The 137,663-nt window shown below is 45.9% G+C and overlaps 3 protein-coding genes, 2 long non-coding RNA genes, 30 other non-coding genes and 19 pseudogenes across 37 annotated transcripts; 12 read left to right on the top strand and 42 right to left on the bottom strand.

The window, feature by feature from the left end:
- The first annotated feature begins 3,994 nt into the window (after positions 1-3,994).
- On the top strand, positions 3,995-4,052 carry LOC148669643 (U7 small nuclear RNA). The gene has a single exon (XR_015938916.1). It is a non-coding gene; the product is annotated as a U7 small nuclear RNA (small nuclear RNA).
- A 3,832-nt stretch (positions 4,053-7,884) lies between these two features.
- trnam-cau (transfer RNA methionine (anticodon CAU)) lies at positions 7,885-7,956 on the bottom strand. Its single transcript has one exon. It is a non-coding gene; the product is annotated as a tRNA-Met (tRNA).
- Positions 7,957-11,174: 3,218 nt separating this feature from the next.
- On the top strand, positions 11,175-12,158 carry LOC148669641 (uncharacterized). Its single transcript, XM_088632675.1, has 3 exons — positions 11,175-11,714; positions 11,816-11,931; positions 11,993-12,158. Exons 1-3 carry the CDS (start codon positions 11,175-11,177, stop codon positions 12,156-12,158), a joined length of 822 nt encoding a protein of 273 aa, XP_088488801.1.
- LOC148669640 (zona pellucida sperm-binding protein 3-like) lies at positions 12,037-12,996 on the top strand. 2 transcript variants are annotated; one of them, XM_088632671.1, is made up of 5 exons: positions 12,037-12,099; positions 12,224-12,351; positions 12,429-12,546; positions 12,745-12,843; positions 12,921-12,996. In XM_088632671.1, exons 2-4 carry the CDS (start codon positions 12,227-12,229, stop codon positions 12,793-12,795), a joined length of 294 nt encoding a protein of 97 aa, XP_088488797.1. In that variant the 5' UTR covers positions 12,037-12,099; positions 12,224-12,226; the 3' UTR covers positions 12,796-12,843; positions 12,921-12,996. The 2 variants fall into 2 exon arrangements, with proteins under 2 accessions (XP_088488797.1, XP_088488796.1); XM_088632670.1 differs by having other exon boundaries at positions 12,209-12,351.
- A 178-nt stretch (positions 12,997-13,174) lies between these two features.
- LOC148669639 (uncharacterized) lies at positions 13,175-13,519 on the top strand. Its single transcript, XR_015937078.1, has 2 exons — positions 13,175-13,348; positions 13,427-13,519. It is a non-coding gene; the product is annotated as an uncharacterized LOC148669639 (long non-coding RNA).
- A 6,903-nt stretch (positions 13,520-20,422) lies between these two features.
- On the top strand, positions 20,423-20,533 carry trnal-caa (transfer RNA leucine (anticodon CAA)). The gene is made up of 2 exons: positions 20,423-20,460; positions 20,488-20,533. It is a non-coding gene; the product is annotated as a tRNA-Leu (tRNA).
- Positions 20,534-24,946: 4,413 nt separating this feature from the next.
- Positions 24,947-25,020, bottom strand: trnat-agu (transfer RNA threonine (anticodon AGU)). Its single transcript has one exon. It is a non-coding gene; the product is annotated as a tRNA-Thr (tRNA).
- A 1,931-nt stretch (positions 25,021-26,951) lies between these two features.
- Positions 26,952-27,023, bottom strand: trnat-cgu (transfer RNA threonine (anticodon CGU)). Its single transcript has one exon. It is a non-coding gene; the product is annotated as a tRNA-Thr (tRNA).
- A 3,004-nt stretch (positions 27,024-30,027) lies between these two features.
- trnak-uuu (transfer RNA lysine (anticodon UUU)) lies at positions 30,028-30,100 on the top strand. Its single transcript has one exon. It is a non-coding gene; the product is annotated as a tRNA-Lys (tRNA).
- An 8,118-nt stretch (positions 30,101-38,218) lies between these two features.
- trnai-uau (transfer RNA isoleucine (anticodon UAU)) lies at positions 38,219-38,312 on the top strand. Its single transcript has 2 exons — positions 38,219-38,256; positions 38,277-38,312. It is a non-coding gene; the product is annotated as a tRNA-Ile (tRNA).
- A 10,104-nt stretch (positions 38,313-48,416) lies between these two features.
- On the top strand, positions 48,417-48,509 carry trnar-ucu (transfer RNA arginine (anticodon UCU)). Its single transcript has 2 exons — positions 48,417-48,453; positions 48,474-48,509. It is a non-coding gene; the product is annotated as a tRNA-Arg (tRNA).
- Positions 48,510-52,590: 4,081 nt separating this feature from the next.
- Positions 52,591-52,662, bottom strand: trnam-cau (transfer RNA methionine (anticodon CAU)). Its single transcript has one exon. It is a non-coding gene; the product is annotated as a tRNA-Met (tRNA).
- A 1,415-nt stretch (positions 52,663-54,077) lies between these two features.
- trnay-gua (transfer RNA tyrosine (anticodon GUA)) lies at positions 54,078-54,165 on the top strand. The gene is given in 2 exon segments: positions 54,078-54,114; positions 54,130-54,165. It is a non-coding gene; the product is annotated as a tRNA-Tyr (tRNA).
- Positions 54,166-63,007: 8,842 nt separating this feature from the next.
- trnaa-cgc (transfer RNA alanine (anticodon CGC)) lies at positions 63,008-63,080 on the top strand. Its single transcript has one exon. It is a non-coding gene; the product is annotated as a tRNA-Ala (tRNA).
- Positions 63,081-80,640: 17,560 nt separating this feature from the next.
- Positions 80,641-80,759, bottom strand: LOC148669629 (5S ribosomal RNA; annotated as a pseudogene).
- A 536-nt stretch (positions 80,760-81,295) lies between these two features.
- LOC148669628 (5S ribosomal RNA) lies at positions 81,296-81,414 on the bottom strand (annotated as a pseudogene).
- A 536-nt stretch (positions 81,415-81,950) lies between these two features.
- On the bottom strand, positions 81,951-82,069 carry LOC148669627 (5S ribosomal RNA; annotated as a pseudogene).
- Positions 82,070-82,606: 537 nt separating this feature from the next.
- LOC148669626 (5S ribosomal RNA) lies at positions 82,607-82,725 on the bottom strand (annotated as a pseudogene).
- Positions 82,726-83,261: 536 nt separating this feature from the next.
- Positions 83,262-83,380, bottom strand: LOC148669625 (5S ribosomal RNA; annotated as a pseudogene).
- A 537-nt stretch (positions 83,381-83,917) lies between these two features.
- On the bottom strand, positions 83,918-84,036 carry LOC148669624 (5S ribosomal RNA). Its single transcript, XR_015938707.1, has one exon. It is a non-coding gene; the product is annotated as a 5S ribosomal RNA (ribosomal RNA).
- A 537-nt stretch (positions 84,037-84,573) lies between these two features.
- LOC148669623 (5S ribosomal RNA) lies at positions 84,574-84,692 on the bottom strand (annotated as a pseudogene).
- A 537-nt stretch (positions 84,693-85,229) lies between these two features.
- LOC148669622 (5S ribosomal RNA) lies at positions 85,230-85,348 on the bottom strand (annotated as a pseudogene).
- Positions 85,349-85,885: 537 nt separating this feature from the next.
- LOC148669621 (5S ribosomal RNA) lies at positions 85,886-86,004 on the bottom strand. Its single transcript, XR_015938845.1, has one exon. It is a non-coding gene; the product is annotated as a 5S ribosomal RNA (ribosomal RNA).
- A 537-nt stretch (positions 86,005-86,541) lies between these two features.
- On the bottom strand, positions 86,542-86,660 carry LOC148669620 (5S ribosomal RNA; annotated as a pseudogene).
- Positions 86,661-87,197: 537 nt separating this feature from the next.
- LOC148669619 (5S ribosomal RNA) lies at positions 87,198-87,316 on the bottom strand. Its single transcript, XR_015938844.1, has one exon. It is a non-coding gene; the product is annotated as a 5S ribosomal RNA (ribosomal RNA).
- A 537-nt stretch (positions 87,317-87,853) lies between these two features.
- On the bottom strand, positions 87,854-87,972 carry LOC148669618 (5S ribosomal RNA). Its single transcript, XR_015938032.1, has one exon. It is a non-coding gene; the product is annotated as a 5S ribosomal RNA (ribosomal RNA).
- A 537-nt stretch (positions 87,973-88,509) lies between these two features.
- Positions 88,510-88,628, bottom strand: LOC148669617 (5S ribosomal RNA). The gene has a single exon (XR_015938118.1). It is a non-coding gene; the product is annotated as a 5S ribosomal RNA (ribosomal RNA).
- A 538-nt stretch (positions 88,629-89,166) lies between these two features.
- Positions 89,167-89,285, bottom strand: LOC148669616 (5S ribosomal RNA). Its single transcript, XR_015937728.1, has one exon. It is a non-coding gene; the product is annotated as a 5S ribosomal RNA (ribosomal RNA).
- Positions 89,286-89,822: 537 nt separating this feature from the next.
- LOC148669615 (5S ribosomal RNA) lies at positions 89,823-89,941 on the bottom strand. Its single transcript, XR_015938117.1, has one exon. It is a non-coding gene; the product is annotated as a 5S ribosomal RNA (ribosomal RNA).
- A 537-nt stretch (positions 89,942-90,478) lies between these two features.
- Positions 90,479-90,597, bottom strand: LOC148669614 (5S ribosomal RNA). Its single transcript, XR_015938116.1, has one exon. It is a non-coding gene; the product is annotated as a 5S ribosomal RNA (ribosomal RNA).
- A 537-nt stretch (positions 90,598-91,134) lies between these two features.
- On the bottom strand, positions 91,135-91,253 carry LOC148669613 (5S ribosomal RNA). Its single transcript, XR_015937727.1, has one exon. It is a non-coding gene; the product is annotated as a 5S ribosomal RNA (ribosomal RNA).
- Positions 91,254-91,790: 537 nt separating this feature from the next.
- On the bottom strand, positions 91,791-91,909 carry LOC148669612 (5S ribosomal RNA). The gene has a single exon (XR_015938115.1). It is a non-coding gene; the product is annotated as a 5S ribosomal RNA (ribosomal RNA).
- Positions 91,910-92,446: 537 nt separating this feature from the next.
- Positions 92,447-92,565, bottom strand: LOC148669611 (5S ribosomal RNA). The gene has a single exon (XR_015938112.1). It is a non-coding gene; the product is annotated as a 5S ribosomal RNA (ribosomal RNA).
- A 537-nt stretch (positions 92,566-93,102) lies between these two features.
- LOC148669610 (5S ribosomal RNA) lies at positions 93,103-93,221 on the bottom strand. The gene has a single exon (XR_015938111.1). It is a non-coding gene; the product is annotated as a 5S ribosomal RNA (ribosomal RNA).
- A 537-nt stretch (positions 93,222-93,758) lies between these two features.
- LOC148669609 (5S ribosomal RNA) lies at positions 93,759-93,877 on the bottom strand (annotated as a pseudogene).
- Positions 93,878-95,072: 1,195 nt separating this feature from the next.
- LOC148669608 (5S ribosomal RNA) lies at positions 95,073-95,181 on the bottom strand (annotated as a pseudogene).
- Positions 95,182-95,718: 537 nt separating this feature from the next.
- LOC148669607 (5S ribosomal RNA) lies at positions 95,719-95,837 on the bottom strand (annotated as a pseudogene).
- A 537-nt stretch (positions 95,838-96,374) lies between these two features.
- LOC148669606 (5S ribosomal RNA) lies at positions 96,375-96,493 on the bottom strand (annotated as a pseudogene).
- A 537-nt stretch (positions 96,494-97,030) lies between these two features.
- LOC148669605 (5S ribosomal RNA) lies at positions 97,031-97,149 on the bottom strand. Its single transcript, XR_015938284.1, has one exon. It is a non-coding gene; the product is annotated as a 5S ribosomal RNA (ribosomal RNA).
- A 537-nt stretch (positions 97,150-97,686) lies between these two features.
- On the bottom strand, positions 97,687-97,805 carry LOC148669604 (5S ribosomal RNA). The gene has a single exon (XR_015937726.1). It is a non-coding gene; the product is annotated as a 5S ribosomal RNA (ribosomal RNA).
- Positions 97,806-98,342: 537 nt separating this feature from the next.
- LOC148669603 (5S ribosomal RNA) lies at positions 98,343-98,461 on the bottom strand. Its single transcript, XR_015938283.1, has one exon. It is a non-coding gene; the product is annotated as a 5S ribosomal RNA (ribosomal RNA).
- A 537-nt stretch (positions 98,462-98,998) lies between these two features.
- Positions 98,999-99,117, bottom strand: LOC148669602 (5S ribosomal RNA; annotated as a pseudogene).
- Positions 99,118-99,654: 537 nt separating this feature from the next.
- LOC148669601 (5S ribosomal RNA) lies at positions 99,655-99,773 on the bottom strand (annotated as a pseudogene).
- A 537-nt stretch (positions 99,774-100,310) lies between these two features.
- On the bottom strand, positions 100,311-100,429 carry LOC148669600 (5S ribosomal RNA; annotated as a pseudogene).
- Positions 100,430-100,966: 537 nt separating this feature from the next.
- On the bottom strand, positions 100,967-101,085 carry LOC148669599 (5S ribosomal RNA; annotated as a pseudogene).
- Positions 101,086-101,621: 536 nt separating this feature from the next.
- Positions 101,622-101,740, bottom strand: LOC148669598 (5S ribosomal RNA; annotated as a pseudogene).
- Positions 101,741-102,277: 537 nt separating this feature from the next.
- Positions 102,278-102,396, bottom strand: LOC148669597 (5S ribosomal RNA). The gene has a single exon (XR_015938514.1). It is a non-coding gene; the product is annotated as a 5S ribosomal RNA (ribosomal RNA).
- Positions 102,397-102,932: 536 nt separating this feature from the next.
- LOC148669596 (5S ribosomal RNA) lies at positions 102,933-103,051 on the bottom strand. Its single transcript, XR_015937725.1, has one exon. It is a non-coding gene; the product is annotated as a 5S ribosomal RNA (ribosomal RNA).
- Positions 103,052-103,588: 537 nt separating this feature from the next.
- Positions 103,589-103,707, bottom strand: LOC148669595 (5S ribosomal RNA; annotated as a pseudogene).
- A 536-nt stretch (positions 103,708-104,243) lies between these two features.
- On the bottom strand, positions 104,244-104,362 carry LOC148669594 (5S ribosomal RNA; annotated as a pseudogene).
- Positions 104,363-104,899: 537 nt separating this feature from the next.
- On the bottom strand, positions 104,900-105,018 carry LOC148669593 (5S ribosomal RNA). Its single transcript, XR_015937724.1, has one exon. It is a non-coding gene; the product is annotated as a 5S ribosomal RNA (ribosomal RNA).
- A 3,186-nt stretch (positions 105,019-108,204) lies between these two features.
- LOC148669592 (U1 spliceosomal RNA) lies at positions 108,205-108,369 on the top strand. Its single transcript, XR_015938046.1, has one exon. It is a non-coding gene; the product is annotated as a U1 spliceosomal RNA (small nuclear RNA).
- A 16,603-nt stretch (positions 108,370-124,972) lies between these two features.
- LOC148669591 (uncharacterized) lies at positions 124,973-129,829 on the top strand. 2 transcript variants are annotated; one of them, XR_015936970.1, is made up of 4 exons: positions 124,973-125,258; positions 127,065-127,266; positions 127,762-128,032; positions 128,438-129,829. It is a non-coding gene; the product is annotated as an uncharacterized LOC148669591 (long non-coding RNA). The 2 variants fall into 2 exon arrangements; XR_015936969.1 differs by lacking the exon at positions 124,973-125,258 and having other exon boundaries at positions 126,967-127,266.
- Positions 129,830-131,374: 1,545 nt separating this feature from the next.
- On the bottom strand, positions 131,375-136,169 carry LOC148669590 (C-type mannose receptor 2-like). The gene is made up of 5 exons (XM_088631006.1): positions 136,161-136,169; positions 134,491-134,935; positions 133,679-134,029; positions 133,038-133,126; positions 131,375-131,727 (listed from the first exon to the last, which is right to left on the bottom strand). The coding sequence occupies exons 1-5, from the start codon at positions 136,167-136,169 to the stop codon at positions 131,560-131,562; spliced, it is 1,062 nt and encodes a 353-aa protein (XP_088487132.1). The 3' UTR covers positions 131,375-131,559.
- Between the last annotated feature and the right edge of the window lie 1,494 nt (positions 136,170-137,663).

Here is a 137,663-nt window from a genome sequence, read left to right as displayed (position 1 = left end):
CGGACACACTGGCCGTTCCGTGGTTGTCCGGGCTGAGTCTCAGGATGGTCAGGAGGCGCGCTGCGAGAATGTCCTGCCCTTGGGAGCCTTCTGCTCCTGGGCCGTCCTGCCCTGGAATTCTCCTTTGAATTCCCTTTAGAAAAGTCCACAGAATTCTCCACTGAATCTTCTCAGGCCCTCTGTGTTGCCTGTTTTTACCTGGAGGAACTTCAGCTCGTTGATTGGCTGAAAGTTCCATGGGCATCAGAGTCCCACGTGGGTTACTTGGCCCTACCAGTCCCTGATTGGTTGATCAAGGTGAGATATGAGTCACTTACTCCTGACACTTAGGAATGCAGTCCAGATGTCCATCTGGCACTCCCTAGACAGATAGGCGCTAATGGATGACCATTGATCATGATAGCCAGGCTTAGCTAAGTGCATCCCCCTTTGGGAGCTGTCCCTTATCAAAGGAAACCTTAAATCAGCCTGCATGAATAGTTTCTCTGTGGCTGCACCACAGAGATGAACAGAGATGGGACCATTTGGGAAAGCTCAGAACACTTAATTCTTTCTTATTAATAAGCCTCGCCGCTACACTGACATTTGCTCTGCTTTAAGTAATCAATGAAGAACACAATGTGCTTCACTAGACTCCGGTCCAAACAGGATTAAAAGCCAGCAAGTATACCTTTTCAAATTGACGTCAGCAGGGACTAGATTGGCACTTTAACCAGTGCCTGATTGGCTCAGTCAGTAGAGCATGGAACTCTTAATCTCAGGGTTATGAATTCAATTTTGGGTGATACAGGTGTTCTCATTAATTAAGTTTCCTGTTCATCTTTGACCATGTTACATTTTGATGGTGACTCAAATTGAGAAAACAAGGACTGATCTAGCTCCTCATCTGAGTAGATAAGTCAAAGACTCCGTAGATAACCTATTCATACCAAGCACTTCGATGCAGCTTCACCTATCACAACTAGTATTTAACATTATAATAGCTCCTGTCTATTTACACTATAATTTACACTAGTGTTTCCTTAAAAATTGCTTGTAAGAATGAGACATTACACATGTATTCCAATAAAATAAATATTATTAATCTTTTCACTGTAACAGTTTCACTGTGACTTGGCAGATAACTGGCAGTGATCAATAACCACACCGAAAAATATGGGAAAGCAATGGGGAAAATCGACTCTTCAACATGTGGAAATGTATTACTGAGAGGAGGAGTCCTTTTCTCTTAGGTCAACACTCTTTGTAAGAGTCAATTCTCCCAGCTCACATCCGCGGATTTCCGTAGTGTGCCTGCAAAGAGTGATCAATTTGAGACAGGTAAACGTCCTGATTTTATTTAACAAAGCTAGATGCACATTTGCTAATGCTGCCTTCATTGTAATAGGCAGTTTATTTCTCGAAAGCATGTTATGAAAAAAAAGAAAAAATGAAAACATGGATAACAATCTTTCAAAGCTAAAGATTTTACTTTTGAGAAATTGACATTTTATGTTTCTGGGTGCTTTTCAAATGCTGGTTTTAGAACTTTGCTGTGCTTCAAGCATAATTTTTCACCTTATAAACTGGGTATTGAGTGTTAGGGTTAGTGTTTTTTATTTTGATGACTTAGTAAAATGTCTGGAATTTTTTCACTTTGGTATTATAGAGCACTTTGTGTTGATGAGTGGCAACAATTCTCAGTTAAATACATCATGGTTCCATACTGTAACACAATAAAATGTGAAAAGGCCAAGGGGGGTGAATAGTTTTTATAGGCACTAAACGTATTACAAAAATATAATGCTTCATTTTATGGAAACTTCTTACTATAACCACCAACGCACTCGCTGTTTAAGCAATGGGGGTTTCACAATCCTCTTTCTCACTGGTAATGTTATGAGCAGGAAAAGCACCATTGAAAATGGATTTCAATCACTCAAAACTAATAGTTGTCACACCCTCTACAGCTAGAGGGCGCTCCCACTCTGTCCTGTCCTAGTTTCCCTGTGCTTTGCTTTCCTTCTGGTTTGTCTTTGTCTGGGGCTATATATTTCCGGGTCACCCTTTCCTCCTCATTCAGTATTGAGGGTTCATATGTCTTCAGACCTGCCTAGCACCAGGCCATCTCCTCCGCGACCTGAGGACTTAAGTTTCTACCCGACATCATCTGACCTCCTAAACGGGCTAACACCCGTTTTGCCACTACACATAGGGCCTATTTTGCTCTCCTGGCCATTCCACGGTATGCCCTTATAACATCCGTGACAGTAGTTCCAACGCTGTGCTGCCCTTTTAATTAACATTGGCTGTAACAATGTGTTGTGTTTGTCTCTTAAAGGGTCTGTTCCTTTACTCCGTCTTGCCAGTGTCGTATAGAATTGAGTACCCATAAAATCTGAGACCCCTTTCAAAGTCTGCATGTGCAGTGGACATAAGAGGCTTGGCGCGTGTCGCAATTGTTGTCCTATCTACTAAGCCCATCCTCCAAGTTTGCACTTCTGTGATGTAGTCGCACAGGCCTGAAAGACATAGATTTCACACATGTAATTACTTATAAAAGCCAACAAACCTTTTCTGAGTGGTCTAAGGCTCTGTGTTAAGGTTGCAGTCCCCCTGAAAGCTGGGGTTATAGTCCTGATGTTATACTTCAACTAATTCTCAGTAAATAGATCTTGCAGTACTCTGAGTGCCAGCTAGCTATGTAACAAGTGCGCTATAAAGACAGAAATTACACATTGTTTGTGAGGCTGTGTGCTCCTGTATGGTCTAGTGGTTAGGATTCTGGATTTTCACCCAGGTGGCCTGGGTTAAACTCCCAATAAGGGAAACTTTTCTCTTCCCTTATGTTTTCCAAATAAGCAGCTCAGTGTAGAAAAGAGCCCCGTTAAGCACTGTCGGGAGAGCTAAACTTTTGATAAAAGAGATAGCCTGTTTTCTCCTGCTTTCAAACTGAAACCCTTCGGTGTGTTAAGAGAATGTGACAATCACTACACTGCACAAGGTGGGGAGGAGTGACTTGCAGAGGAAAGGACTCAATCCAGGAAAATATTTCCACATTCTGGAGAGGAGATTTTTTCCATTCCCCCACTTTTGCAGCCTGACCTCCTCTATTTCTAGAGATCTGTAGAATGTGGAGAAAACGTTTGAAGTTGTTACTGCTACCTCCCCTCGCTTTGAACAATGTGTGGAGTTGTTTGAGTCAAAAAGAGTGATAGTTCAGGTCCATTGGGAAGATCCACAATCAACTGTGCATGTTGTTTTGTTCTCAGAGTTTGCAAAATGGAGGACATTCGCACCTGGCTAAGCCAGTATTCTATAGTCCTTCATGGAACTGAGTTCAGAGGTGCTGACGGAATAAAAACAGGAGGTTGAGGAACACGGGGGTGTTCAAAGGCATTGAGGTTCCAGTCAAGGGAGCAGGTAGCCTGGCCCTGTCCATTATTAGAGCACTATAACCTAAATAGATGGTTTCATATATATTGTTTTGGGTATATTTATTAAAGTTTCCTATTTTGTGATTCTTTGTATTTGTTTGTGAAATTAAAATAGTTCTTAAAAAATAAATGGAAGGTTTTTCTGAAGTCAGAAAGCCAATTTATTTGGTGGAAAAACAGATTGGTGAAGCTCCAACAAATAAATCCAGTTTATTTGTTTATTTTTTTTTCTGAAACAACTGAATTAGATGAAGTGTGCTAATATGTAACCTAACTCCAGTGTGAATAACTAGAAGAGGGGAGCAGCTCCATTCCAGACCAAGGGAGCTTTGAGATTGGCTGGGCCAGATCTCTCATTTGCACATCTGATTTGGAAATACAACACTAAACCCCTTCTTGCATGGATTTAACTTGCACTCAAGAGTCACCTACTGTGTATTGCCACTTCAGTTTTTTTGTGAGTAGCTGTACCAGTTGACAGCTTTTATTTGTTGAATTATAAATGGTTTTGTATTATCACCCTGAATGGCCTGTACTCAAGGTTTGGTAGGGTATGTGTTTTCATTTCATTTACCAAATGGAATTTTTGCTCTTTTAGTATTTGTCTAGAAGGCTTTCTGAAGTCAGGAAGCCCATTTATTTTGTGAAGAAAGATTCTGTATTAATATTAATATTTCTCATACAACATAAATAGGGTCTTTTAGGAATAAAAACATCTTGCTGTGTGCTTCCATACACTCGAACAGTTTTGATTCCTAATATTTGACCTTAGGTGTGGGAACGGGTCTTTTTTGCCATTTGATTTCCAATTGATCAGCACAGTATAGAAAATAGACCCATAAAGTAACCTCAGCAGTGACAAATGTGCAAAAAGTGATCACTTGTTTTCGCCCGCTTTCAAACTGAAACCCTTTGGTGTGTTAAGAGAATGTGATAACCACTACACTGCGCAAGGTGGGAATGGGTGACTTGCAGAGAGTGTTGAACTTCGAGAAAGGACTTCTCTCAGGAATATATTTCCACATTCTGAAGAGGAGATTTTCTCCATTTCTGTAGTCTGACTTCCTCTTTTGCTAGAGAGCTGTAGAATGTGGAGTCACCTATCCAGCTCTGGGAACAGTGTGTAGATAACAGGTTTGTAGCTGCCTGATGAGCACAGTAAATTAATACAGCAGAATAAACACACTGTGAGTATTTGAAGGGAATTAACAGTCTTTCATGTCTCGCCATGTTCAATGCTGCTGTCATTTCTGTAATATTGTGATTATCACGTTCATCACACATGCGCAAGATCCCCTGTTTGAAATTGGGCAGAAACAGGTGTCTTTTTATCTTCTCACATTTTGCACTCCCACCAGTGTTTTATGGATCTTGTTTTGTTTTATTGCTAGAATTCGAATTTCCTGTGTCATTCATGATCACATCAAACAGCCAGCAGATCATGTCACCTTTCAGATAGCCATTCTTCTGCTTCCTAAATTTCCTAGAGACAGGTCTTTTCAGCAGAACTGATAAACGTGGCAAAGCAACCTGATAAGAACAGGTCCTAGAAGTCACTACTCAGTCAGTTACTACTGCCGAAATGCAAGCCCTTCCTCCAGCCTGAAGAAGTTGATCCTACATTACTCATGAAGAAGATGTATCTACCAAACCTCAGAGAGCTGAGCTGGATTACTCCCCTTCTGAATGACGTTGCAGTAACACTCCTCTCCTCTTCATGCACTCATGCTGGAACTTTGGGAGGCTACTGCAGACAGCAGAGGTTGGATCATACACAGAGGTTGAAATAGCTCAGCTGAGAAAGCCTTAGACTGATGCTCTAAAGGTCCCTGGTTCAATCTGGGGTTTTGGCATTTTGTTTCATTGCACCATTTGTTCCTCTCTGCAATGCCCTGTGTCCAAAGTCACACTTCCCTTTCTCAGCCTGAATCCCAAACTAGAGCCTTTGTGTCCTTGAGTCCCTCTTTTACTAACACTGATGAAGTACAGAAATAACTTAACATGTTTTGCACTCCTTATGGTGTTTTATGGTGGGACCTGTATTTCTCTTAGTGACAGCCCACTTGTTTTCAATATATTTCTGGTACACTTATTACATCAATCTCCCCTGGTGGCCTGTTTTCATATCCCACTTCTGACAGTGACTTTTCTTATGTCACTTTGATGGGAGTACAATTGGAAAAAAAAAACTCAAATGTGTGTCATTGTTTCCATATCAAACCCATCTTCGATTTTATACAGTATGTTACAGGAGTGAATCAATTCCTTGTTTAATTTTGCAAATGACCCTGCTGTCAAAAAAACTAAATTCCCATGTAGCCAAGGAGTTGCTGAAAAGCAACTTCACTTTGATGTTTTGTGTTGTTATAACTAATTCATCTCCTTAAAAAAATAGAATTCTGTAGAAGAAAGGTGTCTCACACTACAGTTTAAATTGTAAACAGGTCATAGAAAAAGCTCCTTAGCTCCCTGTCAAGAATCAAACCCCACTCTCCTGTATGACAGGCAGGGATTCTCGCCATGGTTAAATTGCAACCGTAATAATATTGACAACATGAATAAATGCATATATAATTGAAATTGAAATCATATCTAACACAGCATCTTTTCCGGTTATATACCACAATGCATTGCAGATATTTGTTGTTTGCCATTTAGGTTAAATACTGTCATGTTTTTCTCAGCAATCGTCTTTTGATGCGTAAGTATAAATAATGATAATACTATTTGAATACATACAGGTCTTTATATTATTTTGATTAAAAATAGTACGTTAATAAGCAATAAATGGCATATAAAATAGTGTGAAGGTGAAGATCACACAAAATCAACTACAAATGTGGGAATTTTACATTTTCAGGATTATAAATTGCATGTAGCACATTAGCAACACTACAGTAATGCTAATATAACAATAGTGTAAAAAAAAATCCTGACCTAATTCCTTTCAAATGCTGATACAAAATGTGAATGATTTCAGAGTTTCGGGTATTGGGTCTCCTGATAGAGATCAGAGATTAACTGAGGCATGTGGGAAAGTGTACAGAACTGGTGAACTCACAATTCTACTTCAAGAGGCTGAGCACAATGGAAGAGTCCTGTACACACAAGTGAGTCCTTGACAACATGGACAATCAAAACCTACTGGTATGATATTATATTCTCTCTGTGGTGTAGAAAATATTCAGTACTAGTATTCTAGGTTACAGATAGGTCATTATATGACAGCTTACATCTGATTAATAGGATCCATCTCTGGCATACATTCTTATTTTTAGTTTATAATGTATAATCTTGCTAATCTTTTAATGTCAAAATAAAGTGTTTTATAAAAAGCTTCATGTTCTTAAAAATTACTACAACTTTTGAACTTTGAAATATGGCCACTTTGTATTCTAGGACTGAGCAAATACTGCAGAAAAGTGGAGTTAAAATGTGAAAATGTGTAATGGGTATCTCTGATTAGTTGATTAGTGAAGATCCAGTAGTACAAATAGCTTCTAATATTATTTCTAATATAATATTATTTCCAGATAAACCAACTTTGGAGAGTAGGCAACAGTGATTTCAAAGAAAGTGTGTTCACAGTGTTGTTAAGGTATTGCTTATAGATTTTTTTAATGTTTTTACATTACATTTTTACTTTGATCAAGTTAAAATATCCACAAAATTTAGCTTAAAGATACCTTGTTAACCACTGAATTTGCAAGGTGTAAAACTGCTAAATTGTCTTTTAAAATATAAGGATTACAGTAGTACATTTGATATTAAATATTTGAGTAAATAAACATTGAGTGAAAACTCGCTTGAGAAATGTCTAAGCTCAGTCATAATTTGGTTTTCAGACTTAAGACAAATTAACTGATGATGGAATTCAACTTCGCTGGCACAAACCAGAAAGATCAAAGACCAAAGAGGTGCCTGGGAGACACAAATCTTTTTAGAGCAATTAAAGGTACTCTTATTCTATGTTGTACTTTCAAACTTTGGGTACTCTTTAATTAGGACAGACTTTATTGCTCAATTACTATGATGCAAGCTAAACTTAATACACTGATTAAGCTTTGAGTTTAGTAAACCTTAATGGTTCTTTTTTGAGATTATATTCAAGAAGAGATTAATCATCATTTGTTGATCATTTGTTCATTTGTTGGAGAACTTGACAATCTTTGACAATTATTATTAAATGAGCATTATACAAATGTGCGTTGATATTTTTAATATGTACCTTAATTGTAATATATATATAAACACAATTGCTTTGATATGGATGTTCATTTGAAGGATTTGAGGAAACTATCAAGGATCGCAGAACAACCAAAGATACATTTGGGCATCTGCTATTGGTAAAGATGAAAGAGTACTGTAAGTGTGAAGCTTGCATGCACACGAGAGAAAAAATCAGTTTTAATGCACTTCATTAAACTGATGGTGTGCTTATCAATCGTGCATATAAAAAAAAAACACGTAGCAGAGGATGGTTTCGATCCATCGACCTCTGGGTTATGGGCCCAGCACGCTTCCGCTGCGCCACTCTGCTGATAGCTATCATAGTGTGATTCAACACAACTGCTCTATCTTTGCTTTCTAAAAGTGCGCCCGAGATGAAAAGTTTCAACGGCAAACGCAGACGTCACTTGCACTTGGTCTTTTATAGTACGAATCATCACACGCTGCTCTAAATGGGCGTCTTCAAGATCGTTGAGAACCAAACCTTCTGCTTTCCGAGGCAACTGATTCTTTCGTTGTTAATTCACAAATCTTCAATGAGAATCAGTGAAACGAAAACCAAACACATGTACACACTCGCGTCCTAGCCTGAAAGAAAAATGATGGAAGCATTTGAGGATAACAAGAGTAGTCTGAACAGCTCCAGTTTATCGACTGCTCTACAAAGTGATCGCTACTTCCACACCCAGTTCATAACACTGAAAATGATTCAGGAAGCACAGCAAAGGTCTAAAAGCAGTGGTTGAAAAGCATCTAGATACATAAAATGACAATTTCTCAAAAGTAAAATCTTCAGCTTTTAAATATTGTCATCCATATATTTTCGTTTTTCTCTTTTTTACATAACACGCTTTCGAGAAATAGACTGTCTTGTAATGAAGGCTGCATTAGAAAATGTGTATCTAAATTAAAATCGGGTTTATGACTTCTGCGTTTTTCAGCTTTCTTAGCGCTTGGGTCTCGATTCAGATATTGCAATGAAAGCAACAGGGGAGTAAGTTTTCCTTTTCTAAATCAAAGGTGATCTGCTCACAAGGAAGTATAAAAACTTCAGCGTTTACGTTTTGAAGACCGCAAATGGTCGAAACACTGTTGCTTCATAAGCTAATAAGTAACGTTTCTGAGCACGCATTGTATTACTAATGCTATTATGAATTTTAAAAAAAGCTTAAATTCACATAATGGAATTTGGACGGCTCAAAGTAGTCTATTCCTTGTACAACTTTACTTGCCCGCTGAGTAGAGTTTTAAGCAACGGCAACAGATGTAGCAGTAATAGCAACAGCATAGATTGTCACAATACACTCTATGAAATTATTGCGGCTTCAGATCGTTTTGTTCTGTTGAAGCTGCCTACAGGCTCTGAATTGCTGACATTGGCTGTGATCTTTCTTCAGGTTTCATGAAATTCTTCACATATTTGAAATATTTAATTCGGGTTCGCCTAATACACGGTGCAAACCGTACCTGCAGCAGAATGCTGTGGCACATGAAGCCGTTTTGTTTATCGGTTGTAAGGATTGAGGAGCGTACTACAAATCGAGCAAGCGAAAAGAAAATTAAACAGGAGTCACTTTTTGGATTGCTAATTCATTGTGCTCTGCTCGTCTAGGTTCAAATCCCATCCTTGTCATGGTTCAGGCCTGAGACGTGTGTGTTTTTTCTAAACGGTGTTTGCATTTGTTTCCTCTTTTACTCCTGTAAACTCAGGATTTTTTTTCCTTGGTGGCAACAATACGCTTCTGCAATACAGTAAATGGTAGACTCTGCTTTCAAATTAGCTGCACCAGGCATTCGGATACAGAAAAACACAGGGTTTAAAATTCAGGAATAAGAATGGCCAATTGCTTACAGCTAGGGTTTTTACGTTTTCTTATTTAGCGATTTGTGTATCAATCTTTTAACAATTCATTAAAATGCTAACAATATGTAAAATCAAAACAACAGCACCGTTAAATGCTGGGGAGACAGGTAGTTGTTTTTTTCAATCAGATGCCAATCTCTAATGCTGTGTGTGAGAGCTTACATACCTTTCCTTTTCTCACATTTTCTGACAACTATTCCAAAGGGGCACCCTGTCAGCTCCTAATACTTTTTAAAAGTCTGCCTGCATGTTTGATTATTGTCGTTTTATTTAGAAAAAGTTCAATATTGATCATAACTAAAGAAAATTAGGACCACGAATAAAAAAAAAGGGCTGAAGATGCCAGTCGCTCTTGAATCAGAGCTGGGCGACACGGGCTTCTGTTCTGATATGATTGTACGAGAAGATAGGAATCTCTTCTGTCCTATGGAGCATGAGCTGAATCAGGAGTGAGACATTTCTTATGCTCGTGCATATGTTAACGCATGACCTACATCGTAAAACTAAATTAAAAACTAACATTAAGTTGTCAAAGACATTCATTTACATACAAACAAGAGACAGACATAGTAATGGTTCTACATTAACTTGTCCTTCATAGTAATGTATCGCAGAATTCCGACTAAGTAACTCAGAATTGCGACTTAGTAACTCACAACTCCGACTTTATATCTCACACTTGCAACTTCGAAATAGCCCATATTTCATTGTCTGTCCTTTTGTTATTGTAACGGATTCGGGTTCTAGCTAGCAAGACCTGGGTTCGAGCCAATACAGTGAGGCACGAAGTAGGGTGGGAGCGGCAAGGGCACAAGCCCTAGAACCTGAATCCGTTACAATAACAAAAGGACAGACAATGAAATATGGGCTATTTCGAAGTCGCAAATGTGAGAGATAAAGTCAAAATTCTGAGTTTTTAGGTCGCAATTCTATGATTCTAAGTCACAATTCAGAGATACCATAGTGCGTTTTTTTTTTACTCCCTGGCGGAAACGGGCTTCCATAGGTTCTCAGTGCTGCGAAGCAAAAGCAATCTCTGGAAAATCAGACAAATTATTATCAGATCATGTCAAAAGCTGATCAGTATTTCTTTACTGGAAAACAAAGAAATGCTTGTATTACACATTTTAATATGACATGCAATTACACATGAAAAATAGTAAAATTATTTTCATTGCGGTACATGTTGATAGAACAGCCCCCTCGATAAAAGAAAGTGTGGACGGACGTGTCGCATGTTCCATACTCTTTCTGACAGCGAGTTTAACACACTTTCCTCAGAAATTAGAAACTAATTGAACAATAAATTAATCTGAGCAAATTTTACACGTGTGGGTGATTTAATTCTGTCGAAATTGCGTGGAACTCCTCCGCTGAGCTCAGATACACACGGGAAAGTGTGCAGGCTGCTTCACGGAGTCCCGCCTCAGACTGGAAGCAGGTTCTAATTAGACGCTGAGAACAATCCGGGTCTCTGTGTGTAATTGATTATGTTGATTGAGCGGTAGTGTGACCAGGTGTGTGGTAGCAGGTCCTGCCAGTATAAAAACCAAGTCACCGCGTTCACACTTTATGCTTTCTTGCTTCAACACATTTTGGTGGTTTACTTATTTTACTCCTGTAGTAATTTAGCGGGACATTAATTTGGCGATGCGCTCGTCTTTATGCTGTGCCTGTGCGCAGGGGCCGGGCTCCCCGCACTGATCTCCGCCGGGCCGGCTGGCTGGGACTCTCGGGAATTAGCGCTCCAGGCCGACTTCCCGGCTCACGAAGACGCAGCCCAGTCGGAGGACTTGAACCTGGCAGATTCGCCCTCCGAAGACCTGTATGCAAGCGAGAACGACTCGCAGTCCTTGGCTCCCGACTTCCGCCGCCTTCCCGTGTCCAGAGACGCGTACTCGCCCTACTTCGACAAGGAGAAGATGAAGCCCGAAGCCGGCAGCCTCTCCTTACCCGCCTACATCAAGAACGTCCTGTTTCCTCCCCAGCCAGGGCGGCAGCCGGCTCGCCCGGCCATCGGGGGCACCCGAGGAGTGGCCGTGTGGTGCGACTCCAGCAGGATGTACGTGAGGGTCAGTCGGCTCCTGTTCGGCTTCAGCTGTCGGCCATCGGAGGTGACCTTGGGCAACTGCAGCGTCAGCCGAACCACACGCAGTTACTTCTACTTCATCTACGGGCTTCACGAGTGCGGTTCCGAGCGATCGGTAAGCGGGTCTTCATCTACAGGCAGTGTATCGATGTGAGCTGTAGGGCCAGTGTCGGGGTTGCCTTTCCTGGGAATATCCCTTCCTCTGTGACCCTGCAGGTTGTCCAGGGCTGCCTGGTGTACTCCAACACTCTCTGCTATGCCCCGCCCTCCTCCAGTGCACCTGTGCATCGCTTCATTCCCTTCTCTGTGCTGGTCAAGTGCTCCTACAACAGGTAGGCAGGGCTCTGCTGCTGGGAAAGTGTCCAGAAGCCCCTCATCCCCTCTGTCCTGCAGGTTCCACTACTCCTACAAGGTTGGCTATGTCCCCACGTGGGCCAGGAGAAGGACTTTCTTCAAGGACCTGAAGAACAAGCACAGCTTTGTCCTGCTCACCACCAACTGTAAGCTCCTTGAGCAAGTGGCTCTTCCTGCCTGCAGGGGGTGCTGTGTGCAGGTGTAATGCTGCCTCTCTCTCCAGCCCACTGGGTCCGGCTCTCTCCCAAGGATGAGTACTTCCTGGGTCAGCCCATGTACTTCCAGGCCACTGCCTACTTTGCCACAGCGGAGCGGAGGCTGTACATCCACTCGTGTTACGTAACGGAGAAACCAGACCAGCACTCGCAGCCCTGTTTCCCTGTGATCGACAACTTGGGGTACGGCCCTTTCTTGGAGGGGAGGTGGGCAGGAGCCCTGAGAGCCTGCAGGGGTTCATCCTTGTCCTTGTCCCCAGGTGCATGGTGGACAGCAAGGCAGATGGCTGCCTGTCCAGGTTTGTCCCCTCCAAGCAGAAGGATGTGCTTTGCTTCACAATTGATGCCTTCCTCTTCCAGAAGAAGCTGTCCAGGAAGGTACTGCTCTCAAAGGCTGCTCAGCCTTCTCGCTCTACTGATCCATGGTCTGCTTTCACATCCATGATCTAGATGTGAACCAGACTGTGGCAGCTGTAGTGCCTAGAGCTGCCAGCTTGCCTTCACTGATGGCAGAAGGTCCTTCTCTGTCCCTCTATTGGCCTTGATCCCTTAATGCTGTGACCTTCCCTCTTGCAGCATGAAGTGACTGAGCTGTACATGCACTGTCATGGCAGTGGCTCCTGCTAAAGCAACACCAGGGACCAAGTCCTGCACCTACAACAGGGAGGTGAAGAGGTACTTCTGCAAGGAGCCTGCTGAGGGTGCTCTGGGACATGCCAGGTGGAGGCCTCACCTGTCTTCCTCTCCTCCAGGTGGGAGGAGCTGTATGGTGACCATGAGGTCTGTGCCTGCTGTGACTCCAGGTGTGCTGGCAGTCGGAATGAAGGTGGGTCTGGTTCTCTATCCCTTGTGGATGCATCTCTGCCCAAGAGACAACCATGCTTGGACAACTGAGGAATGATCCCATGCTGGACAAAGGGACTGTTTAGATGAGTAGCATCACTGTGGGACTCTGGGTATAGAGGATCCCTCACTCCTGGGTGTTACTTGTCCACAGGTACCAGGAGCCTGGTGACCAGTAGTCGGGTGGCTGTGGTACCAGTAGAAGCTCCTCTGGATGTGGGAGCTGACTGGACTGAGGATGAGGAGGGAGACCCTCAGAGCTCCAGTGAAGATGCTGAGAGCACCAGTGAGGATGTGGAGGGAGCAGAGGACTTTGGAGATGTTGGCCAGTGGACAGGTAGTGTCTGGCAGGAGGAGCTCCTGTAGGGGTGGTGTCCTGTAGTGCAGCTGGATTGTTCTCCTTCTTCCTCCCCAGGTGCCTGAATGAAGGCTCCAGCCTGGCCCTTGTGACTCTCCTGCCTCCACTTGCCTTGTAATGGCAACATCTCAATAAAGCTGTGGAAGACCCTTCTGCTTGCCCTTGTTTCTTTATGGGTTTGAATGGGTGGAGGAATTCAAGGGAAGTGAGACCCATTAATCAATGGAAGTATTTGTGGGGGTTCCCCTTTCAAGAATGCTTCCCGTATTGCTGCCAATGAGGACTGAAAATGTCTGGAGTAATAAAGCATTGTTCTGGGGGAAGATGGCCGCACTATTCCTTGGGCAGGGCAGTGTGACTTTTTTTTACTGGGGGAGAGACAGAGGTGTTCAATATACTGGAAATCCTCCCATTTCCGAGAGGGGTAGTGCTTATGGAGTGCGAGTTGCTACTGGAGTGACCAGTAAGAGTGAGATCTGGTCTCCTATTCTAGGCTGCACAAACTGACTAAAAGAAACACAAGGAAGGAATTGGCAACAGGGGCTTGGTGTAAAGTAGGCCTTCCCTTCCTTAGCAGAGGAACAATACTGGTGCGCGAACATCAGTGAATAATGGTACAGTTAGAATCTCAGAGGTCTTGTCTTATGGGTGTTGGTTTCACAGTAGTGCTATTGGACAGTCATGGGAAGTATTAGGATTGAGACTGGAGATCCCAGTACTTGATTGGGAAGACAGGTGTTCACAACCACCTGTACCAGCAGCACAGACTGTGTAGATTGAGACTGAACGCTTTCTACACAAAGCCTCTCCACTGTTTCAGTGTCCCATGTCATGAATTTCAAGTGAATCCTAGTCTTCCTTTGTGACTACCTATAACTTGCACAAATCCTGCTGGCCCACTAACAGTTAATCTTTAGCCCTACTGCACTGCCCTATTTAAGCTTCAAGGATTTAGGATAAACTATTTTATATAATGGTTCTGAAGGTGGCTTCTCAAAGCACTTGACAGAATTACAATAAGAATTAGAATACACAGGATAAAACAGTTTCAATAGACAGAGGAGACCATGGATGGTGGTACTAAGGAAAGTAGAAGCAGAGGGGTAAAGATTGGAACCAGTTCAGTAAAGGCTCTTCTACAGAAGAAGGTGTTGAGGCTGAAGTTGAAGGAGTTTAGGGAAGGTGACTCTGCTATCCTTGGGCAGAGAGTTCCAGAGCCTGGGGACATAACAGGAGAAGGCCCTGTCACCCATACAGTGTAGATGGGCTTGGGGGACAGTTAGGAGACCAGAATTAGAAGAGCGAAGGTTATGAAGTGGGGAGTAGGGTGATAATAGATTAAACTGCAACTGAAATGTGAAGGCACGTTCTACAGTTTATGCAAGAAAGGGTAATGTTAGGCTTTTATGGGACTGGGGAAGTGGCAGCACTTTTGAGGACTGTTGGTACAACAGCAGTGCTCAAGGATTCATTTCTAATATTGAGGACAATGGGTTATATACCCATCGTTCTTACCAAAGGATCAGAGACCTTTTGCTATATAAAAAGACTCCTTTCCACCACTAATTTATTCAGGTTTGGTTCATTTGGGTTTTATCAGTTAAACATTTAATATTGTATGTCAGTTTGTTGATGCCTGTATATCACAGTGATCTGCACACACACCTTTGACTGAATATGGGCTGCCAAACCTCTCCACCAAACTTATGTATCACGGTAGGTACACAAGAAGTTTATTTTTAATAACAGGGTTGTTGGTGCCAGTAGTCAGATTGGGTCAATTGCAAGGTAAGAACAGCATCACATTAACTGGAGATGATCCAGAGATTAACATGCAGCTCTGTACGCCAGATTAATACCGATTTGCAACTCGCTTGTCTGCTGACTTTAGTCCCCTGCTCAGTAATCACAATGTTCCCAATTGCAATGAGCCCAAGGAAACAGCTGCTGCTCTCTAGAGGACACTACAGGACAGGACTAAGTACAATTCCTGCAATAGACTAAGCAGTTTAGTGCCAAACTAATAGAACACTGAATCCTATGGGACAGTTCCGAATGTAGTAACATCTTAATACTGAAATAATATCGTAAACACCTTGTGATCTTAAGAATCTGTCGCTGTTAAAACGTATTATAATAATAAGCTAAAATTGTACTGGAGCCACAACACAGTGGACTTGCAGCTCCTGTCCTGATCATACAGAAAGATGTCATCACTATAACACCTGTTAACAAACATAGCGCCTGCAGTCTGTGAAAGAGAGCTCTGAGGTAAATATTCCTTGCAGGGAAGTGAACCGAAAAACAGGCAAATACATCACTCAGATGAAGAGCAACGACTGTCGCTAAAGAAAGTGAGCGAGGGTACACCTATAGTAGTTCATCCACAGAAATTCAAACATAAATTTGTGACGCACCAGAGTACCACAAAGCTAGAAGCGTGCCTTCAACTGGAGTATTGTAGCACGACTATTTATAAGTAATATTAACTTATTCCAGGCGTTCATCTGGTTTAAGAATACGAATCGATGCCTTCAAATAGACGTTTAACAGTCCTTTGATGTAGAATTAAGAAAATGGGGAATTATTTGATCCCATTCTCAATCCAGTAGTTTATGGACAGGCGCTCTCAGCAGACTGTGTGCAGGAGTGATGGGTGATGTGGAATTCTATGGGCTCAGTGGGAGTCTGGGAGTCAACTCAGGGCTCTGCTGTAGATTCCTGTAGAACCGGTGTGAAATGATAATGTATCGTTGGCTGGTATTGTTAATGTAAAGTTTACTGGTACGTTTCGGCCAAAACATATTTTCTTTCTTCTTTTTTTCAGCATGGAATAAACCTATTACATGTTCCTTTGCAGCCTACGCATGCTGACGCAGCTACCCACCTGAACTAAAAATTGTATGTTGGCCGTTCCGTTACACTATATTGATGAATCGTACAAGATCATAGAATCTATAAGCCTGAAGACTTGTCATGTACAGTGCCCTGATAAAAATCAAATTAATTACACTAATTTTTATGGAATCCCATTTCCGGTAGTGAGGCTTCCATAGTACACAGATGGAATAGTGGACGGTGGGCTTTTAATTTTTTTTTTTTATTTAAACACCAGAAATACAAAAACGAAGACAGAATATGAAATAAGATACAGAAATAGACACTTCACATCCAGAAGAATTCACAATTATAAAAGCTGAAACTTATACTTTTTAAATATTTCCATTGTATGTCCTTTTTTACTTAAAAAAGAAACTCTTCTTTAGCTCAGCTGGCAAGGCCTGGGTTCGAGCCAATGCAGTGAGGCACAAACTAGGGTGGGAGCGGCGAGGGCACAAGCCCTGGAACCCGAATCCATTACAATAACAAAAGGACAGACAATGAAATATAAGTCCCAAATGTGAGATATAAAGTCGGAATTCTGAGTTTTTAAGTCGCAATTCTCAGTTAGTAAGTCGGAATTCTGAGATACCATAGCGCGTTTTTATTTTTACTCCCTGGCGGAAATGGGCTTCCATAGAAATGATCAGATTCAGAGCCATTGCAGTTCGTGCTAATTAGAACAACGCCAGTACTGAACCCTCAGCACCGTACTGACTACTGAGCACAACTTCAGCTGCTCGCCAGCTTTGTTACGCACAGTTTTGCATTGCTATTGAGCTCAGAGCAGGAGCTGATCTTCAGACAGTACCGTTTTAAAAAAGCAACATGAGCCAGGCAGGAGTCAAACCTACAATCTTCTGATCCGAAGTCAGATGCGTTATACATTACATCACTGGCCCTAATCTTACGGTGCTCAACTGTACCATAGTGACCTCAGCGCCACTACTAGTAATACATTGCCCCCGGCCAAAATTGCTTAGTAAAAAAAACGTTTTCTATACTTGTCTGTTTAAAAATATTATATCTTTAAAAAAGGCAAAGGGTTTGTGTGTCGCGCTAAAGTTTCGATTCATTTCGAATGCAAAGAAAAAACATTTTCTTCCAAGAAATCATAAATTTGTCTCATCCTCCATACTATAATTCTCTCTTGTAGTAGTAAAGCATTTTGAGTCAAACCGAACAATATATTAAAGGAACAAGTAATAGGTTTATTCCATGCTGAAAAGAGAAGACAGAAAAAACAACGTTTCAGCTGTGAAACCTTCTTCAGGTTTGTTTTCTCTCTTCTCTTTTCAGCATGGAATAAACCTACAGTATTACTTGTTCTTTGCAGATACGCATGCTGACGTAGCTACCCACCTGAATATATTAAACGTTTCATCTATACGATTAACATAATATTCTCCTGAATAACTACAGTAAATGACAAAGCCTTAGAGCCACAGAGAAAAACAAATTGCATTTAAAGTAATTTTAAAGGCTCGAGATAACTGCACTATAAACGCAAATGTTTGTCTTCTTTGTGGCGCTTACTTTTTGTTGCTTTAGCAAATTTCATGCAGTTTATTTCTGACACAAGACATAACAAGCTTGTGTATTTATGACAAAAAAGCGGGGCAACAATTTATATCGGCTCACAATTTATAAAGTGAGTTAAATGCACATATAGTAAATATATTTTCTCATATAATGGTGTGTTTTTTTGTCTAAAAATCCTTCATGAATGGTTTAACAGACACTTTGCATAATAAAAAAATATATGTACGAATTTTAACTTTTTATACAGTAAAGTTTTGTTGTGAACATGAGCCCTGTTTATCGATATCACCAACACAGTTCTGGATTTTATTCTGCCTTCCTATGGACATATGAATTTTCTTTCACACAACAGCTTGCATGTGTGGTAGCTTATTAGCGCCAGGGAGAAAAAGAATATTGTTGGCTTTTAAATGAGAAACCATTTGCGTTTATACAAAATCACAATGCGTTGTCCCAGACATTGGAACATCCTCTGTTTAAACACCTGTCGTTCACTCTAATATTGGCTCCTGTGCTTCGGTCCATTTGAGAGAGAAGACACTGAAAAAGTCGTGTGAAAGTGGATTTTGCACCTGCGCCAGTGCTGTAGTGGTATCATACAGACACCCATACAAATCCATCACACGTTGGAAGCTCTGGAAGGCAACGTAAAATATTGCTCTGTCCGTTGGTGGATTAGGTATGCATGCTACATTTCAATGTAAAATGCAATGTAAAAAGATCAAATTTGATTCAAAATCGATTAATGTAAAAACCGATAAAGCTAATGTTTTTTATCTAGTTTTATCTATATCTATATCTAGTTTTTAAAAGGTCTTAAAAAAATGTTTATCGCGATTGTGAAAGTTAGTTAAAAAAGTTTAAAAAATTCAGAACTGAATATTTGGATCCGGGGCCTCATACTTATCAAAATTATTAAAATAATAATTATTTAACTATCAGATTGTGTTTCTGCAACATTTCGTGCACAGTATGCCGTATTCAACAATAAAACAACAGTCACAACGAGGCCTTTACACCCAGTCTGGGGTATTTTCCCCTTATATATTTTTGCCACTTTATATCGAACCTGTTATACTCCCAGAAGTGCGCAGTAGCTTCTACTTAATAAAAATATACAATTCACCGCTGGTATAAACAGATGTGTGCCATGTCTGCCTTTGTAAGCATTTGTTTCAAAAATAAGTTCACAATATGTTAAAAACACAAAAAGCACAAACTTAATAATACAACGATACAAAATCAAAACAAATCATAAAGCCAATTAAGTACCTATCCTTTGAAAACAGAGAACACCTTTATATCTACAATAAAAATGTGACATTTGTATCTACTTTTGAATTACTGTACAAAGCAGACAGAGTAGTCCCTGAATTCAAAGATCAGATCTTGGCCAAAACAAGACAATCAGACGTGAGCTGAATTCGGAACAAGAGCCTCTGCTTCATCGTTTATTGAGCTTTTGATCAAAGTCTGAGTGAAAAAAAGATCGGCTATTTTAACTGTTTGAATGAAATACACAAAGGGCACCTTCCTTCGAGCCGGAGTCAAGCCAGCAACCTAAGGATTCCCTCTTGTTTTCACTACAATCCTCCACTCTACCAACTGAGCTATCAACAGTTGTCAGGAACTGCTCCCTGGCACATACTGCCCAATGTAGTGAAATGTTCCGGATGATTTAAATCCCAGATCGACATTGTTTCCAACTCGTTTCCTTAGTCTTGTTTACCTTGAATTTAAGCCACAAACCAGGATTCTACTGTATAAACTTCTGGAGATATTACAAAATGTTTGATGGAGCATCAATCATTCCAGGCGGAAATTGACACCTTTCTTTCTCGAGGGATCATATTAAACATTTCATTTGGATCGAGAAGAGGATCACCATGAGACACAAAACAAGCAGTTTCATTCTGTCTTTATTAGAATCTGTATCATAGCTAATGCATGTAAAGCCTTTAGTATGCGAGAGTGAGAGTTCAGTTATGCCAGGGAGTGTGAGAAAAGAGAACTGAAATTTAGTAAATTAATATTTAAATAGAGTGTAAATCTTCAAAGTGTCACTGCAAAATTATTACCAGCTGCCGGACGTACTTGTTTTGGGACTATTTCCAATAAGTACCGCATTAGTAGTTGTGTGTCCTTACTGGTATCTTTTAAACATTCGGTTATATACAAACGGGACAGAGACACAGTAATAATCCGATTTTAATGTGTCCTGCATTTTAACTTACTGAACAGATAAATTGAAATGTTCTGATTCAGGACCCCTGCAGTTTGTGCTAATTAGAACCACAATAATACTCCTGAGTCCTGAGCACCACACTGAGCAAAGGTTCAGCTGAACTCTGACTTTGTTCTGCACGACTTGTTGTTGCAGTTGAGCTCAGAGCTGGAGATGATCTCCATATTCTACCACACTAACTAGTCCTAAACGTAGTACACAGTACACACTTTTTTAAAACAATTTAAAATATTACACAAAGGCTGTAAAGCACACTCTAAATCGATCCGAATATTTGATTTCCGCGATCCGTTTAGGCAACATTAGGCAACGTGGCGCTTCTCCAGCAAAGCATTTCTCAGTTTTGTGAACTACTGGTGCTTTTATCACACCAACTGACGTATCTCGTCAGGATGGCCGAGTGGTCTAAGGCGCCAGACTCAAGGACTCCTGTCTTTCCATTGCTTGGGTGTTCTGGTCTCTGCATAGAGGCGTGGGTTCAAATCCCACTCCTGACAGCTTTTCCCTCTCTTGCATTTTTCCTGTCTTCTTGTGCTCGCTGACAACGACAGAAAGAAGAAAACGGAGAAACCGGCTTGCGGGCACATGATGGGCAGGGAAATGCTTCGTGAACACTTCAATGTGATTAGCAGAAAGTCAAATAGGCTTCGATTTCTCCCTTAAGAACTGTTTGGGGTGCCTGTAATCGAGTAAAGATTTACGGTCAAGGTATGCATTCAAAGGTGAAAGACCGAAATATAAATCCAGAAGAAGACGTATTAAAACATATTGTTTTCCCTGCGGTTTCCCCTGTATTTCATTAAATGTGGCATTGTGAAATCAGCCTGTAGCCCTACGGAATGCAGCCACTCTCCCGGTGACAGCGGCAGGAGCCGAGAGGATTAAATCAGAGCTCGAACAGAGAGTTTAAAAAATATGGGCAACTAGAACATAGATCATAGAACATTTTTATTAAACTTTCCTATCTGCTCGGCCTTACTGAAGTATTTTAGCTGCATTTTTGCTTCTATTTATATACTTTACAGTAGATAGTGTTTAGTAAGAGAAGAGAGATACAAGCGCTAAACCCCCACAATAACCAAACCTTAACTAAAGCAGGAAGATCAGTTTCTGCTCGAGACAGCCGTTTTCTGAACTGTAAACCCTCAACACTGGCTGGAGACGCTGTGTCCGGACTCCGGGAGGTTGTATAAGAAAAGACTCGGAGAGCTGCAGACTCATTGCTCTGCGCTCCCCGTGCGGAATGCGCGTGTCCTCCCTCCTTCATTACTTTCATACACTCCTCTCAAACCATATCAAACTCCTGGAATATTTCGGTGAACAGATACTGGGTCTTTCTTTCCGAGATCATAGGCAGAAACAATAAACACGGTGAAAACAGGAAGGTATTCTGATTGTATAGAGAAATGCGCAAAAATACATTTCCTAAAATCCAATAAAATCTAGTTACATTCTGATGCTATTTTGATGTATCTGAATAGTTTTGGCACAGTTGTTACAGCAAAGAGACAAATAAACTTTTTTAAATTTCATTCGAGCTGTAGTTTAGAAAATGTTTTTTCAATTCTCTAAATAATACAAACACAAACACCCGTTGTAAGCGACTGACCATTGATATTCTTGAATTATAAGCCCGTACACACGCTGGCAGGCAGTTCAGAGAATATGATGCCCCTGCAGGGGCCGAATATTAGACAGACGTATACATACAGTCATCGTGTGGAGTTTATTCCTCCTCTACCGCAGTCTTTGCCTCTTGTCACATTTGCGCTTAATTGTCGATTTTTTGTATAGAACACCGAATATCTTGAGGAAGCCTGTCAAGCGAAGATTGATGGATTATTGAGGTGCAAACACTGGTTCAAAATCAACATCCTCTGCTATTGCCGTTGTTTCTTTGATAATTTCTTCAAATTCCTCATCTGACCTTCAATATCGAGGGATATTGAGTATAATACCATACAAATTGTAACTTTCTTTTGATTGCCAGTTTTATTAAAATGCCATCCCCTTTTACAGTTATTTTAGATGTTTGGCAAGGCGTAATATCCCCCCTCTCACCCTCAGCTAAAATATTTTAAAAGTACAACAACATTACATTATATTGAACAGCGTTTATGTTAACATTTATATTCAAATTAAGGTAAAAATACGAAAATATTAAAATAGAACTCCGGCGATCTGTTGTTTTTGCTTGACAAGTTCTCGAACAATTTTGCAATGTTTTTTAAATTACTTTAGCTGAAGATGCAACGGGAGCATAAGTGAATTCTCCCTCACTCACTGGAACATATAATTCTATGGGTGAATACTAACTGCTTGCAAGTTGCCAATGTCGGTAATTATTGGAAATTCCCGGTAATGTTGACTCTGGTACTCAATTGTTTACTACTGCAAATATCAAAATAGTTCAGGTTTTGCGGAACAATTAAATTTTTGCGGTGATGATGTTTACTATAGGAAGAAGTGCGTCCCTGGGTGTGATCAAAAAACCCACCTGGGGATTAATAGCCGAAAACGCTAACCGATTGCACCACAGAAATGCTTGCACCTTACGCTTTTTTTCATTGACATACTTTTGGTGAACAAAAAAATTCGCTCGCATTTCATCTTTCGCAAGCTGTATGATTTAAAAAAAACAAGTTGTTCTGCAAAGGAAATGAATAAACGCATTAAACCAAATCAAGAACTCTTTGAGTGTCCCAAATTACATGTTCTGTAAAACAAGACAGGAAAAAAAAAGGTACCGCTGGAAATCGGATCCAGGATTTCCTCTTTATGAAACAAGTCTTTTAACCAGCTTTACCACAGCACTGGCAGAATACTATTCTTATACAGGTGGGTACCCACCCTCAAACCTTTGTTCTCTCGCTACTGTTACAGGAGGCGTTGTAGGACTTTTTTAGTTCAGAAAAAGCTATCAATTCATCTTACATTTCTACTCCATCAATATTAGCAATGCTATCTTTACTAAGCTCTAAATATAGCTCTAAATAAATGCAAATTTTAAAATACATTTTAAAATAAATGCTATTCCATATGTTGTAACTTTGTGGTATTTAGAAATTTTAGGATGCAAGGGAAAGTATTACTGTATACAACTGTGAAAGAGGCTTGTATTTTAATACAATTTTCGATCAAAAGAAAACCAAAGTCCCTATGATATTACCGTCAATATCTCTTGATATCAACGTTCAGTTGAAAGATTTGAAGAAACTCTCAAACAAGCAACTGCAGTAGCAGAGAGTTTTGATTTAAACCGATGCTTGCAGCTCAATACTCCATTCATCCTTGAAAGAAGCAAAGACAGGGATATTTTGAGTGTCTCCATGATCCTCTTCTCAATCCAAAAGAAAGGTTTTATATGATCCTGATCCCACTAGAAAACGGGTCAATTTCAGTCTGCACTGATGTCCCTTCAAACGTTTTATAAGAACTCTGGACGTTTATACAGTGGAAGCCTGGTCCATTTCTTCTTCTGAACGAGACTATGGGAGTGAGTATTTTGACGTCGAACTGGGATTTAAATAGAGGAACACTACACTACATTGGGCTACACGTGTGAAAAAGCGTTTACTTTCCGACCTCTCGATAGCTCAATTGCTAGATCTTAAGACTATAGACAAAAACAGTGGGCATTTCTTATGTCCCTGGTTTGAATCCAGCTCGAAGGATGGTGTTTTCTTGTTCCTTAATCAAAAAGTGAAAATTGCGAATTTGTCTTTCACTTTGACGTTCACCCGAAAGCTCAGTATATAAAGAAGTAAAGGCTCCTGTTCTGGATCCTAATCCTAATCCTCACGTCTGATTGTTTTGCTCAGACCTTTAAAATGTACACTGTGGACTGTTTGCTCTTCCTAACACAATTAAAAAGCCGCCGACAAACTTATCGATCGGGAGTTTAGTTCAGTGATAGCGCGCACTTAAGACGCTCCGTTTTCTATCGCCGGCATCTCTGTATTCTTTTTAAACGCGATATTTTTTATTCTTCGTGTGTGAATTTCAGGGAGACTCATAAACCCTTTGTCTGTTTTAAAGATACATTATTTTAAACCAGGCATAATGAAAGACGTAGTAACTAGACACACATACAAGACACATGAATAGTAGCGGCTTTGAATGCAATACAAACGCCAATGGCGCAATGGATAACGTGTCTGATTACGGATCAGAAGACTTTAGGTTTGTACTCCTTCCTGGTTCGTGAAGAAGCTTTTAAACCTCACTACTCAACACTGACATCGTAGGGTGTGCGGTCCTACACAACCTTACTATCGACTGGATGAGTCTTCTGTTCAATCTCCGATTCTTTCCGCACATTCCTGCTATTTCACCACCGTTATTGTAGGATAACAGCCACAGACACGAGAAGATATACTATTCCGAACAAATGTCTTAAAAAATCACGTTGAAAAAGGTGACAATACGTTTTTGTTTCTTTAACTTAACCTTACTTTTGCCTGTAAAGTTCACATTATTTTCTGTAGCCGCAAATCCCCAATATTTCTGCTGTCTCCCGAGAAACACAAGCATGGAGTCAAATCATATTAAATAACACAACACATCTATTAATTTAACACCCAGATGTGACAGAACACATGTAAGACTTACACACAGCTTTTAATATGCTCTAGTGAATTTGCAGGTGTCCTGGGGAGGGAAGAGAACTGATATTAAGGAAATACATATTTAAAGGGGATGTAAGTCTTAAATGTGTTTTGTCACATCTGGGTGTTAACTGAATAATTTTTTAGCATTATTTATTGTGTTTTGACTCTATACTTGTGTTTCTCAGGAGAGAGCAGAAATATTGATGTTTACATTTCTATTCACATTCCCGGTGATATTGACTGAGGTAATGCAGAAGCATGTTCTCTATAACAATAAACGGTGCGAGAAGACAGGAAGAAAGGCACCGCTAGGATTTGAACCCAGAATCTCCTGTTTACTAGACAGGCGCTTTAACCAACTAAGCCACGGCGCCGGCAGAATCCCCCTCTTTTACTGCGACTTGGACACACCGCTCTGAAACACCTGCGTTCAGTAAGCGCTGAGTCGGCTGGCTGAGCACGTTGCCTCCTTTAGATTCAATAGGAGCCCCGACACTAAGAGAAACGTATAGAAATGGGTTTTATCCGGCACTTTTCATGTCCAATGCGCTTGACATCTCCCACGGGCGACAAAGTTCATTTACGACACCTTTCTTTCTTTCTTCTTTCAGCAGGAGTACAATAATGGCAACAACATGCTTGGAGTTCGGCATTTCATTTAGTCTGCGGAAACATCGTATCGGAATGAACTGCCTGAGATAAAAGAGTAATTGCGGCTTCAGATCGTTTTTACAGAGCATTGCGTTGTTCTGCTCATGCTGACTACACGCTTTCGATATGTCATTTACTGCAAGCGTTGCTTTTCCAGGTTTTTCTGAAATTCCTCGCATTTGAGCCAGCACTAAAACATTTCATTCCCGTCGCTGAATACATCGTGGAAACGGTATTTGCAACGGAATGCTGTCACACATGAAACATTTTCGTTATTCGGTTCTGAAGTTTGAAAATGAAAATAAAACGGGGGTCACCTCATAGGCTTGAAAGAAGTCCAAGCAGCATAAAAACCCACGAATTCTCACAAAGGCTGCACCTTTCTTCTGCTGCTTTTAGAAATCTGCCTTAAACATTTGAATGCATACCTTACTGCTGCTAATCACATTCACGTGTTTACGAAGCTTTTTTCTGTCCGTTATGTTTTTGCTAAGCAGTTTCTCCGTTTTCCTCGTACTGTGATTGTCAGTGAGCACAACAAGACTGAAACAGTGTAAAGGCAGGTAAAAAAGACAGGGTAAAACGCCTGACTGTCAGAAGTGGGACTTAAACCCGTGCCTCTATTTGGAGAGCGAAACACAAAGCTTAAAAGACACAAAGCTGTGAATTTGCTGTTTTAAACCGCTCGACTGTTCTAAAGATATGTGTGCAATCATTGCACCAGTTGCATCCGATTTTCTGTATCTTTAGGACGATTGATACGACTGGACATACACAATTTGTGGCGTTTAGCATGACATGGAAAACGGTACCGGAGCATTCGGGTCCGGACTACCAGACTCAGAAACAGTTTTTACCCCCGCACTATCAAACTATTAAACTCCCAGCCTCTCTCACTCTCTCCTCACCTCTCACCTATGATCTGAACCTCACAGTGCCTTCTTTCTTACCAAAAACCCAAACACACATTGAAAATCTACCTCTCCCATACATGTCAAAAGCTCACTCCCCATCATTTCTATCCCTTTATTTCATTCTTTTGATGCATGTTTTTGCACATAACCTGTTACCTTTTTGTTGTTTTGCACACTGCTTGTTGTTGTTTTTTGCACATCGGCTGTTGTCTCTTTCTTTTGTTATACAATTGTATTGTTGTTGTGTTTTTTTCTTTGTACTACTTATGTCCGAGAGCTAGCTAAATACCATTTCGTTATTCCATATACCTGCGTATGAGTATAATGACAATAAACTTGAACTTGAACTTTTAACTTGAATTTGAACTTGAACTTGACATAGTCTTGCAGGCAGTATATTATTTTATCGTTTACTCGTATAAAAAAAACATGGTCTTCTCGTTCCTAAGTCAGATTTTTAGTGCTTTCGAACGTTACTTCCAACCTGGACTGACAGCTCACCAGATTTGTTTGTGATCAGACCATGGAGTGGGGGGCTGTACCAAGCGTAGGTTCCTTCCCAATGCTGAGGCGATCATTTGGAAGATGGGTGTGAAGAGAGACAAGCTTTGTCGACTAAAAAACAAGGCAGGATAAGCATGAACACTAATCACTGGCGACAGTTATGCTCTCTTACTATTGAGACTCCTACATTTTTTTTGAAGACTTTGAAACTAAAGGTAAGCGGAGACAAACGAAACAGGTACGGGTGGGGATTGAACCCACGATCTTCGGTTTACGAGACCGACGCCTTACCACTTGGCCACCACGCCTTCAAATAAAGAGGAGAATAATGTTGTTCAAATTATTTTTTTCTGAACCTGGTTTACATCGCCTGGAGGCAGCAACAACAATAAAAGGGATACTTAACAAGGAGATGCGCTGTAGCAGTGCAACTCCAACAGATGCTCCTGAAGAGACTGGAGGTTTAAGCCAGCTCCTTAGAGCGCTCGGCCGTGTTACTCTCAACAGCGGCTCTTCAGCTCTTGTTGTTTGACCTAGTGGTTTTATAACGCGTGGAAACGACCGCAACTTCATTTTCTGAGATGCTTTCGCTCATGTGGTGAAATCTCGACCTCTTTGGCATCTCTGGCAATAGTTTTTCCTGTAGAGCACCTCTGCTTATAGTGCCCTTGAAGTCATTTTATTTTTACAGGAAGACGCATTCCCTAACAATCTCTCCTGTTTTAGAAATGCTTCATAAGGCATGTTTGATTCAATGGACAAACAGTATACTAATTGTACAATGCAGATCTATGCGGCATTTGTACTGGATTTGACTGGGATTCTGAAATACTTCTTGAGAAGGTATTCAGATTTTCTTGAACCTATAATAAAAACACAGACCCGAAACTCCCTAGCTTCCAATCTCTTGCTGTCCTTAAACTCGGACGTGATGTTCTGCAGACGTGCAGTGTCCCTTTACTCTCGTTGTTTTCAAAACGACCTCCGTTGTCGGGCGCAGTTAAAGTGGAACTGGCCTGACCGCACAGGAAATTACTGAATGATAAAATGTTTCTACGGCTCAAAATGTCCCTTTAGACCCTCGTCATGTCTCTGTGAGGAACGGGTAGGTAGAGAGGTTTAACAGATGCTCACGATGTTTCACACGGGGTGTTACCTGTTGTAGTGTTTCAAAAGATGTGTTAGCGGACCACAGATTATCTTGAAAAGATTCGGGTTTGCACTGGCTGGGATTCAAACCTGACTCAATTATTTGGAAGGCGCCTGTACCACCAACGCACTTCCGAGAAGACCTTACAAATTATCACAATCCTCTCTCTCACCTACAAAGTTATGGAGACACAGACGTCCAATGAAAGCTCAAGGCTCAAATCCTTTGTTGTGATATCATTTTAATTAATATTAGCTTTGATAAGGTGTCATTTTTGCCACTTAAAGGTAAAGTCTGCTCCTTTTCTCCTGGTATAGAAAGAACGTGTTCCATCTTTGTTTAAAAACACCACTAAAAGTAAATTATTCAGCTCTACCGCCTGTGAGCATTGACAAGACATCTCAAAAGGACATATTAAATAAGAACACGATCCTTCCTGTTACCATTCCTGTGGTTGGGGCGTTGTTTCACCCTTTTGCGTTAAATCATCAGTACTGCTGTTTTTCTATGGATAGTTTAATCAAGAGCACTTAAAAGATGCAAAAAGCTTTCAAATAAAATAGAATTGAAAGACAGTCGAGTAAGGAGGTAGAAAAAAAGCACTCCCCCGTCTGGGAATCAACCACCGTCGCCCATGTAACTGGATACAAAAATAACAGATTAATTTGTGCCCAGTCTCTTGAAGCTTCGATGCGATTATTTTTCCTTCCTTATTTCTTCATTCCTATGAATTTACTCTGTAGTAGAAGAAACGCGAAAGTGGGAAACTGCAGGCATTCTTCGTGAGTGGTGTGATCAGTGAGCATTTGCACATCTCTAAGTCTGTTCCATAAACTTTATCATCGGGGATGTAGCTCAGTGTTAGAGCGCATGCTTTGCATGTATGAGGTCTCGGGTTCAATCCCTGGTATCTCCAGGTGCTTTTATATTAGAGTACTCGCATCGCAATCTTCTGTTGAGTGAGAACTCTTTGCTCGTGTTCAGAGAGAGCCAGGTTTACACAATTAAATGCAGTTTACACAATTAAACTCGACGTGCTGCAGGGTTGCGCTGCTATTTTAAATGTACCTCTTTTAGTTCTGTTAAATCCTAAATTATTTGAACTAATAATTTAGTTCAAAGTCAGGAAATCCAGAGATTGCTTCACACTTGTCGTGGCTGTTGCAGAAAACACCTGTTGAATCTCACCCGGGATTTCTTGATTGATCATTCAGCGAGCGAATCCTCCTTCTGAACTCAGCACTAAACTGAAAGCTTCACGAACTCCTCACTCCGTGTCCTGTACTGCTCTCGTGTAGATGTGAAGCACAGCCATAAACACACCTTGAACTTTTTCCGTTTGTTAAGGAAAATGCAAAAGAGCATGACAAGTATTGATCGTATAAAATATCCATGGCACAACTCGAGAAAGTACTGAAGCACTACACATCGACTTTTGATGATTACAAGAGATTCAAGAAACACAATCGTCCGCACCTGGGTTTGGATCCTGAACGCTAGAGTTAAAAGAACATAAGCGACGGATATGACCTATAAACTCTCTTAATTGTCTTATAGTTTATTAAATAAAACAATTTCTAAATGAATTCTAACTGTTGATAGACGATTTATTGAATTTTAACAAAATCACAATTACAACCTTTTTCGGTTAAACTGTTATTCACATGCTCTAACGTAAATAAACGTTAGTGTCTTCCGGTGTGTGAGTCAATTTCTCCAAAAAAATATTTGTTAGTCTGGCGGGAGGCTGTGCAAGGTGTTAAGAAATAGAATTTCTAAAAGACAGGCTCCCTAAGCTTAACATCAAGGCTGTTTTCTCTACAGAAATGCTCTTTAAATTTCAGCACTGTTGCAACTCCCTTTATAAAGGGTGTGCACAAGTATACAACCAAGGCATTGAAAGTTTTTTTTTTAATTATTGTTCCAAAAAATGTTCCATTTGTTTTCTTTTTAATGTTGTTGATTAAAAGATTTTATTAAATGTGAAAAAAATCTGAATGTGAAAAAAGGTCAAAATGCTATTGAAAAAAATCAGTAATGTGAGGAAAGATGGACTGTGGGAGCCCCTTAACTACCCATGTCATGCTGTATTTCTCACTCATTCTACTGGGAATGGTACACGTGACTTGCGAGGATCCCGACAGTGGTGACTTTCTTTCAGAGCCCGGATAGCTCAGTCGGTAGAGCATCAGACTTTTAATCTGAGGGCCCAGGGTTCAAGTCCCTGTTCGGGCGGATGTGCTATTCTTAAGTCTATTGTGAATGTCATTCTAAATAGTCTTTTATCTTTCACTCTTCTAGCTGTACTGTGGTTATTTTAAATGTCCATTACTTGTATTTACAGTAGTGTATTTAGTGTTTCATTTCACAAACCGAAAATGTTCAAGAAGATCTTGTCACTCTACTCCACGTCATTATCTAAATTAAATCACAGTAGAGTACAGGACACGCAGTGAGAGGCTCACACAGTGAGTACTCTTGAATACGACAAGAGGAAAGGCACACTGCACATCTGCAGAACATCACGTCCGAGTTTACAGTGACAGCAGAGGTTGGAAGCGAAGTAGTTTTTTATTACTCGCTCGCTGAACGATCTCTCAAGAAACCTCGGTTGAGATTTAACGGGTGTCTAATAATCACGTTCAAAAAGGTGACGATGTTTTTTTTAACTAGGTAGCCTTAATGGCATCGTGGTGTGAGTAGATCTTAAAGCAGCTGCAGACAGAGTACCCGTAATGGCAACACGTTTCTGCTTTGAGTTCGGCTTTTCTTATTTCTTCTGCAGAACCAGTGGTATCGGAATATACTGATCCGCATAAAAAGCGCTTTCGGGTTCTGATCATTTTTATTGAGCGCTGCTCTAAACTTTTGCTCGGGCTAGTTTTCCCCATGAAAAAAAGACATATCCCTAATTACATGATTTCACTTTTTTTCTTATCAACGAGTAGAAAGAAATAAAATATATACTTCATTATAAGTACCACAGGCAAGATGCCGTTGCGTTCAGGTCGCAGTTACCCCTGGAGACGTTTGCTAAAATCTCACTTCTAATAAAGAGGTCTTTCTCGTTAGAGTAGGATCGATAGAAGCCTTAAGCGGGGGAAAAAATCACAACATCTCGCATTTCACGTGTTTAATGTTAACTGTCTCAGTGGTTGCTTTGGTGATTGATGGCTCTTCTCCCTCGCAGGGTGACGGCAAACGTCTTCAGGGAGGGAGTCTCCCACGCACGGCTTGTCTTTATCAAGAGCTGAGACAACAGAAACAGACTTCCAACTGACATTAATTACTTCTTGAGCGTTTATGACCGTCTTTAAAAGTTGAGAGCAGGTGAAAAAGTCTTTGGAAATGAGGAAATGACTGCCGACAGTAAACAGAGCTGACGCTCAGCTGCAGACAAGCGCTCCTCGTTAGTACAGTATAGTGCTGAGTACCCCCGCTTGTTGCGCGGGAGACTGGGGTACGTTTCTGTGACAGGGCGCTGGTTTAATTTTTTAACAACCTGACTTAACTTAAAAAGTGTGTACTGTGTACTACGTTTCGGACTAGTTAGTGCGGTAGAATATGGAGATCATCTCCAGCTTTGAGCTCAACTGCAACAAGAAGTCATGCTAAATGTAGTTTAGTGAGTAGACATCGCGAGACAACAGAACGAGAGTAGAAAGCAGGAATATAAGGTGTAAGGGCATGATCTGTGTAGTTAACAAAATAGTTAAAATAATATTAAAACGTCTCTTTATTAAGATACACAACATTTATGGCGACGAGAGATGAGTGCTTGACGGACTCAAAGCGAGCAGAACACTGCAGATTTTAGTTCTCTTGCTGGTAGAAACGAACTTTTGAATTTTCTGACTGTTCGTTTAGCTTGCCCATTGGAAGATATGGCAGCCGCGCCGAGAAGCTTTGCTTATGCCCGGCTTTTTTCACCGCTTCTACTGAACCTCGTAGCTCCGGATTTGTATACGGAATACAAGATATGGATGGAGTCGTACAGATTTTTTTGAAATAGCCGGTGGATCTACAGAAGCTCAGGATGCTGTGAGACGTGCTACATTACTGCACTGTATCGGGGCTCCCGTGCAGCGGATTTTCGCCAATCTCCCTGGAGAAAAAGGTACATATGAACAGACTGTAGCTGCCTTAGACGCTTACTTTACACCGCGGAGAAATGTGGTTTTGGAACGGCATAAATTTAGGCAGAGAACTTAGTCTCAGGACGAATCTGTTGATGCTTTTGTGACTGCACTAAGAGAATTGGCTAAATCTTGTGACTTTGGAGTATTGGAAACTGACATGTTAAGAGATCAACTTGTGGAAAAATGTGCACATAAGAGACTATAAATTGCTGCAGGAGGAAGGGCTGACTTTAAAAAGAGCTCTTACAGTCGCTAGAATTCATGAAGCAGCTCAAGCAGAATCAAGAATGCTTTCTGACCACAGTGACAAAGTGACACTGAACGGGGCGCTCGCTCAAACTTTACAAACAAAAGCCGAGCAGCAGGACACAGTCATGCTAGAGAAATAGAAGAACAGGGGACGGCTGACATTACATGTTACAGGTGCGGACTAACAACGCACAAAGCAGATGAATGCGGAGCGTGAACAGCAAAATGTCTACACTGCAAGAAAACAGGACATTGTGCACATGTCTGCAGAACATCACGTCCGAGTTTAAGGACAAGTATACCTTTTATTGTTGTTGCTGCATCCAGGCGATGTAAACCAGATTCAGAAAAAAATAATTTGAACAACCTTCTTCCCATGCTTACTCAAAGGCGCGTTGGCCAAGTGGTAAGGCGTTGGCCTTGTAAACTGAAGAGTGTGGGTTCAAGCCCCACCTGTGCCTGTTTCATCTGTCACCGCTTTCCTTTAGTTTCAAAGTCTTAAAAAAACTTGCAATGTAGGGATCTCAATAGTAAGAGAGCATAACTGTCGCCAGTGATTAGTATTCGTGCATATCCTGCCTTGTTTTTTAGTCGACAAAGCTTATCTCTCTTCACACCCATCTTCTGAATGATCGCCTCAGCATTGGGAAGGAACGTGCGCTTGGTACAGCCCCTGACTCCATGGTCTGATCACAAACAGATCTGGTGAGCTGTCAGTCCAGGTTGGAAGTAACGTTCGAAAGCACTAAAAATCTGACTTAGGAACGAGAAGACCATGTTTTTTTATACGAGTAAACGATAAAATAATATACTGCCTGCAAGACTATGTCAAGTTCAAGTTCAAATTCAAGTTAAAAGTTCAAGTTTATTGTCATTATACTCATACGCAGGTATATGGAATAACGAAATGGTATTTAGCTAGCTCTCGGACATAAGTAGTACAAAGAAAAAAACACAACAACAATACAATTGTATAACAAAAGAAAGAGACAACAGCCGATGTGCAAAAAACAACAACAGGCAGTGTGCAAAACAACAAAAAGGTAACAGGTTATGTGCAAAAACATGCATCAAAAGAATGAAATAAAGGGATAGAAATGATGGGGAGTGAGCTTTTGACATGTATGGTAGAGGTAGATTTTCAATGTGTGTTTCGGTTTTTGGTAAGAAAGAAGGCACTGTGAGTTTCAGATCGTAGGTGAGAGGTGAGGAGAGAGTGAGAGAGGCTGTGAGTTTAATAGTTTGATAGTGTGGGGGTAAAAACTGTTTCTGAGTCTGGTAGTCCGGACCCGAATGCTCCGGTACTGTTTTCCATGTCATGCTAAACGCCATAAATTGTGTTCGTCCAGTCATATCAATCGTTCTAAAGTAACGGAAAATCGGATGCGACTGGTACAATCAGCACACATTTTTCAGGATAGCCAAGCAGTTTAAAACAGCAAATTCACAGCTTCATGTCTTTTAAGCTTTGTGTTTCACTCTCCAAATAGAGGCACGGGTTCAAATCCCACTCCCGACAGTCAGGCGTTTTACCCTGACTTTTTTATCTGTCTTTACACTGTTTCAGTGTTGTTGTGCTCACTCACAATCACAGTACGAGGAAAATGGAGAAACTGCTTAGCAAAAACATAACGGACAGAAAAAAGCTTCGTAAACACGTGAATGTGATTAGCAGCAGTAAGGTATGCATTCAAATGTTTAAGGCTGATTTTAAAAAGCAGCAGAAGAAAGGTGCAGCACAATGCAACACAATTTGTGAGAATTTGTGGGTTTTTATGCTGCTTGGACTTCTTTCAAGCCTATGAGGTGACCCCCGTTTTATTTTCATTTTCAAACTTCAGAACCGAAAAACAAAAAGGTTTCATGTGTGACAGCATTCCGTTGCAAATACCGTTTCCACGGTGTATTCAGCGACGGGAATGAAATATTTTAGTGCTGGCTCTGCTTTAAAAAAAACACTATTGTTCCAACCCCCAAAAAGACTAAAGTGGCATGCCTGAATAATTACCGCCCAGTAGCATTAACATCTGTGGTGATAAAATGCCTGGAGAAGCTGGTGTTGTCACACATCAACTCCTCCATCACAGAGTCCCTGGACCCCCTGCAGTTCGCCTACCAGAGCAACAGATCAGTGGATGATGCTGTCTCCCTGGCTCTGCATACAGCCTTGGAACACCTGGACACTAAGAACTCGTATGTGAGAATGCTGTTTTTGGACTACAGTGCAGCATTCAATTCCATCATACCCAGTCAACTGGTGACAAAGCTCAGGGGATTAGGTCTGTGCAACTCTGTCTGCAACTGGCTGCTGGACTTTCTTATCGAGAGACCACAGGTGGTGCGGATAGGCAATAAAACATCAACACCACTCACCCTGAGCACTGGAACCCCACAAGGCTGCTGTCTGAGTCCAAGGTTGTACTCCCTATTTACTCACGACTGCACAGCAAGACACAGCAACAACCACATCATTAAGTTTGCCGATGACACCACTATAATAGGACTGATCAGTGATGATGACGAGTCCACTTACAGGGATGAAGTTGTACAGCTGCTTCGGTGGTGTCATAGCAATAACCTGGACTTGAACATAAAGAAAACGAAAGAGCTAATAGTGGACTTTCGGAGACACAGGCCACACACTCACAGCCCACTCAGTTTTGATGGAACGGAAGTGGAAACAGTCACCAGCTTTAGGTTTTTGGGAATTCACATCTCTAAAGATCTAACCTGGACTGTGAACACTGACTCTATCATGAAGAAGGCTCAGCAGCTCCTTTATTTCTTGAGGTGCCTCAAGCGATGGGGGATGCCAATACATGTGTTGGTGAACTTCTACCGCTGCACTATCGAGAGCGTCCTCACCAACGGGATCACCGTGTGGTATGGCAACACCTCTTCGCGAGAAAGAAAGGCACTGCAGAGAATGGTAAATATGGCCCAGAAGATCATCGGCTGCGGTCTCACCAAGATTAAACAGCTCTATGAGGACCGCTGCCGTGGTAGAATTCTGGCCATCACAGAGGACAGTCACCACCCCGGGCATGAGCTCTTCACCCCACTGCCCTCAGGCAAGAGATATAAGAGCATACGGACACTTACCACTAGATTCTTCAATAGCTTTTATCCACAAGCAGTGAGACTGGCGAACACATTTAGCCATCCCCCTCGGACCACACCTACACCATCACCATCTACCTCATTTTAATTTATTTATTGTACATCTCCAGTCATTGTTTACACGTCTGTATTGTTTATATTCAAACTGTCTGCATGTTTACTTGCACATTGTCTATTGTTTGTTTGTACATTGTCTTGATGCACTGTTTGCACTTTGTTTTGTTTTTTTTACACTTGTTTTACAATCGAGAGACTTTCTGTAAGTAAGAATTCCATTGTACCAGCACCGGTTACATATGGCAATAAAGTTCAAGTCAAGTCAAATGCGAGGAATTTCAGAAAAATCTGGAAAAGCAACGCTTGCAGTAAATTACAAATTTAAAGCGTGTAGTCAGCATGAACAGAACAATGCAATGCTCTGGAAAATATGATCTGAAGCTGCAATTACTCTTTTATCTCAGGCAGTTCATTCCGATACGATGTTTCCGCAGAATAAATGAAATGCCGAACTCCAAACATGTTCTTGCCATTATTATTACTCCTGCTACTGTAGTTTTAAGCTTTAATCAGTGGGTATGTAATGTTGTAAAGGGGCTGGACTACTTTGTTCCGTCAAAATTCCATTATGTGAATTTATGCTTTTTTAATATAAGCATTAATAATACAATGCATGCTCAAAAACCGTTACTTATTAGCTTAAGAAGCGGCAGTGTTTTGACAAAGTGCGGTATTCAAACAGTAAATGCTGAAGTGTTTAATACTTGATTGAGAGCAGATCTCCCTCGATTTAGACAAACTTTTGTTCGGCCGATGATTTCAGATCAAAATCTGAATCAAGTGGAAAGAAAGCTGAATTACGCTGGGTACTGGGTATCACTGTTACACCATCAGGTCATGCTAGGAGGATTTGGGGGATCAAACTGACACAGAGGAACCCAATGTGGGGACTGAACCCACAGTTCTGAGATTAAGAGATTCTTGCTCTATCAACTGCACCTATAACTCTTGTGCTACAGCAGTAATGTTTCTGGGTGTGGATGAACATGACATAATAGGCTGACAGCAGGAACACGTGGCCCACAGGCAGTGACAGTATCGCTATCACATTTGGCTGCAGTATATTGTGTTGAGAGCAGCAATAACTTTCCTGCAGAGATGGGAGTGCCTTTCATACAGCTCTTTCAATCGGACAGAGTAACAGGAACCGACCTAAAGTTTCGGCTGTGGATCCATCTCCGCATGGGGGAAAGAGACAGTAAAATAGCAATGAAGAAACAGAAAGAATTGTGCTCGCTGCAAAGTAGGAAAGAGGTGGTCAGATACATAAAACAGCTTGGTGATAATTTGCAGCGACAGTTTTATGTTATTTAGTACATGGATTTCTCTTCATGTTCCTTAAGATGTGTAATTTGTATGTTGGTTGTATGAGAACAGTTTCTTCTCAAGTCCTGTCAATTGACAGTGGAGAGCTAGCTGGTGCACATCTTCAAGAAGACTCTCTTTAAGGCAATTACAAGTTTCTCAAACAAATCTGTGTCATATTTTTAAAATAATTTAGCTAATGAGCAACGAGAGTATAAATTAATTCTCCCAATCTCCATACAAAGATAAAACTCCATGTGTGAGTCTAAGTTTCTTTGAGGCTACTGATGTACGTCATTATTGGACATTCCCAGTGATATTGACTAAGGAGCTCAATTTTTACATGTTGTAGTTCAACATGTGCAAAACATTCGTATCCCCTGCAAATATCGGCAAGGTCAGTGATATTCTCAACAATGCGTGACATTGCAATTCCTGCCATACTTTTTCCCGATGTATTCTGACATGCCAAGATCAGAGGGTCATATTTAAAAAACTGGTGCATTAAAATTGTTTGTACTTCAGGATTTTGATAGTCTGTTACATTGTCTTTCACACATCAGTGTCAGAACTGTGAGACATTTTCATAATCGGGGGGGAGGCCGTAGAAATAAGCAGAAAGTGCAATCACTTTTTCCCAGTGTAAGTCCGTGTTATGGTGAGTTTTTAAAATTGGTTTGCGATTTTCTGAAATATATTCCATACAAAAATATAGTTTGGACAGTCGCTATTTGGATATTCCCTTTCAGTGAAGATGTCTACAGTTTTCCAGCCGGATTAGTACTGATCGAAGAGAGCCATCTACAGGCGAAAGGCGACATAACATCACAGCAGCAGCATTTAAGGTGGAACGAAAAACACGCATAAGAAGCTGGCGAATAAGAAGCCAACTTCAGCCTCGTAGCAGACCCTGGGAGGCACGCTCAAAATAATCATCTTTCCCAGTACTTCAGAGTCTTATTTAGATCGCTTCACTGCAATTTTATTTGATTGATTGGAGATGTGAAGCCATCGAGCCTGAACTGCGCTTCACATTGAAATTGAAGCAATTTCTCATGTTCTCTCAGTGTCGAGGAAGCAATTGAGTGTAAAGGAGGCGACTTGAAAATGAAACGTGTAATCACCTTACAGAGGGTCTTCACGACGGGGTGCGTCAGCTAGTTCTCCATTATTGTCAATTTACTGGACTTCTGAAGAAACCTATCTACAATGAAAATACAAACTGCACAGTTCAAGGCACATGAAGAGAAATCAGTGTGCCGATTGACTCAAAAATGTCGCTACAAACAATCTACCAGGCTGATTTACTTGTCCGACCACCTCCCTCCGTCCCCCTTTGCTGTTAGCACAATTCTTTCAGTTTCTTTTCTTGTATTCTCCTTGCTATTTCAGTGTTCCCCATGTATAGATGGATCCACAACCGAAACCGTTTTCACCCTGTGTTTCTGCAGCGTCAGTCTGTATGAGGAACATCCCCTGCACAGCTCCAGTGGCGCAATCGGTCAGCGCGCGGTACTTATACAGCAGTGCACAGCGAAGTTATGCAGAGGTTGTGAGTTCAAGCCTCACCTGGAGCAGCGTCTTTAGCTACTGAAAGCAACTGTCAAGTTTAGATATTATTAGGTATCTGATGGAGATAAATTAACATCAAACGAAGAAGTAAAGGTTTACTTCGAGTCACAATCAAATAAGGCTCCACAGCTGAAACATTGTGTTTCCTTCTCTTTTCAGCATGGAATAAACCTTGACTTTTTCCTTTGAAGCCCATGCATTCTGACGCAGCTCCCTACTTAAATTACCATCAGCTGTGTACCTCCAGCTGACCTGTACACAAATATATGAGAGAGGTCTACTGAGACGAGAGGAGCACTGAAGACTTGAAAAAGCTCTCGAATTAGACTCTGTGTTTTTGTTGTTCCCCAGATTTGTTTTTAATGTTCTTTTTCTTTTGAAGTTGTTGCATTTGTTTTTTTTTTTTTTTTGTAGTTGTTAGACTACTACAGGGATTTACCTAGGTTCCTGGAAGACTTCTTGTTTTGTGTTTGTTGTGTTTTTGGGTTAAAATTGTTTTTTTTTCTATTTATAGGACCCCACGCATTACTATGGGAGTAGATAACTTTAGTTCTTACATTGTACTTGAAATTACCACATAAACTACTACTCTGTTTCCCTTTTTTTAAAAGGCACAAGTGAAGTTTGTTTTTCCTTGCTGCTGATTGGTAGCTACAATGGGTCAATTGCAATAAACCCTTATACAATAAACTCCACTGAAATTTGTCAGCAGCTCTGTACTAAACCTGTTCTCAATTGCAACAAACCTAAAATAACAGCTGCTGCCCGTTAGATGTTACTGCATTAGGAGTCTAGCTTAAACCACCTCTTCATAGGTTTTAAGCTAGTCAGTAGCGGACTAAGCAGAACAATCGATCACATTAGAACTGTCTTGAATGTAATGGAAATAATGTACTCATTAAGTAACAAGCTTATGCACCACTTGCTTGAAAATTATTATTATATTTAACTAAAATTGCTTTCCAGACACCACAAATATTCACAATGAATGTTATCATTACACGTATTTACTAATAAAAGTGTTATTTATTAATAATTATGTATATGTTCCATGTATATTTTTATTAGTAGCTGTATTACAAGTAATGCATATACAGTCTTTATTATAGTTAGTTTTCAGTTATCCTGGGGAGGGAAGAGAATGGAAATTAAGGAAATAAAAATTTAAAGGGCTTTTAAGTCTTCAATGTGTTCTGTCATAGCTGTGTGTTGTCACATCTGGGTGTTAGTTTAGTATATTTGTTGTATTATTTATTGTGATTTAACACTACACTTGTGTTTCTCAGGAGAAAGCAGTAAGATTTTGTTTTATTTGAGGGTACAGAAAATTGTATTGTACGCCCAAATGTAAGGTTACGTTAAGAAAACATTATTGTTACCTTTTGCAACGTTATTTATTTAAGACGGTTCTTCAGAATAGTGTCCCTTACGTATCTGTGACTGTGGTCCAACAATAACGGTGCTGAAATAGCCGGAATGTGTGGGAAGAAGATGGAGATGGAACAGGAGGCTTATTCAGTCGATAGAAAGGTTGTGTAAGACTGAACACACTACGGTTATGGTACTGGGTTTAAGAACATTACGATCCTACAGTCTCCTGATCCGTAATCAGATGCGTTATCCAGTGCACCACTGGCCCTTGTACCGCATTCCTCAAGTGCACCACTGTGAGCTTGCGCCGTTACAATAATACATCGCCCCAGTCCAAATTTTCTCAATTAGGTGCACGTTTTCTATGTGTATTTAGTTAATAAGTCTTTCATTTTGTCTGTTTTAAAAATTGCATCTCTTTAAAACAGACAAACGAGTTTATGTGTTGTGCTGAAATTCACACATGAGGGCAATCAAACGAAAGAAATCACAGAAAAGATATCGCGCTTAAAAAGAAATCAGAGTGGAGACGCTGGTGATAGAAAACAGAGCTTCATACGATGCATGAGATGCTTTACCTCTGAACTAAACTTGGCTCTTTAATCGTGTTAGGAAGAGTGTATAGTCAACAGTGTACATTTTAAAAATCTAAGCAAGATAATGAGACACGAAGTGAATTTGGAACACGAGCCTCTCCTTCATTGTTTAATGAGCTTTTGATGAACATCTAAGTGAAAGACAAATTCACTATTTTCACTTTGTGATTAAAAAACACTTTTATCACACGTTAAGCACTCCTGATGGTGTCGAATAGTTCTCTTTTCTACCCTCATCATTTGAGGATCCCCAGCTAAAATATCTTTTTAAACTACAACAAAATTGCAATATTTTGAATACTATTTAAGTTTACATAGTCACATTCCCAGTGATATTGACTTAGGCGCTCAACTATTAACTTCTTGTAGTTTGACTTTAGCCAAAAGTTTGAAATCTCTGCAACTATCAGGATGCTTAAGGACATCCAAAGAAACCCCATCACATTTAGGGGAGACGGTGTTGAGGTCCGATTAATTTGAAATGCGTCTCTGGGGACTTTTGATTTACCAACGTTATGTTTAACTGAAGGATATGCGGACTGACCGTGCCATAAAAACTAACGCACACATCACCTTTTTTCTACATTCACAGGTTTTTGGCTAAAGACAAAAAAATCGTTTTTGTTTCCTTGCCAGCTGGCAGTAATTCCTCTGCACTGACAAAACAGATGAGTATTTTATCTTTCGCAATTTGTATGGATTTTTTTAAAAACAAGTTGTTCCAAAAATTAAATGAACACTTCCATTAAATTTAATGTAGAAGGATGTTGCTTTCCATAATGATAAACTGTGTGGCAAGACAGGCACCACTGAGACTCAACCCCAGGATCTCCTGTTTACTAGGCAGGCACTCTAACCAACTAAGCCACAGCATTCTCACATCCTAGTGTTAATTCTGCATCAGCAGGGTCAGCTTGTCGGCACGCCTGTCTCCATTTGGTGGTTTGAGCTGACGTTGCCATGACGTTGCCATTAAATGCGACCGAGAATACTCCAACCGGCGTGCCGCTATGCCTGCCGTCGGAGAACTAAGCCATGGCACTGGCATCAGATATCCCTTTTACAGCCACTTGGACACATCTCAATTGCTCTGAGACACCTGCATTCAGTGTGCGCTGAGCCTGCTCGCTGAGCAAGTGACGAGAAATGGCTTATGTCCAAGGAGTTCAATATGCTTTTTATGTTCAATGGGGTGTCCACTACAGCTAACACTGAAGCGCAGCACAGGCTCTGTGGTTTGACATCTCACAAGGTAAATGTTGAAATTGTAGGTGGAAGAGGAAAATTACCCTTGAGTATGGGGAAAGACGCAACTCATGTCCGGAGGGGGCTGAAGTGTGTATGGAGGTGGCCTAGTGGTTAAGGCAATCTCCTCTTAATACATGATACTCTGCACAAGTAGGTTTGAACCCCATTCTCCTCGAGGAAGGGCTTTGACACATTTTGACCTTTTTAAACTTGGTGTGCTTTCGTTTTGTTTCTTCGCTCCTGTCCTACAGCAGTAATATTTCTATAGGTGTATGATCATGGTAGGCTGACAGCAGGAACACGTGGCCCACAAGCAGTGACAATATCAGAGGTGTCTGTAGTGTGTTGGTTTGTAAGCAACGATAAAATAACTTGACATGGAAGCAGGTGTGCCTGCATTAATACAGCTCCATCGAGAGGAAAAAGTAACACAAGAACCGACATAAATTCAACAGCACGTTTCTGCAGCTGAAAACAGAACATACTCCACGTGATGATTGAGCTCACAACCTCGGTATAACTCCACTATAAAAGCACCACAACCTGACCAATTGCGCTACTGGAGCAGCACAGCACAGTAGCACATTTTCCTCAGTGCACTCAAACAGTGCTTCTTCCCTAGCCTACCAGCTTCAAGACTTTTTTAAATTGATCAAAGATTCATTGGAAAAGGTTTGCTGATGGGTCAGGTGGGAATCACACCCAGATTCACTGCTTGCAAGGCAGCTATGTTCATCATTATACCCAGGACTGGCGCCAGGGGAATGATCTGTAGGGGGTCTGAAATCCTGAGGGGGGTAGTGATATTTCGGTTTAAATGGAGCCATTGCAACCATCCAAGTGAATTCTCGCAAGCATGCCACTGATTAGTATTTCATGTTAGAAGATAACGACAAGCAATCTGGTATTTAGTGATGAAGAACAGTTCCACGTTCATCAGAACTCACGTGATTATTTTTGCCTGGAGCATCAACCATATGTGTTCATTTTTGCAACAACATCAACGGTAACGAGGTTCTGAATCATTAAGAAATCATTGTAAAACCAACAGAAAGTAGAAACTTCTATAACTACAGTCCTAGTTATATAACGATTGTAAGTATAAGGATAAACTACTGCAAGGCATTGGTCCACCTGAGCAAATAAGGTCATAATAATGTTGACACCCCAAAACATAGACACTATGTAACGTGCTGTTCCTGGACAGATAGCCCTCCTGCACATTAAACAGTCTGATGTAGTAACTGTGAATTCGGGGTTAGTCTAGTTATCTGACCATTGACAATTTATCCAAAACTGAGGGGGGTGGGACTGTTCAGTTGAGGGGGCGATTTTGGCATGCCAGTAACATTTTGACAAAACGTCCAAGAGTTACGAAAACACTTACTTTGTGTATAAAGTACATTGTGTACACACTGTAAGTTCAGAACGCGAGAAATACTGCTCAATATGGGATCCTGTCCAGGAATATCAGGGCTGTAAGGGGGTCAGATCTATAGATGTAGTAAACACATTAGTGGAGACAGTGTGTCTGCCCTCTGTGTGAGAGCCAGACAGGAAAAATAATCTGTGGTCTGGGAAGAAGAGACCCTCGTTGGAAGAGCGGTGCTTCTCACAGGAGAGAATGAAAAAAAATATTTTTCTCCTTGGGGGAATTAAAAGCACTTATGGGGAGTGGTGTGATGGTAGTGCATCTGATACCACATCAAAAGGTTGTGTGTTCAAATCATGTTGAGATCGGATGATGTATGTTCAGGTTCAGCTGGTGCCAAACCCAGGAATTAGACCATGCCGTTTGGTTTTATCTGTACACCACATAGATAATCTAAATGAAATAACAGAGCAGTACAGGACACGCATTCAGGAAATTACACAGCAAGTCATTTTGAACATGACAAGAGAAAAGGCACACTGCACATCCGTGAAACATCACGTCCGACTTTAGAGACAGTTACATCACAGAATGGAAGTTTCAGGCCCCTTTTTCATTACAGGTTCAAACTAACCTGAAAGTTACAGAGTTTTAGGTCACTTTTGTATTAAAATGTGTCTGAAGCCTATAAATATAATTTGCCCTTTTTTAAATTGTGGATGAAATCCAATCCCATGTACCAAGACCTTACAGTATATTCATGTTAATTAAAATGACTAATGCTATTGGACATTAGCTGGTGCTTTTTGTAACGATTTGCTATTTCATGCTGGAAAGAAGGAAACCTGACCAACATTTGCTTTCAGGTGCGGTTCATTCACATAATGGACTTCTATTTCTGAGTAGCCTGATTTAAAAACACACGAACCCGGTAGAAGTCGAACCTCCAATCTCATGATGCAAAATCAGACGCGTTATCCATGAAACCACTGGCCAATCATGTAACTGAATTGCACCATGGTGAGTTCAGCACTGCAACTAGTAATTACTAGTAATAGTAATAATCCCATCCTAAATTTCTAAGTGAGAAACGTGTTTTCTACATTTTTATCAGTTTTAAAATATCATCTCTTTAATACAGACAAAGGGTTTGTGTTTCACTTTGAAATTCTGATTGATTTAGAATTCAAAGAAAAAGATGCTTTCTTCAACAACGCAGTGCAATTATGACATCTTTCACTCTACTTCTCTCTTGTAGTAAAGCAGACCTTGCAGTGTGAGCATTTACTCTAGTAAATTAGGTCATGTATCATGTTAAATCACTTCTTCAAAACAAAACATTCCTGGTGCACGTTTTCTCCATGAAAAAAATACATTTTTCCCTTACATGATTTCTCTTTTTTTTTCCATCAGAGTACAGAAAGAAGAAAAAAGGGAAAAGCAGTGTCGCAAAAAAACTCCATCGCCCTTGGGAGATGTCAAGCTCATCGGATATGAAAAGTGCCCAATAAAAGCAATTTCTTTTCATTTATCTTAGCGTCAGGGCTGCTATTGTGTGTAGAGGAGGCAACTTGCTCAGCCAGCAGACTCACCGCTTACTGAATACAGGTATGTTTTGAGTGTCATGCTGATCGTCTTATAAATGCAAAAGAAACTTTTAAAGCTGATAAAGTTTTCCATTGTAATTTGCATGTAGCTACAACGTCCCTGGAAGAGAGATTTTATCAGTTGCACGTAATCAGTATTTTTTACTTTTTGTTTAGTACTGGAAATATATTTTTTTTTAATTTTTCTAAAGAAGATCTCAAGAAGTATTGCCAGGACCTACCTTTAGCATTCAATAGCGATATTAATGGATCAGAAATGTAAGGTAAATTGGTGATCTGAGCCAAAATAGTCCTTACACGCCTCCTGGAACAGTGTTCATATTCATAGCAAGTTATATTCTTTTTCAACCCCAAACGTTGCTATTGCATTAAGCTTTGTGTGACCATTAGAGGTTTCGGTAGCTTCTGGAGAGCGCACTTTTCCAAACTGAAACCTATAAGAACATTATTCAAGATGCACCATGTCCCAGAATCATTCATCGGGACTAGGATTAATATCAATGGAAAGTACTTCAAAATAAAAGATTTAACTGAAATATTAAAAGAGTAGGAAAGCATTTAAAGTAGAAAAAAATCAGTTCAGATGATATTTAATTTTTTGAGAAATGGGCACATACATCAGCTCAGTGAGCAGTGCGAGGTGCTCTTCTGGAGATGATGTTAAATTAGTTAAAATCATGTGATAGTTAAAAAAGCTTAATACTTAGTTAAACAGCCAGCACAAATGGTTGCGTTTGTGATTATGTCACTTCTCTACTACAGCAGCGTCGGTAAAAGACCCTCTGAAAGCAGTAAGGCTCTGCACAGCTGAATTCGTTGCTATTTGGAGAAATCCACAAACTCGTGTTTTTCATGTGCTTTAAAAGACAGCCATACTCACCGACAAAATAAAGACACTGCTGCTGATTTTTTCCGAAGCACAGTTGACCTTTCTGAGCCAATTGATGAAGCTCACCCAATGAATACTATAGCAGAAGGTGGAGGAAAGTGCAACTTTGTAACTATCACAACCACAGGAACAACTGCAAGAAGTAGAATCAATTTCCCATCGAATGGTGGTGTTGTCTGAGGTACGCGATGTGAGCGTGTGCAGAGAATCCCACAATCTTTTCAAAACTTGGACAAAGTATTTCTGATGGAGCGCTGTGCGCAAAGATTGAATAAGCTTTGCTCCTGCCGATGATTCTGCGTGAAAAAGCACAGCATTCAAGTTTCACAGACAAATGCACCATGCCTACTGTAGCGGCGAGGCTTATTAATAAGAAAGAATTAAGTGTTCTGAGCCTTCCCAAATGAGGCCCCATTTCTGTGTTCATCTCTGTGGTGCAGCCACAGAGAAACTATTCATGCAGGCTGATTTAAGGTTCCTGATAAGGACAGCTCCCAAAGGGGATGCACTTAGCTAAGCCTGGGTATCATGATCAATGGTCATCCATTGGTGCCTATCTGTCTAGGGAGTGCCAGTTGGACATCTGGACTGCATTCCTAAGTGTCAGGAGTAAGTGACTCATATTTCACCTTGATCAACCAATCAGGGGCTGGTAGGGCCGAGTAACCCACGTGGGACTCTGATGCCCATGGAACTTTCAGCCAATCAACGAGCTGAAGTTCCTCCAGGTAAAAACAGGCAACACAGAGAGCCTGAGAGATTCAGTAAGATTCAGGGAGATTCAGTAAGATTCTGGAGAGGATTCTGTGGACTGTTCTAAAGGGAATTCAAAGGAGAATTCCAGGGCAGGACGGCCCAGGAGCAGAAGGCTCCCAAGGGCAGGACATTCTCGCAGCGTGCCTCCTGACCATCCTGAGACTCAGCTTGGACAACCACGGAACGGCCAGTGTGTCCGAGTGCCAGAACTTTCCTTTGTTCTAAGAGTCTAGAGCGGAGGTTGCCAGAGAGTAACCAGCAGCAGGCCTCGTGAACAGGTCGGAACTGTGGACAGCTGAATCACTATTCAGAACTAGCTCTTCATCAGGAACGAACCGGTCCTCTTCCTGACTTTCTGGGACCCACAGTCATCTTTTCTCCTGTGCACAAACTTTGCTAGTTAAAGCCAACAGTGAGCATCAGCAGTGCACCGTCACAAGCCGCACAGCACAGCCTGGCACCGAGCCAGAGAGCGCGGATTGGACAGCAACAGCCTGCAACTGTTTGTTTGTGCCCGCAGGAGATCTGAATCCCCAGAAATTGGATGAGTATTCAACTTCACTGCATTACAGCTCGAGAATTCCATTGTTATCCAAACCAGTTGATATCAATTTAATTCCTAAGAGTTATGTACTTGTTTTGAGTATCTAATGTAGAAGTTGTAACCAAGTTCACTTTACGAAACGGTCTTAATGAATGATATACTGAACGTATGTCCTCTTGATATGTGTAACACTTTGTAACTGATTGAATATATATCTTTTGTATTCTGATAACCCTCTCGATAAGATCTGTTAGGTTTACATGCATATTCTATGTATTAATAAATGTATCCTCGTGTATTAGCACCTGTGTGTGTGCGTTGTTTGAGTTATGTCGCATGGTTGGACTCTAAAGCCATCAAAAGAATCAACTTTGTGATTTACTGCTACAATAAATAATTGTCTCAGTAAATGCCCAAACCCTACAGAACTGGTGCCTTCAGAGAGCCACTACAGTTACATATTTGGCGTCCCTGAACGGCCAGTTTTTCTTACACTACAGAACCAATTTTAAAAACAATTGCGGCACACTACGATTCACACTGACTCAAAAGTGATCACGGCAGATGTTGTTCCCTGCATAATGCTGAAGGGACCAAAGAGCATTGCTGTTGGGAACACAAAATGAGGTTTTTTTATGCCTTTATGTTAAGCTGACAAAGACTATCTTGAAACACCTAGTTCAGTCTCTCGACAGACTGCCAAGCAAAGCTTTTACCCATTGACGTCGCAATAGAAGGAAGGTCTTAACCCACCAACACTTAGCAGTGGCAAGATTCAAACCTAACCCAGCGAAGAAAATGGAGCACAAACCCAGCACTTAGACCACCCAGCCACACTCCTTACACCTTACTCTCTTGAGAACGTCGGGTGGGTTCAGCTCTTGTTGTGCGACGCGTGGAAATGACTGCATCTTCATTTTCCGAGATGTTTCCTATCACATCTTTGTCAGCTCTGAATAAAGTGCTTCTTTGGAGCAGGCTTCAGACCTTTTATTTTATTTATAAAGGAGGGCCATTCAGAAACATGTAATTCCTGTTTTAGAAATGCTTTGGGCGGTGTGTTTTATATAATGCACAAACAGTATTCTGATTGTATACTGTAGACCTGTGTAGCAATCATACTGGACGTGACTGGGATTCTGAAATGTTTCTTGAAAAGGTATTCAGGGCTGCTTGAATCTATAATAAAAAAGTGACCCGAAACTTCCAACCTTCCAATCACTGATGTCGCTCTCCCTAAACCTGTACGGGATGTTTTGCTGATGTGCAGTGTGCCTTTACTCCTGTATTAAAAACGACCTCTGTTGTTGGGCGGAGTTGAAGGAGAACTTACTGCACAGAAAAAGTACGTAACGATAAAATATTTCTGCGCGTGAAACACATCAATCGTTCAGCATTTCTAAAATGTTTAATTGAATTGACAAAGAAATCCTCTCCTTAAACTTCGAAAAGGATTATCTGTTGAGCCAGCAGGCGTAACACTGCAGTTGCCCGTTTCTCACAGGTGGTTGAAGTTGTGGATAACATTTAGCAGGTTTGGCACCATGGCTTAGCTGGTTAAGACGCCTCACTAAAAACCAGGAGACCCTGGGTGTGAATCCCAGCGGTATCTATTCGTAGACAACAGGCCACTCATTGTCAATATTTATGGAGCTTAATTTAAAGACAACGGGAGAAGCATGAGTTACAGCTTTCCGTAGCTGTTTTATATAGCGATGCATCGGTTGGCTCTGTGGCGCAATGGAGAGCGCATTGGACTTCTAGGCTTTGATAGAATGAAGTCATTCAAAGGTTGTGGGTTCGAGTCCCACCAGAGTCATGTATCATTTTGATTCAACCTTTCAAAATCCTCTAGGGATCAGTGTTGATCAAGTCAAATAAAGGACTTCTTAAGAGTCCACAGTTGAAAATGAACCAGCAGCCACAAGAAAGAAATTAGCACTGGACTGTGATCACATTACTCCTGTCCTGGACTCCTTGCACTGGCTTCCTGTCAACTTCAAAATCCTCATGCTCACCTATAAGGCTCTCCATGGCTTGACACCACAGTACCTGTCTGGGTTATCGCCCTACTCCCCACCTCACAACCTTCGCTCTTCTAATTCTGGTCTCCTATCTGTCCCCCAGTCCATCTACACTCTATGGGTGACAGGGCCTTCTCCTGTTTTGTACCAAAGCTCTGGATCTTTATTCCCAAGGATATCAGAGAGTCACCTTCTCTAAACTCCTTCAAATCCAGACTCAAAACCCTCTTCTTTAGAAGAGCCTTTAATGAACTATTCTTTACCCCTCCGTTCCTACTGTATTTAATACCACCACCTATTGTCTCCTCTAACTGTGTATTCTCATCCTGCTTATCTTGTGTATTTTTTAACTTTATTGGTTTCATTCTGTAAAGCACTTTGAAAATCCACCTTTAAAGGCACTATATAATGTATAGATTATTATTATTAATAATAATAATGAACAGCGCATTTAACACTGAGCACATGCGGTCCTTCTTTGCAAAGGATTGCAAAAGCTGGGAATTAGCCTTTCACTCGTGTTGTTGAAGACCGTATCCTGGCTTTGTTGCAGGAAATGTCTGGATGCCATCACCGGATCAAGGAGAGGATCAGGGTTTTGGGAAGTCTTTTTGATGCCTGACACTGTGTGTTTCCTGGTTGTAACGGGTGTCATTCTGGACCTAAACAACAGAGAACACCGTTGAAATAGCTGAACTGCCTAGCGGACACTTTGTCGCCTTCTTCTGACCTGTATTTAATGCGATTCTCTGAAAACTTGGCACGTTATATCTGTGCTACCTTTATGGAGGGCACACTCATAAGAATCATAGATTCGATCACAAGCATCTAAAAATGAGCCTGAGAAAATGACATCACGCTATGAGGCTGAATGGCACAAATTCTCCTGTCACTTCTGCAGCAAATGTGTGTTTTTTGCTTAACACTGAGATAGTTGGAGATATTTGGCAGCAGTCCAACTCACACCCCCAAAGAGACTAGAGCTTTAATCCACCTCTAAATTAAAAACTAGGTGACTTGTAATGGCTGGTAGGAGAGGAAAGGTATAAATGCTTCTTTTTTGGACAAAGTCTTTATCTTTTTTTTCACCAGTTGTTTTGATCAAATTATTGTAACGCAGTACCATATTAAGGTATAATATGTACATGAACGTCATGTCTGAGTCGATGATGGCAGCTGAGTATCGCTGGAGGACAGTTCATCATGAGTGGGTAAGCCTGCATAATGAGGGAGACGAGATCGGCCTCTCTGACGCAGTGTCCAGTGACACTAACCTTCTGTCCTACTGTTCTCTGCTAATGTAGATGGTGAATGTTTATTTAGGTGAATGTAAGGTTTCATTCTTGTAAAATATTTCCGAGCACTTTTTTTGTTGCTGAAAATTAATCCTGTGCATTTGAATGAATTCCGATATTGTCACCTAATTCCATACATTGTTTCATCAAACTAGAACATTTAGAGGAGGTCAATTGCATTTATGAATTGCATAGTGATAGTATTTCTTTCCATTTAAATACTTCAGTCAAAAATGTAGAGAAGGTGCTCCTGTTTTCACCATTATAAGAACTGTGATGCACCAGTAATATTTACTCTCATAAAAGTATTGTAATTGTATTGTTCTGTTCTGTAACAATCTTGAGTGACACAAACCTTCTGTTTTACTGCACTACACTTCTCCAGAGGCCAGTTCAGCACACAAGGATCCTCAGTCAAACAAACACTGCAGTCGCTTGATAAACGCTATTTCTCATCGTTTCTCTTAGTGTCGGTGCTACTATTGTTTGCAAAGGAGGCGACTTGACAATGAAATCTTAAAGAGAGTCTTCATGAAGGTGTGTGTCGGCAAGCTCTCCACCTGGCAATTGACTGGGCTTGTGAAGAAATCAATCTCATTCAACAACCATACAAATTGCACAGCTTAAGGCACATGAAGCGAAATCTGTGAGCTGATTGACACAAAACAATGTCACTTCACATTATCTGCAAAGTTGTTTTGCTTGTCTGACCACCTCTTCCTACTTTACAGTGAGCACATATATTTCAGTTTCTTTCCCCCATGTGGAGATGTATCCACTGCCACTGCTGTCTGATTATTTAAATTATCTGTAAAACTGTTACATGACTTCATCTAATTGTAAATTTATAAGACGGTCTGTGAGACATTTGTGAGAGTAGCTGAATCCCAGGGCTGGTATGGAATCACACAGACAGGTCTTCTGTGTGATCTGAGTCCCACTGCTCAGAGCTACAGACTGGTCAAATGGTCACTATTGTAGACACGACCATCGGACCATCGGCTACAAATAATCAATATACCGATCATAGTGTCACTACTGGTGTTTATTACATAAATACTGTATATAAATAATAAGATAATTCCACACTCATAAAACATTTATAAACATTTTGGGAGGCTGACATACAGTAAAGAAAGTAATACTGAAGGGCTGGAAGTCCTGGAAAGCGTTAATAGATCCTTCTTGCTTTCGACCTGGAACAGAGCCCACAACTGCCAGATCAGTGACCCCTGAGCCCAGTTCACAGAGAGGAGAACCAGGAGCTCTTCTATGTCTCTAAGAGGGCTGGGAGGAAAGATAAAAGGGGGAAATGTCTGATATTGTTCATGTAGCAGCACTGATTGTCTGAATATCTTCTGGTTCTGGATTGTGAGGATAGAGAGCAGTACGGAGTTGAGATCCTGTCTGAGTGTGAGTCTGAGCTGTGAATCTGACTGAGAAGAGAATAATGATTTTTTATTCTGCCTGAGAATTTTCTTCTTTTCCAAGTGGTGTTACATCCCCTTCAGATACTCTGCACAGACTGCCAGAGAGAAGAGGAGAGAGAGATGGACAGATAAGAGCACACACAGCAAGAGACACCGACATCTTGATTTACTTTGAAGCAAGTGTTAATTTCTTTTCTGGAACAAGTTGTTTCTGAACTTCAAGAAATTCATACAACTTCTGAAAGATAAAATACAAATCTTGCTTCTCAGGACAGAAGAAATGCTTCCAAAAAATGCCAGTGATTTTTTACGAAAAGTGGAGAAAAACAACAGCAGTGCAACTCCGTCGGCTTGATTTAGCTTAATACAAGTATTCACTTCCTTTTCTGTAGATTACAGCCTGCGAAAGATGAAATGAAGTTCTTGGTTACTCTTGGTCAGTGCAGAAGAAATACTGCCAGCTGGTAGGAAAATGACAGTATTTTATTTTCTTTAACTACAAACATGTGAGTTGTGAAAAGCAACGGGAATGTGTCCCTGTGCAGCTGTTAAACAAAGGGCTGGTGGGTCAAACGTACTCAGGGACGTGCTTCAGATTGTGATGATGTAAACAAAATCTCCGCTAAAAATTGAAGGGATTTCTTCACAAACCCTCTTGAATGTGGCAGGAAATCTTCGTGTTTTACTCGTGTGCAACTACAACAAGTAAACAAATAAGTACCTAAGTCAATGTCCAAGAAAACCATCTGGAATTTTTCTTTAACTGGCTGTTGGGAGAATTCATTTATACACCAGTTGTATCCTTAGCAAAAATATTTTAAAATTAGAACACAGATTTGTTGGAGAACTTGACAATCCTTGACAATCATTATTAAATGAGCATTATACAAATGTGCGTTGATATTTTTAATATGTACCTTAATTGTAATATATATATATACATAATTGCTTTGATATGGATGTTCATTTGAAGGAATTGAGGAAACTATGAAGGATCGCAGAACAACCAAAGATACATTTGGGCATCTGCTATTGGTAAAGATGAAAGAGTACCTTAAGTGTGAAGCTTTCATACACACGAGAGAAAAAAACAGTTTTAATGCACTTCATTAAACTGATGGTATGCTTATCAATCGTGCATAAAGTGTACATAGCAGAGGATGGTTTCGATCCATCGACCTCTGGGTTATGGGCCCAGCACGCTTCCGCTGCGCCACTCTGCTGACAGCTGTTATAATGTGATTCAACACAACTGCTCTATCTTTGCTTTCTAAAAGTGCGCCCGAGATGAAAAGTCTAAACGGTAAACGCAGACGTCACTTTGAGCACTTGGTCTTTTATAGCACAAATCATCACCCGCTGCTCTACATGGGCGTGTCTTCAATATCGTTGAGAACCAAACCTTCTGCTTTCCGAGGCAACTGATTCTTTCGTCGTTAATTCCCAAATCTTCAATGAGAATCAGTGAAACGAAAATCAAACACATGTACACACTCGCGTCCTAACCTGAAAGAAAAATCTACACCCACTTTATAATACTGAAAATGATTCAGGAAGTACAGCAAAGTTCTAAAACCAGCGAATGCATCTGCATACAGTACATAAAATGTCAATTTTTCAAAAGTAAAATCTTCAGCTTTGAAAGATTACCATCCATATATTTTCGTTTTTCTCTTTTTTTACATAACATGCTTTCGAGAAACAAACTGTCTTTTAATTAAGGTTTCATTAGAAAATGTGTATCTTGGTTTGCCAAGTTAAAATCGGCACATCCCAGTGGGCAAAAGATGTAGAATATACGACTATTAAACGCATACCAGACGTGTAACTGTGCTCCGTAACTGGTCTAGAATGAAATTCTAATATACGTATATCGTTATACGTCAATTAGACATCTATGATTATATGTTTATTATACATAATTGATTGGAGTTCTATTATACGGATAAATTTAGAAGACTACTATACATATATAGTTAAAGTTCTATTATACATCAAAGAAAGATTTTTATAGGTGTAGAAACTAGTAAATAAAGCCAATGATTTATTTTAGAAATTTATTCTTAAAATATACAATTATTCACACCTGAAAAATATGTAGTTCAAATTATACATTATATACAATATTGTAATCAACAAATGTCTAACCATCATAAAAAAACACAACTAGTAAACTTCAGTTACAAATTCTAGTAACATGGCAATATATATATATAGTAATGACAAACACAAACTAATTACATGAACACGCTAATATTTAACTCAAAACCACATTTCGAAACTTCTTTATTTCCACGAAAATATTATTAATGTAGCACAAACGCTACTTTCTAATAAAGACAGAAAGAAACTGTTTGTTTTGTGTCTCATGGTGATCCTCCTCTCGATACTAATGACATGTTTAATATGATCCCTCGAGAAAAAAAAGGAGTCAATTTCCGCCTGGAATGATTGATGCCCCATCAAACATTTTGTAATATCCCTGGAAGTTTATACAGTAGAATCCTGGTTCGTGGCTTAAATTCAAGGTAAACAAGACTAAGGAAACGAGTTGGAAACTTGATGTCGAAGTGGGATTTAAATCACCCGGAACATTTCACTCCATTGGGCAGTATGTGCCAGAGAGCCTACCGCCATCCCTTCGATAGTTCAGTTGGTCGAGCGGAGGACTGTAGTGGAATTAGCAGGGAGTCCTTAGGTCGCTGGTTCGATTCCAGCTCGAAGGAAGGTGCTTTTTGTGTACTTTAATCAAAGAGTTAAAAAAGCGAATCTGTTTCATTCAGACATTTATCAAAAGTTCAATAAACGACGAAGTAGAGGTTCCTGTTCCGAATTCAGCCCACGTCTGATTGTCTTGTTTTGGCCAAGATCCGATCTTTGAATTAAGGGACTACTCTGTCTGCTTTGTAATTCAAAAATACATACAAATGTCAAGTTTTTTGTAGATATAAAGGTGTTCTGTTTTCAACGGATAGGTACTTAATTGGCATAATGATTTGGTATTGATTTTGTATCGTTGTATTATGAAGTTTGTGCTTTCTGTGTTTTTATCGTATTGTGAACTTATTTTTTAAACAAATGCTTACAAAGGCAAACACGGCACACATCTGTTTATACCAGTGGTGAATTGTACATTTGTACATCTGGGAGTATAACAGGTTTGATATAAAGTGGCAAAAATCTAAAAGGGGAAAATACCCCAGACTGCATGTAAAGCCCTCGTTGTGACTGTTTTAGATTAAAATGGCGTACTGTGCACGAAATGTTGCAGAAACACAATCTGATATTTTAATAATTATTATTTTAATAATTTGATCAAATTGAGGCCCAGGATCCAAATCTTCAGTTCTGATTTTTTTAAGTGATATCTTTCCTTCCTGTCGTGGAAGTCACACGATGTGAGCAATTGTTTTTTTTACGTTGCGATCCAAAGATCCTCAGGCGCACTGTAACCAAACCAGGATGGATTCTGCTCGGAGCCGGACTGAGCTCATTCTCACTCCCTGTGCTAAAAACAGAATTAGCTCTTCCCCGAACATCGTCTACAGCTGCTGGATGGTGCTCTGCGTCTTACTGCTCCGGCAATTACTTTGACGAAAGACAGATCACTTGTGCGCTTTTAACCTTCTCGCAGCTACAGCTATAGCCCTGAAAAAAGCATTAGCTTTATCAGTTTTTATATTAATCTATTTTGAATCAAAGTTTGATATTTTTTTATTGCATTTTACATTACAATAATAAATTATTATTATTATTATTATTATTGCGCACACTTATATAGCGCTGTTCTGGATACTCCACTCAATGCGCTTTACAGGTAATGGGGACTCCCCTCCACCACCACCATTCTCCTGAATGATCACAGAGGGCCTCGGTTTTACGTCTCAGCCGAAGGACGGCACCTGTTTACCGTTTAGGGTCCCCTTCATTGTACTGGGGTATTAGGACCTGCATGGACCGCAGGGTGTGCGCCCAGCGACAAAAAAACAGACGTGTGTCGGGCTCGGCTGCGAGTAGGACAATGACATCACAGGGACAAAGCAAAGGAAATCAAAACGGTTCTATAAAAGACCTGTGTAAGCTGTTGGTTTGCAGTCTGGACTCTAAATCCTCCGATCCGATTTTAAATCTCTCTAATACCTGAGCTGCGGCTTCTTCCGAGTATTTATTCGTATACTTATTATGTGTAAGTGTATAGATGAAACCTTTCATATATTGTTCAGTTTAAATCAAAATGCTTTACTAATACAAGAGAGAAGTATAGTATGAAGGATGTGACAAATCTATGATTTCTTGGAACAAAACGGTTTTTATTTGCATTCGAAATGAAGCGGAATTTTAGCGCGACACACAAACCCTTTGTCTTTTTTAGAGTTTTTAGAGTGAACAGACATAAATGTAGAAAACGTGTTTTTTAGCACTACAATAGCAGGGTCAGTGGCATAATGAATAACGCGTCAGGCCTCGCGTCAGAAAATTATAAGTTGGACTGCCGTCTGGCTTGTGTAACGATGCTCCGTAGAGGTGAAAAGGATCCGATGCAGATGCAGGAGTCGCAGGGAGGTAAGTAAACGTACCGAGCAAATCCAGGAGCTGGGCCGTAGTCCGAAGGCGAAGGTAAGTCGAGATCCGGTAAAGGCACTGGTGGCGAACAATCCAAAACGTGAGACAGAATCGTAGTCGAAAAGAGAGCTACAGGGTCAAATCCAAAACAGGCAATGATAGCAAACAATCCAAAGGGCGAGACGAGATCCGAAGTCCGAAGGCAAAAGAGGGGTGAGAACGCTAGGCTGAGCAACAAGAAGAGAACTCAATACCGAGCAACGGGAATCAGGTACGAATGGTATAAATAACCCGGCGTGCCGCACGGTAGAGCAATTGCAGGTGTGTTAACTCGTGCGGTGGCGCTTGTTAGAAGTAATCCGCTGCTGGTGCTGATTGGCTCGCTTATGTGTTGATCTCCGCTGGCTGGTGGTCGTGACAGCTTGTTGCGTTTATACCACTTACGTTCTTTTATATAAATGAACTCCACCTGAAAGCTATAGAAAACACTTTGGGTAAGTTGTCTGCAGCCTCATGCGAATTTCGACAACTTACCCAAAACACTGTACTGTCTGGAGATCAGCTCCAGCTCTGAACTCAATTGCAATGAAAAACCATGCGTAACAAAACTGGAGAACAGCTGAACTTGTGTTCAGTTCGGTGATGAGGGATCAGAACTGTCCTTGTTGTAATTAGCACGAACTGCACAGGCTCTGAATCAGACCATGTCAATTAGTCTGATCAATGTAGGACACGTTAATGTAGAGTTATTAAAAGGTTTATTAGTTAGTTCAGGTTTACCCACCTGAACTAATGTAGAATTATTACTTGGTCTGTCTCTTGTTTGTATATAAATGAATGTCTCTGACAACTTAATGTTAGTTTTACGATGTAGGTCAGGCGTTGACATATGCACGAGTATACTAAATGTCTCACTCCTGATTCAACTCATGTTCTATAGGAGATTGGCGATTCCTCCTGTTTCTCATACAACCATATCAGAACAGAAGCCCGTGTCACCCAGCTCTGATTCAAGATCGACTTGCATCTTTATCCCTTTTTTGTTCGTGATCATTATTTTCTTTAGTTATGATCAATATTGAACTTTTTCTAAATGAAATGACAATAATCAAACATGCAGGCAGATTTTTGAAAAGTATTCGGAATTGACAGGGTGCCCCTTTGGAACAATCGTCAGAAATTGTGAGAAAATGAAAGTTATGTAAGCTCTCACACAAAGCATTGAAGATTGGAATCTGAGTGTAAAAAAGCTACCCGTCTCCCAATGATAGGCAGGGATACACACCATGACTCGAATAGACTCAGCGAACTTTAACATCTATGATATTACGAGTGCTTTGCACGTGTCGAATTTCAAGAAGGAACTACTACAACAGTTGTGGACATAATTCAATACCACCGGCAAAGTCCAATTCCGGCAACATCTGAGAAAATAATGTTCACTCATGGAATTTGGTCTTTGAATGGCTGGCGGGAAAATTCATTTTTACTCCTGTTGCACCCTCAGCTGAAACATGTTAAAATAACAACGCAGATTTGTTGGAGAACCTGACAAGAATTATTGGGTTAGCACTGTATGTATTCTTGTATATTTACTTTAATTTTAATATAAATGTAAACATGCATGCTGTATAAGCTATTGTAATTTTAAAATATGTTAGCTGAGGATGCGAAGGGGGCTATTATACCTTGTGAAACACGCAAGGAACTGTAAAAAAGGCTGTTATTTGAATAAAATTGGCGATCACAAGAAAACCACAATTTATGTGGTATTATCATCAATATCCTTCAAAATCTACGTTCAAATGAGGGATTTGAAGAAACTATGAAAAAAGCAACAGTAATAGCAGAGGATTTTGATTTTTGCTCTTCAAGTCAGCAGATCACCGTAGAGTTGCACCCCTACAAACAGCACAAAGGATGAATCCCACCACCTTCATTATTGCTGTGTTTGTGCCAGTGAAAGTAGCGTTTGTGTTATTGAAAGCATCTCGGAAGATGAAGGTGCAGTCACTTCCACATGTCATGATATCATTAGATCTGACGACAAGAGCTGAAGCCCCCCCTAGTCCAAGCCGGCAATGTGAGGAAGATGGGTATGGAGGAAGGTAGCGTGGCTGAGTGGTCTAAGGTACTGGATTTAGGCTCCAGTCTCTCTGGGGGCGTGGGTTTGAATTCCACTGCTGCCAAATGTTAATGTTTTAAGACCTGCAATACAATCAGTAAAAGCGCTTTTTGTTAGGCTGCGGGAGGTGTTTAGAGATAGACTTTCTAAAAGACAGGCTTAACATCAAGGCAGAAAAAATATTTTGTTTTCTCAACAGAAATTCTCTTTGGCACGTTCAGCTTTATGTAGGGAACAACGTCTGCCGAGATCACTTTTGAGGCAGTGCACATGATAGTGTACCGGCAAGTACATTTAATATTGGCTGTGGTGGTGAGCTGCTTTTGTCTGTGAAACTTTTAATTCTTCACGCCGAATCGTTGGCAGGGGTAAAGCTTATTAAATCTTTGAACATAGCGCTCCATCAGAAATACTTTGTTCGTGATCAAAAGAGATCAGAGGATTAACTTCATGGATTCACATAGCATACCTTACAGGAAAGATTTAAAAGGGGAATTGATTGTGCTTCCTGATGTTGTTCCTGTCGTTTCTTTGGATACAAAGGTGAATGTTCTTTGACGTTCTGCTAGAGTATCCACTGGGTGGGCTTTATCAATCAGCTCGGAGAGGTCATCAGTGCTCTGTCTCTGGAAAATAATCAGCACTGTCGTTTTTCCCTGTGCTGTCTTTTAAAACATATAAGATAACGAGTTTACAGATTTCTCCAAATAACAACTATACATTTTAACCCAGCGGTTAGCATTCCTTCAATCCAATAATTTTACTACGGGTAAAAAGCAGCGAAATATATAGAGAGATTATATTCAAATATTTCAACGTTCTTATTGGATTACCTGTATGGAGATATCGCTCAGAATTCCTAATATGATTTTGAGTTCAGTTTTGCTTTACTACTTTCAGAGTCTTTTATTGACCTTGCTGAAGCAGAGAAGTGACATAATCACAAATGCGACTTACCTGTGCTGCTGTTTTTGGTTAATAATGATTATTGCGAGGAAAAAAAACAGCTCCTTGCATTAAGAGCAAGAGCAACCAACACGCTCGCTTGTTGAGTTGGGTTTTTTTTCCGTGGTGCTCTTCCTCAGATGTAAAGTTATTTGGCGAGCAAGGACCTCTGAGAAGGAGCCTGAATCCATCAAGAACTCAGAAATTCTAATATCGCACTACTGTCTTGTGTACAGAGATCTGCTTCTTCCTTTTTGAGTGTTTTGGTGTTTAAGAGCACGCTTCCTACCTCGAATGTTAGTTTCAGGAGATGTGCTACCGGATAACAGATTATCTTGAAAAGTTTTGGGGATGCACTGGCCGGGATTAAAACCCGGCTCAATTATTTGGAAGTCACCTGTACTACCAACACACTTCTAAGAAGCACCCGCACATTTTCGCAATCCTCTCTCTCACCTACAAAGTTATGAAGACACAGACGACCAATGAAAACTAATTTGATTCACTCAAGGCTTCACTCTTCTGTTGTGATGTTGTTTTAATTAGTGTTAGCTGTGATGAGGTGTTGTTTCTGTCTCTTAAGAGTCTGCTCCTTTCTTCCTGGTATAGAAAAAAACATGTTCCATCTTTGTTTACAAACACCACTGTAAATTATTTGTCCATCTCTAAAGCCTGTGTGTATTGACAAGGCAATTCAAAAGCACATATTAAATAAGAACACGATCCTTCTTGTTACCATTCCCGTGGTTGGAGCGTTGTTTCGCCCTTTAACGTTCTTCTACAATATTTACAGACAGGGCTTTATCACTGGAGTTGTGTGCATCGGTCCATGAACATCAACTGTACTGCTGTTTTTCTATGCGTAATTTAATCGCAAGCACTTAAAAGATGCAAAAAGATTTCAAAGAAAACATAATTGAAAGACAGTCGAGTAAGGAGGTAGAAAAACGCTCTCCCCCGTTGAAGAATCAACCACCGTCGCTGTGACTGGATATAAAAATAAATTATTCATTTCAATTATTCATGAAGGGTGGATTGTGGTCAGTGAACATATGCACATCTTTAAGTCAGTTCCACCATCGGTGCCATAGGGGATGTAGTTCAGTGGTAAAGTGCATGCTTTTCATGTATGAAGTTCTGAGTTCAATCCCTGGCATCACCAGATGGCTTATTATTGTGCTCACATCGCAATCTTCTGTTGAGTGAGAACTCTTTGCTCGTGTTCATAGAGAGCCAGGTTTACACAATTAAATTCAGTCACACACGAAGTGCTACAGTGTTGCTCTGCTGTTTTAAATGTACCTACAAAGCATTTTGTTCTGTTAACTACCAAATGATTTGAACTAATTTTACATCATATTCAGGAAATCCAGAGAAGGTCATCAGACTTTTAGTGGCTGTTGAAGAAAACACCTGTTGAATCTCACCAGGGATTTCTTGAGAGATCATTCAGCAAGCGAGTTAACAGGGGTTAACGTAGAGAGTGGCGGAGGTGGGATGTCAGGGCTTGACGTCACTGCTTTATGCAAAGAATGGAGGGGTGGTCGTCAGGGCTATATGACTGTGCTTCACGCAGAGAGTGGTGGGGGTGTGATGTCAGGGCCATACGACAGTGCTTTACACAGAGAGTGGCGGAGGTGGGATGTCAGGGCCTGACAACACAGCTTAACGCAGAGAGTGGATGGGTGGGTGTCAGGGCCATACAACACTTCTTTACGTAGAGAGTGGAGGGATTGGTGTCAGGGCCATATGACACTGCTTTACACAGAGAGTGGCGGGGGTGGGATGTCAGGGCCTGACAACACAGCTTAACGCAGAGAGTGGAGGGGTGGGTGTCAGGGCCATATGACACTTCTTTACGTAGAGAATGGCGGGGGTGGGATGTCAGGGCTTGACGACACTGCTTTATTCAAAGAGTGGAGGGGTGGGTGTCAGGGCTATATGACAGTGCTTTCCGCAGAGAGTGGTGGGGGTGGGATGTCAGGGCCATATGACACTGCTTTACACAGAGAGTGGCGGGGTCGGGATGTCAGGGCCATATGACACTGCTTTACACAGAGAATGGAGGAGGTGGGATGTCAGGGCCTGACAACACAGCTTAACGCAGAGAGTGGAGGGGTGGGCGTCAGGGCCATACGACACTTCTTTATGCAGAGAGTGGTGGGGGTGGGATGTCAGGGCCTGACGATACTGCTTTTCGCAGAGAGCGGTGGAGGTGGGATGTCATGGTTATACGACAGTGCTTTCCATTGAGAGTGGTGGGGGTGGGATGTCATGGCCATAAGACACTGCTTTATGCAGAGAGTTGAGGGATTGATGTCAGGGCCATACGACAGTGCTCCACTCAGGCCTCTGCTTGAATTTGTACTCCTCCTCTCTCCCTACCTCTACCTCTATGATATTTGCACTTTCTGGAGAGGCGATTTTCTCCACTTCAGTAGCCCGATTGCGAATATTCTTTTGTCCATATCTTCGCAACGGAAGCACAGAACGCCTTCAAACCAAATGCATTTTAAAGACCACGACATGTGGATATTTCCACAGCCTCTACATCAAAGTATCAGTGAGCTAATGATCTTTTTTTAAACCTCCGGTTTTTCATCGATGCGTAATTACGCACTAACTGGAACCCGGGGGACCGCTGTATACACAAGTTCACAACGCGACAAATACTGTTCAATACGGCTTCATGCGAAAAACTCGTATATGACCATAGGCAAAAGAATAGCGCAGTCTCCAATTACTCAGACTGTAAGCAGGGGAATAAAGCTTTGTCTGAATTCTGAAACCCTTCCTTTATGTCCTGTTTTCATTCAGGTAAGAGTCAACTATATTCACAATACTACTGACAGCAGGAATATTAAAATATTCTTTACTCAGCAGCTTATTAAAAACAGCTCCCATGATGTTCAAACCGATTTTTTACACAGAACACTGACACAGCTTTGCATTCTGAATCTCTTTTTCTCGTGCTTTTATTTAATGTGGCACAATGCACTGGGATAGGGGTATTCTGTTCACAAACCAATAGCATTTAAACCACAGCACCCACAATGCTGCAAGTAAGTGTTTTGCACACTAAGCAGAGAGCGATGTCTTCCTCGTTAGTATAGTGGCGAGTATCCCCACCTGTCACGCGGGAGACCGGGGTACATCAGGACGGCCACAACGCAAAGTACTGACCTCTATACGATCACGGCAAGTTACCGATACACACGTGGCAGGGCGGAAAAGGCTGTGCTCTCTTCGTGTGACATAATTCGGAAAAGTCCTGATGTTGCATTTCAACTGAGCCCCAGTATACATCGACCCTTCGACACTCTGAGTGACAACTCTCTTGCGTGTTTTCTCATATTTATGTAGTTTGCTTGCATGATGCCCGGAACAGCGGGGTTGTGTGCTCCCATATGGTCTAGCGGTTAGGATTCCTGGTTTTCTCCCAGGCGCCCCGGGTTGAAAACTCCATACTCCCGGTATGGGAATGTGTCAGTTTTGCCTCCTGCTTTCCAAAAGATCAGCACCGTGTACGAAGGAGCCGCATTAAAACCACTCGAACGTGCAAAACGCGCGAGAAGAGGAGGCGCTTGTTTCCAACAGAAGACTTCTCGCGTGTGAGACGAGCTGATCATCGCTGCAGGAGGTGGGAGGGTTACTCTGGTAGACAGGGCTGACCTTCGGCAATAGGATTTATACTCTCCAAGATGATATTTGCACTTTCTGGAGAGGCGATTTTCTCCACTTCAGTAGCCCGATTTCGTCGATTGCGTGGAAAGGGCTGTAGAATGTGGCGCCGCCTTTCCTGCTCCATCCATGACAGGCGTGCTGGTCTCTGGAGAGAGAGCACGGTCCATCAGCACACTCCAATAAAGGCACTGGAAGCAGCTGAAACGCATTGGCGAAGCTCAGCACTGGGCCGCTGGGCACGTCTTACCACCGTTTCTGTAGTGTAGTGGTTATCATGTTCGCCTCGCATGCGAAAGGCCCTCGGTTCGAAACCGGGCGGAAACAGACCGGCTTCTTTCGTCGCATACAAATGGGTTGAACAACTTTTAACTAGCAAATGGAAGAGGGCTGAAGTAAGAGACAAGATGTAAATAGGGTTAACTTAAGTCAGTTCTGCCTGAAAATTAGACTTCTAAGCAACAGGGGTTTATGGCAGGAAAGGGGGTTAACTGATAAGGATTCCAGATGCGAAGGGGCATAATCTTAAACTGACCATTTGGCCAGGGTCTCTTAACTGGCCAAATACCACGACCCCCCCCCCCCCCCCCCCCTTACCATAACACCGAATGACGTCTGAAGCAGCAAGGAAGGACTATATAACCTAAAAGTTTGTACCGGCACATCGAACAATACTTCGGTTTTGTTGTTTCTTGTGGGAAACAAGACTTCGGCTTTATTGTTCCTTGTGTCCGTCGTGGCAGTGAACAGGTCCTGGTTACAGGATCTCTAAAAAAGGAAATAGACTGAAATCAGATCCGACCCGCCATGCTGCCACGGTGACGGTGCACTGCCCAGTGAAAGTGGCAGCCTGTCCCTGGACTGTGGGTGGAAACTGGAGCACCTGGAGGAAACCCCCACAGACCAGGGAGAGAACATGCAAACTCCACACAGACAGCACCCACACCCCAGGTCCAGAACTGTGATGCATGCCCGACGATGCGGAAGGGCTTTTACAAATGAGTGTGTAACTCACACTGGTGCCCAGGATGGCCTGCTATCGGAACGCAACCTAATTTTCTTAATGCAGTTTGTTCGAAGCAGTTTGCAGGAGCTGGAGGTGAGGACTGAGCTGGGGTCCAGTGTGCGAGAGTGACTACTGATGTCGTGTGTGTGTGTGTGTGTCTGGATCATTGTGAGCGCCGTCAGGTTTGTGTATTTGTTTAAACAAGAGGACGTGTCTGTGCGGGTCTGACTCTGTGTGAGGGTGCAGCTCTAACTGTGCGCGCGCGGGCCTGTCTATCTCTCTACAATGCATGAGGGGCTAAATCTGCCTCTGAGAAACTGACTTTTCAGAAGAAAAATCTATGAAAAGGCACGGCCTGGCCCTCTTCTCTTGCTCCCGACGTATAACACACTGGGGGATGAAGCTGGTGTCTTCAGCTGTAACCCTAGCTATTTATGCAAACAGCTCTTTTATAATAATAATAATAATAATTGCTTACACTTATATAGCGCTTTTTCTGGACACTCCACTCAAAGCGCTTTACAGGTAATGGGGACTCCCCTCCACCACCACCAATGTGCAGCATCCACCTGGATGATGCGACGGCAGCCATAGTGCGCCAGAACGCTCACCACACATCAGCTATCAGTGGGGAGGAGAGCAGAGTAATGAAGCCAATTTACAGAGGGGGATTGTTAGGAGGCCATGATTGATAACAGCCGATGGGGAAATTTGGCCAGGATGCCGGGGTTACACCCCTACTCTTTTCGAGAAACACCCTGGGATTTTTAATGACCACAGAGAGTCAGGACCTCGGTTTTACGTCTCATCCGAAGGACGGCGCCTGTTTACAGTATAGTGTCCCCGTCACTACACTGGGGCATTAGGACCCACATGAGCCGCAGGGTGAGCGCCCCCTGCTGGCCCCACTAACGCCTCTTTATGAAAAGCAGCTCTAGGCCTAGACAAGAGGAACAGATAAAACAAATCTTATATTTATGGCTTATTCAAAGCAGACTGAGCGCTGCTATACTGTATGTAGGAGCCAGAGATGAAGAATGAGCTATTTAAGGAAATCAGGAGTGTGAGAGAGGGAGTGTGTGTTTTTCCTCCCAATAGAGAAGGCTTGTGGTTCTTTCTGCTTTTCTGCACAGGCTGCCAACGTAAGTACGTGTTGGGTTCTTGGTTTGAATGCTCGAGTTGTCAGGCTGGCGTTTTTTGTTCCTATTGGAGCCCATAATTGTGAACAAAGCGCTTGAGGACGTCTCTGTGCAGGTGTGCGTTTGTAATGACGTGTGTGCGCATCTCTGTAGCGGATGTTTCAGTAAAAAAACGCATTTAAAACATTCAACCTTTTCATGTTCCTAATATTCTTTCATTCTTCACAATAATAACTAAGGTTGCTGCTGGAAGAGGTGTTAGTGGGGCCAGCAGGGGGAACTCTCACCCTGTGGTCCATGTGGGTCCTAATGCCCCAGTATAGTGACGGGGACACTGGAAAAACTGTAAACAGGTGCCGTCCTTCAGATGAGACGTAAAACCGAGGTCCTGACTCTCTGTGGTCATTAAAAATCCCGGGGTGTTTCTCGAAAAGAGTAGGGGTTTTACCCCAGTGTCCTGGCCAAATTTCCCATTGACCCTTACCAATCATGGCCTCCTAATAACCCCCATTTATGAATTGGCTTCATTACTCTGCTCTCCTCCCCACTCATAGCTGGTGTGTGGGGAGCGTTCTGGTGCACTATGGCTGCCGTCCCATCATCCAGGTGGATGCTGCACATTGGTGGTGGTGGAGGGGAGTCCCCATGTCCTGCAAAGCGCTTTGAGTGGAGTGTCCAGAAAAGCACTATATAAGTGTAAGCAATTATTATTCATTATAATGTAATAAGTCCATTATTTCTCACCCCTCCATTGCAAGGCATACACAACACAAACACCAGGAACAATTATCTCAGAAGTGAATTGCAAATGTATTGAGTTGTGATGCAACTGTAACTTGAACCTAACATGACTGTGGCGTGCATTTTTGAAATTGCATTTTCACAGCTGAAATACAAAATGAAGCTGATCGCAGTCCAAACTCAAGGTATTGTTGTAAAACTAAATATTCAACATGTTTCTACCTGTCCCTTTTCAGCTCACTCAGAAGTCCACAGCCTGCAGCCTGGTGCCTCTCTGTCTCCCCCCTCCACACTGCTGGTCCAGTGGAGGTGCTGTTTGATCCTGCACGATCTGTCCAGAATCGTATAGTCTTACTGAGCAGCGCAGGGCTCCCTGGCCTCAGGTACGAACAGTGAGTGTCAGTGCAGAACAGCTCTCTGACACTCCGCTCCCTCACTCCAGCTGATCAGGGCAACTACACAGTGAGGGACCTTAATGGAAGCAGTATCAGCACTGTGATCGTCACTGTGGGTGGTGAGGTGGTCTACAGTAGGATCACTAGAGGGCTCTATATTCTTGACAGAGTGTGTTCTTATATCATCCTCTGTCCTGATTGTCTTTCAGCTCACAGAGACAATGTCACCCTGCAGCCTGAAGCCTCTCTGTCTGTCCCTCTGTTCACTGGAGAGCCAGTGGAGGTGCTGTTTGATCCTGCAGGAGGTGGAAACTGGACCTCAGTGTGTTCTGTCCAGAACAGCACAGCCAGCTGTGTCCCCCAGTACAGTTTTTTTTTATTTTTGATGATTAGCCATATGTTGATTACAATATTGTACATAATGTATAATTTGAACTTGATATTTTTCAGGAGTGAATGATTGTATATTTTCAGAATAAATTTCGAAACCAAATTATTGTCCCTCGATCTCTGTCTCTCTCTCGTCCTGCTGTCTGTCTGTCCCTGCCTCTCTGTCTCTCTCTCTTTCAGCCCCGTCTGTCAGTCTGTCTGTCCTTCTCTCTCCTTCCTCTCTCTCTCTCCTTCCGCTCTCTCTCTCGGTTTGTTTGTCCCTCAATCTCAATCTTTCTCTTTGCCTGCTGTCTTTCTGTGCCTTCATCTTTGTGTCTCTCTCTCCTTCCTTTCTGTCTGTCTCTCTGTCTGTCCTGCGTTGTCCCAGCTGGGCCTGTCTCCCCGGCTCTCTGCCTTCAACTCTGTTCGCCGATGTCCCACCAGCCCGTCTCTCTGTCAGCCTGTCTCTTGACTTGCAGGAGGAAGAGGAGGTGGAGACAGCTCCTCCGGCAGGAGAGAGGAAGAAGGTCAGTGCTGGTCCCACCCTGCCTCCTGTCCTGTCTGTGGTGGAGTTTCGCCATCTTGTCTGTCTTGTCAGCCCTGTCTGTCAGTGTCTCTCTCCTCCTCCTCTCTGTGCTGTGGTGTCCAGTCAGTGTGTCTTTCTCCTCCTCCTCTCTGTCCTGTGGTGTCCAGGCAGTGTGTCTCTCTCCTCCTCCTCTTCTCTGTCCTATGGTGTACAGTGGGTCAGTATTAGTGGGCTACACCCAGGCTCACTCACTGCGAGTGTGATCTCAGCAGAGTCTCTGTACTCTTGGGACACTTGACTCACCTGTCTCTCTCTTTCTCTCCCTGTGCTGTCCCTCTCCTGCCCCCTCTCTCCCTCCTCGGACTCCAGCTGGAGGAGGTCCAATCACCACCTCCTGTGAGACAGAAGAAAAAGAAGGTGGGTAATGCTCTGATCCTCTCTTTACTCCTGTCCAGTGTCCAGTCAGTGTGTGTGTATGAACCCCTCTCTCTCTCAGTGCAGTGTTCATGTACTGGAGTGTCCAGTCAGTGTGTCTGTATGAACTTGAACTTGAACTTGAACTTTATTGCCATATGTAACCGGTACTGGTACAATGGAATTCTTACTTACAGAAAGTCTCTCGATTGTAAAACAAGTGTAAAAAACAAAACAAAGTGCAAACAGTGCATCAAGACAATGTACAAACAAACAATAGACAATGTGCAAGTAAACATGCAGGCAGTTTGAATGTAAACGATACAGATGTGTAAACAATGACTGGAGACGTACAATAAATAAATTACAATGAGGTAGATGGTGATGGTGTGGGTGTGGTCTGAGGGGGATGGCTAAATGTGTTCGCCAGTCTCACTGCTTGTGGATAGAAGCTATTGAAGAATCTAGTGGTAAGTGTCCGTATGCTCTTATATCTCTTGCCTGAGGGCAGTGGGGTGAAGAGCTCATGCCCTGGGTGGTGACTGTCCTCTGTGATGGCCAGAATTCTACCACGGCAGCGGTCCTCATAGAGCTGTTTAATCGCGGTGAGACCGCAGCCGATGATCTTCTGGGCCATATTGACCATTCTCTGCAGTGCCTTTCTTTCTCGCGAAGAGGTGTTGCCATACCACACGGTGATCCCGTTGGTGAGGACGCTCTCGATAGTGCAGCGGTAGAAGTTCACCAACACATGTATTGGCATCCCCCATCGCTTGAGGCACCTCAAGAAATAAAGGCGCTGCTGAGCCTTCTTCATGATAGAGTCAGTGTTCACATTCCAGGTTAGATCTTTAGAGATGTGAATTCCCAAAAACCTAAAGCTGGTAACTGTTTCCACTTCCGTTCCATCAATACTGAGTGGGCTGTGAGTGTGTGGCCTGTGTCTCCGAAAGTCCACTATTAGCTCTTTCGTTTTCTTTATGTTCAAGTGGTACCCTGTCAACCCCTCTCTCTCTCAGTGCAGTGTTCATGTCCTGGAGTGTCCAGTCCGACTCTTAACGTGACTCTCCTGTCTCTGCTTCAGAAGTGCTGGTGCGTCTTTTTAAAGTCCCTGAGCTGCATGTCGGTGGAGACAGATGATAAGGACGAGCCGATGGAGGCGGCGGAGACCGTGTGTCAGGAGAGGAAGAGCGAGGGAGAGGAGGAGCAGGCTGCTGGGAAGGACAAGAAGAAGAAGAGGAGGTGCAGGTGAGCAGACAGGGGGACGCCGCCCGGTCGTGTCTGTGATTCAAGGAGGAGTCTTCTCTTGCTGTTTGATGTCATGGTGATGTCCGTGTCTGTGTCCCTCACACCTGCAATAACAATATTCTTTCCAGGTTCCTTTCCTGGTTCTGTGCCTGCTAAGATCTGGACTGGACTGGACTGGACTGGAGCTGAGGGACACCAGACTGGACTGGACTGAAGCCAAGGGACCCCAGACTGTGCTGGACCGAAGCTGAGGGACCCCAGACTGCACTGGACCGGAGCTGAGAGACACCAGACTGGACTGGACTGGAGCTGAGGGACCCCAGACTGTGCTGGACCGAAGCTGAGGGACCCCAGTCTGTGCTGGACCGAAGCTGAGGGACCCCAGTCTGTGCTGGGCCAAAGCTGAGGGACCCCAGTCTGTGCTGGACCGAAGCTGAGGGACTCCAGACTGTGCTGGACCAAAGCTGAGGGACCCCAGACTGTGCTGGTCTGAAGCTGAGGGACCCCAGACTGGACAGCACTGGAGCTGAGGGACACCAGACTGGACTGGACTGGAGCTGAGGGGCCCCAGGCTGTGCTGGACCGAAGCTGAGGGACCCCAGACTGGACTGGACCAAAGCTAAGGGACCCCAGACTGTGCTGGACTGGAGCTGAGGGACCCCAGTCTGGACCGAAGCTGAGGGACCCCAGTCTGTGCTGGGCCGAAGCTGAGGGACACCAGTCTGGACTGGAGCTGAGGGACACCAGACTGGACTGGACTGGAGCCAAGGGACCCCAGACTGTGCTGGACCGAAGCTGAGGGACCCCAGTCTGTGCTGGACCGAAGCTGAGGGACCCCAGTCTGTGCTGGGCCAAAGCTGAGGGACCCCAGTCTGTGCTGGACCGAAGCTGAGGGACTCCAGACTGTGCTGGACCAAAGCTGAGGGGCCCCAGACTGGACTGGACTGGAGCTGAGGGGCCCCAGGCTGTGCTGGACCGAAGCTGAGGGACCCCAGACTGGACTGGACCAAAGCTAAGGAACCCCAGTCTGTGCTGGACCGAAGCTGAGGGACCCCAGTCTGGACTGCACTGGAGCTGAGGGACCCCAGTCTGGACTGAAGCTGAGGGACCCCAGTCTGTGCTGGGCCGAAGCTGAGGGACACCAGTCTGGACTGAAGCTGAGGGACCCCAGTCTGTGCTGGGCCGAAGCTGAGGGACCCCAGTCTGTGCTGGACCGAAGCTGAGGGACCCCAGACTGTGCTGGACCGAAGCTGAGGGACCCCAGACTGGGCTGCACTGGAGCTGAGGGACACCAGACTGGACTGGACTGCACTGGAGCTGAGGGGCCCCATACTGGACTGGACCAGAGCTGAGGGGCCCCAGACTGGACTGGACCGGAGCTGAGGGACCCCAGACTGGACTGGACTGGAGCTGAGGGACCCCAGCTGAGGGACCCCAGACTGGACTGGACTGAAGCTGAGGGACCCCAGTCTGGACTGAAGCTGAGGGACCCCAGACCCCAGTCTGGACTGAAGCTGAGGGACCCCAGACTGGACTGTGGAAAACTTTCACATTATCTCCACCTGAGTCCTCAGATCGTCTGCATGACCTTGTATTATTAAGTATTATTTTAAGGTCCTGTGATGATCGTAAGATGGGGGGGGGGGGGTGTCCCTTGACATTAATCTGTATTGTAATTTTTGTTCTTTTGTTAAGCATCATTAAAATGTTTTTTAAAAAAAGCTTTTGGTTTTTTCCCTCCCCCCCCCGAAACGAACGAACAGAGTCTGTCTTTCTCTTTCATCCCGGAGAGTTTGTGGTTGATGGATTGAGGCCGAGAGCCCTCGTTGTCGGCGTGCCACCAGTTAGCGGGGCTAAAGCAGGGGGGGCATCGTGTCCAATACTCCTTGAAACGAGACAGATTTCAAGCCACCTCCGTCTGAAGAGAAGGAAGTTGACCACGAACTCCAGGGTGTCCTAGGAAGCTCTTTAGCCATCGTTTGCCCAGCAGCCATCTCACCCTGCAGCTCCCAGCTAGCAGCCCCCTCCCCACTGGAGCCCAGCAGGTAGAAGCCTGGTCAGTACCTGGAGGGGAGACTCCTGGGAAAAACTGAGGTTGCTGCTGGGAGAGGTGTGAGTGGGGCCAGCAGGGGGAACTCTCACCCTGTGGTCCATGTGGGTCCATGCCCCAGTATAGTGATGGGGGACACTGGACTGTAAACAGGCGCCGTCCTTCGGATAAGACGTCAAACCGAGGTCCTGACTCTCTGTGCTCATTAACAATCCCGGGGTGTTTCTGGAGAGGAGTAGGGGTGTTACCCCAGTGTCCTGGCCTGATTCCCCCCCTGGTCTTGACCCATCATGGCCTCCTTATCACCCCCCCTCTCTGAACTGGCTCCATCCCTCTGCTCTCCTCCCCAATGAGAGCTGCTGTGTGCTGAGCAGACTGGAGCATCATCCAGGTGGGGGCTGCACACTGGGGGGGCTGGAGGGGATCCCCCTGACCTGGGAAGAGCTCTGAGTGGAGAGTCCAGACTTATTAATTATTATTATTATTCGTGCTGCACTGGGCTTCAGTCCTGGTAGTGAGAGGGGGATCTGTGATCAGTACAGATACTTATGACTGTATAATAATACACGATAGAAATGGAAAACAGGGTAGCGCTGTAGTCTCTTCGAAATGTTTTGAACTGCCAGAAGAAGTTTTCACAACCCGGACTCGTGAAGGTACAGCTCTTCTCCCTTCGTCTGGAGCAAGGTGAGAGGTTATCCCCTCGGGGCGCAGTATCCCCGATGCACCCCCCCACCACCACCCAAAACGACACACACTTCTGTGACGATTGGGAGACCCCGGTTCGATCAGCCCCTGCGGTGTAGGAAACGACCCGCTGGAGAGAACACGCAGACTCCACACAGAAGGGTCACCTCGGCATTTATTCCAACAGCAAAACACCAGAGAGAAACGGGTCTCCGAAAGATGAGCGCACACCGGGAAAAACACTACGGGGTCATTACAAATGGGAATAGGAGTTCTTTTTTTCTTTTCCGGACGTCAGTTGTATCGTGTCCTGGTGATTTCTCCCGGTTCGAACGGAGTTCAATGTCACGTTTCTACTTTATTAGAGAGAGGCACTGAACTTTGGGGAACGTGACATCCACCCAGTATTACTAGTAGGTTGATAAATATAAATGTTCTTTTTCCCCCCGTATGATACCTCGCGAAATATAACGATGGCCAACTCCTTAAGTCGAAATTTAAACCCTTCTCACGCTACAAGACAGTCCGTCAGCATCGCCGCGGCTCGAAGCGCGACCTTCGGTATGACGTTAACGGAAGGGGGTAGGGTAAGTACGTCACAGCCGGGGGAAGCCCCTATCATGTGAGAGGGGTGCGGCGGGCGACGACCCCCGGGGGCGAAGAGAAGTTGATTTGCGTGGGGTGTGGAAACACTACACGACCGGGCAAACGAGCCGTTTTTTTTTTTTTTTTTTTTTCAGAACATCAGAACAACCGCAGAGATGACCATCGATCCACTCCGGACGTTTCCTTTTTTGTCCTTTTTGGCCTCCAAAATAAAAAAAAGAACTGGGATCCATCGTGGCGTTGCCAAATTAAAACGTCAACCACTTTTCGGGCTTTCGTGCTGTCCATGATGAAACCGTCATGGTTGTGTAAGGATACGTTACGTCACAGACCGGCGGCGCTCGGACGTGAGGAGTGTCGTTACGTTTTTGAAACGGGCACGTCAGACAAGATCTCTGACAAGATCTCTGAAAAACCCAAACCTGTAAGATTAAATTTCAATTCAGTTTTTTTATATAGCGCCTTTCACAACAAGAATGCCCCAAGGCCCCGAACAAAGGAGTTGTTCCACACCCCCACCCCCTTCTGTGTACAGAAGAGCCTCCTGTCCTGACTCCAGTAGGAAATGTCACCTGGAGGCAACACACCGGCTTCTTTTAACAGATCACCTCGGGAATCGGGAACAACGGAGCTGTGTGCGGCCGTCTGTACGGAGGGGTTCAGCGCGGAAGGGCTCCGGGCTCGGGTCTGGACCCGGGGGGGGGGGGGGGGGGAGACTGTCTGTGTGGAGTCTGCATGTTCTCCCTGTGTTCTTCGGGTCCAAAGACAGGCTTTTGGGCTAATTGGCTTCTGGGAAAACTGGCCCTGGTGTGTGTGTGTCCTATGATGGAGTGCTGTCCTGTCCAGGGTGTGTGAGTGAGTGTGTGTTTGTCATGTGATGGACTGGTTCCTGTCCAGGGTGTGTGAGTGTGTGTGTCTGAGTGTCCTGTGAGGGACTGGTGTCCTATCCAGGTTGTGTGTGTGTGTGTCCTATGAGGGACTGGTGTCCTGTTCAGGGGGTGTGTGTGTGTGTGTGTGTGTGTGTGTGTGTGTGTGTGTGTGTGTGTGTGTGTGTCCTGTGAGTGACTGGTGTCCTGTCCAGGGTGTGTGAGTGTGTGTGTGTCCTGTGATGGACTGGTGTCCTATCTAGGGTGTGTGTATGTCCTGTGATGGACTGGTGTCCTGTCCAGGGTGTGTGAGTGAGTGTGTGTGTGTCCTGTGATGGACTGGTGTCCTGTCCAGGGTGTGTGAGTGTGTGTGTCTGTGTGTCCTGTGATGGACAGATGGTACCAAGCCTGGACACCCATGAGACACTGGCTTCCTCAGAAGACTCTCACGGAGGGCACACTGTCCCTAACCCGGGTCCAGAAGAAACTACAGTGATCTATAATTCCTGCGCCTCGGAAGGGTTTATGACGTCTATGTCCGGCGCCCGCGCCCGTGGACCGGCGATTTGGCGTCGCGCTCCGCAGCTCGAGCTTCGGTGCGAGGCAGGGCGGGAGGGAGCCGATGTGGCCTCGGCGCCATCTTTGCTGGTGAGTCAATTGTGACCGTTGCGGTACAATAAACCATCAATAAACCTTTTCCCACCCCGTCCAGTATTTCTGTCGCGGCCCACGTCCCTTACAATCGACAAACTATAAAAAAAACAGTAGCCCTTCGCAACATTACACGCCATTTTTTTTTATTTTAAACGTCCGCTAGATACGCAGGTGGCTCGATACCTGTCTTATCCTCGCCGGCGTCTTTATACCGGCAAGTGAATTTTATTTGGGGTCCCTCAGAATTGTGACAGAAATGTCAGTGAACCACAATAAAAAACGAAACTTTTTTTTTAAAGGCGGTGAATGGATTTTTGGAGTAACCGTGTAGCGACTAACGTAAGGAAAAAAAGTTGTCTTTCCCTACGAAGACGTTTTGGTACAGGACTTACTTTAAATATCAGTTGTGCATAGCGTTTTACAAAAAGTTGATGATGATCTTGGAGATAATTGCAAAGGAAAATTGAGATAACTACCAAAACATTACGTGTGAAACGACAGGACAGAACTTTGAACCCACAAAGAAACAAAGGTATGAAATATTGCCTCGTCATGGGGGGTTGATAATTGAAGTAAGTGTTTCTAATTTTCGTAAAGAAATGTATGTCTCTGCTTCAGAAGTGCTGGTGCGTCTTTTTAAAGTCCCTGAGCTGCATGTCGGTGGAGACAGATGATAAGGACGAGCCGATGGAGGCGGCGGAGACCGTGTGTCAGGAGAGGAAGAGCGAGGGAGAGGAGGAGCAGGCTGCTGGGAAGGACAAGAAGAAGAAGAGGAGGTGCAGGTGAGCAGACAGGGGGACGCCGCCCGGTCGTGTCTGTGATTCAAGGAGGAGTCTTCTCTTGCTGTTTGATGTCATGGTGATGTCCGTGTCTGTGTCCCTCACACCTGCAATAACAATATTCTTTCCAGGTTCCTTTCCTGGTTCTGTGCCTGCTAAGATCTGGACTGGACTGGACTGGACTGGAGCTGAGGGACACCAGACTGGACTGGACTGAAGCCAAGGGACCCCAGACTGTGCTGGACCGAAGCTGAGGGACCCCAGACTGCACTGGACCGGAGCTGAGAGACACCAGACTGGACTGGACTGGAGCTGAGGGACCCCAGACTGTGCTGGACCGAAGCTGAGGGACCCCAGTCTGTGCTGGACCGAAGCTGAGGGACCCCAGTCTGTGCTGGGCCAAAGCTGAGGGACCCCAGTCTGTGCTGGACCGAAGCTGAGGGACTCCAGACTGTGCTGGACCAAAGCTGAGGGACCCCAGACTGTGCTGGTCTGAAGCTGAGGGACCCCAGACTGGACAGCACTGGAGCTGAGGGACACCAGACTGGACTGGACTTGAGCTGAGGGGCCCCAGGCTGTGCTGGACCGAAGCTGAGGGACCCCAGGCTGTGCTGGACCAAAGCTAAGGGACCCCAGACTGTGCTGGACTGGAGCTGAGGGACCCCAGTCTGGACCGAAGCTGAGGGACCCCAGTCTGTGCTGGGCCGAAGCTGAGGGACACCAGTCTGGACTGGAGCTGAGGGACACCAGACTGGACTGGACTGGAGCCAAGGGACCCCAGACTGTGCTGGACCGAAGCTGAGGGACCCCAGTCTGTGCTGGACCGAAGCTGAGGGACCCCAGTCTGTGCTGGGCCAAAGCTGAGGGACCCCAGTCTGTGCTGGGCCAAAGCTGAGGGACTCCAGACTGTGCTGGACCAAAGCTGAGGGGCCCCAGACTGGACTGGACCGGAGCTGAGGGGCCCCAGGCTGTGCTGGACCGAAGCTGAGGGACCCCAGACTGGACTGAAGCTGAGGGACCCCAGTCTGTGCTGGGCCGAAGCTGAGGGACACCAGTCTGGACTGAAGCTGAGGGACCCCAGACTGTGCTGGACCGAAGCTGAGGGACCCCAGTCTGTGCTGGGCCGAAGCTGAGGGACCCCAGTCTGTGCTGGACCGAAGCTGAGGGACCCCAGACTGTGCTGGACCGAAGCTGAGGGACCCCAGACTGGGCTGCACTGGAGCTGAGGGACACCAGACTGGACTGGACTGCACTGGAGCTGAGGGGCCCCATACTGGACTGGACCAGAGCTGAGGGGCCCCAGACTGGACTGGACCGGAGCTGAGGGACCCCAGACTGGACTGGACTGGAGCTGAGGGACCCCAGCTGAGGGACCCCAGACTGGACTGGACTGAAGCTGAGGGACCCCAGTCTGGACTGAAGCTGAGGGACCCCAGACCCCAGTCTGGACTGAAGCTGAGGGACCCCAGACTGGACTGTGGAAAACTTTCACATTATCTCCACCTGAGTCCTCAGATCGTCTGCATGACCTTGTATTATTAAGTATTATTTTAAGGTCCTGTGATGATCGTAAGATGGGGGGGGGGGGGGTGTCCCTTGACATTAATCTGTATTGTAATTTTTGTTCTTTTGTTAAGCATCATTAAAATGTTTTTTAAAAAAAGCTTTTGGTTTTTTCCCTCCCCCCCCCGAAACGAACGAACAGAGTCTGTCTTTCTCTTTCATCCCGGAGAGTTTGTGGTTGATGGATTGAGGCCGAGAGCCCTCGTTGTCGGCGTGCCACCAGTTAGCGGGGCTAAAGCAGGGGGGGCATCGTGTCCAATACTCCTTGAAACGAGACAGATTTCAAGCCACCTCCGTCTGAAGAGAAGGAAGTTGACCACGAACTCCAGGGTGTCCTAGGAAGCTCTTTAGCCATCGTTTGCCCAGCAGCCATCTCACCCTGCAGCTCCCAGCTAGCAGCCCCCTCCCCACTGGAGCCCAGCAGGTAGAAGCCTGGTCAGTACCTGGAGGGGAGACTCCTGGGAAAAACTGAGGTTGCTGCTGGGAGAGGTGTGAGTGGGGCCAGCAGGGGGAACTCTCACCCTGTGGTCCATGTGGGTCCATGCCCCAGTATAGTGATGGGGGACACTGGACTGTAAACAGGCGCCGTCCTTCGGATAAGACGTCAAACCGAGGTCCTGACTCTCTGTGCTCATTAACAATCCCGGGGTGTTTCTGGAGAGGAGTAGGGGTGTTACCCCAGTGTCCTGGCCTGATTCCCCCCCTGGTCTTGACCCATCATGGCCTCCTTATCACCCCCCCTCTCTGAACTGGCTCCATCCCTCTGCTCTCCTCCCCAATGAGAGCTGCTGTGTGCTGAGCAGACTGGAGCATCATCCAGGTGGGGGCTGCACACTGGGGGGGCTGGAGGGGATCCCCCTGACCTGGGAAGAGCTCTGAGTGGAGAGTCCAGACTTATTAATTATTATTATTATTCGTGCTGCACTGGGCTTCAGTCCTGGTAGTGAGAGGGGGATCTGTGATCAGTACAGATACTTATGACTGTATAATAATACACGATAGAAATGGAAAACAGGGTAGCGCTGTAGTCTCTTCGAAATGTTTTGAACTGCCAGAAGAAGTTTTCACAACCCGGACTCGTGAAGGTACAGCTCTTCTCCCTTCGTCTGGAGCAAGGTGAGAGGTTATCCCCTCGGGGCGCAGTATCCCCGATGCACCCCCCCACCACCACCCAAAACGACACACACTTCTGTGACAATTGGGAGACCCCGGTTCGATCAGCCCCTGCGGTGTAGGAAACGACCCGCTGCAGAGAACACGCAGACTCCACACAGAAAGGTCACCTCGGCATTTATTCCAACAGCAAAACACCAGAGAGAAACGGGTCTCCGAAAGATGAGCGCACACCGGGAAAAACACTACGGGGTCATTACAAATGGGAAAAGGAGTTCTTTTTTTCTTTTCCGGACGTCAGTTGTATCGTGTCCTGGTGATTTCTCCCGTTTCGAACGGAGTTCAATGTCACGTTTCTACTTTATTAGAGAGAGGCACTGAACTTTGGGGAACGTGACATCCACCCAGTATTACTAGTAGGTTGATAAATATAAATGTTCTTTTTCCCCCCGTATGATACCTCGCGAAATATAACGATGGCCAACTCCTTAAGTCGAAATTTAAACCCTTCTCACGCTACAAGACAGTCCGTCAGCATCGCCGCGGCTCGAAGCGCGACCTTCGGTATGACGTTAACGGAAGGGGGTAGGGTAAGTACGTCACAGCCGGGGGAAGCCCCTATCATGTGAGAGGGGTGCGGCGGGCGACGACCCCCGGGGGCGAAGAGAAGTTGATTTGCGTGGGGTGTGGAAACACTACACGACCGGGCAAACGAGCCGTTTTTTTTTTTTTTGTTTTTTCAGAACATCAGAACAACCGCAGAGATGACCATCGATCCACTCCGGACGTTTCCTTTTTTGTCCTTTTTGGCCTCCAAAATAAAAAAAAGAACTGGGATCCATCGTGGCGTTGCCAAATTAAAACGTCAACCACTTTTCGGGCTTTCGTGCTGTCCATGATGAAACCGTCATGGTTGTGTAAGGATACGTTACGTCACAGACCGGCGGCGCTCGGACGTGAGGAGTGTCGTTACGTTTTTGAAACGGGCACGTCAGACAAGATCTCTGACAAGATCTCTGAAAAACCCAAACCTGTAAGATTAAATTTCAATTCAGTTTTTTTATATAGCGCCTTTCACAACAAGAATGCCCCAAGGCCCCGAACAAAGGAGTTGTTCCACACCCCCACCCCCTTCTGTGTACAGAAGAGCCTCCTGTCCTGACTCCAGTAGGAAATGTCACCTGGAGGCAACACACCGGCTTCTTTTAACAGATCACCTCGGGAATCGGGAACAACGGAGCTGTGTGCGGCCGTCTGTACGGAGGGGTTCAGCGCGGGGGGGCTCCGGGCTCGGGTCTGGACCCGGGGGGGGGGGGGGGGAGACTGTCTGTGTGGAGTCTGCATGATCTCCCTGTGTTCTTCGGGTCCAAAGACAGGCTTTTGGGCTAATTGGCTTCTGGGAAAACTGGCCCTGGTGTGTGTGTGTCCTATGATGGAGTGCTGTCCTGTCCAGGGTGTGTGAGTGAGTGTGTGTTTGTCATGTGATGGACTGGTTCCTGTCCAGGGTGTGTGAGTGTGTGTGTCTGAGTGTCCTGTGAGGGACTGGTGTCCTATCCAGGTTGTGTGTGTGTGTGTCCTATGAGGGACTGGTGTCCTGTTCAGGGTGTGTGTGTGTGTGTGTGTGTGTGTGTGTGTCCTGTGAGTGACTGGTGTCCTGTCCAGGGTGTGTGAGTGTGTGTGTGTCCTGTGATGGACTGGTGTCCTATCTAGGGTGTGTGTATGTCCTGTGATGGACTGGTGTCCTGTCCAGGGTGTGTGAGTGAGTGTGTGTGTGTCCTGTGATGGACTGGTGTCCTGTCCAGGGTGTGTGAGTGTGTGTGTCTGTGTGTCCTGTGATGGACAGATGGTACCAAGCCTGGACACCCATGAGACACTGGCTTCCTCAGAAGACTCTCACGGAGGGCACACTGTCCCTAACCCGGGTCCAGAAGAAACTACAGTGATCTATAATTCCTGCGCCTCGGAAGGGTTTATGACGTCTATGTCCGGCGCCCGCGCCCGTGGACCGGCGATTTGGCGTCGCGCTCCGCAGCTCGAGCTTCGGTGCGAGGCAGGGCGGGAGGGAGCCGATGTGGCCTCGGCGCCATCTTTGCTGGTGAGTCAATTGTGACCGTTGCGGTACAATAAACCATCAATAAACCTTTTCCCACCCCGTCCAGTATTTCTGTCGCGGCCCACGTCCCTTACAATCGACAAACTATAAAAAAAACAGTAGCCCTTCGCAACATTACACGCCATTTTTTTTTATTTTAAACGTCCGCTAGATACGCAGGTGGCTCGATACCTGTCTTATCCTCGCCGGCGTCTTTATACCGGCAAGTGAATTTTATTTGGGGTCCCTCAGAATTGTGACAGAAATGTCAGTGAACCACAATAAAAAACGAAACTTTTTTTTTAAAGGCGGTGAATGGATTTTTGGAGTAACCGTGTAGCGACTAACGTAAGGAAAAAAAGTTGTCTTTCCCTACGAAGACGTTTTGGTACAGGACTTACTTTAAATATCAGTTGTGCATAGCGTTTTACAAAAAGTTGATGATGATCTTGGAGATAATTGCAAAGGAAAATTGAGATAACTACCAAAACATTACGTGTGAAACGACAGGACAGAACTTTGAACCCACAAAGAAACAAAGGTATGAAATATTGCCTCGTCATGGGGGGTTGATAATTGTAGTAAGTGTTTCTAATTTTCGTAAAGAAATGTATATTATGGGAGTCACACGTGAGATTTAGTGTATATACGTTTCATATTGTGCATATATACGGGGTTAAAAAGTGGAATGAGTATGATTATAAACTCGTGTGTCCTATAATCAGATAATTTTTGAACAAGCTTTGATTAGACAGGTGAAAAACAACATCAGATCCTTTATTTTAATATATTCTCAAGTCTGAATATCAGCTTCTCCCCTCTGGCCAACATTTCAGGGCTCCCAGGTGTAGATCCCAAATTGAAACAAATATTAATTTGTTACCCAGTTAAACAGTTAATAGAAGTGAGTGACCAGGGTAAATAAAGGTGGGTCAGTGTAAACTGTTTATTCTGGACCAGACTTCGACATGTGTGATATGTCATGACTTCTTATATTAAGTTTTATCTTTATATTTAGTTCTACATGTGTAATAGATGCGATGTGTGTCCATAAAAAGGTTTCTCCAGGGGAAAATCAAGTTGGTTTTAAAACCGTGTTTCCTTTTTAGGGTACGTTTGCATTCCAAGTGTGGGGTTTTTGCCTTTTTATCATATTTTGGATGTGAATCCGTGGTATTTTTGCTGAGACAAGTTGCCTTTCTTATACGCGGAGGGATCTGCTCGTGAGATGTCCGCTTGGTCCATTTCTGAGCTCAGTATAAGGTGTAGAAAGCATGACTGTCATCATAACCCGCATCTCACCCAGGTGTGGAATAATGTTGTGACTATTGCTTCAGCAATAACATGCTGATTGCATGTTTCTAGATGGGTATAACAGAGATCTCAACTACTGAGGGGCCTTATTAATAAAGTCTCCACAGCCGAAGCGCTGTGTCTCTTTTCAGCTGGCGATAAACCTTTCCTCGATCCTTTGCGGACTTGTAAAACTGTTCCTGATCAGAATAAAAAACGCTCACGCTAATACACAAGCACCCGTGTCTCGCCAAAGCTGACAAATAAACAGACGGACAAGCCGCACTGCACGTGTGAACAGGGGAATGAGCGAGCGAGCGGGGATAGGGCGCCTCCTGCGCTTAAAAGCTTACAGCACCTGGTATTCCCAGGCGGTCTCCCATCCAAGTACTAACCAGGCCCATCCCTGTTTAGCTTCCGAGATCAGACGAGATCAGGAGTGCTCAAGGGTGTGTGCCCGTAAGCGAGAGCAAGGCTCGCTGGCACCCTTCTTATTGAGAAGACAGCTCCGTCACCTCTTTTACGACGCTGCTTTTTTCCCTTGCGTTTTTCTCTTCTTCCCACGTTCTCTCTCTTCACTGCCTTCGTCCCCGCTCTATTTCACTTCAGCCTTTCACTCTTGCTTCCTTCCAATGAGGACGGAGCTGCGGGAGAAAGGGCGCTATAGAGGATCGCTGTGGAGAGCTGCTGCTGTGCTTTGACATCTGAGCTCTGAGGAAACCGATCTCAATACAATTCTGAAAAACGCGACTCTCCGAACGCCAGCCGAACAAGTCTCCCCAGCCGAAGCGCTGTGTCTTTTTTCAGCTGGCGATAAACCTTTCCTCGATCCTTTGCTGACTTGTAAAACTGTTCCTGATCAGAATAAAAAAAGCTCACGCTAATACACAAGCACCCGTGTCTCGCCAAAGCTGACAAATAAACAGACGGACAAGCCGCACTGCACGTGTGAACAGGGGAATGAGCGAGCGAGCGGGGATAGGGCGCCTCCTGCGCTTAAAAGCTTACAGCACCTGGTATTCCCAGGCGGTCTCCCATCCAAGTACTAACCAGGCCCATCTCTGTTTAGCTTCCGAGATCAGACGAGATCAGGAGTGCTCAAGGGTGTGTGCCCGTAAGCGAGAGCAAGGCTCGCTGGCACCCTTCTTATTGAGAAGACAGCTCCGTCACCTCTTTTACGACGCTGCTTTTTTCCCTTGCGTTTTTCTCTTCTTCCCACGTTCTCTCTCTTCACTGCCTTCGTCCCCGCTCTATTTCACTTCAGCCTTTCACTCTTGCTTCCTTCCAATGAGGACGGAGCTGCGGGAGAAAGGGCGCTATAGAGGATCGCTGTGGAGAGCTGCTGCTGTGCTTTGACATCTGAGCTCTGTGGAAAACGATCTCAATACAATTCTGAAAAACGCGACTCTCCGAACGCCAGCCGAACAAGTCTCCACAGCCGTAGCGCTGTGTCTCTTTTCAGCTGGCGATAAACCTTTCCTCGATCATTTGCGGACTTGTTAAACTGTTCCTGATCAGAATAAAAAACGCTCACGCTAATACACAAGCACCCGTGTCTCGCCAAAGCTGACAAATAAACAGACGGACAAGCCGCACTGCACGTGTGAACAGGGGAATGAGCCAGCGAGCGGGGATAGGGCGCCTCCTGCGCTTAAAAGCTTACAGCACCTGGTACTCCCAGGCGGTCTCCCATCCAAGTACTAACCAGGCCCATCCCTGTTTAGCTTCCAAAATCAGACGAGATCAGGCGTGCTCAAGGGGGTGTGGCCGTAAGCGAGAGCAAGGCTCGCTGGCAACCTTCTTATTGAGAGGACAGCTCCGTCACCTCTTTTACGACGCTGCTCTTTTTCCCTTGCGTTTTTCTCTTCTTCCCACGTTCTCTCTCTTCACTGCCTTCGTCCCCGCTCTATTTCACTTCAGCCTTTCACTCTTGCTTCCTTCCAATGAGGACGGAGCTGCGGGAGAAAGGGCGCTATAGAGGATCGCTGTGGAGAGCTGCTGCTGTGCTTTGACATCTGAGCTCTGTGGAAAACGATCTCAATACAATTCTGAAAAACGCGACTCTCCGAACGCCAGCCGAACAAGTCTCCACAGCCGAAGCGCTGTGTCTCTTTTCAGCTGGCGATAAACCTTTCCTCGATCCTTTGCTGACTTGTAAAACTGTTCCTGATCAGAATAAAAAAAGCTCACGCTAATACACAAGCACCCGTGTCTCGCCAAAGCTGACAAATAAACAGACGGACAAGCCGCACTGCACGTGTGAACAGGGGAATGAGCGAGCGAGCGGGGATAGGGCGCCTCCTGCGCTTAAAAGCTTACAGCACCTGGTATTCCCAGGCGGTCTCCCATCCAAGTACTAACCAGGCCCATCTCTGTTTAGCTTCCGAGATCAGACGAGATCAGGAGTGCTCAAGGGTATGTGCCCGTAAGCGAGAGCAAGGCTCGCTGGCACCCTTCTTATTGAGAAGACAGCTCCGTCACCTCTTTTACGACGCTGCTTTTTTCCCTTGCGTTTTTCTCTTCTTCCCACGTTCTCTCTCTTCACTGCCTTCGTCCCCGCTCTATTTCACTTCAGCCTTTCACTCTTGCTTCCTTCCAATGAGGACGGAGCTGCGGGAGAAAGGGCGCTATAGAGGATCGCTGTGGAGAGCTGCTGCTGTGCTTTGACATCTGAGCTCTGTGGAAAACGATCTCAATACAATTCTGAAAAACGCGACTCTCCGAGCGCCAGCCGAACAAGTCTCCACAGCCGTAGCGCTGTGTCTCTTTTCAGCTGGCGATAAACCTTTCCTCGATCATTTGCGGACTTGTTAAACTGTTCCTGATCAGAATAAAAAACGCTCACGCTAATACACAAGCACCCGTGTCTCGCCAAAGCTGACAAATAAACAGACGGACAAGCCGCACTGCACGTGTGAACAGGGGAATGAGCCAGCGAGCGGGGATAGGGCGCCTCCTGCGCTTAAAAGCTTACAGCACCTGGTACTCCCAGGCGGTCTCCCATCCAAGTACTAACCAGGCCCATCCCTGTTTAGCTTCCAAAATCAGACGAGATCAGGCGTGCTCAAGGGGGTGTGGCCGTAAGCGAGAGCAAGGCTCGCTGGCAACCTTCTTATTGAGAGGACAGCTCCGTCACCTCTTTTACGACGCTGCTATTTTTCCCTTGCGTTTTTCTCTTCTTCCCACGTTCTCTCTCTTCACTGCCTTCGTCCCCGCTCTATTTCACTTCAGCCTTTCACTCTTGCTTCCTTCCAATGAGGACGGAGCTGCGGGAGAAAGGGCGCTATAGAAAATCGCTGTGGAGAGCTGCTGCTGTGCTTTGACATCTGAGCTCTGTGGAAAACGATCTCAATACAATTCTGAAAAACGCGACTCTCCGAACGCCAGCCGAACAAGTCTCCACAGCCGAAGCGCTGTGTCTCTTTTCAGCTGGCGATAAACCTTTCCTCGATCCTTTGCGGACTTGTAAAACTGTTCCTGATCAGAATAAAAAACGCTCACGCTAATACACAAGCACCCGTGTCTCGCCAAAGCTGACAAATAAACAGACGGACAAGCCGCACTGCACGTGTGAACAGGGGAATGAGCGAGCGAGCGGGGATAGGGCGCCTCCTGCGCTTAAAAGCTTACAGCACCTGGTATTCCCAGGCGGTCTCCCACCCAAGTACTAACCAGGCCCATCCCTGTTTAGCTTCCGAGATCAGACGAGATCGGGCGTGCTCAAGGGGGTGTGGCCGTAAGCGAGAGCAAGGCTCGCTGGCACCCTTCTTATTGAGAGGACAGCTCCGTCACCTCTTTTACGACGCTCCTTTTTTTCCCTTGCGTTTTTCTCTTCTTCCCACGTTCTCTCTCTTCACTGCCTTCGTCCCCGCTCTATTTCACTTCAGCCTTTCACTCTTGCTTCCTTCCAATGAGGACGGAGCTGCGGGAGAAAGGGCGCTATAGAGGATCGCTGTGGAGAGCTGCTGCTGTGCTTTGACATCTGAGCTCTGTGGAAAACGATCTCAATACAATTCTGAAAAACGCGACTCTCCGAACGCCAGCCGAACAAGTCTCCACAGCCGAAGCGCTGTGTCTCTTTTCAGCTGGCGATAAACCTTTCCTCGATTCTTTGCGGACTTGTTAAACTGTTCCTGATCAGAATAAAAAACGCTCACGCTAATACACAAGCACCCGTGTCTCGCCAAAGCTGACAAATAAACAGACGGACAAGCCGCACTGCACGTGTGAACAGGGGAATGAGCGAGCGAGCGGGGATAGGGCGCCTCCTGCGCTTAAAAGCTTGCAGCACCTGGTATTCCCAGGCGGTCTCCCACCCAAGTACTAACCAGGCCCATCGCTGTTTAGCTTCCGAGATCAGACGAGATCGGGCGTGCTGAAGGGGGTGTGGCCGTAAGCGAGAGCAAAGCTCGCTGGCACCCTTCTTATTGAGAGGACAGCTCCGTCACCTCTTTTACGACGCTCCTTTTTTTCCCTTGCGTTTTTCTCTTCTTCCCACGTTCTCTCTCTTCACTGCCTTCGTCCCCGCTCTATTTCACTTCAGCCTTTCACTCTTGCTTCCTTCCAATGAGGACGGAGCTGCGGGAGAAAGGGCGCTATAGAGGATCGCTGTGGAGAGCTGCTGCTGTGCTTTGACATCTGAGCTCTGTGGAAAACGATCTCAATACAATTCTGAAAAACGCGACTCTCCGAACGCCAGCCGAACAAGTCTCCACAGCCGAAGCGCTGTGTCTCTTTTCAGCTGGCGATAAACCTTTCCTCGATCCTTTGCGGACTTGTAAAACTGTTCCTGATCAGAATAAAAAACGCTCACGCTAATACACAAGCACCCGTGTCTCACCAAAGCTGACAAATAAACAGACGGACAAGCCGCACTGCACGTGTGAACAGGGGAATGAGCGAGCGAGCGGGGATAGGGCGCCTCCTGCGCTTAAAAGCTTACAGCACCTGGTACTCCCAGGCGGTCTCTCATCCAAGTACTAACCAAGCCCATCCCTGTTTAGCTTCCAAGATCAGACGAAATCAGGCGTGCTAAAGGGGGTGTGGCCATAAGCGAGAGCAAGGCTCGCTGGCACCCTTCTTATTGAGAGGACAGCTCCGTCACCTCTTTTACGACGCTGCTTTTTTTCCCTTGCGTTTTTCTCTTCTTCCCACGTTCTCTCTCTTCACTGCCGTCGTCCCCGCTCTATTTCACTTCAGCCTTTCACTCTTGCTTCCTTCCAATGAGGACAGAGCTGCGGGAGAAAGGGCGCTATAGAGGATCGCTGTGGAGAGCTGCTGCTGTGCTTTGACATCTGAGCTCTGTGGAAAACGATCTCAATACAATTCTGAAAAACGCGACTCTCCGAACGCCAGCCGAACAAGTCTCCACAGCCGAAGCGCTGTGTCTCTTTTCAGCTGGCGATAAACCTTTCCTCGATCCTTTGCGGACTTGTAAAACTGTTCCTGATCAGAATAAAAAACGCTCACGCTAATACACAAGCACCCGTGTCTCGCCAAAGCTGACAAATAAAGAGACGGACAAGCCGCACTGCACGTGTGAACAGGGGAATGAGCGAGCGAGCGGGGATAGGGCGCCACCTGCGCTTAAAAGCTTACAGCACCTGGTATTCCCAGGCGGTCTCCCATCCAAGTACTAACCAGGCCCATCCCTGTTTAGCTTCCGAGATCAGACGAGATCAGGCGTGCTCAAGGTGGTGTGGCCGTAAGCGAGAGCAAGGCTCGCTGGCACCCTTCTTATTGAGAGGACAGCTCCGTCACCTCTTTTACGACGCTGCTTTTTTTCCCTTGCGTTTTTCTGTTCTTCCCACGTTCTCTCTCTTCACTGCCTTCGTCCCCGCTCTATTTCACTTCAGCCTTTCACTCTTGCTTCCTTCCAAAGAGGACGGAGCTGCGGGAGAAAGGGCGCTATAGAGGATCGCTGTGGAGAGCTGCTGCTGTGCTTTGACATCTGAGCTCTGTGGAAAACGATCTCAATACAATTCTGAAAAACGCGACTCTCCGAACGCCAGCCGAACAAGTCTCCACAGCCGAAGCGCTGTGTCTCTTTTCAGCTGGCGATAAACCTTTCCTCGATCCTTTGCGGACTTGTAAAACTGTTCCTGATCAGAATAAAAAACGCTCACGCTAATACACAAGCACCCGTGTCTCGCCAAAGCTGACAAATAAAGAGACGGACAAGCCGCACTGCACGTGTGAACAGGGGAATGAGCGAGCGAGCGGGGATAGGGCGCCTCCTGCGCTTAAAAGCTTACAGCACCTGGTACTCCCAGGCGGTCTCTCATCCAAGTACTAACCAAGCCCATCCCTGTTTAGCTTCCAAGATCAGACGAAATCAGGCGTGCTAAAGGGGGTGTGGCCATAAGCGAGAGCAAGGCTCGCTGGCACCCTTCTTATTGAGAGGACAGCTCCGTCACCTCTTTTACGACGCTGCTTTTTTTCCCTTGCGTTTTTCTCTTCTTCCCACGTTCTCTCTCTTCACTGCCTTCGTCCCCGCTCTATTTCACTTCAGCCTTTCACTCTTGCTTCCTTCCAAAGAGGACGGAGCTGCGGGAGAAAGGGCGCTATAGAGGATCGCTGTGGAGAGCTGCTGCTGTGCTTTGACATCTGAGCTCTGTGGAAAACGATCTCAATACAATTCTGAAAAACGCGACTCTCCGAACGCCAGCCGAACAAGTCTCCACAGCCGAAGCGCTGTGTCTCTTTTCAGCTGGCGATAAACCTTTCCTCGATCCTTTGCGGACTTGTAAAACTGTTCCTGATCAGAATAAAAAACGCTCACGCTAATACACAAGCACCCGTGTCTCGCCAAAGCTGACAAATAAAGAGACGGACAAGCCGCACTGCACGTGTGAACAGGGGAATGAGCGAGCGAGCGGGGATAGGGCGCCACCTGCGCTTAAAAGCTTACAGCACCTGGTATTCCCAGGCGGTCTCCCATCCAAGTACTAACCAGGCCCATCCCTGTTTAGCTTCCGAGATCAGACGAGATCAGGCGTGCTCAAGGTGGTGTGGCCGTAAGCGAGAGCAAGGCTCGCTGGCACCCTTCTTATTGAGAGGACAGCTCCGTCACCTCTTTTACGACGCTGCTTTTTTTCCCTTGCGTTTTTCTGTTCTTCCCACGTTCTCTCTCTTCACTGCCTTCGTCCCCGCTCTATTTCACTTCAGCCTTTCACTCTTGCTTCCTTCCAAAGAGGACGGAGCTGCGGGAGAAAGGGCGCTATAGAGGATCGCTGTGGAGAGCTGCTGCTGTGCTTTGACATCTGAGCTCTGTGGAAAACGATCTCAATACAATTCTGAAAAACGCGACTCTCCGAACGCCAGCCGAACAAGTCTCCACAGCCGAAGCGCTGTGTCTCTTTTCAGCTGGCGATAAACCTTTCCTCGATCCTTTGCGGACTTGTAAAACTGTTCCTGATCAGAATAAAAAACGCTCACGCTAATACACAAGCACCCGTGTCTCGCCAAAGCTGACAAATAAAGAGACGGACAAGCCGCACTGCACGTGTGAACAGGGGAATGAGCGAGCGAGCGGGGATAGGGCGCCTCCTGCGCTTAAAAGCTTACAGCACCTGGTATTCCCAGGCGGTCTCCCATCCAAGTACTAACCAGGCCCATCCCTGTTTAGCTTCCGAGATCAGACGAGATCAGGAGTGCTCAAGGGGGTGTGGCCGTAAGCCAGAGCAAGGTTCGCTGGCACCCTTCTTATTGAGAGGACAGCTCCGTCACCTCTTTTACGACGCTGCTTTTTTTCCCTTGCGTTTTTCTCTTCTTCCCACGTTCTCTCTCTTCACTGCCGTCGTCCCCGCTCTATTTCACTTCAGCCTTTCACTCTTGCTTCCTTCCAATGAGGACAGAGCTGCGGGAGAAAGGGCGCTATAGAGGATCGCTGTGGAGAGCTGCTGCTGTGCTTTGACATCTGAGCTCTGTGGAAAACGATCTCAATACAATTCTGAAAAACGCGACTCTCCGAACGCCAGCCGAACAAGTCTCCACAGCCGAAGCGCTGTGTCTCTTTTCAGCTGGCGATAAACCTTTCCTCGATCCTTTGCGGACTTGTAAAACTGTTCCTGATCAGAATAAAAAACGCTCACGCTAATACACAAGCACCCTTGTCTCGCCAAAGCTGACAAATAAACAGACGGACAAGCCGCACTGCACGTGTGAACAGGGGAATGAGCGAGCGAGCGGGGATAGGGCGCCTCCTGCGCTTAAAAGCTTACAGCACCTGGTATTCCCAGGCGGTCTCCCATCCAAGTACTAACCAGGCCCATCCCTGTTTAGCTTCCGAGATCAAACGAGATCAGGCGTGCTCAAGGGGGTGTGGCCGTAAGCGTGAGCAAGGCTCGCTGGCACCCTTCTTATTGAGAGGACAGCTCCGTCACCTCTTTTTCGACGCTGCTTTTTTTTCCCTTGCGTTTTTCTCTTCTTCCCACGTTCTCTCTCTTCACTGCCTTCGTCCCCGCTCTATTTCACTTCAGCCTTTCACTCTTGCTTCCTTCCAATGAGGACGGAGCTGCGGGAGAAAGGGCGCTATAGAGGATCGCTGTGGACAGCTGCTGCTGTGCTTTGACATCTGAGCTCTGTGGAAAACGATCTCAATACAATTCTGAAAAACGCGACTCTCCGAACGCCAGCCGAACAAGTCTCCACAGCCGAAGCGCTGTGTCTCTTTTCAGCTGGCGATAAACCTTTCCTCGATCCTTTGCGGACTTGTTAAACTGTTCCTGATCAGAATAAAAAACGCTCACGCTAATACACAAGCAACCGCGTCTCGCCAAAGCTGACAAATAAACAGACGGACAAGCCGCACTGCACGTGTGAACAGGGGAATGAGCCAGCGAGCGGGGATAGGGCGCCTCCTGCGCTTAAAAGCTTACAGCACCTGGTATTCCCAGGCGGTCTCCCATCCAAGTACTAACCAGGCCCATCCCTGTTTAGCTTCCGAGATCAGACGAGATCAGGCGTGCTCAAGGGGGTGTGGCCGTAAGCAAAAGCAAGGCTCGCTGGCACCCTTCTTATTGAGAGGACAGCTCCGTCACCTCTTTTACGACGCTGCTTTTTTTCCCTTGCGTTTTTCTCTTCTTCCCACGTTCTCTCTCTTCACTGCCTTCGTCCCCGCTCTATTTCACTTCAGCCTTTCACTCTTGCTTCCTTCCAATGAGGACGGAGCTGCGGGAGAAAGGGCGCTATAGAGGATCGCTGTGGAGAGCTGCTGCTGTGCTTTGACATCTGAGCTCTGTGGAAAACGATCTCAATACAATTCTGAAAATCGCGACTCTCCGAACGCCAGCCGAACAAGTCTCCACAGCCGAAGCGCTGTGTCTCTTTTCAGCTGGCGATAAACCTTTCCTCGATCCTTTGCGGACTTGTAAAACTGTTCCTGATCAGAATAAAAAACGCTCACGCTAATACACAAGCACCCGTGTCTCGCCAAAGCTGACAAATAAACAGACGGACAAGCCGCACTGCACGTGTGAACAGGGGAATGAGCGAGCGAGCGGGGATAGGGCGCCTCCTGCGCTTAAAAGCTTACAGCACCTGGTATTCCCAGGCGGTCTCCCATCCAAGTACTAACCAGGCCCATCCCTGTTTAGCTTCCGAGATCAAACGAGATCAGGCGTGCTCAAGGGGGTGTGGCCGTAAGCGTGAGCAAGGCTCGCTGGCACCCTTCTTATTGAGAGGACAGCTCCGTCACCTCTTTTACGACGCTGCTTTTTTTCCCTTGCGTTTTTCTCTTCTTCCCACGTTCTCTCTCTTCACTGCCTTCGTCCCCGCTCTATTTCACTTCAGCCTTTCACTCTTGCTTCCTTCCAATGAGGACGGAGCTGCGGGAGAAAGGGCGCTATAGAGGATCGCTGTGGAGAGCTGCTGCTGTGCTTTGACATCTGAGCTCTGTGGAAAACGATCTCAATACAATTCTGAAAAACGCGACTCTCCGAACGCCAGCCGAACAAGTCTCCACAGCCGAAGCGCTGTGTCTCTTTTCAGCTGGCGATAAACCTTTCCTCGATCCTTTGCGGACTTGTTAAACTGTTCCTGATCAGAATAAAAAACGCTCACGCTAATACACAAGCACCCGTGTCTCGCCAAAGCTGACAAATAAACAGACGGACAAGCCGCACTGCACGTGTGAACAGGGGAATGAGCGAGCGAGCGGGGATAGGGCGCCTCCTGCGCTTAAAAGCTTACAGCACCTGGTATTCCCAGGCGGTCTCCCATCCAAGTACTAACCAGGCCCATCCCTGTTTAGCTTCCGAGATCAAACGAGATCAGGCGTGCTCAAGGGGGTGTGGCCGTAAGCGTGAGCAAGGCTCGCTGGCACCCTTCTTATTGAGAGGACAGCTCCGTCACCTCTTTTTCGACGCTGCTTTTTTTCCCTTGCGTTTTTCTCTTCTTCCCACGTTCTCTCTCTTAACTGCCTTCGTCCCCGCTCTATTTCACTTCAGCCTTTCACTTTTGCTTCCTTCCAATGAAGACGGAGCTGCGGGAGAAAGGGCGCTATAGAGGATCGCTGTGGAGAGCTGCTGCTGTGCTTTGACATCTGAGCTCTGTGGAAAACGATCTCAATACAATTCTGAAAAACGCGACTCTCCGAACGCCAGCCGAACAAGTCTCCACAGCCGAAGCGCTGTGTCTCTTTTCAGCTGGCGATAAACCTTTCCTCGATCCTTTGCGGACTTGTAAAACTGTTCCTGATCAGAATAAAAAACGCTCACGCTAATACACAAGCACCCGTGTCTCGCCAAAGCTGACAAATAAACAGACGGACAAGCCGCACTGCACGTGTGAACAGGGGAATGAGCGAGCGAGCGGGGATAGGGCGCCTCCTGCGCTTAAAAGCTTACAGCACCTGGTATTCCCAGGCGGTCTCCCATCCAAGTACTAACCAGGCCCATCCCTGTTTAGCTTCCGAGATCAGACGAGATCAGGCGTGCTCAAGGGGGTGTGGCCGTAAGCAAAAGCAAGGCTCGCTGGCACCCTTCTTATTGAGAGGACAGCTCCGTCACCTCTTTTACGACGCTGCTTTTTTTCCCTTGCGTTTTTCTCTTCTTCCCACGTTCTCTCTCTTCACTGCCTTCGTCCCCGCTCTATTTCACTTCAGCCTTTCACTCTTGCTTCCTTCCAATGAGGACGGAGCTGCGGGAGAAAGGGCGCTATAGAGGATCGCTGTGGAGAGCTGCTGCTGTGCTTTGACATCTGAGCTCTGTGGAAAACGATCTCAATACAATTCTGAAAATCGCGACTCTCCGAACGCCAGCCGAACAAGTCTCCACAGCCGAAGCGCTGTGTCTCTTTTCAGCTGGCGATAAACCTTTCCTCGATCCTTTGCGGACTTGTAAAACTGTTCCTGATCAGAATAAAAAACGCTCACGCTAATACACAAGCACCCGTGTCTCGCCAAAGCTGACAAATAAACAGACGGACAAGCCGCACTGCACGTGTGAACAGGGGAATGAGCGAGCGAGCGGGGATAGGGCGCCTCCTGCGCTTAAAAGCTTACAGCACCTGGTATTCCCAGGCGGTCTCCCATCCAAGTACTAACCAGGCCCATCCCTGTTTAGCTTCCGAGATCAAACGAGATCAGGCGTGCTCAAGGGGGTGTGGCCGTAAGCGTGAGCAAGGCTCGCTGGCACCCTTCTTATTGAGAGGACAGCTCCGTCACCTCTTTTACGACGCTGCTTTTTTTCCCTTGCGTTTTTCTCTTCTTCCCACGTTCTCTCTCTTCACTGCCTTCGTCCCCGCTCTATTTCACTTCAGCCTTTCACTCTTGCTTCCTTCCAATGAGGACGGAGCTGCGGGAGAAAGGGCGCTATAGAGGATCGCTGTGGAGAGCTGCTGCTGTGCTTTGACATCTGAGCTCTGTGGAAAACGATCTCAATACAATTCTGAAAAACGCGACTCTCCGAACGCCAGCCGAACAAGTCTCCACAGCCGAAGCGCTGTGTCTCTTTTCAGCTGGCGATAAACCTTTCCTCGATCCTTTGCGGACTTGTTAAACTGTTCCTGATCAGAATAAAAAACGCTCACGCTAATACACAAGCACCCGTGTCTCGCCAAAGCTGACAAATAAACAGACGGACAAGCCGCACTGCACGTGTGAACAGGGGAATGAGCGAGCGAGCGGGGATAGGGCGCCTCCTGCGCTTAAAAGCTTACAGCACCTGGTATTCCCAGGCGGTCTCCCATCCAAGTACTAACCAGGCCCATCCCTGTTTAGCTTCCGAGATCAAACGAGATCAGGCGTGCTCAAGGGGGTGTGGCCGTAAGCGTGAGCAAGGCTCGCTGGCACCCTTCTTATTGAGAGGACAGCTCCGTCACCTCTTTTTCGACGCTGCTTTTTTTCCCTTGCGTTTTTCTCTTCTTCCCACGTTCTCTCTCTTCACTGCCTTCGTCCCCGCTCTATTTCACTTCAGCCTTTCACTTTTGCTTCCTTCCAATGAAGACGGAGCTGCGGGAGAAAGGGCGCTATAGAGGATCGCTGTGGAGAGCTGCTGCTGTGCTTTGACATCTGAGCTCTGTGGAAAACGATCTCAATACAATTCTGAAAAACGCGACTCTCCGAACGCCAGCCGAACAAGTCTCCACAGCCGAAGCGCTGTGTCTCTTTTCAGCTGGCGATAAACCTTTCCTCGATCCTTTGCGGACTTGTAAAACTGTTCCTGATCAGAATAAAAAACGCTCACGCTAATACACAAGCACCCGTGTCTCGCCAAAGCTGACAAATAAACAGACGGACAAGCCGCACTGCACGTGTGAACAGGGGAATGAGCGAGCGAGCGGGGATAGGGCGCCTCCTGCGCTTAAAAGCTTACAGCACCTGGTATTCCCAGGCGGTCTCCCATCCAAGTACTAACCAGGCCCATCCCTGTTTAGCTTCCGAGATCAAACGAGATCAGGCGTGCTCAAGGGGGTGTGGCCGTAAGCGCGAGTAAGGCTCGCTGGCACCCTTCTTATTGAGAGGACAGCTCCGTCACCTCTTTTACGACGCTGCTTTTTTTCCCTTGCGTTTTTCTCTTCTTCCCACGTTCTCTCTCTTCACTGCCTTCGTCCCCGCTCTATTTCACTTCAGCCTTTCACTCTTGCTTCCTTCCAATGAGGACGGAGCTGCGGGAAAAAGGGCGCTATAGAGGATCGCTGTGGAGAGCTGCTGCTGTGCTTTGACATCTGAGCTCTGTGGAAAACGATCTCAATACAATTCTGAAAAACGCGACTCTCCGAACGCCAGCCGAACAAGTCTCCACAGCCGAAGCGCTGTGTCTCTTTTCAGCTGGCGATAAACCTTTCCTCGATCCTTTGCGGACTTGTTAAACTGTTCCTGATCAGAATAAAAAACGCTCACGCTAATACACAAGCACCCGTGTCTCGCCAAAGCTGACAAATAAACAGACGGACAAGCCGCACTGCACGTGTGAACAGGGGAATGAGCGAGCGAGCGGGGATAGGGCGCCTCCTGCGCTTAAAAGCTTACAGCACCTGGTATTCCCAGGCGGTCTCCCATCCAAGTACTAACCAGGCCCATCCCTGTTTAGCTTCCGAGATCAGACGAGATCAGGCGTGCTCAAGGGAGTGTGGCCATAAGCGAGAGCAAGGTTCGCTGGCACCCTTCTTATTGAGAGGACAGCTCCGTCACCTCTTTTTCGACGCTGCTTTTTTTCCCTTGCGTTTTTCTCTTCTTCCCACGTTCTCTCTCTTCACTGCCTTCGTCCCTGCTCTATTTCACTTCAGCCTTTCACTCTTGCTTCCTTCCAATGAGGACGGAGCTGCGGGAAAAAGGGCGCTATAGAGGATCGCTGTGGAGAGCTGCTGCTGTGCTTTGACATCTGAGCTCTGTGGAAAACGATCTCAATACAATTCTGAAAAACGCGACTCTCCGAACGCCAGCCGAACAAGTCTCCACAGCCGAAGCGCTGTGTCTCTTTTCAGCTGGCGATAAACCTTTCCTCGATCCTTTGCGGACTTGTAAAACTGTTCCTGATCAGAATAAAAAACGCTCACGCTAATACACAAGCACCCGTGTCTCACCAAAGCTGACAAATAAACAGACGGACAAGCCGCACTGCTCGTGTGAACAGGGGAATGAGCGAGCGAGCGGGGATAGGGCGCCTCCTTTGCTTAAAAGCTCACAGCACCTGGTATTCCCAGGCGGTCTCCCAGGCGGTCTCCCATCCAAGTACTAACCAGGCCCATCCCTGTTTAGCTTCCGAGATCAGGCGTGCTCAAGGGGGTGTGGCCGTAAGCGAGAGCAAGGCTCGCTGGCACCCTTCTTATTGAGAGGACAGCTCCGTCACCTCTTTTACGACGCTGCTTTTTTTCCCTTGCGTTTTTCTCTTCTTCCCACGTTCTCTCTCTTCACTGCCTTCGTCCCCGCTCTATTTCACTTCAGCCTTTCACTCTTGCTTCCTTCCAATGAGGACGGAGCTGCGGGAGAAAGGGCGCTATAGAGGATCGCTGTGGAGAGCTGCTGCTGTGCTTTGAAATCTGAGCTCTGTGGAAAACGATCTCAATACAATTCTGAAAAACGCGACTCTCCGAACGCCAGCCGAACAAGTCTCCACAGCCGAAGCACTGTGTCTCTTTTCAGCTGGCGATAAACCTTTCCTCGATCCTTTGCGGACTTGTAAAACTGTTCCTGATCAGAATAAAAAACGCTCACGCTAATACACAAGCACCCGTGTCTCACCAAAGCTGACAAATAAACAGACGGACAAGCCGCACTGCTCGTGTGAACAGGGGAATGAGCGAGCGAGCGGGGATAGGGCGCCTCCTTTGCTTAAAAGCTCACAGCACCTGGTATTCCCAGGCGGTCTCCCATCCAAGTACTAACCAGGCCCATCCCTGTTTAGCTTCCGAGATCAGGCGTGCTCAAGGGGGTGTGGCCGTAAGCGAGAGCAAGGCTTGCTGGCACCCTTCTTATTGAGAGGACAGCTCCGTCACCTCTTTTACGACGCTGCTTTTTTTCCCTTGCGTTTTTCTCTTCTTCCCACGTTCTCTCTCTTCACTGCCTTCGTCCCCGCTCTATTTCACTTCAGCCTTTCACTCTTGCTTCCTTCCAATGAGGACGGAGCTGCGGGAGAAAGGGCGCTATAGAGGATCGCTGTGGAGAGCTGCTGCTGTGCTTTGAAATCTGAGCTCTGTGGAAAACGATCTCAATACAATTCTGAAAAACGCGACTCTCCGAACGCCAGCCGAACAAGTCTCCACAGCCGAAGCACTGTGTCTCTTTTCAGCTGGCGATAAACCTTTCCTCGATCCTTTGCGGACTTGTAAAACTGTTCCTGATCAGAATAAAAAACGCTCACGCTAATACACAAGCACCCGTGTCTCGCCAAAGCTGACAAATAAACAGACGGACAAGCCGCACTCCACGTGTGAACAGGGGAATGAGCGAGCGAGCGGGGATAGGGCGCCTCCTGCGCTTAAAAGCTTACAGCACCTGGTATTCCCAGGCGGTCTCCCATCCAAGTACTAACCAGGCCCATCCCTGTTTAGCTTCCGAGATCAGACGAGATCAGGCGTGCTCAAGTGGGTGTGGCCGTAAGCGAAAGCCAGGCTCGCTGGCACCCTACTTATTGAGAGGACAGCTCCGTCACCTCTTTTACGACGCTGCTTTTTTTCCCTTGCGTTTTTCTCTTCTTCCCACGTTCTCTCTCTTCACTGCCTTCGTCCCCGCTCTATTTCACTTCAGCCTTTCACTCTTGCTTCCTTCCAATGAGGACGGAGCTGCGGGAGAAAGGGCGCTATAGAGGATCGCTGTGGAGAGCTGCTGCTGTGCTTTGACATCTGAGCTCTGTGGAAAACGATCTCAATACAATTCTGAAAAACGCGACTCTCCGAACGCCAGCCGAACAAGTCTCCACAGCCGAAGCGCTGTGTCTCTTTTCAGCTGGCGATAAACCTTTCCTCGATCCTTTGCGGACTTGTAAAACTGTTCCTGATCAGAATAAAAAACGCTCACGCTAATACACAAGCACCCGTGTCTCGCCAAAGCTGATAAATAAACAGACGGACAAGCCGCACTGCACGTGTGAACAGGGGAATGAGCGAGCGAGCAGGGATAGGGCGCCTCCTGCGCTTAAAAGCTTACAGCACCTGGTATTCCCAGGCGGTCTCCCATCCAAGTACTAACCATGCCCATCCCTGTTTAGCTTCCGAGATCAAATGAGATCAGGCGTGCTCAAGGGGGTGTGGCCGTAAGCGAGAGCAAGGCTCGCTGGCACCCTTCTTATTGAGAGGACAGCTCCGTCACCTCTTTTACGACGCTGCTTTTTTTCCCTTGCGTTTTTCTCTTCTTCCCACGTTCTCTCTCTTCACTGCCTTCGTCCCCGCTCTATTTCACTTCAGCCTTTCACTTTTGCTTCCTTCCAATGAGGACGGAGCTGCGGGAGAAAGGGCGCTATAGAGGATCGCTGTGGAGAGCTGCTGCTGTGCTTTGACATCTGAGCTCTGTGGAAAACGATCTCAATACAATTCTGAAAAACGCGACTCTCCGAACGCCAGCCGAACAAGTCTCCACAGCCGAAGCGCTGTGTCTCTTTTCAGCTGGCGATAAACCTTTCCTCGATCCTTTGCGGACTTGTAAAACTGTTCCTGATCAGAATAAAAAACGCTCACGCTAATACACAAGCACCCGTGTCTCGCCAAAGCTGACAAATAAACAGACGGACAAGCCGCACTGCACGTGTGAACAGGGGAATGAGCGAGCGAGCGGGGATAGGGCGCCTCCTGCGCTTAAAAGCTTACAGCACCTGGTATTCCCAGGCGGTCTCCCATCCAAGTACTAACCAGGCCCATCCCTGTTTAGCTTCCGAGATCAGACGAGATCAGGCGTGCTCAAGGGGGTGTGGCCATAAGCGAGAGCAAGGCTCGCTGGCACCCTTCTTATTGAGAGGACAGCTCCGTCACCTCTTTTACGACCCTGCTTTTTTTCCCTTGCGTTTTTCTCTTCTTCCCACGTTCTCTCTCTTCACTGCCTTCGTCCCCGCTCTATTTCACTTCAGCCTTTCACTCTTGCTTCCTTCCAATGAGGACGGAGCTGCGGGAGAAAGGGCGCTATAGAGGATCGCTGTGGAGAGCTGCTGCTGTGCTTTGACATCTGAGCTCTGTGGAAAACGATCTCAATACAATTCTGAAAAACGCGACTCTCCGAACGCCAGCCGAACAAGTCTCCACAGCCGAAGCGCTGTGTCTCTTTTCAGCTGGCGATAAACCTTTCCTCGATCCTTTGCGGACTTGTAAAACTGTTCCTGATCAGAATAAAAAACGCTCACGCTAATACACAAGCACCCGTGTCTCGCCAAAGCTGACAAATAAACAGACGGACAAGCCGCACTGCACGTGTGAACAGGGGAATGAGCGAGCGAGCGGGGATAGGGCGCCTCCTGCGCTTAAAAGCTTACAGCACCTGGTATTCCCAGGCGGTCTCCCATCCAAGTACTAACCAGGCCCATCCCTGTTTAGCTTCCGAGATCAGACGAGATCAGGCGTGCTCAAGGGGGTGTGGCCGTAAGCGAGAGCAAGGCTCGCTGGCACCCTTCTTATTGAGAGGACAGCTCCGTCACCTCTTTTACGACGCTGCTTTTTTCCCTTGCGTTTTTCTCTTCTTTCCACGTTCTCTCTCTTCACTGCCTTCGTCCCCGCTCTATTTCACTTCAGCCTTTCACTCTTGCTTCCTTGCAATGAGGACGGAGCTGCGGGAGAAAGGGCGCTATAGAGGATCGCTGTGGAGAGCTGCTGCTGTGCTTTGACATCTGAGCTCTGTGGAAAACGATCTCAATACAATTCTGAAAAACGCGACTCTCCGAACGCCAGCCGAACAAGTCTCCACAGCCGAAGCGCTGTGTCTCTTTTCAGCTGGCGATAAACCTTTCCTCGATCCTTTGCGGACTTGTTAAAACTGTTCCTGATCAGAATAAAAAACGCTCACGCTAATACACAAGCACCCGTGTCTCGCCAAAGCTGACAAATAAACAGACGGACAAGCCGCACTGCACGTGTGAACAGGGGAATGAGCGAGCGAGCGGGGATAGGGCGCCTCCTGCGCTTAAAAGCTTACAGCACCTGGTATTCCCAGGCGGTCTCCCATCCAAGTACTAACCAGGCCCATCCCTGTTTAGCTTCCGAGATCAGACGAGATCAGGCGTGCTCAAGGGGGTGTGGCCATAAGCGAGAGCAAGGCTCGCTGGCACCCTTCTTATTGAGAGGACAGCTCCGTCACCTCTTTTACGACGCTGCTTTTTTTCCCTTGCGTTTTTCTCTTCTTCCCACGTTCTCTCTCTTCACTGCCTTCGTCCCCGCTCTATTTCACTTCAGCCTTTCACTCTTGCTTCCTTCCAATGAGGACGGAGCTGCGGGAGAAAGGGCGCTATAGAGGATCGCTGTGGAGAGCTGCTGCTGTGCTTTAACATCTGAGCTCTGTGGAAAACGATCTCAATACAATTCTGAAAAACGCGACTCTCCGAACGCTAGCCGAACAAGTCTCCACAGCCGAAGCGCTGTGTCTCTTTTCAGCTGGCGATAAACCTTTCCTCGATTCTTTGCGGACTTGTTAAACTGTTCCTGATCAGAATAAAAAACGCTCACGCTAATACACAAGCACCCGTGTCTCGCCAAAGCTGACAAATAAACAGATGGACAAGCCGCACTGCACGTGTGAACAGGGGAATGAGCGAGCGAGCGGGGATAGGGCGCCTCCTGCGCTTAAAAGCTTACAGCACCTGGTATTCCCAGGCGGTCTCCCATCCAAGTACTAACCAGGCCCATCCCTGTTTAGCTTCCGAGATCAGACGAGATCAGGCGTGCTCAAGGGGGTGTGGCCATAAGTGAGAGCAAGGATCGCTGGCACCCTTCTTATTGAGAGGACAGCTCCGTCACCTCTTTTACGACGCTGCTTATTTTCCCTTGCGTTTTTCTCTTCTTCCCACGTTCTCTCTCTTCACTGCCTTCGTCCCCGCTCTATTTCACTTCAGCCTTTCACTCTTGCTTCCTTCCAATGAGGACGGAGCTGCGGGAGAAAGGGCGCTATAGAGGATCGCTGTGGAGAGCTGCTGCTGTGCTTTGACATCTGAGCTCTGTGGAAAACGATCTCAATACAATTCTGAAAAACGCGACTCTCCAAACGCCAGCCGAACAAGTCTCCACAGCCGAAGCGCTGTGTCTCTTTTCAGCTGGCGATAAACCTTTCCTCGATCCTTTGCGGACTTGTAAAACTGTTCCTGATCAGAATAAAAAACGCTCACGCTAATACACAAGCACCCGTGTCTCGCCAAAGCTGACAAATAAACAGACGGACAAGCCGCACTGCACGTGTGAACAGGGGAATGAGCGAGCGAGCGGGGATAGGGCGCCTCCTGCGCTTAAAAGCTTACAGCACCTGGTATTCCCAGGCGGTCTCCCATCCAAGTACTAACCAGGCCCATCCCTGTTTAGCATCCGAGATCAGACGAGATCAGGCGTGCTCAAGGGGGTGTGGCCGAAAGCGAGAGCAAGGCTCGCTGGCACCCTTCTTATTGAGAGGACAGCTCCGTCACCTCTTTTACGACGCTGCTCTATTTCCCTTGCGTTTTTCTCTTCTTTGCACGTTCTCTCTCTTCACTGCCTTCGTCCCCGCTCTATTTCACTTCAGCCTTTCACTCTTGCTTCCTTCCAATGAGGACGGAGCTGCGGGAGAAAGGGCGCTATAGAGGATCGCTGTGGAGAGCTGCTGCTGTGCTTTGACATCTGAGCTCTGTGGAAAACGATCTCAATACAATTCTGAAAAACGCGACTCTCCGAACGCCAGCCGAACAAGTCTCTACAGCCGAAGCGCTGTGTCTCTTTTCAGCTGGCGATAAACCTTTCCTCAATCCTTTGCGGACTTGTTAAACTGTTCCTGATCAGTATAAAAAACGCTCACGCTAATACACAAGCACCCGTGTCTCGCCAAAGCTGACAAATAAACAGACGGACAAGCCGCACTGCACGTATGAACAGGGGAATGAGCGAGCGAGCGGGGATAGGGCGCCTCCTGCGCTTAAAAGCTTACAGCACCTGGTATTCCCAGGCGGTCCCCCATCCAAGTACTAACCAAGCCCATCCCTGTTTAGCTTCCGAGATCAGACGAGATCAGGCGTGCTCAAGGGGGTGTGGCCATAAGCGAGAGCAAGGCTCGCTGGCACCCTTCTTATTGAGAGGACAGCTCCGTCACCTCTTTTACGACGCTGCATTTTTTCCCTTGCGTTTTTCTCTTCTTCCCACGTTCTCTCTCTTCACTGCCTTCGTCCCCGCTCTATTTCACTTCAGCCTTTCACTCTTGCTTCCTTCCAATGAGGACGGAGCTGCGGGAGAAAGGGCGCTATAGAGGATCGCTGTGGAGAGCTGCTGCTGTGCTTTGACATCTGAGCTCTGTGGAAAACGATCTCAATACAATTCTGAAAAACGCGACTCTCCGAACGCCAGCCGAACAAGTCTCCACAGCCGAAGCGCTGTGTCTCTTTTCAGCTGGCGATAAACCTTTCCTCGATCCTTTGCGGACTTGTTAAACTGTTCATGATCAGAATAAAAAACGCTCACGCTAATACACAAGCACCCGTGTCTTGCCAAAGCTGACAAATAAACAGACGGACAAGCCGCACTGCACGTGTGAACAGGGGAATGAGCGAGCGAGCGGGGATAGGGCGCCTCCTGCGCTTAAAAGCTTACAGCACCTGGTATTCCCAGGTGGTCTCCCCTCCACGTACTAACCAGGCCCATCCCTGTTTAGCTTCCGAGATCAGACGAGACCAGGCGTGCTCAAGGGGGTGTGGCCGTAAGCGAGAGCAAGGCTCGCTGGCACCCTTCTTATTGAGAGGACAGCTCCGTCACCTCTTTTACGACGCTGCTTTTTTCCCTTGCGTTTTTCTCTTCTTCCCACGTTCTCTCTCTTCACTGCCTTCGTCCCCGCTCTATTTCACTTCAGCCTTTCACTCTTGCTTCCTTCCAATGAGGACGGAGCTGCGGGAGAAAGGGCGCTATAGAGGATCGCTGTGGAGAGCTGCTGCTGTGCTTTGACATCTGAGCTCTGTGGAAAACGATCTCAATACAATTCTGAAAAACGCGACTCTCCGAACGCCAGCCGAACAAGTCTCCACAGCCGAAGCGCTGTGTCTCTTTTCAGCTGGCGATAAACCTTTCCTCGATCCTTTGCGGACTTGTTAAACTGTTCATGATCAGAATAAAAAACGCTCACGCTAATACACAAGCACCCGTGTCTTGCCAAAGCTGACAAATAAACAGACGGACAAGCCGCACTGCACGTGTGAACAGGGGAATGAGCGAGCGAGCGGGGATAGGGCGCCTCCTGCGCTTAAAAGCTTACAGCACCTGGTATTCCCAGGTGGTCTCCCCTCCACGTACTAACCAGGCCCATCCCTGTTTAGCTTCCGAGATCAGACGAGATCAGGCGTGCTCAAGGGGGTGTGGCTGTAAGCGAGAGCAAGGCTCGCTGGCACCCTTCTTATTGAGAGGACAGCTCCGTCACCTCTTTTACGACGCTGCTCTTTTTCCCTTGCGTTTTTCTCTTCTTCCCACGTTCTCTCTCTTCACTGCCTTCGTCCCCGCTCTATTTCACTTCAGCCTTTCACTCTTGCTTCCTTCCAATGAGGACGGAGCTGCGGGAGAAAGGGCGCTATAGAGGATCGCTGTGGAGAGCTGCTGCTGTGCTTTGACATCTGAGCTCTGTGGAAAACGATCTCAATACAATTCTGAAAAACGCGACTCTCCGAACGCCAGCCGAACAAGTCTCCACAGCCGAAGCGCTGTGTCTCTTTTCAGCTGGCGATAAACCTTTCCTCGATCCTTTGCGGACTTGTAAAACTGTTCCTGATCAGAATAAAAAACGCTCACGCTAATACACAAGCACCCGTGTCTCGCCAAAGCTGACAAATAAAGAGACGGACAAGCAGCACTGCACGTGTGAACAGGGGAATGAGCGAGCGAGCGGGGATAGGGCGCCTCCTGCGTTTAAAAGCTTACAGCACCTGGTATTCCCAGGCGGTCTCCCATCCAAGTACTAACCAGGTCCATCCCTGTTTAGCTTCCGAGATCAGACGAGATCAGGCGTGCTCAAGGGGGTGTGGCCGTAAGCGAGAGCAAGGCTCGCTGGCACCCTTCTTATTGAGAGGACAGCTCCGTCACCTCTTTTACGACGCTGCTTTTTTTCCCTTGCGTTTTTCTCTTCTTCCCACGTTCTCTCTCTTCACTGCCTTCGTCCCCGCTCTATTTCACTTCAGCCTTTCACTCTTGCTTCCTTCCAATGAGGACGGAGCTGCGGGAGAAAGGGCGCTATAGAGGATCGCTGTGGAGAGCTGCTGCTGTGCTTTGACATCTGAGCTCTGTGGAAAACGATCTCAATACAATTCTGAAAAACGCGACTCTCCGAACGCCAGCCGAACAAGTCTCCACAGCCGAAGCGCTGTGTCTCTTTTCAGCTGGCGATAAACCTTTCCTCGATTCTTTGCGGACTTGTAAAACTGTTCCTGATCAGAATAAAAACGCTCACGCTAATACACAAGCACCCGTGTCTCGCCAAAGCTGACAAATAAACAGACGGACAAGCCGCACTGCACGTGTGAACAGGGGAATGAGCGAGCGAGCGGGGATAGGGCGCCTCCTGCGCTTAAAAGCTTACAGCACCTGGTATTCCCAGGCGGTCTCCCATCCAAGTACTAACCAGGCCCATCCCTGTTTAGCTTCCGAGATCAGACGAGATCAGGCGTGCTCAAGGGGGTGTGGCCGTAAGCGAGAGCAAGGCTCGCTGGCACCCTTCTTATTGAGAGGACAGCTCCGTCACCTCTTTTACGACGCTGCTCTTTTTCCCTTGCGTTTTTCTCTTCTTCCCACGTTCTCTCTCTTCACTGCCATCGTCCCCGCTCTATTTCACTTCAGCCTTTCACTCTTGCTTCCTTCCAATGAGGACGGAGCTGCGGGAGAAAGGGCGCTATAGAGGATCGCTGTGGAGAGCTGCTGCTGTGCTTTGACATCTGAGCTCTGTGGAAAACGATCTCAATACAATTCTGAAAAACGCGACTCTCCGAACGCCAGCCGAACAAGTCTCCACAGCCGAAGCGCTGTGTCTCTTTTCAGCTGGCGATAAACCTTTCCTCGATCCTTTGCTGACTTGTAAAACTGTTCCTGATCAGAATAAAAAAAGCTCACGCTAATACACAAGCACCCGTGTCTCGCCAAAGCTGACAAATAAACAGACGGACAAGCCGCACTGCACGTGTGAACAGGGGAATGAGCGAGCGAGAGGGGATAGGGCGCCTCCTGCGCTTAAAAGCTTACAGCACCTGGTATTCCCAGGCGGTCTCCCATCCAAGTACTAACCAGGCCCATCTCTGTTTAGCTTCCGAAATCAGACGAGATCAGGAGTGCTCAAGGGTGTGTGGCCGTAAGCGAGAGCAAGGCTCGCTGGCACCCTTCTTATTGAGAAGACAGCTCCGTCACCTCTTTTACGACGCTGCTTTTTTCCCTTGCGTTTTTCTCTTCTTCCCACGTTCTCTCTCTTCACTGCCTTCGTCCCCGCTCTATTTCACTTCAGCCTTTCACTCTTGCTTCCTTCCAATGAGGACGGAGCTGCGGGAGAAAGGGCGCTATAGAGGATCGCTGTGGAGAGCTGCTGCTGTGCTTTGACATCTGAGCTCTGTGGAAAACGATCTCAATACAATTCTGAAAAACGCGACTCTCCGAACGCCAGCCGAACAAGTCTCCACAGCCGAAGCGCTGTGTCTCTTTTCAGCTGGCGATAAACCTTTCCTCGATCATTTGCGGACTTGTTAAACTGTTCCTGATCAGAATAAAAAACGCTCACGCTAATACACAAGCACCCGTGTCTCGCCAAAGCTGACAAATAAACAGACGGACAAGCCGCACTGCACGTGTGAACAGGGGAATGAGCCAGCGAGCGGGGATAGGGCGCCTCCTGCGCTTAAAAGCTTACAGCACCTGGTACTCCCAGGCGGTCTCCCATCCAAGTACTTACCAGGCCCATCCCTGTTTAGCTTCCAAAATCAGACGAGATCAGGCGTGCTCAAGGGGGTGTGGCCGTAAGCGAGAGCAAGGCTCGCTGGCACCCTTCTTATTGAGAGGACAGCTCCGTCACCTCTTTTACGACGCTGCTCTTTTTCCCTTGCGTTTTTCTCTTCTTCCCACGTTCTCTCTCTTCACTGCCTTCGTCCCCGCTCTATTTCACTTCAGCCTTTCACTCTTGCTTCCTTCCAATGAGGACGGAGCTGCGGGAGAAAGGGCGCTATAGAGCATCGCTGTGGAGAGCTGCTGCTGTGCTTTGACATCTGAGCTCTGTTGAAAACGATCTCAATACAATTCTGAAAAACGCGACTCTCCGAACGCCAGCCGAACAAGTCTCCCCAGCCGAAGCGCTGTGTCTCTTTTCAGCTGGCGATAAACCTTTCCTCGATCCTTTGCGGACTTGTTAAACTGTTCATGATCAGAATAAAAAACGCTCACGCTAATACACAAGCACCCGTGTCTCGCCAAAGCTGACAAATAAACAGACGGACAAGCCGCACTGCACGTGTGAACATGGGAATGAGCGAGCGAGCGGGGATAGGGCGCCTCCTGTGCTTAAAAGCTTACAGCACCTGGTATTCCCAGGCGGTCTCCCATCCAAGTACTAACCAGGCCCATCCCTGTTTAGCTTCCGAGATCAGACGAGATCAGGCGTGCTCAAGGGGGTGTGGCCGTAAGCGAGAGCAAGGCTCGCTGGCACCCTTCTTATTGAGAGGACAGCTCCGTCACCTCTTTTACGACGCTGCTTTTTTTCCCTTGCGTTTTTCTCTTCTTCCCACGTTCTCTCTCTTCACTGCCTTCGTCCCCGCTCTATTTCACTTCAGCCTTTCACTCTTGCTTCCTTCCAATGAGGACGGAGCTGCGGGAGAAAGGGCGCTATAGAGGATCGCTGTGGAGAGCTGCTGCTGTGCTTTGACATCTGAGCTCTGTGGAAAACGATCTCAATACAATTCTGAAAAACGCGACTCCCCGAACGCCAGCCAAACAAGTCTTTAAGTGGAAATCTAATAAGTAAATTGATTCTTAAAATGTAGAGAGCTTTGCAAAGAAATATATTGGGGCTTTTAGATAATATATTTCAAGGATGTAATTGCTGTGCTACAGTACGTGCAGAATTTTAGAAAACAGTGCGTCAACAAAGTACACTGTTTAGGTTACTTTAGAAGACAATGTACCAAAACAATATATGCTGTCTGGGTCGTTAGAATTAGCTGAAAGTAACTGATAAGCTTTGAATAACATATCTAGTGCTTCTTCTTTCGCTTTTTGATGTAATCTGTTTTCTCTTAGGGAAAGTGGAAGTTTTAGAATGGACAAAGCGCTGAGCTTTTTTACAGCGCAACGTCTTATGAAAACCCTGTACTGCTTGTAACAAATTGAGTCTCTGGTTGCTCCCAATATTGAAATAAAGACCTTACTCAGGTGAGAACTCTCTCTTGTGGCTTCCTTGATAGTTATATTTCCATGACACCGGTTTTAATGTCTGTAGATTGTATCTTATTTTTATTTTTTGTTTTGTTTCATGTTCATATTATGTGTTTTCACCCAGTTGACTCCAGTTAATAACAGTTCACCCAGTTAATAGCCACTTTTTATTCGCGAAAAACGGGTGATCTTTCTATCTCGTGATCAGCTTAGTATCTTTCTGTAAGTTTTTTTCTTCTTAATTAAACGTTTAAAATACATGAATTTCATAAAGACAACACACGTTTCGAACAGAAAAAAATCATATTCTGTTCTCTTCCTGGTATGTATAACAGATCAGCAGGTCTTATTTTCCCAATTGCTTTTTTCCACTGTATTTATCATAATGGCTAGCCAATGTCCTCTCTTAGCTAGGTTATGTTACTTGTGGATGTGCTTCTGCATTGCGTAGAAGCATATGTATCCATAGAAAGTGTATTATACTACTATTTGAGCTACAGTACATAAAAATAATTATATCGTTATTAATTTCTTTAGGTACGTGATTCCATATTATATTCCCTATTAATCAAATTCTAAAAGTATGCTTTTGTTTACTCCGATAACGAGCACATTCACAGAAAATGTGAATATCTTATGACTTTTCACAAAGTATATAAAGTTAAGATGGTCAGAAGGAGCATGTAAAAACGTTTCCGAAACCTGGTAAAATCTTACTACATGTAAGACTTTGATGCTTAAAATGTTTAGGAAGAAAGTGGAATACTGGTGTGTATTTTTTCTTTAAACTACCAATACCAGCCATATACAGTTTACACTATATGTTTATGTTCCTAAATTAATATAGTTTATGGTGGTGTATCGTGGTTGTAGAGGTTTGATGGGTTTACTGAGACAATTATTAATTGTAGCAGTAATCACGAGGTTGTTCTTTGTGGCTTTTAGAAAATCAATCGTCAGAACAACTAACAACGCACACACACGGGTTCAATACACGAGATACATTTATTCATATAAATTGTGCACCAAACATATACTAGTCTGCCTGGATACGAGCGGCAGACCTTACTGTGAGGGTTATCAATATACAAGGTATATAATCTCGAAGAGATGCCAACACAAAGAGATACACAACAGAGAATATATGTCAATATATATCGTTCGGTTACCAAATCGCTAATCAGTGTTATTACCCACTGTTACTCTAAACTCGGAAGTAAATACATTACTCATGAATTAAATTGATAACAACTTGTGTTGAGGTACAATTGAATTCTCGAGACACAATGTAGAACATGGGGTTTACTTATCCACTGTGTATGGATTTGGAATCTCCCGGCACGAACACCAAGTCACTCTTTTGCCTGGGAAGAAGCTGGTTCGTTCCTGGTCCAGCGCTGCTTCTGAATAAGCTATTCAGGTTGTCGATGAGGGTCCAACTGTAGGCTGCCGTTGATCAAGCGGATCATTCACGTTGGTAGAATTCTGAGTACGTATGGGATCCTCGGCCTCGCGCTTAGAACAAAGTCCAAGTCCCTTTGCAGACAACAGCAGTTGTCACGTGATTGTCTCTGAGGATGCGCGAAAATGGCCAAGGAGAGCCCCGATCTGAGCTTGCGCTCCCTTTTTGACCAAGACATAGATGTGTGCTGATTGGTTGAGAGTTTGGCGGGCATTAGAGACCCACGTGGTATTACCACGCCCTGCCAGTCCCTGATTGGTTGGTCAAGGTGAGATATGAGTCACTTACTCTTGACACTTAGGAATGCAGTCCAGATGTCCATTCGGCACTCCCTAGACAGATAGGCACCAATGGATGACCATTGATCATGATAGCCAGGCTAAGCTAAGTGCATCCCCATCTGGGAGCTGTCCATTATCAAAAGAAAACATCTTAAATCAACCTGCATGAATACTTTCTCTGTGGCTGCACCACAAAGATGGAGGGTGAGATGGGGCCTCATTTAGGACAGAATACCACCGCCTAATTCTGTCTTATTAACAAGCATTGCCGCTACAACGGCATCTCTCCTGTCAAACTTCCTCCTGACATGTTTGACAGGATCTGGGCCGTGGTGAACAGTGGGAAAGACGCCCTGTGGAGAGTGAGGAACATGGGGCTGTTCAAAGGCATCGAGGTCCCAGTCAAGGCAGCAGGTAGCCTGGCCCTGTTCATCACCCGAGAGAACTATTACCTCAGAGATCTGTGGAGAGAAGGGAGGGAGGAAGCAGAAAATCTGTGGGAAATTGAGAGCATAGGTCAATATCTCAAGAAACTGTGAAAAACATTATCATGTTTAAGTAAAGAATGTGATTTGCACCAGAAAAAAATAAATTGTTGCTATATAACTGGTACCGTGTCAAAATGTAATGAGATGGGATTATATATACTGTTTTAAGTATGTATATTAATGTAAAGCTTTCTAATTTGTGATGTCCTGTATTTTTTTGTGAAAAGAAAATAAAGTTCTTAAAAAATCGATTCACCCAGGGCGAGGCTCGGCCATTGCACTCCGGCTGTGCTGACCCCTGCGAATTCCCCAAATGTGGGAATCTCGACTGCATAATTTCTGGTAGTGGGGGACTGCGTTCGCGCTCTCTCCTGATGTGCTTGGTCAAATATCAGATACGGGAGAGTTAGGACACCATGAGCTGCGATAGGATCCCAGTTCGAAAGGAGTCGATGCCACTGCTGGTTCCCGGTTTCTTTTAGTTAGAGGTCCGGAGAAGCATTTCAAGCTGGTTACACTACTCCTTCCATTCATTCCCTTTTCAAAGTCAGTCGTTTTGCTGTTGTCTGCATTATTTAGGCTGATTATCGAGGTTAGCCTTTATTTGGTCATGGGGGCCTCGGTACTGTATGCTAATTCTCAAGACAGTTTCACCCGTTTTCTGATTGCTAGGTTCTGTACCAGTGCAGACATGTCAAACAGTGAATAGCTGTACCTCTATTGTATCCGTGCTCAATGAATGAAATCAGTATTAAATGAATATATGTATAGTTATACGAAAAACAAGTGGTTTATTGACTCATCTTCATTTGCAGATTTAGAGGCAGCTTCGATATTCGGGGGAGGCATAAAACATGGTGCTGATCTTTGGAAAGCAGGAGGCAAAACTGACACGTTCTCATACAAGGAGCTGAAACCAGGCCACCTGGGTGAAGATCAGGTATCGTAACCGCTAGACCATATGGGAGCATACAGCCATGTTGTGCGTGCGTCATGTAAGCAAACTGTAATTGCTGCCTTCATGACCTGCTTGATGGAGAAAACACACAAGAGAGTTGGCACTCAGAGTGTCGAAGGGTTGATGTATACTAGGGCTCAGTTGAAATGCAGCGTCAGGACTTTTCCGACTAGTGTCACACAAAGAGAGTACATCCTTTCCTACTGGCTGTGTATGTCTCGGTAACTCGCTGTGATCGTATAGTGCTCAGAATTTGTGTTGTGGCCGCAACAACCCCGGTTCGAATCCACATACTGGCAGAATAGGAGGAGTACTGCCTGACTGGATCGTTGATGAACGACAGAGGCCACTCCGACCTCTTCTTGGTTTTCTTCAATGACTTACTAAGGATCTTCTTCACATTCCCCCATGCAGGGGAAGCCAGTTACACCAAAGCAAACGCAGGAAAGTGCATTTCAAGCAGAGACCAGGAGGGACTTGTTTACACCGAGAGTGGTCGGAGAATGGAACAATGCGCCCAGCCCTGTTGCTGGAGCCGATTCTTGATGAGATCTTGGGCTCACTAAGAGGCCCCCGCTGGATGCTAATCTTTCTGTTGTTCTTGCAGGTCCTGCGCTGCTTTTGAGCCGACAGAGCTCGTCCTGGTCTGTCGGCACAGCCCAATTGCAAATGATCGGCTCCACGTACAGAAGGAACGTGCGTTTGGTACAAGAGTGCATGAAGGCACCGGAAACACATTGGGAACAAATGACCGGTCGTTCAAGACCTCTGTGAAGTACAGGAGCGTGCAAAACGAGGCTGCTTCCACCCGGTCTCAAACCGGGGACCTTTCGCGTGTTAGGCGAACGTGATAGCCGCTACACTATGGAAACCTGCAGGGACCGCTGCTGGTGTCTTGCTTGCATTTCGGGCTGAGAAAGGGACGCGTCACTTTAGGCAGGGTGCGCTGGAGAGAGGAACAAAGGGCGCGATGAAACAAAATACCAAAACCCGGGATCAAACCAGGGACCTTTAGATCTTCAGTCTAACGCTCTCCCAACTGAGCTATTTTGGCGGTGCGCAGAGCCCACAGCCACCTGCTCCAGCCTTCCTGTGTTGCGGCATGAGCGCACCAAGAGTAGCGGGAGAGTGTTGCAGGAACGTCACTCTGAAGGAAAGCCACCCAGGTGCGCCCTCTGAGCTCTGTCCAGCGCATCTTCCTCGCATGGACTCCTGCCTGCGAAGGGCAGGAAACAATTAGCAAGAACAGAACGACACCCCATGGGTGTCTCATGACCACACCTTAGGTTGTGACACGTGCAGGTGTGAGGGGTTGCCGGGCTACTTTGGAGCAGAGCTTGGGCGGAGGGGGGGCGGGAAAGCAGACAAAGAGGTGACACCTCAAGGTCTGCACGATCACAGCTCTCCGCTGCCCCAGGCTTCCGCTCGATAAGCTACTGGACACACCCGCCCCTCCTCACACAGACCGTGGAAAAGCCCCCGAGTGTGAGGGCTCTCTCTTCCTCCCAGGAGCTCTTGGACACGACGCACAGACAGGGAGCGGGGAGCCGCCGCCTGCAAACACGGCTCCAGGCAGGAATCCACTCCGCAGGAACCGCAGAGCAGAGGAGATGGGGGCAGCTTAGCTCCTGTGCAGAGACCTGAGCTGTTGTTGCTGCGGACGCTGTCTTTTCTGCACTCGGGGTAGGAGTGAATGTTGAGTTGCCCTTAGAAATGAAGCAGAGCACTTCAACGGCACGGTTGTGTGTGTGTGTGTGCGCCCTGGTGATTCTGGGAGACAGATCGAACCTGGGCTGTGGTTTAAATGCTATTGGTTTGTGAACAGAATACCCTTATCCCAGTGCATTGTGCCACATTAAATAAACGCACGAGAAAAAGAGATTCAGAACGCAAAGCTGTGTCAGTGTTCTGTGTAAAAAATCGGTTTGAACATCACAGGAGCTGTTTTTAATAAGCTGCTGAGTAAAGAATATTGTAGCATTTACAGGTTCTTTTCAGAACAAAGGACGAGTGGAGACGCGATTAACAAACAAGCGCTTTGTTATTAATACTCACACTTTGTTATGAACACTACCATTAAAACTACCAGTTGTACTCTCACTAATGTTAAAATGAATACACTAGTAGTAGTATTAGTTGCTGATCGTGACGTCACATACACTCTCTGTGACGAATGCGAGACACCTAGACACATACAGTGACGTGCCGGCTGTTGCCGTGGTTACCATACTTATGATTTATAAACACTGGAAAAATGTATTTAAACTGTTACTTACATACATTTATCAACTTGGAATATAATTTTCTAGCTCTAGGATAGAGTTACCTAAATAATAATATGAATAATCATTGTTTAATTTCGGATTGAACATTATTAACACTAAACGCACTATGGTAATTGATCGATACAGTCTTTATTGACTGTTTTCTAGATATTTAAACAGGGTCAAGAAAAGAATCAGTACTCACCAATCAGTGAAGTTAATCGATTATTCTATGGTCCTTCAGCTGAATAAATTGGTTGTCGATACATAAGTGATCAATAATTCTCCTCCGTTCCCTCCGCGCATCTCCCGCGGTCTCGCTCTCTGATCCCAGCACTCTGGCTGGTGTCTGTGACGTCACAGCGCTCTTTCTGACAAAGCAGAGCTGGAGGAGACTCCTGTCCGGAGCCCGGGGGGCTTTTCTTACAGATATAAAATCTCCCCCCCCAAAAAAAACACACCGGACTGTGAAGAGAAGCGAATCATCACAGTTGGAGAAGGAGAGCGACAAACCTAGGAATAAAATTCATTAAACAGAAAAAAAAGTTTACATCGCAGATTATTGCGTTACAAAGCGTACCCATGTGGAGCAGTAGAGGACAAGCACGAGTCCCTGAAATAAGCGCTTTTAAGAGTTTTACACAAATCTTCAGAGTAAAGAAGCCAGGAGGATCAGACTCCTGATCCTGGAGGTTAAAATGTGTATCCTGGTTTTATTTCCACCCAGCTCTCAGTTCCATTAGTGGTCTGATGATTTAAATTAACTGTATAACTGTTACCAGACTTAATCTAAATTGTAAATTTATAAGACTGGCTACTAATAATAAATATACTGATCAAAGTGTCAATACTGGTGTTTATAAAATAAATACTGTAGCATTTGCAGGTTCTTTTCAGAACAAAGGACGAGTGAAGACGCGATTAACAAACAAGCATTAACACAAAACCAAACACAGGATATACACACACATGAGGAGACTGAGGGAACAAGTACACATAGTTAGGGTGGTAATTACCTAACAACACACTATACTTTTACAAGACTACACAGGGCACTAGAACTACTAGGACATTATTTACACAGGTAGGGTCAGCCGCTGGTCATCGTGCTGACCCTCAGACTCTCCCCGGCTACCACTCCCAGCATGCCCAGCGGTACTACGAGCGCCTAGGGGCACTTTCTCCTCACCACCAGGCGAGGGCATTACACTGCCCCCACCTGAAGCGTCTGGCGTCTGGCGTCTGGCGTCTGGCGTCTCGCCGACGTCGAACACCCCCCTCAGGCTGTACTCGTACTGGGCTAACTGCTGTGGAACCCTGCGCCGCAGTGACGGCTGGCGACCCACGGACGCCCCACTATCGTCCGGCTCCAGCCCCGGCTGCTCCTGTAGAGCCTCCCCACACGGCTCCTCCTCCCGGGCCCGGTAGGGGGCCAGGCGGTCTCGGTGCAGGACCACCACTCTCCCCCGTGTTCGCAACCGGACACGGTAGCAGACTTCACCCACCACCCCGAGTACCTCAGCGGGACCCTCCCATGACGGCGCCAGCTTAGGGCTGAGGCCTTTGCAGCGGCGCGGGTTGTACACCCAAACCGAGTCCCCGGGCTGGAAGGCAGGCCCCCTGCAGCGCAGGTCGTAGTGCCGCTTCTGCCGGACCCCCGCCTGTGTCAGGTGGGTCCGTGCAAAGCTGTGCACCTGCTGCATCCGCTGCCGCAGGTCCCACTCGTAGTCCGGTCCAGCCGGCGGTGCCGACCCGTCTCCGGGCGGCGGGCCGAAGACCAGGTCCACCAGGGTTCGCATTTCCCGGCCCAGCATGAGCGAGGCCGGGGTGCACCCGGTGGATTCCTGGACCGCGGTCCTGTACGCCCAGAGCGCAAGGGGGAGGTGGCAGTCCCAGTCCCGTTGGTGCCGGGACACCAGGGTGGCCAGCTGGGTGGCGAGCGTCCGATTAAACCGCTCCACCAACCCGTCGCTCTGGGGATGCAGCGGTGTGGTCCGCGTCTTAGTGATCCCCAGGCGCTGGCACACTCTGGCGAAGACCTCGAAGTTACGCCCCTGGTCACTGTGTAACTCCTCCGGAACCCCCAGCCTGGCAAATATCCCCTCCAGCAGTGCATCGGCCACCGTGGGGGCACTCTGGTCCGGGAGGGCGTAGGCCTCCGGCCACTTCGTAAAGTAATCCATGGCCACCAAGACGTAGCGGTTCCCAGCCTCGGTGCGCGGAAACGGGCCCAAAACGTCCACCCCCACCCGCTCCATAGGAGCCCCCACCTGGTGTTGTTGGAGGGGGGCCCGAGAGTGCTCGGGGGGACCCTTCTGCGCCACGCACACCGCACACGTTTGGCAGTACCTCTGCACGTCCCAGTGGCAAAGACCCCAATAAAAATGGCCTCGGAGACGCTGCAGGGTTTTCTTACCGCCGAAGTGCCCCATGCCCGGCTGGCCGTGCACCGCCCCGCGGAGCGACCGAGGCACCACCAGCTGCCACCGTACCTCACCACTGGAGGGTACCCGCCACCCCCGGAGCAGCACCCCATCCTTTACCTCCAAGGCCTCCCACAGGGCGCAGAGGGACTTGACGGACTTTGGGTGTGGGGCGAGCTCCTCTCGTGTAGGCCGCACTCCAGCTGCCCTCCAGCGGAGCACCGGCCCCACGTCAGGATCAGCTGCCTGACGCTGCGCCAGGTCTGGCAGGCCCACCCCCAGCGGCCCCTCCCGGGCCGTGGCCGCGGTGCCCACCCCCGCCACGGTGCGGACAGCCACCTCACGCTGCTCCCGCCGGGCGCAGTGATGGCAGTCCGCGGCCTCGCAGGGGCGCCGCGAGAGAGCGTCGGCATTGAGATGGCGAGACCCCGCACGGTGCACGACAGTGAAGTCGTACTCCTGCAGGATCTCTATCCATCGCGCCATCTGCCCCTCCGGCTCCTTTTAGTGGAGCAGCCAGGTGAGGGACGCATGGTCGGTCCTCAGCCGGAACCGGGTCCCGAACAGGTACGGCCTGAAGTGGTGGACCACCGCCATCACCGCCAGCAGCTCGCGACGGGTCACGCAGTAGTTCCGTTCAGCCCTAGTCAAAGCCCGACTATAGTAGGCCACTACGCGCTCCCCATCCGGCCCCTCCTGCGCCAACACCACGCCCACCCCCGAGTCACTCGCGTCGGTATCGAGAACATATGGCAACCGCGGGTCGGGGTAGGCCAGCACGGGGGCCCCCACCAGAGCTTCACGCAACCGGCCGAAGGCAGTCTCACAGCCCGAGTCCCAGTCGAAACGGCGGCCCTTGTCGGTGAGGGGTTGAGCCTCAGGCCAGCACGGCGGATGCAGTCCAGCACCGCCTGGAGGTTCGTCAAGGCCTGGTCGAAGCCCCGGGCATGAACCAGCAGATCGTCCAGATACAGCACACACTGGTTCCGCGGGACAGATGCCAGCACCCTCTCCATCAGCCTCTCGAACGTCGCCGGGGCATTGCACAGGCCAAAAGGAATGACAGTAAACTGCCAGAGGCCCTGGCCGATAGAAAAGGCTGTCTTCGGGCGAGCATCGGGAGCAAGCGGTACCTGCCAGTAGCCGCAGCGGAGGTCCAGGGAGCTGAACTAGGTCGACCCGGTGATGTAGTCTAGGGCGTCATCTATCCTCGGCAGGGGGTAGGAATCTTTCCGGGTGACCTCGTTCAGCTTGCGGTAGTTGACGCAGAACCTCCACGAGCAGTCTTTTTTTTTTACCAGTACAGCTGGCGCCGACCACGGGCTCGCGGAGGGCTCAATCACCCCCGCTGCGGCCATCTCCCGGATCTTTTCCTCGGCGGCGGTCCGCTTGGCGTGAACCATGCGTCCCGGTGGGATGCGGATGGGCCGAGCGTCGCCGGTGTTGATCTCGTGTTGGACCAGGGCAGTGCGGGTGCAGTCCTCATCTATCGCCGCAAAGAGATCCTCGTTCTGGGCGAGTAGCGCCTGGAGCCGCTGCCGCTGGTCCTGATCGAGGCCCTCGCAGCTCTGCTGGTAGATCCTCAACGGCGCGCCTCGCTTCCATGCAACGCTCGGCTCCCGCCGCCGCCGCCTTGTCTGGCCCCCCGGCTGACTCGGGAGCAGGATCCAGCACGCTCGCTCCCCGGCTCACAGGCCTGGTCTGCCCCGGCGACTGCCGCCGCCGCCGCCGCCACTGCCTCTTTTTCTCCCAGCTCCGGCAAGCCCGCGTCCCTCGGCCTTCGCCGGGCCTGCCCTCCACCATGTGAAGTCGCTCCCCCTGCCACACCAACTCCTGCCGGCTCAAGTCCAAACTGGCCCCCACTCGCTGCAGTACGTCCAGCCCCAGAATGCAGTCCTCCTGGATGGGTGCAAGGTAGCAGGGGTGGCACACCGTCGCTGCACCTAGACGGAAGGCAAGCACCCGTTTCCCCCGGACTGCGGCGAGCTGTCCCGTCACGGTCCTTAGCCGCAGGCCGGAGGCCTCCCATCCTGGGGAGTTGGTGCCCTCGGTGTCGGGGAGGACGCCCGGCCGGAGTAAGGTTACCGATGAACCGGCGTCGAGTAGGGCCAGGCAGGGTTGGTCCTCGATTCGGCAGTGGAGGTACAGGCCCCGGCTACAGCCGACTCGCCCCACGGTGACGTGAGGGGCGCCGGTCTTAATAGCGCTCTCCGGAGCGGGGGGTGAGGTGTTCGAGTGGCGGCCTTCCACACGCTGAGTCGCCCCGTTCCCGTTTCCCGACGCCGATCAAGGAGTGCGAGGTTCGGGTGCCCGGCAGAACCGGGCTCAGAGTTCCCTCTTCCTGCAGCGGTCGCAAAGCAGCGTGTGGGGCTGTTCCGCAGGGGTCGCTGCAAGGTCTGGCTCCTCTTCCCCCTCGCTGGACTCCTCCGTCGCCGCCTCGGTCAGCCAGCAGTGTCTGCTGGCGCTTCCAGCCACCCTGAACACGGCCTCAGCCAAGGCCTGCTCCAGCGATGCACTTGGTGCCGCAGCTCCTCGGGTGAGAGGGCCTTGAGAAAGGCCTGGAGAGCCATCTCCCCCTGCGCCTCCCGGGGAAAAGTTGGGTATCCTCGGCGGGCGAGGAACGCGACATCAGCGGCAACCGGGCCCAGTCGCTCTCCTGGTCGGCGCCGCCGCAGGGCCAGCCTCTCCCGCATCAAGTCCGGCGCCTCCTCCACACCGAAACGCAGCTGGAGAGCCGCCGCCAGCGCCGTGTATTCGCCTCTGTCCTCCTCCGGGACGTCAGGAGCACCTGGCAGGCCACTCCTTCCATCTCTGCCCGGCACCAGCCATTCGTCCAGGTCGCGAGCTGGAACTGCGCCTTGTAGGTTTCCCTACTGATGGGTGTGGGAATCGCTGGTCAGCTCCAGCAGGGAGGGTATCTTCTCTTTGGGGCATCCACTGGGCGGGAGTAGCGGGCAGTCGCCCCAATTCTACCGGCAGGACCACTACTGGATAGCCCTGGTAAGGGCTGTGGCCACCTGTCACACCCAGGAGTTGCTCAGGCTCCCTATGTGCGCTGCCGATGGGTTCTGTCTCTTTTAGAGTCAGACAGCACTTGACAGAATCAGCTAATGTCTGCCAAGATTTGTCCATCCTGCCCGCTTCTGACACCAATGTAGCATTTAGAGGTTCTTCTCAGAACAAAGGACCAGTGGAGACGCGATTAACAAACCAAGCAATAGCTTTATTCTTTAACAACCACAAAACCAAACACAGGATATACATGCACATGAGGAGACTGACAGAACACGTACACATCTTTAGGGTGGTAATTACTTAACAACACGCTATACACTTATAAGACTACACAGGGCACTAGAACTACTAGGACATTATTTACACAGGTAGGGTCAGCCGCTGGAAAGCAGGGATAATAAGGAAATGGGTGGCACCCAAGCACATGTTAAAGAAAAAAAACTTGGCTTCTTAAAAGTGATTATGATAGCCACAGGACAGAAGAGACAGTGCACTGTGGTCCAATAATGACTGTGTTGAAACAGCCAGAGTGTGCTGCATGCCATGGAGATGGAAAAGGTAGCTCATCCCAGTCAATCGCAAGGTTGTGTAGGACTGCACATGACCTGATGATGATGGTGCTGCCTCTTGATGGACTGGTATACAAACCAAATGACAGCCAAGCAAAGCGTTAGTTGTTTTACAATTCCGAAAGATTGTTCAAAGTGGCTTCTTGCATTTTTATGACTCCTGTTATAGTGCTTCTCTTGTAATGTTGTAGGATTGTGCACAGGTGTCAGAAGATATAGTCATAAAGAATAACCACAGGCAAAACAACATGCCAGCTTGCTCTTCCCTACTTTGAAAGGAAGATATTGGAACTGATTAAAGAACTTAATTTGAAATGTAAGCTCCTACTAACACAGGAGAGAGAGTTCTGAAAAGTAAGCACAAGGCACACCATGGATAAATAAATGTATTAATTTAAAAAAAGAAATACTGAGAAGGTCAGAGGAACAATAATTGTTGTATTTATTTGCTCAGGTAGTTTTATAAGTTTAACTTTCAGTAAAGTTCTGTTAAAAATAAAACTGGTCATTAGTTGGCGTCTTTTGTAACGATTTAGCAATAGTGACATGTCGGCTTGTTCGACTGGAGTGTTAAACAAAAATAATACAGTAGCGTCCTGTCTCAAGTGTACAGCTGCAGTTCTCGTTTGTTTCGTGACTAATTGCAATTGCATTAGTCTGTGTAAAAAAAGACTTCTGCAGCTCCAGTGGTGCAATCGAACTCATGCTGAGATTGAGTTCAAGCCTCACCTGGAGCAGTGTGGCCTATATCTTCAACTATTTAAACTAACTGACCAGTTTAGGTCCTGTTAAGTATTTGCTGGAGATCAGGTCTAAATTAACATCAAAGGAACAAGTAAAGGTTTGTTCCTTGTCAGACCTGAAGAAGGCTCCAAAGCTCAAACGTTGTTTGCTTCTCTTTTCTGCATGGAATAAAATTTTACTTGTTCCTATGCAGTCCACACATGCTGACACAGCTCCCTACTTAAATTACCATCAGCAATGGACCTCCAGCAGACCTATACACAAATATATGAGAGAGGTCTACTGAAATGAGAGGAGCATGATGGAGTACCGAAGACTTGAAAAAGCACTCACTTTTCTGTGTTTTTGTTGTTACCAAGATTTGTTTTTAATGTTCTTTTTCTCTTTGTTTTGAAGTTGTTCTGTTTTTTTTTTCTTTTTTGTAGTTGTTAGACTACTACAGGGATTTACCTAGTCTATTAAGACTTCTTTTATTAAAACATATTTTATTAATAAAAGTGTGATTTCTTAATAATCAACTTTAATGTTATCTTTATTAGTAGCTGTATTACAGGTAATGCATGCACAGCCTTTATTATGCTATAGTGAATTTTCAGGTATCCCATGGAGGGAAGAGAACTGAAATTAAGGAAATACTTATTTAAAGGGGTATGAGTCTTAAAAGTGTTCTGTCACATCTGGGTGTTAATTGAATAGATTTGTTGTATTATTTCATATGATTTGACTCTACACTTGTGTTTCTCAGGAGACAGCAGTAATATTGGGGATTTGCAGGTACAGATAATAAATTATACTATACAAGTGTAGAGGTTTGATGGGTTTACTGAGACAATTATTAATTGTAGCAGTAATCACGAGGTTGTTCATTGTGGCTTTTAGAAAATCAATCGTCAGAACAACTAACAACGCACACACACGGGTTCAATACACGAGATACATTTATTAACATAAATTGTGCACCAAACATATACTAGTCTGCCTGGATACGAGCGGCAGACCTTACTGTGAGGGTTATCAATATACAAGGTATATAATCTCGAAGAGATGCAAACACAAAGATACACAACAGAGAATATATGTCAATATATATCGTTCGGTTACCAAATCGCTAATCAGTGTTATTACCCACTGTTACTCTAAACTCGGAAGTAAATACATTACTCATGAATTAAATTGATAACAACTTTTTTTGAGGTACAACTGAATTCTCGAGACGGAATGTAGAACATGGGGTTTACTTATCCACTGTGTATGGATTTGGAATCTCCTGGCACGAACACCAAACCAGCTGACAAGCTCTGTTGCAGCCTCTGTTCCAGCAGTTGTCCAATGGGCGTTGTCCCGGCGTCCTCTGGCTACCAGTCTGAATCCATCAAGAAGACAGGAATTTTAATATCGCACTGCCGTCTTGTGTACAAAATATTTGTTCAGCTCTAACGTCTGTGTGCGTTGACAAGGCATCTCAAAAGGACGTATTAAATAAGAAAATGATCCTTTCTGTTACCATTCCTGTGGTTGGAGCGTTGTTTCACCCTTTTACGTTCTACAATATTTACAGACAAGGTTTTATCACTGGAGTTGTACAGAACAAGTGTGCATCAGTCCATGAAAATCATCAGTACTGCTGTTTTTCTATGCATAGTTTAATCAAGAGCACTTAAAAGATGCAAAAGATGGATTGTGGTCTGTGAGCACCTGCACATCTTCGAAAGGTCTCTATGTTGGGGGTGTAGCTTAGTGGTAGAGTGCTTGTCTTACATGTATGAGGTCCCAGGTTCAATCCCTAGCATCTTCAAGTGCTTTATGTTACTGTGCTCACATCGCAGTCTTCTGTCGAGTGAGAACTCTTTGCTCGTGTTCATAGAGAGCCAGGTTTACACAATTAAACTCGAAGTGCTACAGTGTTCTCTGCAGTTTTAGATGTACCTCCAAAGCATTTAGTTCTGTTAACTACCAAAGAATGTGAACTAATTTAAAGTCACATTCAGGAAATCCAGAGAACGTCTTCACACTTGTCGTGGCTGTTGCAGAAAAACCTCACCCGGGATTTCCTGAGAGATCATTCACCGAGCGAGTCCTCCCTCTGGATTCCGCACTGAGCTGAAAGCTGCGCGAATTCCTCACTGCGTGTCCTGTACTGTGTAGCACAGTGACAAGAACGCCTTGAGTTTTTTTCCGTATGTGAAGGAAAATGCAAAAGAGCATGAAAAGTGTTGATGGTATAAAATATCCATGGTACAACTTGAGAAAGAACTGACGGACAAAACAATGACATTTGATGATTACAAGAGAAACACAACCATCAGAACATGGGCTTGGATCCTGAACGCTTGTGTTAAAAGAAAAAGCAAAGGATATAACCTGTAAATGTCTTCATGTCTTACAGTTTATGAAATAACACAATTTCTTCCTTTCTTAATAATTTCTTACTATTGATAGATGCTTTTTTGAATTTTAATAGAATCACAATTACAGACATTTGGGGTTAAACTGTTATTCACATATTCTAACGAAGAGAAACGTTAGTGTCTTCCGGTATGTGAGCCCATTTCTCAAATAAGAAAAGAATAAGTTATATAAATTGAATTATTCTATTTTGTAGGCTTGCATAGTCTTATTCATATTTCAGTTAAACCTTTTCTTCTGTAGTAATTTCACTTGATATTATATTAGTCCTGATTTACAATTTTTGGACATGGTTCATCTTAAATAATTTGTAATTAGTTTCAGTTTTGGAAAATCGCGCCCAGAAGCTACTAAAACTGGTAATGTTTGCATAATGTGTAATGCAATAGTAGCATTTTGGGTGGGAAAACAAAAGGTATTTCTTGGTATGAATCCCAACACTTCATAAGCGGTGTTCGAGGATTTCTCGCTTCAGATAAAGCTGTCAATACATCACAGATTTTTACTCAATCAATATCAGCAGTGTTATCGCTACCGAACACTAAATATAGATCCTGGCAATACTTCGTGAGATCTTCGTAAGAAAATCCAAAAAAGTACAGAAGCAATAAACACTTTTTTTGGATCAAGAAGAGGATAATTATGAGACTCAAAATATCCCTGTCTTTTCTTTTTTCGAGGACAAATGGATTATTGAGGTGTAAAGATGGGTTCAAAACCAAAATCATCTGCTATTGCTGCTGTTTCTTTGATAGTTTCTTCAAATCCTTCAATTGATCATTGATATAGAGGAATAATATTATACAAATTGTGTTTTTCTGTGAATTGCCAATTTTATTGTAATTACATCTTCGTTTACAGATGTCTTGCATGTATCACAAGGTATAATAGTCGCCGTGTGTCCTCAGCTAAAATGTTTTAAAAAGTACGACAAAAGTACAATATGCTTAACAACATTTATGGTTATATCTATATTAAAATGAAGGTAAATATACCAAGATATTAAAAAACAATTGTACAGTCCTAATCTCATAATGCTTGTGAAGTTTTCCAATAAATCCGAACTGTAATTTTGAAATATTATTGCTGAGAATGCGAAGAGAATACAAAGATCAAAATCAATGAGTGAAAATACAAAAGTAGTTCATTAAACTGAGTTTCTTCCCTGAAATGATTTGATTTGCTTGCAAAGTACTAAGCAGCTTTGAACGGATCACGGGAATCAAATATACAGATGGGTTCAGAGTGTGCTTTCCAACTTTTGTGTAACATTTTCCTTTGATAGGGCAGAGTTGTCTTCACAATCTGGGTTACATAAAAAGGAGTGACGTCAGTACAAAACAGCTTTCCTTCTTGGGGAACAACGGTTGTGTTCCATATTTCTAACTATTTTGGTTTCAAGATCTCAATTTAGTGTGAAACATAAAACCACCCTTTTGGTTAACAACCGAGCCACAAAGACTCATGTACATCTTAACACTCCTCGGTCTCAGTGAAAGTAATACACTCCGTAAAATTTCCAGAGATTCATTTATTTTTAAAGGAAAATCACCAACAGCGGCCGAGATCTACTGGAGTTTTTCATTCTATACTGCGATTTCTGAAGGGTACCCTGTGAAAATATGAGTTTTGACGAGAAGGGATGGACATATAAGGCTTGGGGAATTAAACTTTAAGGTGAAGACTGCGGGTTCAGCAGCAGCAGAACCTGATCAGTATCAGTTGACTCCGATATACTTTGAAAATTAACTTCGGGATTTAGAGTCAGACATGCTACCGTTGCACCATGGGGTACTTAATTAAAAAAAATAGAAAAACAGTCAGTGTTCCTGGATCTGTTATCAAGAACAACACCTGCACAAGAGCTGTGCAGGAAGAATAAAATATGGTCTGAGATGAAGAGACTCTCTTCGGAAGAGCGGCGCTCTTCACAGGAGAATTTTTTGTGAAGCTGATTTGTCTCCTTTGGGGAATTCAAAACAGCTGAGAGCTGTGACCTTGTGGCACAAAGGTAGCATGTCTGACTCCACATCAGAAGGCTGTGTGTTCAAATTATGTCGAGGTCTGCTTTTAGTTTTTCAGGTTCTGCTCGTCCTGAACACGGAATTCACACCATGTAGTTGAGTTCTATCTGTACACCACATAGATAATCTAAACAAAATAGAGCCCTACTGGACATACAGTTAGGATCTCCCACAGCGAATACCCTTGAACACAAGAGAGAAGGCACAGTTCACATCTGCGAAACATCACATCCGTCTTTAGAGACAGCTACATCAGAGAATGGAATCCCGGAAGTTTCAAATAATTTCTTTTAATACAGGTTCAAGCAAACCTGAAAGTTAGGGAGTTTCTGGACACTTTTGTTTTATTAAAAAGTGTCTGAAGCCTGAAAATGTAATTTGAAAAAAAAACGCTATTGGACATTAGCAGGTACTTTTTGTAACGATTTGCTATTTCATGCTGGAAAACAAAGGAAACAGACCCAATGTTTGCTTTCAGGTGCGGTTCATTACATAATAGACATCTATTACTGAGGAGCTTGAATAAAATTTACATGAGCCAGGTAGAAGTCGAACCTACAATCTTATGATCCAACATCAGATGCGTTATTTATTAAACTGCTGGTATTTCACATAACCTGAATTCCCCAATAGTGTGCTCAGCGTTGCTACTAGTAATATACCGCCCCGTCTAAAATTTCAAAGTGAGAAATGTGTGTTTTCTGATTTTTTATGAGTTTTAAAATATAATCTCTTTAAATCAGACAAAGGCTTTATGTTCCGCACTGAAATTCCAATTGATTGAGAATTCAAAGAAAGACTGTTTTCTTCCACAACACCGTATAATTATCACATCCACCAGACTCTCCAACTTCTCCAGACCTTGCTGGGTGAGCATTCGCTCCGATAAATTAGGTCACGTATCATGTTAAATCACTTCTTCTCAACACAACATTTCCTGGTACACGTTTTCTCTATGAAAAAAAGACATTTTTCCCTTGCATGATTTCTCGTTTTTTATCAAAGCGTACAGAAAGAAAAAAGAAGAAGAAATAGTGTTGCAAAAGAACTCTGTCGCCCTTGGGAAATGTCAAACGCATTGGACATGAAAAATGCCCAATAAAAGCCATTTCTCTTAGTTTCTTAGTGTCGGGGCTGCTACTGTATGTAAAAGAGGCAATTTGCTCTGAGAGCAGGTTCAACACTTTCTGAACGCAGATGTCTCAGAGCAGTGTGTCCAAGTAGCTGTAAAAGGTGACAGTCATCCTGTCACTGTAGCTTAGTTGGTTAAAGCGCTTCTCAATTAAACAAAAGAACCTATGCTCAAATCCCAGCTGTGTATTTCTTCCTATCTTGTAGTACAGAACGTACCATTTTGGGCAATCACAAAGGGCTTGACTTCGTTAAATGCATGTGTTCATTTCCTTTCTGGAAAACTTGTTTTTGATTAAATTCACACAGCTTGCGAAACATGAAATTCAGTTTTTGGTTATCAGTGCAGAAGAAATATTACCGGCTGGCAAAAAGAACGGTAAGATATTTTTTTTTTGATTCGAGAAAATACTCCACCAGTCAGTCTCTGTGGCACAATCGGTTAGCGTGTTCGGCTGTTATCCAAAAGGTTGGTGGTTCAAGTCCACCCAGGGTCGGGTTTCTTTTGCGATGTAAACATTGTTTTCGCATCGGTCGATTGGATTTCTCAGCTAAATCACAGCCATTTTAATATTTGTAGGAAATGCGATTGTTCAACACGTGTCAAAAATGTCCAATAATGCCCAACATCGCAACTCCCCAGAAAACCATATTCACCCAAGAAAAATGATCGTCGAATCGTCATTTATACTCCCGTCACATCCTCTGCTGAAATATTTTAAAAATACAATGCAGATTTGTTTGAGAACTTGACAAGCATTGTTTTGTTAGCACTGTGCAGTTGGATTTTGATATTTTGACATATTTACCTTAATTTTAAACTGTAAATACTGTACAATCTATTGTAATTGTGTTGTAATATTAAAATATGTTAGCTGAGGATGCAAAGGGGTGAAAGGGAAAGGTCAGAGGGTATAGTAAAAACGAGGTTAGGATTGGTGGAGGTGGTAGGGATGTTGATGGTTTTTCTCTGTAGAGGATGATTGAGTTTTTTATCGTTCTCTGAAGTGAGAAACTGGAAGAGTTGGGAGTTGAGAGATCTGATGAGGTTAGTTATAAAAGGAAGTTGATGTGGAGCTGTTAGCTGTAAGAATTCCTTAATGTCTTTGATGTTGTCATCAAAGATAAACTGCAGTAAGCAAAGATAAAAAGAAAATTATCTTTGCATACTGCCCTGTCTTTCTAACAACTGAAGAAGGCATGGAATAACCTTTTACTTGTTCCTTTGCAGCCTACGCATGCCGACGCAGCTACAGTATAGTTCTGCAAGTCCATCTAAAATAACTTTGTTAATATATGCAGGTGATAAATTAACGTGTCTGAGTATCTTTTCCAGCTTTACTGAATTACATCAACTTGCCCACCGAGGATAAGCGTACCTCCGTTGCCCGAGTAACGTGACGCCTGTGAATGACGTGTAAAGAGTGCATTCTATACCTAGTGGAGACGGACAACGTTTCCAGCGCTGGGTTTCAGGGGCTTTCCCAACCTCTCCTCGACCTTTAAACGTCTTACATAGTAAATTTACATTATCCTGTAATATGAATTTCCCTAACAGAAAAAAAATGTAACAGAAGAAACTCTCGTAATGTTAAATTCCCCCCCCCACGATTACAACCTCCGATTAAACTGCTGCCTGGCCGGTGTACGCGTCGCCAGTCCGCTCCGGCTCCGCAGGAGACGGGCTGTCAAACCCGAGACGGGAATCTGGGTCCGGGCTGCCCCACGGGTGAGTGAACCGCCGTCCTCTCCGGGTTTAGTCCGGACGGAAGCTCAGTAGTACCTAGTGCCCTGTTCACTAACTGCTGTAGGGTACGAGAGGTCGGCGGTGACTAAACACTCCGCCTGCAGGGAGAGGGACGGGACGGAGACGGTTATTCTCTTCTGGCAGTTTATTTTAACTGTCACATTTCCACCGTCTCTCTCTCTCTTTCATTTTCGTCCTGCTCTCTCCCGTTTCCTCGTCACATGGCCGCCGCATGGCCAGTCAGAGAACAAGGAAACGCGTGTATCATCATCGTAAACCTGTTCAGAGACGGAAGTAGAGAGCTCTCTTTAACTTAAAAATATTTTAAACTGCATAACCGAATAAAACAATGACAACGGCCCAGGGCATAAACGCGCACCAGTTTCTGACGCGTAGGCGGACTTCAGAGGCGCCTGACTCCTTTTGTCGTTGAACCGACTTCTGTCTTCATTACTTCGGAGTTTCACTCCTACTTCGTATCAGAAATAAATAACTTTCCAAACGACTTTACAGGAAGCTGGAAACAACAGGTTCGAGAAGTGATATTTACATGTCTCTATATATAATACTTTCCGTACAAATAAAAGGTATAGATGTCTGGGGGAGGCTCAGTGGTTGTTTTTCCTGCCCTGGGATCAGTTCAGAACCTGGGGTGCTGTCTGTGTGGAGTTCTGAACTGTGTTTGTGGGGGTTTCCTCCTGGTGCTCCAGTTTCCTCCCAGTCCAGAGACAGGCTGGGGGGTTAATTGACTTCTTGGTGTGTGTGTATATGTGTGTGTCCTGTGATGGACTGGTGCTCCGTCCAGGGTGTGTGTGTGTCCTGTGATGGACTGGTGCCCTGTCCAGGGTGTGTGTGTGTGTATGTGTGTGTCCTGTGATGGACTGGTGCCCTGTCCAGGGTGTGTGTGTGTGTATGTGTGTGTCCTGTGATGGACTGGTGTCCTGTCCAGGGTGTGTGTGTGTGTATGTGTGTGTCCTGTGATGGACTGGTGCCCTGTCCAGGGTGTGTGTGTGTGTATGTGTGTGTCCTGTGATGGACTGGTGCCCCGTCCAGGGTGTGTGTGTGTCCTGTGATGGACTGGTGCCCTGTCCAGGGTGTGTGTATGTGTGTGTCCTGTGATGGACTGGTGTCCTGTCCAGGGTGTGTGAGTGTGTGTGTCCTGTGATGGACTGGTGTCCTGTCCAGGGTGTGTGTGTGTGTGTGTGTGTGTGTGTGTGTGTGTGTGTGTGTGTGTGTGTGTGTGTCCTGTGATGGACTGGGGTCCTGTCCAGGGTGTGTGTGTGAGTGTGTGTGTGTGTGTCCTGTGATGGACTGGTGTCCTGTCCAGGGTGTGTGAGTGTGTGTGTCCTGTGATGGACTGGTGTCCTGTCCAGGGTGTGTGAGTGTGTGTGTCCTGTGATGGACTGGTGTCCTGTCCAGGGTGTGTGTGTGTGTGTCCTGTGATGGACTGGTGTCCTGTCCAGGGTGAACCCTGCCTTGTGCCTGTTGCTTGCTGGGATAGACTCCAGCTCCCCCCTGTGACCCTGGACTGGATACAGCTGTTAGAAAATGGATGTCACTGTCCCCGGTCTCTTTGTGTGTGTCAGTGTCCCCGGTCTCTCTATGTGTGTCACTGTCCCCAGTCTCTGTGTGTGTGTGTCACTGTCCTTGGTTTCTCTGTGTGTGTCACTGTCCCTGGTCTCTCTGTCTGTGTCAGTGTCCTCGGTCTCTCTCTCCAGATGCGCTCCAGAGGTGGCAAGGCTGTAGACTGGAGGATGATGGGAGTGTGGCTCTGTTTGATCACTACAGCTTCAATGGACAAGACTTCCTGTCCTTTGAGGTGGACAACATGACCTGGAGAGCAAGTTCCCTGGAGGCAGAGGGCACTCAAAGGGACTGGAACCAGAACAAGATTAAAAACCAGTATACCAGATTCTTCCTGGAGACTGACTGTATGGAAACACTGAAGAGATTCCTGCAGTACAGAAAGAAACACAAAAACCACACAAAGGTGAGACAGAGAGATATCAGATACAATATGAGACAAATGCACCTAGAAGCTCTACACAAGAAGTTCCCCCATGTGCAGAGGAGTGGGTGGCACAGTGCAGTTTCTGGGGTGCTGTCTGTGTGGAGTTTGCATGTTCACCTCATGTTTGTGTGGGTTTCCTCCCACTTGCTGGTGGGTAAATTGGCTTATGGGAAATTGGCTCGTGTGTGAGTGTGTGTCTGTGTCTGTGTGAATGTGAAGCTTGTGTGATCCTGTGTGAATAGGACGTGTCTGCAGTGCTCCAGTTCTACTGTGATCTCCTTTCTTAGCCTGAGGAACAGACAAAGAGAAAATGTGTTTGATTTGTATAATTGTCTAATACTGACATGTTTTGGTTGTAAAGGTTTGCAGAAAGGAGCCACACAATATTTTGTCTGTGCAGCGATGTTGCCTCACCTTGCACAGTGTCCACACTAATTCTCAGTGTGTTAACATTGCTTCTGGTCTCCCTCTCAGTCTCTCCTCAGGTGTTTGTCTCTTCCGAGCATCTGGGAAACACACAGAGCTGTTCCCTGTCCTGTCTGGTCACTGGGGCTTCAGTCCTAGAGTCATAGAGGTCAGTTTGTCCAGGCCTGGAGAGACCGAGGGAGAGGACGTGTGGTCCAGTGGGCTCAGACCCAATGGAGACAGCTGAGGAAGAGTGTGGAGATCTGAGAGAGTAAGATCGAGGAATACAGCTGTACTGTCACTCATCACAGCTCCAACCACAGCGTCACGCTGAGCTGGGGTAAGTGTCTGGAGCAGATCAGTGTGTGTTATACTATATCACACACGGGGGTGAGTCTGGAGCAGATCAGTGTGTATTATACTGTATCACATACAGGGGTGATACAGGAGCAGATCAGTGTGTATTATACTATATCACACACGGGTGAGTCTGGAGCAGATCAGTGTGTATTATACTGTATCACACACTGGGGTGAGTCTGGAGCAGATCAGTGTGTATTATACTGTATCACATACAGGGGTGATACAGGAGCAGATCAGTGTGTATTATACTGTATCACACACAGGTGAGTCTGGAGCAGATCAGTGTGTATTATACTGTATCACACACTAGGGTGATAACAGAGTCACATTATTTTTGTTATGCAGCAGGTAACGTCTGAAACTTTTCTTGTCTCTATAACAGATTATGCCGCATGTCTGAACTCTAACCACCTGGATTCCAGACTGCATGTCAGGGTGATTCTGGCACTTCTGTGTGTGATGGCAGCAGGGGCTGTAGTCATCTTGCACCAGAAGAAGCTGTGCTGTGTGCCATTTTTACCACTGTCTTCACAAAGTCTTTTCACAGACCCCAGCTTGCTCTCCATGAGACACACAGACAGGGAGAGAAGCTGGGGGTCAGAGTGCAGGGTCAGCCATTGTACAGCACCCCTGGAGCAGTTGGGGTTAAGGGCCTTGCTCAGGGGCCCAAAGGAGTAGGATTCCTCTGCCGGCCGCAGATTTTTAAAAAAGATTTTAAGATTTTTAAAGTACGCAGGCTGGATAGCCAGTAGCCATATCACCCTGCAACTCGCAACTGGTCAGTACTTGGATGGGAGACCTCCTGGGAAAGCTGAGGTACTGCTGGGAGAGGTGTTAGTGTGGCCAGCAGGGGGGCGCTCACCCTGCAGTCTGTGTGGGTCCTAATGCCCCAGTATAGTGATGGGGACACTAGACTGTAAACAGGCGCCGTCCTTCGGATGAGACGTAAAACCGAGGTCCTGACTCTCTGTGGTCATCAACAATCCCAGGGTGTTTCTCGAAAAGAGTAGGGGTGTTTCCCCAGTGTCCTGGTCTAATCCCCCCCTGGTCTTTACCAGTCACAGCCTCCTAATTATCCCCATCTCTGAACTGGCTTCATCCCTCTGCTCTCCTTCCCACTGAGAGCTGCTGTGTGCTGAGCGGACTGGAGCATCATCCAGGTGGGGCTGGAGGGGATCCCCATTAACCTGTAAAGTGCTTTGAGTGGAGTGTCCAGAAAAGCACTATATAAATGTAAGGGATTATTATTAATTTTTATTATTAAGCTGTTTAAGATGGCAACACACTTCAGGCGCATGGAACATGAATGCTGGACACGAATATTAATAAGCTTCCAATGACAACACCACAGAGCAAGAACACGTTTGAGCTGAAAGATGTATATTTCACATTGAAACCGCAGGAAGTCTGATTACAGAGTAATTATGTGGTGAATGTTTCTACCACCCTGGGGGTGTCAAAGCATGGTGTTGTAGTCCTAGATGGTGATGCATTTTTTAAAACTCTGTTTGCTTTTGGACATCCACTTTGTAGGAAGAGATTTAGTTCGAGTTTGCTTTTTATTTTATTTAATAGAAATTGGCCTGTCTCATTATTGTCCAGTGCTTCAGGTTAAGGAGCTAGAATTGTGTTAAGGAGCCTCTGAGACTCCTTATTTGATATATATGGAGTACCTGGGGGACAGCTCTGTGGCTCAGTGGTTTTGCTTGGCTGCCTCGTACTGCAGAGGCCCCGGGTTCAATTCCAGACCCAGAGTGCTGTCGCGGTGGAGTCTGCATATTCTTCCGTGTGTGTGTGTCCCTTATTGGACTAGCAGGGTACACCACTATCCATCCTGGATGCATGCACATGATCTCACAAAAGACTTGAACGCGGGTGCCTTGTGCTTCCATTGGATGACAGAGGAGCTACGACCACGATGATTACACAGTACCTAGTTTGGATGATGTCTTACGCTCATGAAAGTTGACTGCAGTTCCAGATATTGAGCAGGTATATTCAAGATTTATACAACCCTGACAGCCTCGATCCTTTCTTGACAGCCTTGTTAGGAGCAAAGGCAATTACTGCTATGTTTAATTACTCTGGTGACCGACACCAAGCTGCATGGTCACTATAATCCACTATTTATTCCATACATTCCAGCGTGATTAAGTAGCACTATAACCCTGAGTATGCACAGATATATACAGTATGTCTCCTTCAAGAAGTTCCTTGAAGTATGTTCCTTTTAAATCATTAATACTACACTTTCTTATATTGATTAAATGAAATGGTCTGAGACACATGTTTGAAAAGTTTAAAATAGGCATGAGGGCGTTATCTACAATACAGTATTTCTAAATGTAAGAATGTGAGAGTTGTGTGGACCTTATCTTTTTTTTACCTTGTTTAGTCTTTTTTTTGGTCAAGTGCAATTGTATTACAGTATGTAGCCCCTGACGGTGTTATTGGTGTTATATGTTATATGTACTCTTGTTTGTACGGTATAAATTTTTGCTGTTGCAATAAAAAAAAACGAAAGTCGTGCATAGCAACGGTCACTAAGGAAGTGCGGCTTAATCCCTGAATTCCGGTGTCCGTGCAGTAGAAGGAGACACTCCCTCCGCTCTCACAGTGGATCAACTGTCACCCTGCTCACAAGGGGGTGGAGGGGATCCCCATTAACCTGTAAAGAGCTGAGTGGAGAGTCGACAAAAGTGCTATATAAGTGTAAGCAATTATTATTATTTATAACAAATCAAATTACTTAAGAACATATGAAAAGTTAATGATACCAATAGACAATTCAGCTTATTAGAGCTCAGTGTTTGTTCTGTACACATGTACTTATAATACATGGAATAATTTACAAAGATCCCACTATGTCCCCCTGTGTAGAATAGATGTTCATAATCTGTTTAGTCTATTGTTAGTCTCTAAGCTGTCAAAATTGAAAATCTGACGTTTAATCATATTCCACTTACTGTAAGTCCACCTGTTCTGATCTGTGGTTTCAATGTCATCAACCATCAACTAACCAACCATTTTTATTCTCCTTAAAACTTTTGAAATCCAACTTTTCAGCAGCTGGTCAGAAAGTCAAGTTGCCCAGTAAGGCTGATCGAATGTTCCCTTCCAAACATATGTGAGAGGAAAAATACACCAGTGATTGCCTAAGCAAACAATTCTCAAAAAGTATTTCCTTGGACCTGAATACTACTACTACATTTAAATGTGATAATATATATATATATTCATTAAACAACTCTCAATGCATTTTCACTGTACTGAGACCAGACCTTGATGTTTAAACAGAGAACCACTCATAGAGAAAATATTATACTATATCCATATATATTGAACCTTAATATAAATGCTACGGTATTTGAAGCTTGCATTATTCTTAGACGTCGGTCTGTCGCCAGTGGCCAGTCGCCAGTGTTTCACAGAGGAATCCTGTGCAGACTGATCCTCCGACACTCAGTCTCCCATAGGGTGGCACTGCCCTGTGGAGCAAAGACATCACCGATGAAGTTCCTGGCGTTCAGAATGCGCGTCGCCAAGGCTGTGCTGCTTAAGCATCTCACCATCTTCCTCCTTGTCTTTCGAGAACACCACGCCATTGTCCTCCTGGCCCCAGCGCAGGCTGGTGTTGCCCAGCTCGGTGTGCCTGGACAGCTCTCTCGTCACCTGTGGAGGGGACAGTACCACAGCAGCCCGGGTCAGAAATCAGGGCCCGGTACGTCTTCCTGAACGAGAGCCGCGGTCTTGTCGCGGCAGGGAGGACGCGATCGCCGGGCGAAACAGGGAAGCAGCAGCAGACAGCGCCTGTGGTGGGTGATAGTGGTCTGTAGTGGGAGGTGGCAGCTGGAGTGAGCGCTCTGGAAAACGTGGGACGTAGTGGGATTCAAAGTTGCAGAACGAAGCAGGGAGGCAGCCAGATAGGTGACGTCGAAAGCAAGCAAAGCCCGGAGCCGATAGATACCCAAGCGAAGCAGCTAAGAGACGAGGTCGAGGCGAGAAATCTTCGACGCCAAGGAGCAAACACAAGGGCAATCCAAGAGCAAGGTCGAGGGAAATGGGGTCAAAGAATCAAGGAAAACTTGACTAAGGAACACCAAGGCTCAAGCCTGAACTCCCTAACACTGAGCGAGTGGAGGGCTGACTGTGAGCAGGTGGAACTGATCTTCCACCCAATTGCACTGTCACGGCAACCAGGTGACTGACAGGTGGCCACGTCGGTTGCTGTGGTTACTCGGAAGGGTCTTTGAGCAATCCAACGTGAGCAGGCATGATAAAATAAACAAAGCCAGCAAGGGAAAGGTCAGCGCTTCAATATAACTGCAACTATGATCTCCAGTATTCTCTCTCTTATATTCTAGTTTAAAGCCCTTATTAACTCTATAACTCTACCCTGCACTTTTGGGCCTATTCATATGCTCCCTTAATTCAAAATGCCAAAAGGAAGATAATAGTAATTTCTTCTGTTTGTTTTGTATTGTGTTTATTAATCACTTCCACTCCCCAGTTTATAAATACTCCCAGTCTGTCCACAGCTCTGCGCTAATCTTCTCTTGCTCCCCTCCCTCCATCCTATCTTGACCCTTGCAACTGCCTCCCTGGCTCATTCTTCACAAATGATTTCCCCAGCCAGGTGAGGTAACACTACAATAATAAGTACACTATCCCTTTATATTCATCTGATTGTTTCCTGAATTCCTAAAATGCTGCTTTTTAACCAAAGAAAATCCCCAATAATGATTCATATTGGTAGGAACCCACTGCGTGCAATGTGTGACAACCATTATGATTGAGTGTATTTCTGATTTCTGTATAACAAAGCAATGTGTGGCTCATTATGCATAGCATTGACTGGATGATCTTTTTTGTCTACTGCAGCTCCAACAGTATGATTTGCTTAGTTTCTTCTTTACGAGGAGCCTGGAATATCGCAAGCCACCTATGCACACTGACACAATCTAGTAGTCGATTTCCTATACCTGGACCAGAAGCCATTCTTTAACATCTGGGTCATTAGGATTCACTTCCGAGTCCATTAATATCCTTACTCTCAGCACCACTCTCTTCCCTGTGGAGGAAAGGATGAAAACAGCATAGAAGACAAAAAAAGAGGCAAACCCCATTCTGAAGTAGCATTAAGTGATTCACCCTGCCTGGTCTGAGGGACAGTTATATGGTCAAGGACGTCAAAACATCACTTACAATATTACAAAAGACTGGTGCTCTGAAGGTGGCTCCAGAGTCTATCCCAGCAAGCAACAGGTGCAAGGCAGGGTTAACCCTGGCAGTAATGCCAGTCCGTCACAGGGCACACACCACAGCTCATTTTCCCAGGAGCCGATTCAAAACCTACCAGCATGTCTTTGTACTGCAGGAGAAAACCCACGCAAAGACAAGGAGAACATTCAAACTCCATGCAGACAACAGCCCAGATACTGAACCCAGAGCTCAGGCACTACGAGGCAGCAATGCTAACCACTGCACCCAGTGCACCCTGGGACCGACTCTGGGCCACCACAAGTGCGAACTGGACAAGCGGTCGTGGACTAGCAAAGTGAAGGCGACGTTCCCCGCAAGGTTACCCCCATAAGGCTGTCGAAGTGGCACCGCGATAACTTACCACTGTAGCAGAAGAAAGCGTAGGTGGTGTTGCAATTATAGTCATTCCAGGAGCCTCTCGCACTCCCCTGAAGATTCACGGCGCCACAGCTCTCGATGCCGCCATAATTGTTGGGCTCGCCCACCTGCCAGGGGCGGAAAGTGGAGACGTCCCCATCGGACCACTTCCAGGGCTCGGTGAACAGTCCGATCCAGACCTCCCTGCCTCCGGCCGTAACTCTTACTAACTCATTCTCGCTCTGGCTCCTCACCCGGGTCAGGTCGGTGTAATGTTCTCTGCAAAACGTCAGGGCTTCTGTCCAGTTCTTGGCCTCAGCCACCAGGAAGTATTGATCGGCTGCGCCTTCCCCCCCTGAAGAAGTGAACCCCAGTCAGTAGTCGGGTTGAGGGTCGCGGAGCAGCCTCGGCAAGCAACAGGCAGGATACCACCTGGATGGGACGCCAGTCCACTGCACGGACGCACAAGCACCGCATACAGTCACACCAGGGCCAAACATTCCCAGCAGCCAATTCACTCACCAGAGCGTCTTTGGACTGTGGGAGGACACTGGAGCACCTGGAGGAAACCCCCACGCACAAGGGGAGAACATGCAAACTCCACCTCGCCACCCCAGGATTTGAACCCAGGGCCCCGGTGCCGCCATCCCATCAGCCCAAGAGCCACTCAAAGGATTCAATTCCGAGAACAATGGGGAATTTCATAAGGAGGAATTACTCGTACTCCCAAGCCCCCCCCTCCCTCCACCACCTTCACATGCAGTAGTCGCGTGAGAAAGACCGTAAAAGGCCGTAAAAGACTCAGGGGCCATTTACCTTGATAGCAAACGGAATAGCTCGTGAAACTGCAAGGGCGATCTGCCCACAACCCGCCGCCGACCATCGCCACGCAGTTCTCCTTGCCGCCGTAGTTGTTTGGTTCTCCCGCACGCCAGCTGGTAAAAGCAGACCTCCCCACGCCGTAGAGGTAGCCCCCCCCGAGGGACCACTGCCACAGGTCCCAGACATAGTACAGGCCGGTCCAGGCGCAGCCCGTGACCGGCTCGGTGGTGGCAAGGAGCTGCTCCAGGTCGGCTGGCCCACTCACGGTAGCCATGTCCGTGTACTGGCCCCTGCAGTACGCCCGAGCCCCCGCCCACGTCCTGCGCTTGCTCACGAAGTGGTAGCGGTGAGGTGAGACCAACCCCCAGAGGCCTGAAACACAGGAGGCAGGGTTGAGGCTTAGGAGCAGGGGTGACCAGCTCGCGATGCCTGGCCAAGCCTGCGCACGACGTGCCAAAGCGTCGGAGAAGCAAATCCGGTCGGGGAATGGCCCGGCACTTCTCAACCCGACATTTGTGGCTGTCGTTTTGAGTGGTTTTGTCTTCCCTGGGGGAGGATTTCAAATGGGTCTGCCAATGCACTGTGAAGTGGCACAGGGGCTTTAGGACTGCAGTTTCTCAGCGTTGGGACGCTAGGTTCAGCTCTGCTTCTGGTCTGGTTTGTATATTCGACACTGTGCTCACGCTGGGTTTCCTCTAGGGTGCTCCAGTCTGCTCCCCAGTCGAAAGGCATGCTGGTATGTTCACTGACGTCTGGGAGAGTTAGTGCCAGTGTGATGGAGTACCACTCCTTGTGCCTGCTGTTTACTGGAATAAGCTCTGGCTGTCCCACCACCCTGAACTGCATGAGGTGGAACAGGTGGGAGGATGGAATATCATATAATCAAGAGCACCGCTGATATCAAAGTCAGGCGGAACGATTAATTGGCAAAAAGCAACGGCATCAACAAGACCAGATGATAATCAGTCTAAGATGGCGCCGTGTTAGTGGCAGCCTGCTACAGCAGGTCTGTGTCTTTTTGTTGTCTTTTTGTTTCTTTCAGTTAGTTAATGCTAGTGTGTTAGTGTTTTTTCTTGATACCTTTGCCGGCAACTAGATTTGCGATCACAACATGATGGATACTAGAAAGCTGACATGCTTTTTCTTGTTTTTTCTGATACTCGGACCTCTGTTTCTATCGGGTTGCAATGCCGATAGCTACAGAGGCATTGTCTACACGCATGACCAGCTGATCGCGCTAGCGCGTCCGGCTCTACTCACTGGAGAGAAGCCATTGGTACCGGAGGAGCTGAGGAGGAGAAGCCGAGGCTGTGGGGCAGGTGCGACGCAAAATGCGAAGAGAAGGAGATTTAAACCCTACCTTCCTTCGATCATCATGGGAAATGTGCGGTCCTTAGTGAACAAGATGGACGAACTGGGAGCATTGGTGAGAAGCCAGAGGGAGTATCGTGAATGCAGTATCATGTGTTTCACCGAGACGTGGCTGCAGGAACTTATTCCGGACTCGAACGTTACCATCGGCGGCTTTCAGACGGTGCGGGCGGACAGAAACACCGAGAGTGGTAAGAGGAAAGGAGGGGGGCTCGCGGTGCTTGTCAACAACAGATGGTGGACATACTCATTTTAAGGAGTGCGTCTGTAACCCGGACACCGCGGGAGTTTACATGCGCCATCTTTGTTGTTGTTTACATTCCACCTACGGCAAACGCAGAGGTAGCGTGTGACGTCATAAACACAGTCACAGCCAGTCTACAAACAAAGCACCCTAGCGCTTTTATAGCTATTTCAGGGGACTTTAACCACGTATCTATTTCCACCACTTTGCCTACTTTCCACCAATTTGTTAAGTGCCCGACCAGAGAAAACAAAAAACTGGACTTATTATATGCCAATGCTAAGGATGCATATAGTTCCACAGCCCTTCCCCCCCTTGGCAGATCAGATCACAACCTTGTCTTGCTTACACCACTATACACGCCTATTGTCCAGCGTCAACCTGCAACCATGAGGACTGTGAGGAGATGGTCTCAAGAGGCTATGGAGGATCTACGTGGTGCTTTGGAGGCCACCGACTGGGATGTGCTGTGCGAACCACATGGGGACGACAGACAGCATGGTGGACTGTGTCACTGACTACATTAACTTCTCCGTAGACAACACCATCCCCACCAAAGACGTACACTGCTTTTCCAATAACAAACCCTGGATCACCAGCGACTTGAAGGCTCTTCTGAATGACAAGAAGAGAGCCTTTAGGAGGGGGGATAAGGAAGAGGTAAAGCGTGTACAGAGGGAGCTAAAGCAGAAGTTAAGAGAGAGCAAGGACGCCTACAGGAGGAAGGCAGAGGACAAGCTGCAAAGGAATAGGGTAAGGGATGTATGGATCAGCATGAGAGAGATCACTGGCTTCAAACAGGCTGGGGGTGCAACAGAGGGGAACCTGGAGATGGCCAACGAGTTGAACCAGTTCTTTAACAGGTTTGATCCAGGGTCCTCTGTGGCTCAACACCCATCCCCCCACAGCCACACGCTCCCTAACCCTTCACAGCTGCGACTGCCCAACACCTCCTCCATCCCCCCACAAACATGGCCGCCTACAGCTACAACCCCCGACAGCTACTCACCCACCCATCCCCCACAGCTGCCACTCCAACACCTCCGCCATTAACACCTGCAGCACTGAAAGCCCTATGAGCACCATCCCCCAGGCCAGGCTGACCATCACAGCTGACCAGGTGAAGAAGGAGCTGAAGAGGCTGCACCAGGGTAAGGCCACAGGGCCAGATAACATCTGTCCCAGAGTTCTGAGGGCCTGTGTTGATCAGCTGAGCGGAGTGCTCCAGCGACTATTCAACCTGACCCTGCGCTTGGAGAGTGTCCCGGTGCTCTGGAAGACATGCCTGGTCCCGGTACCAAAGAGGAGCGCCCCTCTGTCCTCAACAACTACAGACCAGTTGAACTGACTTCTCACGTCATGAAGACACTGGAGAGGTTGGTCTTATCCCACCTGAGACCCCTTGGTAAGCTCATCACTGGACACCCTACAGTTTACCTACCAGCCCAGTGTTGGTGTGGGGGATGCGATCATCTACATGCTGCAAAGGGCCTACTCACACCTGGACAGGGCTGGCAACACTGTAAGGATCATGTTTTTAGACTTCTCCAGT

The sequence above is a fragment of the Lepisosteus platostomus genome, chromosome 5, assembly GCF_059453375.1.
Source record: "Lepisosteus platostomus isolate fLepPlt1 chromosome 5, fLepPlt1.hap1, whole genome shotgun sequence".
NCBI lineage: Eukaryota > Metazoa > Chordata > Actinopteri > Semionotiformes > Lepisosteidae > Lepisosteus > Lepisosteus platostomus.
The sequence above is the reverse complement of the archived record's forward strand: the minus strand, read 5'-3'. Positions and strand labels throughout refer to the sequence as shown.

Coding starts and splice junctions, on each gene's coding strand:
- LOC148669640 (XM_088632671.1), top strand. CDS start 12,227: ATGTACTTCCAGGCCACTGCCTACTTTGCCACAGCGGAGCGGAGGCTG. Junction 12,352..12,428: donor CCTGTGATCGACAACTTGGG/GTACGGCCCTTT, acceptor CCTTGTCCCCAG/GTGCATGGTGGACAGCAAGG. Junction 12,547..12,744: donor AGAAGAAGCTGTCCAGGAAG/GTACTGCTCTCA, acceptor TCCCTCTTGCAG/CATGAAGTGACTGAGCTGTA.
- LOC148669641 (XM_088632675.1), top strand. CDS start 11,175: ATGCTGTGCCTGTGCGCAGGGGCCGGGCTCCCCGCACTGATCTCCGCC. Junction 11,715..11,815: donor AGTGCGGTTCCGAGCGATCG/GTAAGCGGGTCT, acceptor GTGACCCTGCAG/GTTGTCCAGGGCTGCCTGGT. Junction 11,932..11,992: donor GTCAAGTGCTCCTACAACAG/GTAGGCAGGGCT, acceptor TCTGTCCTGCAG/GTTCCACTACTCCTACAAGG.
- LOC148669590 (XM_088631006.1), bottom strand. Junction 134,030..134,490: donor CTATTCCGTTTGCTATCAAG/GTAAATGGCCCC, acceptor TCACTTCTTCAG/GGGGGGAAGGCGCAGCCGAT. Junction 131,728..133,037: donor AAGAATGGCTTCTGGTCCAG/GTATAGGAAATC, acceptor TCCCCTCCACAG/GTGACGAGAGAGCTGTCCAG.